This window comes from Aulostomus chinensis, chromosome 23, assembly GCF_037954235.1.
Source record: "Aulostomus chinensis isolate RoL2024-O1b breed Wild chromosome 23, RoL_Achi_v1.0, whole genome shotgun sequence".
NCBI lineage: Eukaryota > Metazoa > Chordata > Actinopteri > Syngnathiformes > Aulostomidae > Aulostomus > Aulostomus chinensis.
In genome coordinates, this window is record NC_141342.1 from 6,244,715 (window position 1) to 6,364,090 (window position 119,376).

At 48.0% G+C, this 119,376-nt stretch overlaps 6 protein-coding genes and 1 long non-coding RNA gene across 12 annotated transcripts; 5 read left to right on the forward strand and 2 right to left on the reverse strand.

The window, feature by feature from the left end:
• Positions 1 to 6,023: 6,023 nt before the first annotated feature.
• vstm4b (V-set and transmembrane domain containing 4b) lies at positions 6,024 to 22,070 on the forward strand. The gene is made up of 8 exons (XM_086195607.1): positions 6,024 to 6,109; positions 7,880 to 8,287; positions 14,665 to 14,718; positions 14,951 to 15,058; positions 15,920 to 15,953; positions 16,537 to 16,661; positions 17,178 to 17,242; positions 18,050 to 22,070. Exons 1-8 carry the CDS (start codon positions 6,058 to 6,060, stop codon positions 18,173 to 18,175), a joined length of 972 nt encoding a protein of 323 aa, XP_086051733.1. The 5' UTR covers positions 6,024 to 6,057; the 3' UTR covers positions 18,176 to 22,070.
• Positions 20,888 to 34,849, reverse strand: LOC147239283 (uncharacterized). 2 transcript variants are annotated; one of them, XR_015111544.1, is made up of 3 exons: positions 34,597 to 34,849; positions 22,638 to 23,184; positions 20,888 to 22,310 (listed from the first exon to the last, which is right to left on the reverse strand). It is a non-coding gene; the product is annotated as an uncharacterized LOC147239283 (long non-coding RNA). The 2 variants fall into 2 exon arrangements; XR_015111545.1 differs by lacking the exon at positions 34,597 to 34,849 and adding an exon at positions 31,545 to 31,625.
• LOC147239284 (uncharacterized) lies at positions 27,210 to 29,455 on the forward strand. Its single transcript, XM_086195472.1, has 2 exons — positions 27,210 to 27,709; positions 28,674 to 29,455. The coding sequence occupies exons 1-2, from the start codon at positions 27,452 to 27,454 to the stop codon at positions 29,070 to 29,072; spliced, it is 657 nt and encodes a 218-aa protein (XP_086051598.1). The 5' UTR covers positions 27,210 to 27,451; the 3' UTR covers positions 29,073 to 29,455.
• LOC147239285 (uncharacterized) lies at positions 30,874 to 33,984 on the forward strand. The gene is made up of 3 exons (XM_086195608.1): positions 30,874 to 30,996; positions 31,497 to 31,755; positions 32,013 to 33,984. Exons 2-3 carry the CDS (start codon positions 31,501 to 31,503, stop codon positions 32,496 to 32,498), a joined length of 741 nt encoding a protein of 246 aa, XP_086051734.1. The 5' UTR covers positions 30,874 to 30,996; positions 31,497 to 31,500; the 3' UTR covers positions 32,499 to 33,984.
• Positions 34,850 to 40,901: 6,052 nt separating the features above from the next.
• arhgap22b (Rho GTPase activating protein 22b) lies at positions 40,902 to 69,022 on the forward strand. The gene is made up of 10 exons (XM_086194984.1): positions 40,902 to 41,025; positions 47,382 to 47,581; positions 50,347 to 50,434; positions 60,907 to 61,035; positions 63,559 to 63,766; positions 63,848 to 63,980; positions 64,129 to 64,202; positions 64,502 to 64,623; positions 64,888 to 65,893; positions 66,507 to 69,022. The coding sequence occupies exons 1-10, from the start codon at positions 40,983 to 40,985 to the stop codon at positions 66,727 to 66,729; spliced, it is 2,226 nt and encodes a 741-aa protein (XP_086051110.1). The 5' UTR covers positions 40,902 to 40,982; the 3' UTR covers positions 66,730 to 69,022.
• A 523-nt stretch (positions 69,023 to 69,545) lies between these two features.
• mapk8b (mitogen-activated protein kinase 8b) lies at positions 69,546 to 95,520 on the reverse strand. 3 transcript variants are annotated; one of them, XM_086195788.1, is made up of 12 exons: positions 95,234 to 95,520; positions 90,136 to 90,310; positions 88,341 to 88,470; positions 86,756 to 86,814; positions 85,048 to 85,186; positions 83,496 to 83,661; positions 82,466 to 82,537; positions 79,525 to 79,707; positions 77,767 to 77,891; positions 76,506 to 76,569; positions 74,150 to 74,227; positions 69,546 to 73,744 (listed from the first exon to the last, which is right to left on the reverse strand). In XM_086195788.1, exons 2-12 carry the CDS (start codon positions 90,255 to 90,257, stop codon positions 73,587 to 73,589), a joined length of 1,296 nt encoding a protein of 431 aa, XP_086051914.1. In that variant the 5' UTR covers positions 90,258 to 90,310; positions 95,234 to 95,520; the 3' UTR covers positions 69,546 to 73,586. The 3 variants fall into 3 exon arrangements, with proteins under 3 accessions (XP_086051914.1, XP_086051913.1, XP_086051915.1); XM_086195787.1 differs by lacking the exon at positions 82,466 to 82,537 and adding an exon at positions 81,536 to 81,607 and having other exon boundaries at positions 95,234 to 95,519; XM_086195789.1 differs by lacking the exon at positions 82,466 to 82,537 and adding an exon at positions 81,536 to 81,607 and having other exon boundaries at positions 73,606 to 73,749; positions 95,234 to 95,518.
• A 2,100-nt stretch (positions 95,521 to 97,620) lies between these two features.
• On the forward strand, positions 97,621 to 118,013 carry frmpd2 (FERM and PDZ domain containing 2). 3 transcript variants are annotated; one of them, XM_086195820.1, is made up of 32 exons: positions 97,621 to 97,836; positions 100,565 to 100,686; positions 100,897 to 101,060; positions 101,188 to 101,253; positions 101,338 to 101,517; positions 101,601 to 101,676; positions 101,756 to 101,843; positions 102,233 to 102,386; positions 102,494 to 102,565; positions 103,129 to 103,303; positions 103,393 to 103,528; positions 103,608 to 103,746; positions 104,492 to 104,644; positions 104,722 to 104,907; positions 104,993 to 105,152; positions 105,266 to 105,461; positions 105,899 to 105,999; positions 106,199 to 106,279; positions 107,048 to 107,155; positions 107,320 to 107,436; positions 107,523 to 107,701; positions 108,251 to 108,352; positions 109,080 to 109,173; positions 111,735 to 111,820; positions 112,518 to 112,695; positions 113,794 to 114,008; positions 114,496 to 114,562; positions 114,673 to 114,965; positions 115,492 to 115,560; positions 115,699 to 116,073; positions 116,408 to 116,598; positions 116,995 to 118,013. In XM_086195820.1, the coding sequence occupies exons 2-28, from the start codon at positions 100,566 to 100,568 to the stop codon at positions 114,708 to 114,710; spliced, it is 3,432 nt and encodes a 1,143-aa protein (XP_086051946.1). In that variant the 5' UTR covers positions 97,621 to 97,836; position 100,565; the 3' UTR covers positions 114,711 to 114,965; positions 115,492 to 115,560; positions 115,699 to 116,073; positions 116,408 to 116,598; positions 116,995 to 118,013. The 3 variants fall into 3 exon arrangements, with proteins under 3 accessions (XP_086051946.1, XP_086051944.1, XP_086051945.1); XM_086195818.1 differs by having other exon boundaries at positions 114,673 to 114,857; positions 116,995 to 118,012; XM_086195819.1 differs by lacking the exons at positions 116,408 to 116,598; positions 116,995 to 118,013 and having other exon boundaries at positions 114,673 to 114,857; positions 115,699 to 116,397.
• The last annotated feature ends 1,363 nt before the right edge of the window (positions 118,014 to 119,376 follow it).

Here is a 119,376-nt window from a genome sequence, read left to right on the forward strand (position 1 = left end):
CTCGCCAGTTAGGCAATCTCATCTTTTGTCTTGTGTTGTGCTATTGGGTTCAGTCTACAAACCCTAACACAAAGTCTACAAAAAAAATACATTTTGCCCAGATTAGTTCATTATTTTTTTTAGTCCAAAATGTCAAAATGAACTAAATGGAACAACTAACATTCCTTCACAGTAAAGAAAAAAAACAGGCGTCACACACCCCGAGTCCACACTGCAACTCTTATGCTTCTACACACAAAACACATGAAATTCATATAACCACAATGAAACTCCACACAACATGTGAAAACTCCCATGATCATACAGCTATAGCACACAGCGCACAAATTCATGACACCGGCAACAAAAAAAAAACAACCGCTTCAGCCGGAACAATGCTAGGCTAGCGAACTCTGCATGAATAACTCGGTTAAAGATTAAATTTACGAGACGTTAACCAACGGAGGTCTACCCAGTCATTTCCTTCACATGTCACATCACAGCACTTTGAATATGTTGTGGTTATGAACAAGAAAAACAAAAGTAATAAAAACGACAACAGAGAGCGCTCCTTGACGTCACTCACCAGCTCTAAGCACACGCGGCTCTGTGCCGCTAGGTGGTGTGACACCAAAACAATACCCCGGGGGAACAAAGGGCAGTCACAGAAGGAACCTTTTTCCTTTCACTTTTTACAGATGCAAAATAAGTATTTGGGGGAAGTTCACTCCACAAAAGAAGGATTTTTAGGGAAAATAAATTTAAAAAAATAATAATAAAATTTGACTTGGCACTTGACTCCTGATAGATGGAAAATTCAAGTCTTTCCTTCAGTAACGTCGGAGCCACTGTTGCATTTGAGGAATCGCCAACTGACCTCATCGTTAGTTTCTTCCTCCAGAGACATTATGAGCTGATAATACTTGACAAAGACGCACCAGCAGCATCGTCAAATAGACTCATTATCTTTCAATCAGCAAAGCTTTGAAACTTACAAACTCAGGAAATGACATCATCATTGCACGTTCATAATATCAGAGGAAAGCATCATTGGTCTGGTAGAAGCTGGGGAGTGGAGCGGAACCACGGAGGGAGGGATGGGGGAACATAGGTGTGAGTGCCTGATCAGAGCCGTCGTCCTCAGCAGTGAGTGACCCAGACGTGAACGATGTTCTAGACAGGAACACTAACACGGTGTCAGCGCTGGGCTTGTAACGTGTTCTGCTGCTGCAGGATGTGAGCCATGATGTCAGAGGTCACTGGAAACGTTATCACTGCTGACACTCGGGGCGTGTTGTGCTGAAATGTACATACACGCATAGAGAACAGAACCCGGGCTGCCCCGTGACCTGTCACATGCTCAGATCATGCATGATCGTGTGCTTCAGCAAGGAACGTAATGAGAGCGAGCCAGCCTGGAAGCGTCAGCCACTGAGTTGTGTACCTCGTAACGTTAGCTTGTCACAGTAGCTAGCGGCCACGCTTCGGACCAACAAGAGGACTTTAAGTCCACCTCCAACTCGTGATGTAAAATCTGGTTTCATTCATGTTAAGTTTCCTCTGAAGTCACGTCTGTTCACGCGAGCTGAAGGAGCACAGAATTCAAAGCTTCGTTCAAAACTGTGCTTCATGAAAAGTAGACATGTTTTTGATGTTGTGTTAACTGAAGAATCAAAAGTAGCCGTTCAACACGATGTGAGCTCAGAACATCATTTATAATCCTTCCTAGTTCTCTCTACTGTAGCCTTCTTTGTCCGATAATAAGCGGTTCTGCCAATATAAAATTCAGAAGTTGAAAGCTGGCAGGTCGTGTAAGCCACTGCTCCCCGGGCACCTGGACTCTACCTGTGTTCTGTCACTGTAACTTCCTGTCTGATTTATTTCTCACACAGGAATTTTCCGGATGAATGTATCTCAGTTAAAACTGTTCAACCTGCCGGACCATCAACAGTCAGTCTTGAAGAGTCTGGTTCCTGCAGGCTGTCAACTTACCCAACAACAGGAGTGCGTCACGCTGCGTCTAAAATAAGCCTGCTGCGGTTTGTTTATCTATGAGTGTGTGTGGTTTGGGTGTGTACACGCCTGTCAGGCTTGGCTATTTTCATGTACTGCTTTCCACACTTTTAGACAGAATCTGTGTGTACTTTTTGTCTGTGTTCAGTTGAGACTGAGCTGAGAGGAATCTGCCCCAGCAGAGCGCCCAGCCAGCACTGAGCAGCACAGAACAACTCACCTGGACTCCACTTCCTTCCTGTCAGCCTGAGCTGCCTGACGCTGTGGCCTGAAATCGAGTCAACACGTTGTGTTTCAGTGACGCTGCTGATGTGTTGGAGGAGTCGAAGCAGCCGAAGCAGAACTCAGTGGGTCTGCGCCACTGTGAGTTCCAATAAAGGAAAACCACATGACCTGGATCAGCTGCTGTACCAGCTACTGCACAAGGGTGTACAAGCTACTATGTACAAGCTACTGTGTACTAGCTACTGTGTACATGCTACTGTGTACATGCTACTGTGTACATGCTACTGTGTACATGCTACTGTGTACTAGCTACTGTGTACTAGCTACTGTGTACATGCTACTGTGTACATGCTACTGTGTACAAGCGACTGTGTACATGCTACTGTGTACATGCTATATGCCTGTAACTCATGAGGTGATGTAAGGCACTATGTTGAGGTGTGTTCAAGTGCAGATGGGAAATGGGAAAGTTCCAATACTGGGAGGAGGGAGGACACACTGAAGGCCCCTCAAGCTGCGAGGACTTTGGGATGACCTACAGGGAAGTAGCTTGCTGGACAAGGCTGACATGTACTTCCTGTGAGCTGAACTCAGTACTTCTCAGTTACCTTTACTCAACTCGACTTCATTGTGTACCTTGTTTTCCTGAAGCTCATGTAATTGTGTTAAAGAACACAAACCATCAATTCAGTAACTGACAAATACTGCTTGAAATATGGACCTCCAGAACTTCATTTCATTTCGTGTGTAATGTCTATTTTCTGTATTCTGTTGAAGAAACTGAGCAGATTTCCTGTTTCTTTCTTTTAGTTTTTTTCTGGGAACTGGAATCTTTCCATGAGGGAACTTTCCCACTTCCCAGCTGCATGAATGGAACCCAACCATCCTGTCAAGGAAACTCATCATTCAGCCTCTCAACAACTTCAACATCTTTGAGATGCAGGAGCTAAGCTAGCAAGTTAGCTAACTGTATGTGTTGATATATTTAGGAGTTACTAAATCTTACATATGATACCTTTACAACATGAAAACTACAATAATCAGTATCTTTGTAGTTCATAGCCTTTGGTTTGTTGGTGGGGTCAAACTCTCCACCTGACCAGGAGTAACCCCCCCCCACACCCACACACACACACACACGTTCCTGGATGTTCAGGATTCAAATTGCAAACACCAATGATGCAATCAGATGGAAGCGTTGTGACACCATGACTGCGCTCTTTATCTCTCATGGAGTAAACAAACGTGAATTTTCCCTCCGTCCAGACGAACCTGAGCTGTTTGTTTGTGGCTGTCTGACGGTCGTTTTCCTTCCAGATTTCCTGTACACTCTAATCAGAGTGAGGGCGGGCTCATTGCTCGCTGTCCTCATCATTATCGTCAAGTTCTGCATCATCAGGAAGCTCGTGTGTGTGACCGCAGCACAGGTGAGGCAACAGCTGGCCTGTTAGCGCTCCCCAGGTTCTGAGACGTGGGCCTGAATTCAAACACTGTGGAGCTGTTGACCAGCTGGCAACAGGAGGAGACCCTCCCGGGTTTGATGCTGACCTGGACGACCTGGACTGCTACAACCAGGCTGAACACCAGGACGTGAGGCCCGTCAAGGCCTTGACACCCAGGAAGGAACCAGGCTGGACCCAAAACATGTTGTCCTCCCTTTTTTTTCAGGTAAATAAAGTATTTGTTTGACATGGTGCAGATTTCTCTCAGTTTCATCTCACATTCCCTCTCGCTGGCTCTCTGAGTCACCTGGGGTGTGGACCCCAGGAAGAATAGCTGGTGTATAGTGCATCAGCGAATGGGGACCCTAATAAACCAGACCAAATCAAACCTGCACCAGGCAGGTGCTGTGGGGGTGGGGGAGGTTTCCTGTGACTTTTGATGTCAAAGGTCAGCAGGGTGATTTGCAGGATGTGAACCCTAACAAAGGGATGGCGGAGTGAAACCTCAATGATGCAACCTCAGGTTTTGTGTCACATGACCACTGGAACATTGGGAACATATCTATGGATACTGAGCATCGCCATCCAGCTGCTGTAAGGTTCAGCCTGGTGGTTCAGGGGGGACAACACACACACACACACTGCTCCAGAATTCTTTAGCACCACTCAGCAGAAGTTCATGTAATGTCCACAAGGGGGAAGCAATTACCTTCAAGAGACTTCAGTAAAGTTCTCTTTGTAAGAGCCTCGATACTTCAGCCTCCCACTTGGTAACAAAGTGCTGCTGTGGCGCAGTGATCATGTCCTGTAGAGGCGCTCACATCCTCCTTTATCCTCCACACAGGAAGTATGGATGTCTGTGTTGTCAGTTGTCAGATTTCCATCAACAAGTTTTTGATGTATGTTTTTAAGTCTTCCGTGAGAAAAGGATGACGGAAATTATCTTTGAACAAAAAGAGTAAAGACACAAAAGAGGAGACAGAGAAGTCTTTTTCTGGACAGCTGACCTGGTGAAATCTTTGACTGATCAGCTGAATCAACGAAGGAAACTCCTGAGGTCTTCTCTCCGTGCCTCACTGACACACGACCCTTCGTCCAGCCTCTGGCTGCCTGACGCAGACTGTTTAATTTCTCCAGACCAGTTCATGGACACACACCTAACACACACGTCCCCCGTTCACCTCAGACCTGGTTGGCAGTGAAATGGAAAGACAACTACAGGGAGGCAGGAAAATGCCCTGAGGCACAACCCATCTTTGGGCCACACATCTGGGTGACTGGCTACTGATGGATTGGAGCACTGCTGGTGCTGGGGCTGGGGCTGGGGCTGGTGCTGGGGCTGGGGCTGGGGCTGGGGCTGGTGCTGGGGCTGGTGGCACCAGTTGCTCCTCTCATTGGGACCAAACACTCAACCTTGAATTCAGAGAGATGGTCAGCGCATCGGCAAACCGGTAGCATTTGGAGCTAAACACAAGAATCTGACATTTCCATCCCAACTTGCTAAAGATCTGCTGGATCTGTGACTATGCACATGCGCACGCACACACAAACACACACACACACACACACACACAGGCTCTTTGCTAACACGAGGCCTTTGAACTTTGTGAGGATAGCACTTCCACCCGTGTGTTAGCTTGTTAGGCAGGGAGCTGAGTTTGTTAAAGTGCTGTGAAACCATTTGTTGAGTGAAGCGTCCCAGCAACGCCACATTTTACCCTGAATACTGGAGGGGATGTTTGTAAAAGTGATTCCAGACTAGAAGCACTTAGAGGCCCACGTCTCCTCGTTTATCTGCTGATCAGGAGAGCGCTGGACCTCCACACTGCTGAGGTTTGATAAAAGCCAGCACCAGAAACTGAGCTGCTGCAGGGTCCAATTACATCACACACACACACACACGCACGCACGCACACTAATACTACCCTATGTGTGAGTGTGTGTTCCAAAATAAAAGCCCTGGCGGGGGTCTGCACCCACTCCTCTCCACAGCTGCAAGTGTGATTTACTCCATCTCCTCACTCTCTCCTCCATCCTGTGCAGGAAATTACATTTCCCACTCAGAGGTATGTGTGTGTGTGTGTGTGTGTGTGTGTGTGTGTGTGTGTGTGTGTGTGTGTGTCTGTGTGTGTGTGTGTGTGTCTGTGCGTGCGTGCGTGCGTGTGTGTGTCGCACATACTCACCTGTCTCTGTGTGTTTTTGTGTGTGTGCACAAATGTGTTTTGACATTGTGCTTGTGACAGGCTGGGGGAGGGCTGAGGGAGGTTCTAAGTAGAAACAGAGCGTCCAATGTTTCATATTACACTGAGGAGGAGGAGGAAGAGGAGGAGGGAACCCTGGGCTTCTTTTCTTTTGAGGCATTTTAACTTGGAGTTTATGGAGGCTGCAGCCGTGGAAAATGAAGATCTCTTCTGTGGTCTTCGCTCTCCTGACTCGAGCTCTCTTTGGAGGTAGGAAACATTGGTGTTGCTTCATACCAGAGGATGTGGGGAGGATGAAATGTTTTCCACTGCTGCTCACAGAAGTGCAGCAGAAAACATCTGGGCCTCAGGAAGGATGTGAGCGGGATGAAGAGGCTCCGTCGACCTCTGCTGGTGCTGGGCCCAGGGTGTGTTCTGAAAGATAATCAGCACTCTGAGCTGCGTTTGTTTGCAGATGAACGCGAGCGTCAGCAGGACTTCACACTCCAACATTTCCAGCGATTTCAACCCTTGGCTGTGGGAATAGGCTGGAGGTCAGCTGCTCACCTGTGTTTTATTTCAAACCTGAATGAAAGACAAGACTGCCAGAGGTCTGAATGACAAGCAGGACCAGAACCACTGAGCCGTGACAGCAAAGTGCTGATCCGGCGTGATGGGTTGTCATGCAACACATGAGGCAACGCCGTTTGTTCCTCAGTTTCGTCCAGACAATCCGACCTCGTCAGCAAAAGAAGGCAGACGGAGACTGCAGGACGGGGACTGTGTGGCTGCAAACACCCGCGGTGCATTAGTAGTAGAAGTACTGCTCCCTCCTAGTACTTGATGATGGAGGGAACAACACTTACTGTAAATGATCTTTGCTGTAAACTGTAAAGTTACCATGGACACAGTGAGTTAACCCTGGCAGAGCATTGTTGACTATGCAGTAACTAACAGCTGTTGAGGTACGTTTACTCTGAAGTGCTTCAGTGTTAAGCAGCTTGGAGCTGAAATCAGCTGAAGACAACGAGTGACATGAAGCTCACGTGGGCCTCATCCAAGTATCAGTACTGCAAAAACAGAGCTCCTGTGCGTTCACTCAGATAAGAAAGATCAGTCAACCTGAGAACTGCGTCATTAGACTCATGAACAAACTTGATAATAATGATAATAATGATAATAATAATAATAATAATGATGATCATGAGGATACTTGTGGCTTCATACGCCGAGCCTGACGACAGGAATCAGTTACCTGCAGTTAAAAGGGAAGACGCTTGATGATTAGTGAAGTAAACGTGACACTGCTGATGAAACTCGTGACACAATAGTGACGAAACTCTGGGCTTCACTCAGGAAGGCCCTCTGACACAAAGCGTGACTTATTTAGCCCTCAGTTTAGTGTTACAGGCAGGAAACAAAGCCTGATGCTGGTTGTATCTGCAGTCCAGCATCGGCCCACAGGCTTCGCTTCCTGCACAACTGAACCGAAGACTCGTCATCTCAGTCGCCGCTGTGTCAGAACAAATGTGTGCGTGCGATGGTGAGCCCTCGCCTGGCGCCTGCAGTCGTCGTGAACGCAGCTTCAGTCATTTACTCAGTTAATCTAAATGCCAAATCTGTTTTTCAATCTTTCCATCATTTCTGATGTTGAGAAAATGCTGCACTTACAATTAGATTTTCATCATTACACATTTTCAAATATCAGCAGTCATAATCACCATTTAATGCTCAGAAGAGATCAGCAGCTGCAGCGCTGAGATTCGAGTAAAATATTCCAGATTCTGCATCCTAATCTGGTGAATGGGAGGTTTCCCATCAGCCCACATGACTGTGATTGTGGCGTCAACATCAATGAAGCTCCTCAGCTCTTGAATCTGAGTCCTCCAACATACCAGCACAACCCTTGAGAGTTGCTGAACCGCACAGCCAGACCCCGACTGGATCCACTCAAGAACTGACCTGCATCAAGTCCATCAACTCCTGATGCGTCTTGACGGTAGATTCGGGTCAAACTCATGTTTGATTCTTTCTCCACAGATTTGTGTCTGGCCATCAACGTCACCATCACGCCGTCCCCCGTCACGGTGGCCCAGGAGGGCCAGAACATCACACTCTCATGTGTTGTGTCCCAGCGGCGTCGCAACGCTGCTCTACCCGTAGTTAAATGGACATTCCTACCAGCTGGGACAGAGCGACCCGAGGACGAACTTCTCATCGCCCGAGTCAACATGAGAAAGGCTCGTTTCTATGGCAACTATACCAAGAGTTTCTCGTGGCCGAAGATGAAGCTGACGGTGGTGAAGCAGGGGAAGGTTTTTGACCTGCTGATCTTGAACGTGTCCGAAGGGGACCGGGGGCTCTACATATGTCGGGTCCAGGAGTTCAAAAGGCACGAGGACCGCTGGAAGGCGTCATCCAACTGCACTGCCGCGACCGAACTCAGAGGTGGGGGGGGGGCTTTTCTCATCAGGGCTGTAGATTTGTTTTTCACGCCACCTTAAAGCCAGGCAGCAGCGTTCATGTCTTGCAGGGCATTGTGACGGTATAATATCTGCAGTTTGCTATCAAAAATTTAAAAACCTGTCATGAAACTCCTCCAACAATTTTCCACTTTGCATTCCGATGCTTGGAATGTTCTAAACAGTCATGTTTTCCCAAATGACTGAGCAGCGCCGAGTGGTTCAGACGACTGAGCCTCGACACAGGCAAACCGGCCAGAACCGGCTAACGGGCCACGGGCCTGTGAGAGTTGTCTTCGTTCATCGCTCCGTGACAGACAGTGACTCAGCTAGAGAGACGCCTCCTGTTTCGTAAGACTTCCTGTGACATTTAGCCATGGAGGGTTCAGCAGATGGTGCGTAAGGATAACGGCAAAGAAATGCTGCAGATCCTCGAATGGCAACGTTTTCTTTGCCAAAGCTGCTTTCACACGTGCATGATGTTCTGTTGGCTGCGTTCTGGGCCTGAACCCTCGCCATAGTAGAAATGTGGTATACGATCGTCTGCTGAGAGCGTTGTTAAGTGTTTATCATCGTCTGTGGGGGGGTTGGGGGGTCTGGAACCTCTGAGGGGGAGAAACCAGCAGCTGTGGTGACTTAGGATGACATCACTGTGTTTGATGATGCTGGGCGGAGCAGAACAGCTACTGGTGCCACCACAACACAAGAAGTGTCAAAATCAATTTTGACAAAAGTGAGACTACAAACTGACACCGGGACGTCTCATGGCTGGAGCTGTGTGTGTGTGTATGTGTGTGTGTGTGTGTGCGTGTGTGTGTGTGCGGTCCATTAAATCTCTGTTGGTCGGGACTCTAAATGACTGTCATGCTCTGATTTTGCAAAATCCCTCCGATATATTCTGAAGCAGTTGGACGTCTGTGGGTTTGTTAGTTTAGGGAACTCCCAGGGAGCAGACGAGGAGCCGTCCCACTGGGCGAGGAGAGCTCCAATCAGAGGAGCCGGCGTCACCGTCGGTTCGTGGTGGAGAACGAGATGTTGGAGAAAGAGCAGGGCACTGGTGTGCTGACATCACTGCGGCGCTCACATGATGCAACGAATGACACAAAGTGGTATTATACTGGAGAAAGAGCTCTTCACTTTCATGGAACCAGACACAAAAGTTACAAGCTTTGGATTTATTTTAGACCAACATTTCCATCAGATCCTACTTTGAGGGGACTCACGCTCTCTTGTCTTCTCTTCAGCCGCTGCATGTGTCAACCGTTCCGTCTTCACACTGCACGTTAGCAGCTTGTGGGCTGAAATGAGTTTATCAGCTGTGGCCAGCAAAGCATTAGCCAGAAAGCTGAGCTACGGTGAGCACCCTGAGTTCCAGTAAAGGCTGGTTCCTTGGTAGTTCTGGGTCTTCTGGTGAGGGGCAAGATTTGTCTCTTGATCTGTGTGGAGATAAAACCATAAAGAGAGAATGCAGGTCATGAACAGACCCTTCAAGAACATTCTACACAAACTGTGGTAGATCAGATGTGTGTGATATTTCATCGTACCAAAACTTGTTTTCCAAAAGGTTAAATAAACACCTCAGTGGTCAATGACCAAAGGTTGTTCCTGATTCTTGTTTTGAGACATTTTTAATAGACTCGTGCTAACATTCTGTAAAATGCTTTGAATGAAGCCTCACACTTGTTGGCTGTTTCAGTCTTTACACTGTAGTCATAACGTTGCTCTTGGACTTTGAGATTTTTAGTGGGAACATTAACGCTTTGGTTTTTGTGCTCTGTCGTTCCTTTGTTTGTTTGTGTTTTAGAACTTTGACAACTCCTGTTTTATTTTGAAATGTCCTTCCCCGTGTGTATTCGTGGTACATCCTGTCTTTGTTTCCATCTTGTCTGACTGGTTTAATCTGTGTCTTCTTCGTTGATTGGAACTTCTCTGCTACAGTTCTGTCTCCTTGCTACGTCAATCATTGAGTTTCTGTTTGGTTCTGTTTCTTTTGTCTCTTATGTTTGACATTTATCTGGTGCCTCTTGGTGCCTTTGGGTGCCTCCCGGTGCCTCTTGGTGCTTCCTGGTGCCTTCTGGTGCTTCTTTGTGCCTCCTGGTAATTTCTGGTGCCTTCGGGTGCCTCCTGGTGCCTTCTGGTGCTTCTTTGTGCCTCCTGGTAATTTCTGGTGCCTTCGGGTGCCTCCTGGTGCCTTCGGGTTCTTCCTGGTGCCTTCGGGTGCTTCCTGGTGATTCTTGGTGGCTCCTGGTGCCTCCTGGTGCTTCCTGGTTCCTTTACGTGCTTCCTGGTGCCTCCTGGTGCCTTCGGGTGCTTCCTGGTGCTTCTTGGTGGCACCTGGTGGCTCCTGGTGCTTCCTGGTGCCTCCTGGTGCCTCCTTTGCCCTCTCAAGTTTCTCTGTTGTGTTTTTCAACTTTAGCTCCAGTCTTTTAGCTCCTCATCTCATCCCTCACCAACCTGGCACCTTGGTAGAAATCAAAAGGCTCCTCATTGTTTGTATTTTCAAATTTTGCTCTTGTTAATAGAGAAAAGGCTCAAACTAATGCGTTTGATCAATGTGTCACTGTCCAGGTAGAACTTCCAGGTAAACCTTCTTACATCTAAGAGGAACCTTGACTGAGACATGACCTGAAGGCATCAGGAGGAACTTTGGATACTTAGGTTACTCCTGGAGTTTGTTGGTTTTTCAGAAAAATATTTCTAATTCAGTAACGAATCCAAAGCCCCATCATGACTCATCACCTTAAGCTATGATCGTGGGCGGAGTCTAGCCACGTGTCACTCATAAGGGATCAGCTGTAGAGACTCTGCCGGCTGCTTTTGTCAGGGAAGTCTGAGTTTCTGGGGACACTGATGCTAATGCTAATATTAGCGTCATCCTTTGGTGATTCTCTTCACTCCGTTGCTCCTCCTCCCCCGCACCGCTAAAACACTCACGGCGTTCTTCTCCACTTTCATCAACATGAGATGCAGCTCACCACATTTTCCATGGATGCGATCCTGCAGCCTGGGACTCTGGAGGAATCCTGAGCCAATTCTGGGCCGGGCAGACCTGGACTAGAGCTGTTGACGTTGGCCCTGTTGAGGAGTTTCCCTCCCAGAAGCAGGAGGGAGAGAGAGAGACTCAGCAGAAATGGAACCAGAGATAGTGGTGCTGAGGAGGGTTTGTTTGCTGTGACAGTCGAGTGGTTCTTCCCGCTCTGTGGTCACGGATGTGGAGAACTATTCTCAGTCAAGGAAGAGTCGTATTATTGAAGGAAATACTGCATTTAGACAAAGTGCTACTCAGAATGATGTGAGTCAAAGTAGAAAAGGAGCGTTCAGGCTTGGGAATGTGGAAGAAAGTTACTCAGGTGCTCGTTCAGCGAGTGGAGCCTGTGTGTTCCTCTGAGTGAGGCAGATGTATGATCAACACCTCTGGATCTGCTCGTTGGGTCTCAGACGGCTCTGTTATCGTTTGTTGATGTCTGAGTAGAGGCTGGAGGTTGTGTGTGTTCATTCACTGTAGTTCTGTCTGGATGACTTGGGACTAAAACATGTATGAGGAAATCTGTTCAAACTAATCTTTATTGACATATTCTCAGCTGTGATGGTGTGTGTGTGTGTGTGTGTGTGTGTGTGTGTGTGTGTGTGTGTGTGTGTTTGTGTGTGTGTGTGTGTGACGTAAGTGATGGTATTCCAGTGAACAGTAGGTGTCCAGGTGTTTCCCAGCCAGATCTCACAGGGGTTGTGGGGGGTATCAAAACAATCCCAGCCTCCTCTTGTCATAAACAAACTGAATATAGATTTTCCTGCATGACGAGTGATGCGTGTGTGCAGTTCATAGTTCACGGATGTGGCGAGCGGACAGAGACACCAGGGAAAGAACCCAAACAAAAAGCAGAGAAGCTGGCCTGTGTTTACAGTCAGAAAACGCTAATTCCCTCAGCAGAGTTACAGACTGGATCATTCACAGCTTTGTGAAGACACACGACTGCTGTGTCCTTGCCTTGATTCCCAGTCATTTATAATACAGTAAATTAGATGGATACAGAAGAGTGAGTCACTCGGCGGCCGATGAAAACACTGACTCCTTATTCACTTCAGCCCAGTGGACGGATGGCGCAAACAGGAACCAGCGCTCTGAAAGTCTGATGAACAAAAAAATAGTTTGTTGAATGTTTCCAGTGTCGTCGGCTGCAGTCGAAACCATTCAAGAGCTGCTGGGACAGAAGATGTTATCCAGACCAGGATAGAGGCACTTTTATTACACACCACACAGCAGCTTCTTCCCATTTTGACTATTCCAATGTATCTGAAACGTAGCGTGTCGGGATTGAGTTGTGAATTATCTGCTATGACGGACGGGCCAGCACTTACATTCAATCTTCATTTTATTTTCTAATTTCACATTGAAACGTTTCTATGTGTGTATATTATATATATATATATATATATATATATATATATATATATATATATATATATATATACATATATATATATATATATATACATATACATATATATATATATATATATATATACACATACATACATATATATATATACACATACATATATACATATATATATATATATATATATATATATATATTCACCCTCTAATGACAAGTTACCGGCATTTTAAAATATATTTCATTCATTTGAGTTTCCTATCATCTGACAAACGCTACGTCCCGGCATCAGCCGGTCAGATTAAGATGTTCTGGTATTCTGGTCTCTATAGACACATCCATCAAAAGGATGGAAGGCATGAACGTTTTCACTGTTCTAAGAATTTCTGGAGAGTAAAAGTTGTGACTAAACACTGCTAAATTTAGTTTTGTGTCTCCTCGACTTAGAAGCAATTCGGAGCATGGTTCCAAACAGTAGAATGTAGGTCACTTGTGGTCAGTTAGTGGTTTTCCAGATGGAGACTGAATCCCACGGTAACTTCCCAGGTCTGAGAGCTGCCGGCTCCATGGCAGCAGGGTTTTGAAGAAAAACAGAATCTAGGTGAAAGTGAACGTGCCATGACAGCGGCGTTTGGTGTGTCCTCGGCTGATGGTGACAGAAAAAGCTGTCAAATGGTTTCACTGCTGAGAGCATCTGATGGCGTCTAACGCATCAGTGGATGAGATGCCTGCCACTGCGGACTTCTTTTTAAAGAATCTGTCTGATGAGCGAGCTAAATGGAGACAGGAAGTCCATAATGACCGCTGTGCGTCGTCAGCCGGGGTATTTCAGGATACTCGGTGGGTGTTACTGCACGAGCTTCCTCCCGCCGGCTCGTCCAGACTACACCAGTGTTAGGGACGGCTGTGGTCACACTGGGAGGAGAAGGGAGAGCGTGTCAGCTGTATGGGAAACATCGGAGACACCGCTGGGATTCTCGTCACCCTGATTGGTGCTCACATTTTTGTTGGTCTGTAAATCAGGACCATAACACAAATACATCCCCACAGGCTGAAATAAGTAGAAAACACAGAGGAACTCTCAGGATGGGGGCCAGCGTGAGAAGGGCTTAAAGATGCAACCTCCTCACATTCAAGTCAAATTAATCTGGAGGTGTTGGGCGCCAGCGAGCATAGAAAGGCGCCAAAACAAGAACAGCAAACCTGGTATTTCAAAAATGTAGAGCAATGATAAACAAGGTACAACTCACAGGACAGAACTAAAACAAATGTAAAGGATTTTTTTTAAAAGTGCAGCTGAGGAAATCTGCTGGTGACAGTCCTTTAAATTAAAAACACCATAAAAACATAATTAGTATTGTGAATTATTATTTCATATTCATTGCTAGTAGCACTGCACCTTTGAAAATGAATGTTTTTCTCCAGCTGTGCCTCAAGTCATTGTCTATACTACAAAATCATCATTGGGACTTTGTCTCCGCCGTCATTGTGCACGGTTATGTTGGACAGGCTTAGCTGCAGTGGGCGGGGCTTATCAAAGACCTATCCTAATCCCCGCCTGTTTTGTTCTGAAAAGAGGGCGGGCCTTAGGATGGGTCAGTTGAGGCAGTTCATCAGCCTCTTTCAACAGTCTTGTTTTCCTCCATGCTGATGCTTCACACTTGACTGTCAAGCCAAAACATTTTGAGAGTTTTTCTTTAAAACGAATCAGAAAACACCGGAGAAAAAAACCCTCAGCCTCTCGTTGCTCTGCTGTTTATGAATGTGAGGAGGAAGTTAAAGAGGGAACATTGATCAGGCGAAACTGGAGCCTCCTGGACAGGAACTGACAGGCAGGGAGGAGACAAACCTCAGCGCGTTGTCTTCCTACAATTAACTTTATTTAAACTCCAACCAGCGTATAATCAAGCTGCAGCGAAGCCACAATGATGACCGCCGACTTCACGTTTCCCCTTCTTTCTCCTTGTAGTGCACGTCCTGCCCGCCTCCAAGGCCAAAGACAGCCTGTGGAGCTTGTTTGAAGGTAAGTCCTCATGTTTAGTGTGTGTGTGTGTGTGTGTGTGTGTGTGTGTGTGTGTGTGTGTGTGTGTGTGTGTGTGTGTGTGTGTGTGGAATGCCATGTGTTGTCGTGGACAGCAAAAATAGCCCAACCCAAAAGATGTACTGGAGTTCCTGAAATAGCTCAGAAAAATGTTGTGTTTTCCTCCTGCAGACGGTGTGCGCAGCGATGATGTTGTGTCCTTGTTGTGTTTCAGATGTGTACCTTTGTGCGGTGCTGATCTGCTCCGTCGGACTACTCTGCATGTGCATGTTCACGGTGACGGTGACTTGCCAGTACATACAGAGGAAGCAGAGGTTAAAAGGTCAGAGACAGCCGTGAGATCACTTTCCAATGACCTCTGACCTTTAGTTGGATCAGTGTCTCTTCTGTTGATGCCCTCAGATGCTGGGAACTGTAGTCAACTGTTCCCTCAACACTGGAACTGAAGCCACTTTAAACCCTCATCAGTGCTGCATCACCCTGGAGTTCCACAAGGGTCAACTCCTGGGCTTCTATTGTTTCAACTTTACACGCACCTGTTAATTCATAGCAATGAACTAAAAAGGTTATGCTTTCTTACCACATGAATGCTGATGACACACAAATAAATTGAGCTCTTTCACCAAATGTTCACGAATAATTTGATGCCTTGGAAAGTGCATCAAATTTGTAGTTGAATGCTCCAGACCATCCTCTTGTCTTTCTCCCAAAGGAATAAAAATCCAGTGAGAAACCTCCGTGGATTCTGATGTCAGCAGTCACATTATGTCAGAAATAAAAAAGACCTAACAGCTTAAATATATCACAAAGATCCTCAATGTGATGTCAAGGTCTGATCCGGAGAAACTGGGACGTTCCGCAGCCTCTAGAACGCGTTCTCTTACTCAAACCAAAAAAGTGTCTCTAAATACGCGCTTGATCATTTCAAACCCTCCAGACTCGTCAAGCAGCTTTAAGTTCTTATGCTCCTCAACTCTGGAGCCGGCGTCCTGATGACGCTGCTGCCAGAACTGACAACACATGAAGATCAGGAAAAAGTTTCTCGTTTACCTCAGCGTTTCCTAAAATAAGTGTCCTCCACTGATCCTTTTGCTGTGCCACATGAAAAGCTCCACTATTTATTCGCTTATAATGGAAGTTTAATTTCACTATTATGTTTCTAAATGGGTTTTTCTCTTTGCAGATAATTACCACTTGGTCAAAAGCCCTCAGAACAGGTAAGACTTCAGCCTAGTACGTTCTCCTTCTACCCATCCGTTTCCTACACCCTGGACGGGTCTCCAGTGTCTTGCTCACACTTGGACATGGTCACCAGGGGAAGTGGGGATCGAACCAGCGGCCCTTCAGTTGCTATACGACCACTCTACTTCTGAGCCACGCCGCCCCTGAGCCTCGTACAGCTTTGATTAAACTTCATTAGCAAAACTAAAAACTGACAATTAGTTTGAAACGCCACTGATGGACGTCACGCTGAAATGCGCCTGTGGTGACATCAGAATTTTTCTTCCTCCAGCCGTTGTTTATTAGAGGCGCAAATCTACAGAGTAACGGAGAAACGTCTCAACCTTCAGGTGTGTTTTAGGTCAGATGATACACCTGTGCGTGCGTGCGTGCGTGTGTGTTTAGCAGTAATCAGGCAGAAGCAGCAGCTCCCAAGAAAAACTCAGTGCACAGGATAATTATTACACATATAAATTCCACATACGCCAAAATACATGACTTAGGTGACGTGTAAAATTGTTGAAGTTTATTTAATAATCGTCTTGAATTTAAAAGCAAAAGTCTGGTCGTGTGTTCCAGCTCAGGAGAAACAGTCACCAGTGTAGCCAGCGTGTCTCCTGCTCTGCCCAAGAAGGAGAAGAGATACAGGAAGAGGAGGAGCAGAGATCACCAGGAGGAGATACCGCCGGAGATCCCAGCCAAAGGTGCGCGCTAATCTGAGAGCGCATGACCACACAACCTCTGAGCTGGACCTGCATCTTTGCCTGTTGTAACTTGTGACTCATTTTAGCCCACAAGCAGGGCCAGCAGAATGCGAGTCTGTGTCTGTGTCAGGTTTCCAAACAAGAGTTGACGCATCAAGTTACAGAGGCACATTCTGAAGGGGAAAACGTTCCCACGGCTCGCATTCACTCATCGGCCGATGGGATCGTTCCCATCAGCTCAGTGTCAGTGGTACAAACAGGAATGGCAGAGAAATCCTCTCAACAGCTGAGCCTGGCTGTGAAGCAACACTGGCTTTCTTGCCATACACATCTAAATTATTAGAATTATTATTTTTATAATAATTATTATTATTTTCTGTTACAGTGAAAAACTAGTTTTTGTGCCTGTTGGTGTGTTTTAATGGAGAGACCTGTTTCCCAATATACACATGAATAATGTCATTATTATCATTATGATTATTCATGGCTCCACTAACTTTTGTTTTGTCCCTGTAGCTCCAATTGGAGATAAGACAAGAAAACCCAAACTTTTAAAACCACAACCAAGGAAAGTTGTTTTGGTGAGTACAGCCTCTCGTACACCCCCCACTTTGTTTATTGATACTGAATTAGACCCCAACTATAAAACAGTCCTAATCATTTCCTCTAAGTGCTGCTTTTGGATCCATAATACAAACAGACTTGAGCCCTGTCTTGTCTCTCCAACATGGTTCAGGTCTTTCCTTCTTGGGACTACTTAGTCGCAAAACCCTCTCAGATGAGCTCCTACCAACATGTGGAGTTCCACAGGGGTCAAGGCCTGGACCTCTGCGGTTTTAACTCTGCACTTGCCCCTTCACTGATATAACTGAAGTTAGGGATTGTTGCCATATTTGGATGACAAATGAATTTAAATTATTATTTTTCCTCAAAAGCTACCATACCAGACAGCGGCTAATGTCATTGTTACATATTTAATAACAAATGTCATGAAAGGTGCAGCACAACCTAGTTGCGCCTGGAATCAAGTGGCTCTCATCTCACAGTTTGGTGGTCAAAGTGCTGCAAGAGCGAGAAGCTCTGCTGCCTAAATCCTGGGCAAAAAATGTCAACCAAGGAAATCATCCACCATTTGGCCTTCCTGTCTTGGTCCTCACCAGGAGCCTTCTGAACACGAGGAATCAGTTCAACTCAGGCTCGTCATTCCCATCCGACACAGTCGTGTGTCAATGGACTCTGCAGAGACGCTACAAGTCCTGTAATTCGTCTAATGGAGTTTTGCATGAAAACCTTCCTGCTTATTTTCTCACCACTCACACCACATCCCTCCTCTGCCACCTCCCTCCCCTCCCGGTCTCCCCCCCTCATCCCCGTCTCCAAATCTCCAGCCGAAGATTGTGGAGGAGAACCTGACCTATGCCGAGCTGGATTTGGTGAGGCCGATTCCAGAGCCCAAGGCATCGCGTAGCGGCACAGTGTACGCTCAGATACTGTTTGGGGAACAGCAGCTATGAGACTTACACAAACACACACACACACACACACACACTTGCACACACACACACACAGAAACTAATAATTATGCCTTATGTACATAGCAGTGTTTATTTATAGCGTGAATTATTTTGTATTCTAATGGTGGTGAGAGACGAACCTTGTAATGTCTCAGCATAACAATTTTATGTTTTTATATGATATTTGACAGTTTTGTCTTTTGTCTGCAGAATCAAATGTTTTGTGTACTGGAGGATTTTTGAATCTGTGTAGTTTGTAAAAGTGAGAATGCAGTGAACGGTTTGGGGAGGATTTAGATCCAGTTTGATCGTGACAATCACACATGAACCCGTGTGATGTAGCATCCACAGCTAGCTAGGACTGATGCGGTACCACGATGATCCCATTGACTGTAAATACTTCATGTCAAGATTGAAAGAATGTGCTTGTAACCCTGAAGCCTAAATGCACACGTGATGTTTTACACTGTGGGAATTCTTTGGGATTCATATCAATCTCATATCTGCGCATTGAGTATGTAGTGGTAGCCCAGACTTGTTTGGCTTAGCTTAACTTAGCATACAGGGTGTTGCCATGACAGCGAGCTGACCTAGTAGCTACCAGGCTTGTAACGTTAGCTCCTGCTGGTCCTGTTTGAGAGTAAACTTTCAAATCAACTCTAAATGTGAGCGCAAGTACAAACACACTTGCACAAGTAGAGACAACTGACGTCTTCGTCAGAGCACATGGTTAGGATGCGTTGTGATGTCAGAACCTCATCTGAATGAATTCCATGATCCGTGCGCTACAGTGGCGACTGGTGTAGGTGGCAGCCTTCTGTTCATTTTACTCCTGAACACAAGTTCTGTTTATTTCATCTCCACCTGTTTCTTCTTCGAAGGCTGTAAGCAGCGGCGTCCTCCTTCTCTCAGTGTAGCCATGGCGTGCTGACCAGCATGATGTATCCTCAGATGCTTGTGAAAATTAGTGGTGCTGGGCTCTATCACCAGCACTCTGAGTTTGCAAAGACAGCAGGCAGCTTCATTTATGTCTTTTGTTTGATTTTAAAACAAAACAACTTGAACCAATGGTTCCTCTTTGTCACTGGCGATCGTGAGCGGGGAGGTGATTCCCTCGCCGACTGCACGTGCTGACTCATACACCAGCACTCATGGCTTGATGATGGCCGACTCTTTCACCATATCACCAAGCTGAAATGGAAGCAGCTGATGTAACAGTCTCGTTGGAAAATGCCAGTTTCTGTGAGATTGAGTCTTGGAATCATTCAGTGCGGCTGCCAAGAGTGCGGTGCTGCGTCTTGGCTGGAGCCTCTGGTGTTCTTATGATTAAAACATTACAAACGGTGGAATCTGCCATCGTGTGTGTGGTCTCCAGCATTTAAAGGACCCGGAATCCTCCAGTGGGTTTCTGACAAACAGGACAGAGGAACAGCAGCAGAGGCTCCGGCGCTCCCAAGTGTGTGACGAGGCCCAAGTCACTCGCGTATCAGTTAAATACACGACATAGCAAGAGTGAAGAAGTGAGCTGTAGGTGTGTATTTGGAGTGCCCTGCTTCCAGTCTTATGCTAAGCTAGGCTAATCGCGCAGACATTTAGTGATATTCTTCTCCAGTAAGGAGAGTGAAGTTTTCCCAAAATGTTAAACTGTCCTTGATTATGGTTCTAGAGGACTTCAACATGGAGACGTGACGGCTCCTGTGATGCTCCTCACACCTAAACTGTGAGAACCCAAACCAGAGAGAGCAGCTCACGATGAGACGAAACCAAACTTCTGCTCCTGTGAATGTGAACTGCTGCTTCTCCAAATGTGATTTCCTTCTGGAGCCTTCTAGATTATCTGCCTCTCAACATCTGTTTGTGTGTGTCAGCAGTTTACAATGACCACAACTCCAGAGAGTTGATATGAAAGTAGCCACCATTAGCCCCCCCCCCCCCCCCCCCCCAAGCATGGGAGAGCATGTCAGCCTTTCAACTTCTGCCAACATCTAACAGGCTGTTAGAGGCGCGCGCACACACACACACACACGCGCACGCGCGCGTGAACAAACGTGGCTCTTGAGTTGCAGTAAACTTGTTGGAACGTTGATGGAACTGTCCTTCCCTTCTTCACGTTCTTGTATCAGGAACCTTTACAGCCGCTTTGCTTTCTCACTTTCCATGAGTGTGAAACTGCTTCGCTCTCTTTTTCCATTCAATGAGCCTCTGGATTCAAGCATGGAAAAGCAGCACAAGTTTTTCAGACAGTGAATTTGAAACCCAGACACAAAGGCACCGTCCCCCCCCCCCCCCCCCCCCCCTCCCCCAGCACTGCCACTATCTTGTATGGCATCACCCGTGCAGATGCTACATGCTAATACTACGCCTGCCATTAGCCTGGTAACTAGCAGTCAGTGAACAAAATGATGAAATTATTTATGTATTTTATAACCGTCACTTCATGTCGGAGCTGCCTCACACCAGTCACACTGACATGGACTGCAATATCCCACCTTTTTCTCTCATGAGACAATATTCAAGTTAAAGGTGCAGTTCACCCAAAAAGGGAGACGCAGTCATCGTCGGCTCCTCCTCCTGCTGATGGAAGGTCAGGTGATGGTTTTAGTGCACAAACACTGCTGGACTTTGACAGGTAAAGGTGTTGCAGTGAATAATTAGAGAATAGAACCATGAGATGAAAAATTCAAACGAGCATGAAGGCATTTTATGGGTTTGTGGTGTATTTTTATTGTTGGGCAAATTATTCCTTTGACACGTGTCGCTAGAATGCACTCAGATTCCTGTTTCCATGTGACAGAGAGAAGACCCACACAGGTGCACACAAAGACATACACACAGACACACACAAACCCATGGACCCTAGGTACAGGTACCTAAGTACACATGTACAGGATTGTTGAACCCCCAGGAGACTCTGGTCCCGCTGTGCGTCGACGCTGAGCTGCCTTCTGTTGTTGTTGTTGTTGTTGTCGTCTTTGTGTTTCCTGATGCGTGCGTTTTTTGCTCCGTGTTTCTGAGGTTACTGTGTTCACTCTCATGTCTGGAGGATGTCAGACCGCCGCCGCTCCAATGCAGACAGCTGGAATGTTTGGTCAAGATAACAAAAAGTGAAATGTAGAAATGTAGAAGTTTCCAGGGGGGACGACAAGCTCTCATTGCTCCGTGTTTATTGTTGACGGTGGAGTTCTGACCACTCGTCGTTTGAGTGTACGCCATCAGGCGCTCGGGAACATAAACCTGGGTGAATGTGGTCATCTGCAGGCTTCCTATCAGCGCTGGCAGATATGTTTTCGTGACTACTGCAGGGTCATGTGACCAGGGACTGAATGCTGAGTTAAAGTGTTCCAGGTGCAGACAAAAGTCAGAGAGATCTCAGCAGCGGTTTGTGTTCCTTCCTGCCCACTGGCTGTGACCCTGTTCCTGACATGGCAGCAGCGTGTTGACTTCATCAGTCCATGCAAACAGCTCTGTTCTAGAAGTCGTGCTCTGGTACTGCTCCTCTCCAGCTCACCATCCCAAACACACCACCTGCTGGATTCTGTTCAGATCAGGAAGTGAGTCCTGCAGCCAGCCAGCGTCTGTGCTCATCCCTCCCTGAGAGCCACATTCTAGTCACACCCCTGCTTGTCAGGTGCTCAGCGTATCGTCTATGTATAGAATAACGGGCTCACCAACGCCCTTCAAACTGTGAAATGTAGTTTCTTCCAGACCACCGTGTCTTTAATGGGAGTCCACTAACGAGAAGCAGATGTGGGAGTCGTCCCTGTGTCCGTCTCTGACCTGCACTCAGCAGAACTTCTACATGTTTTCATTTTCACATCTCACCTCAGACGAGTGGAGGAGATGGAAGTGTGTGCACATTATTATTGTCTAACATGTCAGCACAAATAAAGGCTGTCCTACTTACAATGGTTGTTGTTTTCCTGCGGGCTGTTGTGTGTGTTTCTTCACACGTGGTGTTTCCCTTGTAAACATGTTTAAGATTCATACATGAAGAACTTGAGCTCTGCATCTACCCTTGTGCAAGCTGTGGTGCAGTGAACAACATTTCTTGGTGAACAGATGCTTCTGCTTTCCCTCAGATGATGACGTTGTCCTGAATTTCCTTTGCTAGATAGGTCTCTGCAGGAGCTCCGTGCTGGTAAGGAGGAGACGTGAGAGGAGAATGTGGAGGTGTTTTAATGAGAGACGGAGGTTTAAATGTTAGGTTGAGTGTATTTGAACCCTCCAAAGCATTTCCAAAAGGAAAAGTGGGAGGGAGGTTCACTGTGTGAGGCTAAATTAACCCCAGAGGTCGTATAAAAATGTCTCACCCACAAGGAAAACACAAGAAGTTGACGGAAAGAGACGTGGCTGTTGGAGGGAGGGAGTTGAAAAAATAACCAAAGTGTGTAATGTTTAAGTAGGTGTGTGTGTGTGTGTGTGTGTCATCAGCAGACACAAAGCTATTGTTACTGTTACTGACCTGCATGTTTAGGACGCTCACGTGCCGTCTCTCTGTCTGGAGAGGTGGAATGAAGAGAAACCCAGGCGTCCTGTGTGGTTCCAGATGTGGACAGACGACAATGGAGTCTCAGGAGTCGTACATCACTTTCACACTCCAAACTGGAAATCCTGCAGATCTCAGCTCAGGCCACTATGGAGGAGAGACCGCTTCCTCCAGGAACACCGTGATGTCATATCCACACGCTGTCATGAACGTAGGATGAGCAGGACTCAACTGCAGGTCACAGACCGGTGGGATCAGACAAGCGGGGTTTATTTCCAGGCAGAGGTCAATACACAGGTGAGCAATCAAACCAGGCGGAGGGATCCAAGAGGTCAGAAACGAGGAAGGTTCAGACAACAACAAGGCTGTGACTGTGGCCAAGAGAAGGAGCGCTTCTCTGAACGTGGGTCAGGAACGACGAGACACAAAGGCAGTGCTGATGGGGAGTGAGGAGCCACAGGTGCTGAAACACAATCAGGAATCAGGTGCACACAGATGGGGAGGAGGCAGGGCAGACAGGAACCTGGAACAGAGACAGAGGTGAGAACACACAATAAAACAGGAAGACAAGACATGAAACGTGAGGGAAACAATAAAACAACAGACGGAGGACATGACAGGAGAACAGGAACACTCAGCATGGAGGAGGAGTCACTGCGTCCAGCTTCCTCATAAACTGGCCAGTGAATGTTCAGTTTGCACACCTCTGATCACGTCTAACGAGCACGTCTGACGAGCACCTCTCCAGAGGCGGTTCACTCAACAGGGGTGAGGAGACACCGATGCCTGAGTGGCGCCTGAACACTTGGCAGGTGTGACAGGTCAGAGGTCAGCAGCCAAACCAGACGGTGGGTAGCAGGACTGGCAGAACCGTCCTGCTGGGTGTCGGCAGCGTAACCCCTCGTCAGATGAACCAGAACCCTTGATCGTCTTTGCATCACACTTGGATGTGTATGCAGTAACTCACGAGGCATTTCACTTCGATAATACTCTGTCTGCTGTGTCTGTCTCGTCTCAGTACTACGATAAACTCAGCTGTTGAAGTAATGAGAAACAGCCGCCTCACACTCACCGTTTGGCTGCTTGTCGCCACTCACACTCCAAAACTGATGACATCATCCTGTGTAATGACTTTTAAGATTGTTAACAGTCGATGAGGAGTGTGTGTGTGTGTGTGTGTGTGTGTGTGTGTGTGTGTGTGTGTGTGTGTGTGTGTGTGTGTGTGTGTGTGTGTGTAAATAATGATGTCAGGCTGAAGTTAAGAGTTTGGAGCTGTTCCTGCGTTCTGTACCAGGTTCGGTTATTTACGGTGTGTAAACTGACATCTGAGGAACACTGGTGCGTCTCGGTCTCCACATGTCTGGTGTGTGCTGTGAGCGTCTGCTCCAGAATTATAGGTCTGCTAAGATACAGAAAAATATGTCTCCAGATCTGCAGAGGAAAGTGTAACTGTGAGTTTCAGCATCTACATGAACGCTCCTGTGCCAGTTTGACTCTTGCAACACTGACATCCGGTCCATCACTCTCAGAGGAGACCAGCTCAGAAACACAGAATCCTGTTCCTGATCAGAAAAAAAACACAAACCAGAAAAATACCATGGAGACAAAAAGATGAAACGTTTTCATTCACCTTTGTGGGATGTTGTGCTGTGCTGTCCTCTCAGAGCCACTATGTACATTATATTTTAAGGATTACCTCGGCCTACATAGTACAGAAGGTGTCATTGGAGTACTACTGCATGTCTGCAACCTCCTCATCCACAGACCGAGTTAAAGTTGCCAGTGCATTTACAGAAAATACAGAAAAACTGGCGGGATTTGTCCAGCAAGCAGTGATGGTGGCTGACAATGCTGGTGAAGAATGAAGAGCCCAACAAACAGTAAAGCTTCAGACCAACGCAGTCTGAGCCAGAATAACGAGGGCTCCGCGTTACCGGCACCACAGAGCCTCTGTGGTTTGGCTGCTCTGCTGTAAACATCAGTGTGGGGAAATTAAATCCTGAAGAATACAAACCTGCTGCGTATGTCAGAGAACTAAAAGGAAGTAATGACGGTTTTATCTGAGGGAAACAACAAACACGCTTCTATGACTGTGGATTAAAATGATTTTTATTCATGAAATGTGTTTTTATTAAATGCATTTTGTCAGACAAGATCAGGTTAGAGTCATCAAATAATAATTTAGACACAGAAACAAACAGCTGCAGGAGTTACATTCATCACACACAGACAACGGCCTCATGATTCACTGACATGATGCCAGAAGCTTTCTGAGCCTGAACACGGAACCTTCTGCTCTGCAGCAACACGGCAGGTCAGGAAGAGGAACGGCGCATCTGAACAAAGTGCAGATGAACACATGAATGTCCCTCATGTCCTATAAGCTGTCCCTCTTTCTGACAAACACTCATGTGTCTGATCCTTCTGGCTGCATGTGTGTCTGCATCTGTGGAGTTTGGCTCGATTTTCCATGTCTGTGTTCAGTTGTCAGCTGTGGGAGCTGCCGCCTGCTAGCTGGCTGCTGTGCAGCTCAATCCAAGTGACTGATTCTGCAGTTTGGGAACTTAGCAAAGCAGTTTAAAAGGGAAGTGAGAATATGACGTGTTTAAAAGAGTTTTCAGTAACATGAGGGTCATGTGATCCTTTCATCATTCCTGCTGTGTGGTGCATTTGAGTTCTACCAGAGCAGTAACAGGAATAACTACTTTAAAGCAAACAAGCCATGTATATTTAGCTTGGCGCTGATGGAGACTGACAGCTAGCAACTGCTTAACTGTCCAGAAACATCCATTTACAAAGCCCATCGTCTGGTAAAATCCTGGTCTTTGCCATCAGTACTCAGTATTCAGTTATCAGAAATCAGTAATCAGTATTCAGTTATCAGTATTCAGTTATCAGAAATCAGTAATCAGTACTCAGTGTTCAGGAATCAGTACTCAGTAATCAGTACTAAGTATTCAGTAATCAGTTATCAGTAATCAGTACTCAGTAATCAGTACTCAGTGTTCAGGAATCAGTAATCAGTACTCAGTATCAGTAATCAGTATTCAGGAATCAGTAATCAGTACTCAGGAATCAGTAATCAGTTATCAGAAATCAGTATTCAGTTATCAGAAATCAGTAATCAGTATTCAGAAATCAGTAATCAGTATTCAGTAAACAGTAATCAGTACTCAGTATTCAGTTATCAGAAATCAGTACTCAGTTATCAGAAATCAGTAATCAGTATTCAGTAAACAGGAATCAGTACTCAGTAATCAGTACTCAGTATTCAGTTATCAGAAATCAGTATTCAGTTATCAGAAATCAGAAATCAGTATTCAGTTATCAGAAATCAGTATTCAGTAAACAGGAATCAGTAATCAGTACTCAGTAATCAGTACTCAAAATTCAGTAATCAGTTGTCAGTATTCAGTAATCAGTACTCAGTAATCAGTATTCAGGAATCAGTACTCAGTGTTCAGGAATCTGTATTCAGGAATCAGTACTCAGTGTTCAGAAATCAGTACTCAGTATTCAGGAATCAGTACTCAGTAATCAGTACTCAGTATTCAGGAATCAGTGATCAGCACTCATTAATCAGTACTCAGTGTTCAGGAATCAGTACTCAGTAATCAGTACTAAGTATTCAGTAATCAGTTATCAGTAATCAGTACTCAGTGTTCAGGAATCAGTAATCAGTACTCAGGAATCAGTAATAAGTACTCAGTATCAGTAATCAGTATTCAGTATTCAGGAATCAGTAATAAGTACTCAGGAATCAGTAATCAGTACTCAGTAATCAGTACTCAATATTCACGAATCAGTAATCAGTAGAGTTACTCTAAAGCTGGTCAAGAGTTAGTCTAGAATTGGTCTCGGGTTAGTCTAAAGCTGGTCTAGAGTTGGTCTAGAGTTTGTCTATAGCTGGTCAAGTTAGTCTAGAGTTGGTCTAGTGTTAATCCAGAGTTAGTCTATAGCTGGTCCAGCTATAATCTAGAGGTGGTGTAGACTTAGTCTAGAGTTGGTGTAGAGTTAGTCTCTTGCTGATGTAGAGTTTATCTATAGCTGGTGTAGAGTTAGTCTATAGCTGGTTAGAGTTTGTCTTGAGTTGGTGTAGTTAGTCTATAGTCAGTCTAGTGTTGATCTAGAGTTGGTGTAGAGTTTTACTATAGCTGGTGTAGAGTTAGTCTATAGCTGGTTAGAGTTGATCTAGATTTGATCTAGAGTTAGTCTATAGCTGGTCTAGTCTTAGTCTAGAGTTGATCTAGAGTCAGTTTATAGCTGGTCTAGAGTCCACCCAGACTGTTCCTGGTGGGTGCTCAGGGTCGTATCTGAATGTGGTCCAGTAGAACATGTGAGATGGCAAAAACACAGTGAAGAAGTGCTGCTGCTGCAGTAGCAGGAGATGACAGCCACATCCAAACATGACAGCAACGCGTCTGCTGACAGAGGACGAGCAGTCCGACCGATTCAGGGCCTGAGCCACGGATTTAATGTGGCACCAGAAGTGCTGATTATCATCATCAAAGAGTTCCCTCAACTCATATGATCTTGGGAGGTTGTCAGGAAATCCAAACTCACTGGAAGCTGAAATTTCAAACTGTAGCACTGGAACCTTCTAGAATGTGCTGCAGCTAAAATGGCCAAGGCTCAGGGTGCAGGACGACTGGGACCAGGATGACTGGGACCAGGATGACTGGGTCCAGGATGGCAGTAAGGAGTGTTATCACACCACGCGGAGTAGCAAGCTGTGTCCTACATCTCTTAAACCCAACTCTACTCTACTCTACTCTGCTCTACTTTCTCGTATGCCCAAGGGAAAGAAAAAGGGGAAGAAAACAAAGGAAATGGGCTTGAAAGAGGCCCGGACGTATCTGACGATGGTGGACATGGCGCAGCAGCTGGATCTTAGTCTAAAGAAGCTCACGACTGTTCCAAAGTGCCTCCAGAAGCTTGGGGCTCTGGATCAAGTGAACCTAGGCAGGAACCTGATCCAAAAAATCCCTGATTTTATATTTGATGACAATTTCATTAGCATGCGTGTTTTGGATCTGCACAGCAACTATGTGAGTATGATGGCAGGTTCAAGCATCAAAACTGATGATTTATAACAGAGTCATGTCTGTTGTTCGAGGGCGGGGCCACAGGTTGTGTTACATCCCAAAATTTCTCTGGCTAACCTCTGACTTTGATGTTGAGGTTTGTCGTACAGAGCTGACAGTCAGGATTCTTGAAGGTTCTGTCCGTCTGACTTTGGAATGTTGTAATAATCTATGAGAGAAATAACGCCACCACCAAACCAACTGTAACAAATCATTAAATCCAAAAGAAGGGCCGGCGTGGCTCAGAGGTAGAGTGGCCATTTATCAACCAAAGGGTTGTTGGTTCAGTCCCCACTTCCTCAGTTACCATGTCCTTGAGCAAGATACTGAACCCGTAATTGCTCCTGATGGCCCTGTGAGGGACTGGTGACCTGTCCAGGGTGAACCTGCCTCTCACCCAATGTCAGCTGGGATAGGCTCCACCCCCCTGCACCCCTTAAAGGATAAGCGGTATAATGAATGGATGGATGGATGGATGGATGGAAATCCAGAAAGAAGTACTTGCTGCTGAAGCTTTCTTTTTAGCTCCCTCAATGCTATCAGCCTTGTTTCAGCTAAATACAGCCTTCAGGTGTGCGCCGCTGATCTATGATGTCGTCCAATCCTGTAGAACAGAACTGGATCGGCCAGATCGCCACTGATATCTGATCCAGCAGGCTGAGACAGTATCGTCAATCATCAATGCATTCCAAGTGGAAAGCACCAGGTTACAGTAAGAGCTCAAAGGTGGAGCTCTGAGATCAGTGTGAGAACCTGGAACCTGGCCCCCGCCCTCAAACTCCAGGCACTTCATTAGCATCATCGATGTTCTGTCCTCTGGGGACCTTTGTCAGCAACCACCTTAGATTCATAGATGTAGAGTTTGGTGTACTAATCTTTAATGTAATGGAGTTCAGTTGTTTCAACTGTGCTACTGTTCTGTCTGCAGCTGGAAGAGGTCCCAGGGAGCATTGGCAACCTTGAGAACCTGCAGGTTCTGAATTTGTGTAACAACCGTCTGGCGAGACTCCCCGACGAGATCGGCGAGCTGAAGAAACTCCAGACCCTCTACTTGGGTCTCAACAGGCTCACATTCCTTCCTGCCTCCATCCACAATTTGAAGGAGCTCCGCTACATCGGCCTTTCTGACAATCAGTTCACCTCTGACCCACTGTGCCTCACAAATCTTCATCAAGTGGAGGTCAACCTGAAGAGGAACCCCATCCTGGATGAGGAGCCCCCCCAGCAGGAGTCAGTCAATGACAAACACGTTTTCTACCTGCTAATGGAAGGCGAGCTCTGTGAACAGTGCCTGAAAAAGTACGTCAATAGCAGAAGGAATGTATAAAGATGACACAAAGCAAACACACAGACCCAACTACAACTGAGCTGGCCGGCAGTGGTTCTGAGCTCCAGTACCTCAGTCAGCTGGGTGTTCTCCCTGTGTCTGAGAGGTTCTCCAGGTGACCCCAGGTGTGAATGTGTTTAAGTGTGTATGGATGGATTTTCCATCCCTCCCTTCCTCCCCCTGTCTGTCCATCCCTTCCCACCCTTAATGCTAAACCGTCCAAATGGGTATAACAGGCTGTGTAGAGGGGCACCGGAGCCCCCTGCTCTCTGATCGCAGGTCATCTGAAGACTTGAGATCAAGATGGGCACTGAAGTGCCCAGAGTACGGAAACGGACCAATCAGGAGCAGGGAGGCCCAGGTGGTTAGCATGTGCTAGCTGGCAGTTAGCATGTGCTATCTGGCAGTTAGCGTGTGCTAGCTGGCAGTTAACGTGTGGTAGCTGGCAGTTAGCGTGTGATAGCCGGCGGTTAGCGTGTGCTAGTCGATTGGTTATTGCAGGGCTGGCTGGGGGGGGGGGGGGGGTCATGCTGTCAGGGGCAGGGGGTGCATTCTTGGTGTTGCCAGCCACAGCAAACCAGGCTGCTGACACCACCTTTAAAAAAGTAATTTAAATTTTATGTTAAATATATACATTAATATATGCATTAATAATTAATTTTAAGCAACAGTGCTCACATACAATGTAAAGTGCTTCAAAATGTGGTAAAAAGAAGTGTGTCATATACTTCCAGTCTATTCTATTCTACTGCACTAAACTCTATCAATACACCAAATGTGATTTTATATACATATATATATATATATATATATATATATATATATACAGTGTACATATATATATACACTGTGTATATATATATATACAGTGTATATATATTGTCACATCCCCATGGTCATGGGCATGGGGGCGTGGCATCATTTGTGACTTCCTTCCCTTCCCAGGTTGGAGCTTTATGGGGCGGAGCTGCTGACTAATTGGGAGCACCTGGGCCCGGGCGTCTCCCAGCTATAAAGCAGGCGGCCAACCTGGCCGACGGGCTCTCGCTCACTCCTCCTGGCCCACGTCGGAGCGATGGTTGTGTTTCTTGAGTTATGTCTTGTTTAGTTCTCTGCATCCATCACACCGCGCACATACACCCCCTGTACACTCATGCACACACTCGCACTCACCACTGACACTACTGATAACCACACTCCATTGCATGTTATGGTTTGCCTTGTTTTGATTTTGCATTGTTAATAATAAATTCTTAGTTGTGTGTGACGTTGACTCCGCGTTTCCCTCCTTCGATGTCACGATCTGTGAGCCGGGTCGTGACAATATATACAGTGTGTATATATATATACAGTGTGTATATATATACAGTGTGTATATATATATACAGTGTGTATATATATATATATACAGTGTGTATACATATATATACAGTGTGTATATATATATATACTGTGTGTATATATATATATACTGTGTGTGTATATATATATATACTGTGTGTATATATATACTGTGTATACAGTGTGTGTATATATATAGATACACACACATACTGTATGTGTGTGTATGTATGTATATATATATATATATGTGTGTGTGTGTGTGTACACAGCTGCTATCTCATTTCTGTCTTTCTTGTCAGAGTTGTATGTTGTTCTAATGAGTAAAGAACTACAGTAAACAGACTGGATGGTCACAGTCACTCACACAGCAGTTGCTTGGATACAAAAGACAACAAATCTCACGTCCTGCCTGTGAGTCCAGACCAGAGCAGCAGCCGCCTCACTCACAGCACACACCAGCTACACGGCAGCAACCTACTTTACATGCGTGTGGCATCTTGATATGTGAGCTGATGGCGTGAGTCCCCGTCAGTCTCGGTGTTGCTGGATCTGGAGAGGCCTTCCCTCATCCCTCGCGCTGGTAAGACTCCTGATTCTTGATATTCTGACCAACCTACTCAGAGCCGTGAGCTGACTTCTGGTGACTCACTACACCTGAGTGGAACACTGGGTTTTCATGTTCATGATTCAGGGTTTAAGTACACATGGAAATACAAAAGAGCCAAGTGTGTGGAAGTCAGTGATTCTGCTTTGTCATGGAACAATCGGTGATAACGTTACACCTCCAAACTGGAGCCTGGTGTAACTTGATTCTGCTCCGCTGAATACTGTTAACTAGCAGCGTCCTGGTGCCTGTCCTGGTCTCTCTATCCTGGTCTCTATCCTGGTCTCTATCCTGATCTCTACCCTGGTCGCTACCCTGGTCTCTACCCTGGTCTCTACACTGGTCCCTATCCTGGTATCTTCCCTGGTCTCTACCCTGGTCTCTACCCTGGTCCCTATCCTGGTCTCTACCCTGGCCCCTATCCTGGTATCTTCCCTGGTCTCTACCCTGATCTCTATCCTGGTCTCTTCCTGCAGCATCATGGCCAAAGGAAAGAAAATCAAGGCAAAGGCGAAGACAATCACCTTGAAAACTGCTCAGAACTGCGTGGATCTGACCCTGGACGGCAGGCGGCGCCTGGATCTCAGCTTCAAGGAGCTCACGTCTGTTCCAAAGTGCCTCCAGAAACTGTGTGACATGGATGAAGTGGACCTGAGCAGGAACCTGATCCGGCAAATCCCAGATTTTATTGACAATTTCATCAAAATTTGCGTTTTGGATCTGCACAGCAACTACGTGAGTTTCTAGATACTTCTACTAATAACAGGTGTATTTGAGCTGGAAGACTTCAGCTTGACACCAAACTGCCGAGGTTGTGAGTTTGTGTCTCAGGAATGTTGGACTGAAAGGTTGAACTTCGCTAACCTGTTTACTACACACCGCCACGAGGCGTCCTGGGGTAGATGTAGGTCTCACGTGTTCGGTTGTGATGTCAACATGTGTGCGATGTCATCATGAGCCACTCTGACTTTTGTGATGTAACTTGTCTGCAGCTGAACCAGATCCCAGTCACCATCGGCCGCCTTCAGAACCTGCTGGTTCTGAATTTGTGTAACAACCGTCTGACGAGCCTGCCGGAGGAGCTGGGCCTGCTGAGGAAGCTCCATACCCTCCACCTGGGCCTCAACCTGCTGGAAGCTCTCCCTGCCTCCATCGGCACCCTGAAGGAGCTCCGCCACATCGGCCTCTCTGACAACTTGTTCACGCGCGTCCCCAGATGTCTGTCCAAGCTGGATCAGTTGGAGAGGGTCAACCTGGACAGGAACCCCCTCCTGACTCAGCTACCCCCCCTACAGGAGTCAGTGGTGGTGACAGAGAAGCTGTTCCTCGTCCGGAAGAGTCACCTGTGTGAGGAGTGTCTGAATAAAACGGAGAGGAAGACGCTGAACCAAGAGGTGAAGACCAGGCCGCCCACCCAGGCGCACGGAGGCGAGGAGATTCTTACTGTCAAAAGCATGTTCAAAGACTCTGACTTGTAAAATCAGAACGACTTCCTGCTTCACTGCACCTCACAGGAAACTGCAGGATAAAAGGATCTACAGGTAGAACTCCCCAGGAACAAGTACTCAGGTGAAGTACTTTAATATGAAGCCTCCTCAGGTTACAGGAGTACTCAGAAGTGTGATAATTACACCCCTCCATCCATCCATCATCCATTCATCATCCATCATCCATTCATCATCCATCATCCATTCATCATCCATTCATCATTCATCATCCATCATCCATTCATCATCCATCATCCATTCATCATCCATTCATCATTCATCCATTCATCATCCATCATCCATTCATCATCCATCATCCATTCATCATCCATCCATCATCCATTCATCATCCATCATCCATTCATCATCCATCCATCATCCATTCATCATCCATCCATCATCATTCATCATCCATCCATCATCCATTCATCATCCATTCATCAATCATCCATTCATCATCCACCATCCATCCATCCATCATCCATTCATCATCATCCATCCATCATCCATCCATCCATCCATCATCCATGCATCATCCATCCATCCATCATCCATTCATCATCATCCATCCATCCATCATCCATCCATCCATCATCCATGCATCATCCATCCATCCATCATCCATTCATCATCCACCATCCATCCATCCATCATCCATTCATCATCATCCATCCATCATCCATCCATCCATCCATCATCCATGCATCATCCATCCATCCATCATCCATTCATCATCCACCATCCATCCATCCATCATCCATTCATCATCCATCCATCCATGCATTCATTTTCTATGCTGCTTATCCATCAAAGGTCACGGGGGTGGAGCCTATCCCAGCTGACATTGGTTGAGAGGCGGGGTTCACCCTGGACGGGTCACCTGTCCGTCACTGTGACAAAGACACATGTGACTAATTAGCAGTGTCTTTTTCAAGAGTGAACATTCGCTGATGATGTCAGCTAAAGTCATAGTTCCCAGAACTACAGCTGTGACTCCAGATCCAGAGGACTACCAGCTGAGGTGCAGACAGCGCACTGTCCCCATGCTGCCCGGTTGGGTTCAATGGCACTACAGCACCATCTACTGCTGCTACAGCAGCGGTGCAGCAGGAGCGTCTCCCTCCACACCTCAACCTTATAGAACACGGTTCCATGACAGTGAATACACAGCTTATGAGGCCCTCAGGCAGCTTCATATGAAGAGCGCCACTGTGACTCACACGCATGGTCTCCACTAGAGGGCAGCAGAGGACCCCCCGGGACCCCCAGCACACTTTTCCTGGTCCCCGAACATTTTAACAAACCAAAAACCAGTTGACATGATTCCAGTTTAGCAGAACTTTACTGCAGAAGCTGTAAGATAACTTCAATGAAAGAGCACCGATAATTCATTATCGCCCAAAACAAGAGCTTTTAATAGCATGTGACTGCAAACCATGAATACGGCTGAAATATGAATCTATGTTGGATTTAATGTGAGATCAGTTGTATGAGTATTGAATAATAAAGCTAAATTATCAAGTCTGCAAAGGTTTCACGAGTGATCAGACTGAGAATCTCTCGACTGGAAAGGAAACTGGGAACAAGGAGCAGCTCTCGACAGCCATGATATGAATCACTTTAAGAACTGACTTGTATAAATGCAAGAGTAAAGGTTCCCCAGGTTCTCCCAGCTGGTCGACGCATCGCTGCTACTAACTCGTCCTGTCAGGCACCACACGGCCGGAGAGCAAACAGAGCCACACTTTTACAACACCCTTCATTACACGGATAATACTACTACTACTACTACTACTACTATAATAATAATAATAATAATAATCACGATGATGATGACCTTTGTAGCACTTTTTAAAACGTGCTATAAAGTGCTCCCATGAAGCAGCAACAAATGGATCACAACCATGATGTGAGTCAAGATTTGACTGGCATAAACACAGATTAATGATAATGATCATAAAAACACCATTGAAAACAGAAGTTCTTTAACAGACAAAATAAAACCAGTAACAGGAAGTTAGTCACACCAAGTAAAACCAGTTAGAGGTGCTCTGATGGAAGGAGAGATGAGCAGGAGAAGGAGTCCCACCGTGAGGAGAGGAGGCCTCGGCTGTTGTTGTTGTCCTCCTCTTATCCGGTTGGTCCGGGTCGCGGGGGCAGCAGCCTCAGCAAGGAAGCCCAGTCTGTCCTCTCCCCAGCCACTTCCACCAGCTCTTCCGGGGGAATCCTGAGGCGTTCCCAGGCCAGCCCAGAGATATAATCCCCCCAGGGTGTCCTGGGTCGGCCTCGAGGCCTCCTTCCGGTCCAACATGCCTGGTACACCTCCTGAGGGAGGCGTCCTCACCAGATGCCTGAACCACCTCCACTGACTCCTCTACATGGAGGAGCAGCAGCTCTACTCTGAGTCCCTCCTGAAGGACTGAGCTTCTCACCCTGTCTCTAAGGGAGAGCCCAGCCTCCCTGAGGAGGAAACTCATTTCAGCCGCTTTATTCAGGATCTTTTTCTTTCAGTCATTACCCAGAGCTCATGACCACAGGTGAGGGTTGGAACGTAGATTGACAGGTAAACTGAGAGCCTCTCCTTTTGGCTAAGCTCCCTCTTCACCACAACGGACTGGTTTAGCACCATCACTGAGGGCACCGCCTCTCATCCCAGCCACTTCACATTCGGCTGTGAAGTGTCCCAGCAAGAGCTGGAGGTCGTGGCCTGATGGAGCTAAGATGGAGCTAAGAGGACCACATCATGGAGGGCCACCACCTGGCTGAACCTAGAAATTCTGTCCATAAAGGTTATGAACAGAACCGGTGACAAAGGGCAGCCTTGGTGGAATCCAACCCTCACCAAGAACAAGTCAGAATTACTGCCGGCAGCGCGAACCAGACTCTCACTCCTCTGGTAGAAAGACTGAACGGCCCTTTGTAAGGGGCCATCCACCCCATACTCCTGGAGTACCCCCCACAGGGTGCTCCTGGGAACACAGACATAAGTCTTCTCCAGATCCACAAAACACATGTGGACTGGTTGGGCAAACTCCCATTCCCCTCCAGCACCTGAGCGAGGGTGAAGAGCTGATCCATGGTTCCATGGCCGGGACGAAAACCACACTGCTCCTCCTTGATCCGAGGTTCGACTATCGCCCTGACCCTCCTCTCCAGTACTCTCTGAGTCATGGACTCAGTCGATAGGTGGAAGCAGAAAGATGAAGATCTGGATGAATGGTGTGTTAGCACGTGGCTAAGCTAGCAAGCTAATATTACAAAAACGGAATAAGCTTAACTCTATGTTTAGTGAATCAAATATAGACAATGTCTATATCTGTAGTTCTCAACTGGTGGGTTGTGACCCTAGAGTGGGGCATGGAGGCAACCACATGCGAGGCAGTCAGAATTCTCACTAATGGCCTACGTTCCTGCTGGTAAAGGAAGGTTCTGGTGGCTGCTGTTGCAGGATGTGCTTGCTGATGGAGAATTGTTGGGTGGAGGTTCATTGAAGGAGGGAGGTGCTGGACCTGCTCTACTTGGAGAGAGTCAGGACAGAACTTTGGTTGGGGTTTGGAGACACACTAATAAACCTGACTTGACGACTTCACCTAGAGAACCTTCTACACTCGAACAGGCATGTTCCTGAAGACATTCGAAGAGTCTTGATTCACGGTTGATCAGCGCGGCCTCGTCAGAGTTTTGTCAGTGAGGTTCCTCAATGAGATCTAACGTGGATGGATTTTGTGGCGCATAAAATCAAACATGTTTCTGCACAGCTGAGCTCCCGCTGCTCTTCAAATGATGTTTCCACTCGCTGTTCAGTTTTGGGAGCTGAACCATTTCTCCAACTCCCGCTCCAATGAACACTTTTTAAGTATTACATGGATGTCATGTGACCCACGTGTGAGCCAGTGATTGAAGCTTGATGCCACTTTAACTCTCACTTTTTTTTACTGATGTAACTCATTGATCGATTGACTGTATCTTATAATCTCCCAAATTATGTCAAGTGTCTTGTGGCTATTGTCGTTGTTGATTTGCTAACGCTAACACTATTGCTAACACAAATGCTAACGCTAACGGCGCAATGACAGTCAGAACCATCAGAAACTGACAGGAACTGCTGAGGGAAAGAAGGAGGCTGTGTGAGTCCTGCTGTCCTGTCAGCTCCCCCCGTGTCCATTAGTGGATGAAGTCATGGCCATGTGCTAATTGCCAGTGACAGAGCAGCGTGTGTGTGTGTGTGTGTGGGGGGGGGGGGGGCATAATGGGGGTAAAAGAAAGGGTTTAGAGAGAGAAGTGGGGCCCCAGACAGACCAGTCTCATTGGAAAACGCCCGTCTAATTTGTGTGTGTGTGTGCGTGAGTCTGTGTGTGTGTCTGTGTGTGTGTGTGTGTGTGTGTGTGTGTGTGTCTGTGTGTGTCTGTGTGTGTCTGTGTGTATGCGTGCATGCGTACTCTCCGAACAAGCTCAACATCATTTTCCTGGTGATAATTCCAGTCAAGAGATTCACCCACTGACTGAGAGGAAGGAAGGTTTGAATCTCCTTTTCACTGAAAGAGAAGAAGTCACTTCATTAAACATTAAAATAGTAGAAGAAGAAGCTCTGACAGGTGAGCTGCTGCAGACCAGTAAGACTTCACTTTGTCGTATAACTGGTTTGTGTTGGTGAAAATGACTAAAATCCTTATTTTAAATATATTTATGTACAAAAAAACTTTCAATATGTAGAGCGTTTTGTTTGATTGACCACAGTTGGTACAGTATAACGTTAAATTCTGGTGTGGATAGGGGAGGAGAAGAGGAATGTCCCTGAAGAAACCCTCATCATCATCATCCTCCGAGACCGTCGCCGCTCATCAATAAGTGATGTTGAGTCAACAGTCACACCTTCAGCCTGCTCATATAAAAGTTTAATCATCGGCTCCATCAATATTTCACCAGCGTCTCTAAACTCTGGAGTCTGAGATGGAGAGAGGATTCTGGGCTCGTTCCGACCTCACTGACTTGATTTGACCTCAGAGGTCAGGGAGATAAAAACAGGATTGGGAGAAGAAGAACAGAGAGAAGATGGAGGGAGGAGATGCTCACCTGCCAAAGCAAGTAGGCTGAAGGGATGTGGACTAAAATGGTCGTCAGGAATCTACTTAGCCTCACTTGTCCGTACAATACATGATAATAACGACAACATGAAAAAAAAAAAAATTCCTGAATGTGGACAGGAGACGTAGGAAACCACAGAGGGGACGTGTGAAGAGGAGAAACAGAAAGAACGGTACAAAAATAAATGAATTCAATAAAATAATAAATAAACTAATCCATCCATCATCCATCCATCCATCATCCATCCATCATCATCCATCCCTCCATGTTCTCCCTCTTCTCCTGTTCAGGGTGGTGGGGTGGAGTCTATCCCAGCAGCCTTCCCCCTGGACAGGTCACCAGTCCATGGCAGGGCCAACACATAGAGACAGACAACCATTGGCTCTCCCAGCCACGCCTACGGTCAATTTAGAGTCTGGATTAACCTGGTCCCTCTTGATGTCTTTGGACTGTGGAGGAAGCTGGAGTACCAGAGAGAACCCACACAGGAACAGGGAGAACATGGAGACTCACACAGAAAGACCCCGTGCTGCAGCCGGGGCTCCACCCACAACCTTCTTGCTGGGGGGCCACAGTGAGGACCACTGCTCCACTGTGCTGCCCTGAACTAAATCAGATAAAATCATCAAATTGACTTTAAAATGATATTTGAAAAACACAAAGAAAGAAAGATAATTCAAGATATTCTAACATGTTGGTGTCACATTTCTAAGCAACATCTCCACTCTGAGTTGTAGCTCATCCTGATTAACTCGAACAGATTAGATGTAATCATCAATTTTATAAATAAACTGCTTTAAATGTTTCTTTGTTAATATGTTCAGCTTTAATGTTATAGACTATTTACATGAGAGTTACTGTTCTAAGCATGCCTGTTTAGCACTGCATCACCACGACCTCCAGTCTCCCTGGACCTCCAGTCTCCCTGGACCCCCTTAGACCTCCAGTCTCCCTGGACTTCCAGTCTCCCTGGACCCCCTTGGACCTCCAGTCTCCCTGGACCTCCCTGGACCTCCAGTCTCCCTGGACCCCCCTTGGACCTCCAGTCTCCCTGGACCTCCCTGGACCTCCAGTCTCCCTGGACCTCCCTGGACCTCCAGTCTCGCTGGACCTCCCTGGACCTCTAGTCTCCCTGGACCTCCAGTCTCCCTGGACCTCCCTGGACCTCCCTGGACCTCCAGTCTCCCTGGACCTCCAGTCTCCCTGGACCTCCAGTCTCCCTGGCCCCGCTCAGGCAGCACGCTGCTCCATCCCTTCTGTCTGTTTGAAATGATGGAAAGGAAGTTTGATTGTTTCAAGTCAACTAAATACCGGCGTTGAGGTGCCAGAGTCCAGCAGGACCACACTTGAGGGCTGGTCTGGTGGTTTCAGCAATGCATCTCCCTGTGGGGCCTCAGCTGCCAGATTTAAGTGTCTGTTCAGTATTTTAGTCACTTTGCTGTTTGTCTCTCTTTCATGGAGCAACATGGAGCTCAGTGACAAACCAGCACGCTGGGGCGCCAAATCAGAGAGCAACACGCCGTGCCACACCCGGGCTGGTGCAGCCACACTGCTTTCACTCAACCTCAGTCTCAAACCAAACAGTGGCACTCTCGGTGGGTGTGTGTGTGTGTGTGTGTGTGTGTGTGTGTGTGTGTGTGTGTGTGCGCGCGTGCTCCTCCCTCTATTTCATTGTGGTTTCTCATTGGTGTGTCCCTCCTTTTCGCTCTCTGTCAGCATGTATGACCCCTATCTCTGTTCCTGTCAGTCTCATTCTGCTTTGATCAGTGTGTGTGTGTGTGTGTCTCTGTGTGTGTGTGTCGGTGTGTCTCTGTCTGTGTGTGTCTGTGTGTGTGTGTGTGTCTGTGTGTTTTAGATCCATATATGCATTTGCTGCTTCATTTTAACTGCATGTTGACCGTGTGCAAATACATGTATGTTATGTGTGCACACACACACATACATAGACACACACACACACACTCTCTGTGTTTCTCTTTGCTCTGTTATAAGAGCAGCTGCGGTCGACTGGAGGCTCTGATTCAATTGCAACGCTGGCCTGGGTTGTTATCCCAGGAGCTGGGGGTGCAGCAATGATGATGTCGCTGCCGGGGATCGAATACATGAACACATAAAACTTACACTGGTGTGGAAACTCTTGCTCTGTCACGTCCTTGTATTCCATGCAGATGCTGCTGCTGGTTCTAAGGTCACCGCATGTTCAGTGCTGACTAGCAGTAGTTAGCATTAACCAGTCGTTGGTATCAACGCGGTAACTCGGGGGTCTCAAACTCCTGCACCAGGCTGTCCTGCACTGTCACAGCAGGGTCACTTGAAGATCTCCAACAGTGGGAGTCCACCTCAGATGTTCCGTGTGCTGCTTTTGAAGAGACTTCCTGGTGTGGATGAGCACCAGAACTAAGAACCAACGGCAAACGATAACGGAGCTCAGAACCGAGAGAATCAGTGATGAGAGCTGAGAGCTCCACAAGAACCCTAACCCAAGGAGAAGAAACTGTCGACAGCAGCATTTCTATCAAAGCTGTGAACCAGCTCTGGTCTGCTGGTCCCCACAAACCTCCACCACGTCTGAGTCAATGACAGGCTGCTGGAGTCCGGACGACAGGACGTTGTCTGTTACGCAGCGAACAATATTTTTGCTCCCCTGGTTTGTCTGAGCGGTGCCACTGGAATGCTGGAGTGAGTAATTATGACCTACTGGACGAGCTGGGAATTTCCCACATTTGACTTTGGGCTGGACAGCAGTGTCATTCTTAGAGAGCCAAGGGAGGCTTTGCCCAGAAACATCGGAGGAAAGTGACTGAGACGAGGGAGAAAGGAGGAGGAAGGGGGGAGGGGAGGGGAGGGTGTTGGAGAGAAAAGATAGCTTGAGGGTGGAGGAGAATGAGGGAGAGAGGAGAAGAAGGATGGGGGATAATGAGTGATTAAGGGAGGAGGTGGAGACGAGCTGAGGACCTCGACAGCTTAATTAGGTGCAGCTGAAGGCGACACCTGCCCCCCCCCCCCCCCCCCTCCACTGCCTTCAGACATGCAGACCTTTGAGGGGAAGCAGTACAATCAGGCGTCTTACAGTGGGTCAGGTATGGACTGCCCCCGTAAAACCTGCCCCCCCATCACCCGAGGCGGATGCACTGCATGAATAATGCAGCAGGCAGGGGTGGAGGCCACTGGGTGTGTGCACAGAGGAAGAGAGAAACAGAGGGGTAGGTCCTCCTCCTTCACCACCCCCTTCTCTCCATTCTCCTCCCCTCCCCTGTTCTCCCAACCCCCTAGCTCCCGGCCGCACTGCAGAAGGTCAGAGGGAAGAAGAGGAGGGAGGCACAGGGAGAGCCGGGGTGGGTGTCGCTGGATGTACAGGAACATGCCGAGAGGAGAGCGCCGGGACAAGCGATGACAACCATGCTGAGTCCAAAGATCAGGCAGACCAGGAGAGGTAGGACAGCTTGTTTGCTCTCTGACGCGTCAGGCTGACATCCCTCACAGGAGCATCAGCTGAGAGGACGCAGCTCTCTCCTCCAGTCAGGGATCTGAATCCAAAAATAAAGCAGCTTATAATCCAGTGTCATATTTGCGTTTAACTGGAGCGCCGAGGCGGCCAGCCTGAGCGTCTGGAGCATCTCTAGTTTTGTCAGCTGCTGCTCTGCACTTGTGCACTCAGAGCCATGAACGGCTGTATTAACCAGTGTCCTTCCCTCCTCCGTCTCCATGACTGCAGCTCACAGCTGGATCTGATTAGCAGGACGTGAACAGAAGCCCAGAGTGGCACCGAGATGTGTTAATCTCAGCTGAGTGGCATGAAATTGGTCTGCAAGTGGATTAAATCCGCACGTAGTAAGACAGTGGAGTAGATTAACTGTTCCTGCAGGCTCACGCCGAGAACCAACATGGTGGTTTAACATTGGCGGTGGATATTAGTGTCATATTTTAGGGTTATTAGGTGTGTTTCATTTTTATTGTTGATTCAGGGCACTGGGAGTTACTCTGATGCTGGTTGCATTTCTGTTAAGACTTGACATGTAAGAGGGTGATCCACCAGTGGGGAGGGGAACCGTTCCCAGCGTCTCTCTGCTGACAGCATCGTGTATGCTGCGTGGAACTCAGGAGTGACGGCAGATGTAGCGGTGCGGCGCTCACCTGGCTGAGGTCACAGCAGGTCATGGGAGGGTCATGGAACACTGACATATGAGGGTGGGTTCCTCCGTGCTGAGAGCAGCCACACTGCCTCACTCCCATTGTTTGTGTGGTTTTACTGAGGTCGAACGACAAACCAAGAAAGACGGTAAAAGGGTGGGAAGTTCATTTGTTCTCTCAACAACCTGATTAGCATGGCGAATATTTAATGATCAGAAAAATATGAACTCAAAAGCTGTCCTCCTGGAGAACACGTCTCTGACCTCATTCCCTCGGTGACGGTGCAGGTGGGGAAGCTACACGTTTCTACAACAATTCAACAATGATTGTCGTATCTGGAGGGTAAATGCAGGCTAATTGGAGCATCTGTGACTGATGATGGAGCTACAGCCAGCAAATACTTAGCTTAGCATAAAACACTCCAAAACCTGAAGTGACAAAAACAAAAATTCAAGAACTAGAACTCGTGGAATAATCAGGTTGCCAGAGGTACCTTTTAGTACCTTCGCATTCGGACTTTAGCTAAGCTAATCAGGGGCTAGCGACACATGTTTGGTACGCGACATACAGGTAGCATAGGAATCATCCCTTCCACCTTTTTACCATGTGAATGAACATGGATTCACTAAAAATGTGGCATTATTTCATGAAATGACAATCATCCTCCCTGCTTCTGCTGTAACACTTCAGGTTGGTACCAGTGGAGGCCGCAGGTGCAGATATGTCACCGACGCCTTCACAAAGACCCGTTTAAATGGCGGCTGAGGACTGCTAGCGTGACTCTGCCTCCATGGTTCTTGGCATCGAGTGTCTACCAGCAGCTTTAATTGCCCACTCGTCTGCTCCACACTGCTGCTGCATCACTTTCATCTGCGTTACCATGGTTTTTATCCCCAAACTAGCAGCGCATTGATATTCTGCACTTCCAGGAATGAACACAGATACTGAACGAGAGAACGGGAGAATGGAGAACACGCACAGACACTCGTGAGACGCACACAAGAGAGGAAAGATGCTCATAGACATGCAAACACACACTGGAGCATCAGTTCCACTCCACTGCAGCATTCACATACTGGCTGTTCATTATTGGCCACACCTCCAGCATGGCTAACACACACACACACACACACACACACACACACACACACACACACACACACACACACACACATACACACACTGGTTAAGTCATTAATCAGCTGTGATAGGCTAACTGGAAGTTGCGCTCTGATGCACCTGTAACTCTCAGCCATAAATCATGACACAACAACCAGATTAATGAAATTGAATTCCACCAATGTGCCTGTTTGCATGCGTGTGTGTGTGTGCGTGTGTGTGTGTGTGTGTGTGTGTGTGTGTGTGTGTGTGTGTGTGTGTGTGTGTGTGTGTGTGTGTGTGATTTAGCCATCAGTGTGTACTGGAGCACTCACTCTGCCAGGCTAATGGATGGACTCTTCTCGAATGAGCCATAACTCCATTTCCTGCTGATAATAAAAATACATCTCCTAGGTGATGCCACTGAGACCGTGTGTGGAGTGTGTGTGATCAGGCATCTGAGTGTGTGTGTGTGTGTGTGTGTGTGTGTGTGTGTGTGTGTGTGTGTGTGTGTGTGTGTGTGAGAGAGAGAGAGAGAGAGAGAGAGAGAGAGAGAGAGAGAGAGAGAATGAAGCATCAAGTGTCCCTTCTTTTACAACACAACTTGTGTTTGGGTTTATGTCGCCCAGATGTCCTCAGTTCCACTATAGAACTCTCACAAGCATCACAAGGACACCAGCTGAATGATTCCGCAGGTTCTGGAGGAACTAGAACAGATCGTAGAACCACTGATATGAGGGTTGTTCTTAAAGGGCCGGTCCCTCCAAATTACAATAACATTTCCCCCTCAAGGAGAAAACAAAGACTTTTGTGGAATCATTTGCCAGGAAAGATATTTGAGATTCAATCCTCCAATACAATTGTGCTGAAAAGCATTTGAAATTACGCGTGCAGTCCAACGCCACAAGAAACCCCAGCAGAACATCGCAGCTCATTGCCTGACCATGACCCCTCCAGCAGGAGATACAGCAGGCTAGCACGCTGAATACGGTGGCACGGGACCCACAGGACAGGGCCTGTTAGTGAGCGGCTGAACGTGAAGAAACCACTGGGAATGTTCCAAATGTCTCTTATGTCACAAAACAAGCATTTTACCACCCACGTAGTTGCAGCTGACCGCTAGTTAGTGTCTCTGTTTGTGAGCTCACGGCTGGAGTTCGTTTAGCTCCTCACCGGCTCTCTGGACTAACCAACCTAACAAACTACCTGCTGAGAAGTCATGTGAGAAGATGCTTGTTTTGTGACACGAGACATTTGGAACATTCCCAGTGGTTTTCTTCTGGTGGTGTTGATCTTCAGCTCCAGGCCCTGGGTGGTGTATCTGGTTATAGCATGGAGTCGCAGGCAGAATACTGAGCCCTCACTGCTTGACTCAGCCCTGCATAACTACTATCCAGTGAGACTGACGCCGCCACAGTCCTGCTGCAGCGGACTGGGCTGCATTTAGAGTAAAACACCCTCCTCCAGCATCATAGTTGATAGTTGGAGATGTGACCACAGAGCAGCTCCACCTCAGCCATGGAAGGTCTGAATCACCCTGAGCTCAATGGACACACACACACACACACACACACACACACACACACACACAGTAGCAGTGACTCAGGCGTGAATTATTGGCCAGTGTGTGTTCCCCTCATGGTGAGTTACACACTGGAGCTCTTTTGTAGGTGGATAGAAAGATTTGAGCGATCTGTTTGTCCTGCTGGTCCTGAAGAGATGAAGAAGCAGAAATAAATATTAAGATTATGGATTAGATTAGATTAGATTAGATTAGATTAGATTAGATTAGATTAGATTATTATCGTTGGAGTGTCAGGACAAACAAGGCCTGCCTCTGAAGCTCTGATATCCAGGATGCGTGATAACAGTTTGATTTCTGTAAGTACTAACAGGAAGAAACTAAATGTTTTACTGAAGTACTTTAGTGCGTTGATGATGTATCTGTACTTTAGGGGACATTTACTACATTACATTTATCTGGAAGCATCAGTTACTAGTTGCTTTGAGGAGGCACAATCAGCTGATGAAGATGATTTACACTCAAATGTGAAGACACAATCAGAGCAACACAACTGGAACCCACACCACCTCGTCATGACCGTAACTGTTCTCAAACACAAACAAACATGGCGTCATAGCGGGAGCTCCAGGCTGCAGTGTGCAGGAAAAACATGGCGGTGTGGCAGCTAAAACTCCAGCAGAGTCACCTGACCAGCCCTCAGCTCGGCATGGTTTCATGGGGGGGTTCCCTTCTAGTAGAACTTTGAAAAGTGACTTTTACCAGAGTACTATTTCATGTGGGTATTTGTACTTTCAGCCTAAGGAAGTGTGTACACGTGGAGCAGTACTTGAGTCTGAGTGGTTTGAAGGCCCCTGCACTGAAGAACCAATCAAAGCCTTGAGGGCAGTTCCTCAAGGACGCGCCCAAAGAGGGCGAGCACTCATAAACAAACATAGTATCAATAACGGGCTTCGATGTAAAACAACTGATATTAAAATGAAAGAAAGAGAATTCACGACATCCCTGCTTACCTTGGTTCCTCTTTTGTGAACACGTTGCTGTGTAATAATCGACTGGGTTCCATAGACCAGGTGGAACCGGCAGCTCAGTCTCAGAGGGACAATTCGCCCAAACACTACGTTTCAGTCCAATCAACCGCCACGTTTGAGCCTCTCTGTAGCCGGCAGCATCCAGCCATGACAGCATGTGGTTAGAAAGACTACAAACATGGCCTTCCATCAGCATGGGGGGGTGGGGGGGTCCATGGGTGGCCTGCCCCTTTAGAATACTTCTCATTTCTGGTGTGGGGTTAGACCGCCGCTGCGGCCGATGTCGTTGCTCAGAACTCGAGCGTACTACATTAGAGCGTGTGTTGTTTCCGACGTATCGGTGAATCGCTCAGGGGGCTGGAGGTGACGAGACGTCTGAGTCACGCCCGGCTGTCTTGACTGATGCGGTTCGTGCGATAGAGGAATGTTTATCCTGGCGCCATGTGAGTGAATGCGTGGCTGAGATGCACCATCATGAATTGTTAATGCAGTTACAGCAGCGAACAGCCAGGCTCGTCCGGTCAGATGTGATGTTTCACTGCTGTCCATCTGTTACCATTCAGATTATTCCTGTACGTATTGATTTATTATCCGATCAGCTGCAGAATAAAGGCTACTGTTGCTTCCCGAGCCTCCTCATGCACATGGAAACCTGCTAACCAGGTCAAAGGACGGCACGTTTATCCCTCTGTCCATCACCATACATCTCTCCTGATCAGCAGGCCTTTCAGACCACACGAGAGGCCGTGACCCCAAAGGGAGGCCGGCCCGTCCTCGAGGCGCTACGAGCGCAGCAAAGAGAGAAATGAGACAATAAAACAGAATAAACATTGATTTTTCCTCCCTCTCCCCACTTATCCCTCCCCCGTCTCCTTCTGCGCCATCTGAACATTGATCACGTTCAGTGTGTGGGTGTGGATGGGGGTGTGTGTGCATGTATTGGCAGAATTGATTGATATGAATTATAAATGATTGACAGCTCAGCCTCCGATCCTTCCTCCTTCAGACCACATTCATCCTCCCGCCTCTCGTGTTGCATCCTTCTTTCTTCTTCACTGAATCCCATGTTCCTTTCCTTTATTACACAACAGCAAATAATTCCATCATGATGCCAATTACTACCGAGTATAAGTGTTGATTTGTGCTTTGTCATGTTTCCATTCAAGATTACATGTGAATAACCTCAAAATTGGTGGTTTTCTGAATGGAGTTTGGTTAGGAGAGGCACTGTAAATCTCCTTCTCCATCTGCCTCTCTTGTTAGGACCCCCCTCTCACCACTGCCTCCCTCATCTGCATCCTCTGTGTGTCCTCATGAATTATGCAGCCATGTCATCACCATGATGGTGGGCGGGCCAGTTTCTCTAATCAGCTGGTGAGGAGAAGAAGAAGCTGGTGATGTTGGTGATGGACGGCAGCAACAGGGAGGTTCTCTCTGATTGGGTTCTGTCCAACGAACGCTAGGTTCAGTTCGTGGGAAACCATCCCTCCAAATATGACACACTGCTCCTTTAAATGCAGGCTGATGTCATCCAGGAGTGGATCAGAGGGAGCAAACCCGGTGTTGTATGGACACACAACCCCCACCCCCCTTGTGAAAGTGTCCTTGACAGAGCTCAGGTTACGCACGTTTGATTCCGCCAGTCCCATGTGGTCCTATTATCTCACTATGCTACCAGCTTGTGCTTGTGGCTACACACAATACGGCTCCCTAAAATGAAAGTGGGATCACCTGAGGTTATAACTGTGTGATTATTTGTGCTGGCTGCCTGTCCAACACCCCTCCCTCTTCATCTGGAACCTCCGGGGCAGAAGGTGGTGTGTGTTCAGGAACTGCACCATGCAGCATTCACAATGAGGGCGAACAAGATGCAGCCTGCAGGGCCCAAGAGAGAAGCAGCATCCGGATCCTGCCCGCTTTAGTCAGCATGGACATGGAATGACAATGCCTGATGTGTGTGCGTGTGTGTGTGTGTGTGTGTGTGTGTGTGTGTCTGTGTGTGTGTAGCCAGGTCCAAGAGCATGGTGATGGGTGAGGTGTCACGGGGCTCCTGCCAGCCGACCTCCCCCAGCCTCCAGGAGGGGGCGCTGAAAGCCGGGTGGCTGAAGAAGCAGCGCAGCATCATGAAGAACTGGCAGCTGCGCTGGTTCGTGCTGCGCTCAGACCAGCTCTTCTTCTACAAGGACGAGGAAGAAACTAAACCACAGGTAACACTGACGGACCTACACGAACACATAACAGTGAGGTTGAAGATCCTCCACTGCCCCCTGGTGGCAGGGCGAAGGTCATGAATCACACCCTCTTCACGACGGCATCAGAATCACAAGTAACACAAACGACAGGGTCAGATTTATTTCTTACCTCTACCAGCAGTGAATGACGCTGTTGAAGGACGAGTGGGCTCCTCCTCCATCACTGCACCAGCCTCACAAGGATCCTTCATTCTGTTTCCTCTTTGATGAGGAACTCATGTTCAGGTGACCTCTGACCTCAGTCATGGCTGACCGGTTAGCTGTTGCTGGCAGGCTCACAGAGCTCTTACAAGAAGAATGATGTAATGCAATCTCTCTCCCTCTCGCTCTCTCTCTCTCTCTCTCCCTCTCTATCTCTCTCTCTCACTTTCTCACACCCAGACACACACACACACACACACACACACACACACACACACACACACACACACACAGATTTAAAAGACAATCACCTTTTCTCCATTGTTGCAGCAGAAATTGTGACACTTCCATTGATTTCTTCCATCTTCACTCTGCATGACTGCTGTTCATTTAATGTAGGCAGCAGCCATGTCAGCAAGTACAAACACACGCAGCCACTCTCACACACACACACTCTCACACACACACACTCTCACACACATACACTCTCAAACACACACACACTCTCACACACATACACTCTCAAACACACACACACTCTCACACACATACACTCTCAAACACAAACACACTCTCACACACACACACACACACTCTCACACACACATACACACACACACCCTCCTTGCTGTTTCTATTCTGTGGGGAGTGAATGAGTGAAGGCTCCAACAGACTTAATCAGAGCTCGCCAATACTCATCAGCCTGTATTGATCCACACACCGGATCTCTCTCTCTACCAAGATACACACAATCTCTCTCTCTCTCTCTTTCCCAGACACACACACACACACACACACACACACACACACACACACACACACACACCAACATTCACCACTCCCACCCCATTGATTAGAAGACACAAGAGAGAAGGCAAGAAGGGCATGATGTGTGTGTGTCTTGGTAGACGGAGGGGCAAGTCCACTGCTCAGCGTCACTCACACACTCACACACACACACACACACACACACACACACACACACACACACACACACACACACACACACACTCATCTGGAGTCAGCGCTCTGGCAGCCAGACAGGAGATGAACATCAGTCCAATGTTTGGAAACCATCCGACCCGAAACCAGTGCTGCTGGACCCACAAGGATCCACCGAGGTCCAGGGTGGTGTGGATCCGTTCGTCAGCCGTTCAGGATGCAATGTTCTGTTCATGAATATTCTAGAAGCAAGCAGGACACTTAAGCTGAGCTAAATATTTAAACCTGAGACTTGGCAGGTTGCATCACAGGGTTTAACAGCAGGATGCTGCTCTGGTTTGGTGTCTCAGTCGAAGACCAACACACACGACTCACTCAGTGTGTGGGGGTGGGGGGAGAAGTTACTGTGCAGCTCAGGTTCAGATGGGCGTGTCCACATCTGTTTATGGGTCGTGCCGCTGTACCGGAACAGAACAGAAGCGTTTCATCCCTGCTACATTTACAGCCTCCTGCTGTGTGATTTCTGCTCTCGGGTTTCCTCATCTTCCACAGCAACTCCTGTTATTCCAAGCACACAGCACCCGTGGGAGTTCCTCCCCCCTCCGGTTCCAGCCCTGCCCCTGTGCTCCATCTATCCACAGCTCCCACCTCTTCCATTTGTTGCCATGGCGACTAATGCTGGCGACAGCCCGGCCCTCCGGTTGAGGCGTTTTGGCAGAGTCCTCTCTCTGTTTGATGGAGGGTGCCAGTGGGCCGACCCCCAGACGCTGGCACCCCCTCCCAGTTCACTCGGCTTCAGTACTCAGGCCTAAATGCTATTGATCTCCATAATGTATTCTGATAATCTGAGCAGCTCCCTGGTCAACCAGAGGAGGAGCTGCTGACACCAGCAGGAGGGCTGAGATGAGCAGGGACCAGAGGGAGAGAGCTGCTGGAAGACTTCAGCTCTGCTTGAGTGTTCAGTTCATCAAACACTAACCAAATCATCACATGACCTGCGGGGGCCAATAAACTGAAGAGATTCAGGTGAGGAAGAACGTGACTGAAAGAAAAAGAAAACTGAGAATATTCAAGTCCAGAAGTCCTTGATGACAAAAATGAAAGTCCAAATGGACTTGAGACAAAAGCTGGGTTTCCATCAACGTCAGAAAAGGTTCACGGGAAAAACCTGAACCTGGAGAAAAACCTTCAGTCGCGCGAAGTCGCTCTGCAACTCTGGAGGTTTTTTGCCTCTTTTGACAAAGAGCAAACGTGTCAACAGGAGACGGAATCTCAGACTTTGAGTCCAGAGGCCGCCACCGAACGCCATTTACAACGTGTCCAACTGAACAGAACTCCTCAAGACGCTGCTCCGTTTGTCTCTCGCGTCACGTTGCCTGTATGACATCATCGTCACCTAGTTTACTTGTTTTGGACCAGCTGAAGGAAACGCAGGTGACTCACATTTCCACACAAGCTTTTCGCTGACCAGCGTGATCTCGATCTGTCTTTGGTTATGATTGACAGCCAGAGAGCTGCCAAATGATCATCAGGAGATTAAAGGGCAAGTTTATGAGGTGGAGAAGGAGCGGGCGGGGGGGGGGGGGGGGGTTGTCCCAGCAGAGTCTTTGAATGTGTCTCCCTGCCGTGTGTTTCAGGGTTGTATACCTCTGCAGGGGTGCCAGGTGAACGAGCTCACTGCTAACCCCGACGAACCAGGAAGACACCTGTTTGAGATCATACCAGGTGAGAGATGGGGGGGGGGGGGGGGTTTACAGGTCACAATCTGATGTTTTGATCAACCAGGAAGTGGCTCATGTGTGGATCACATAAAACGTCATCAGTAAGGAAAATGTCAGGGTGTTTTTGATTTAGTCGTCACAGAACACGACTACAAGCATGTGACCATGCAGACGTGCCTTCATCACTTGTGTCACGTCCTCGTCCCCCATGTCTTCATCAGTCTATGGTGGAGGTGATGATGTCACTAACTCACATCTGTGTCCGTGGCGATGCTGGAGTTCACACCCACCATATTCTCTTACTGACAGCAGTAGCAGCTGCTGCAGTTGTGTTTCTACATCTGGATTTGTGTTAGACAGTAAATCTGCACACTGATTCCTCCCCATTCTTCTGCTTGCTGTTCTGTGTTTGAACAGCAGGGTGCACTGTTACACAGGGTTCATTGCTGTAAACCTGCTAATCTCATGTTTCATGTTCAAGAGAACCAAAGTCCAACTAACAGGAAGGCAGTAGAAAGTAAAAGGAGCTCCAATCGCCTGGAGGTCTGTGATGACAATCAGGGGTCAAACTCCATGTCGTTCAGAGCGAGATGGTCAGGTCAAGGTCTTTTCTGATTAAATTCAGTGATAAAAGACTTAAAAGATCAAACCCATCACAATGCTTGAGAAGTGGAACATGTGTTCTACAGTGTGGCAGCTGACCCGGGGATAGGACCCTGCTGGCTCCTTCAGGCATTGTTTGCTCTGCTCGTGTTTATCATGGCCACCAGGCTTGTGGCCCTCTGTGTGTTTTGTTTATGACCCGTCAACGTTGCAGAGAGCTGCGAAGTCCAATGAGCTTCCAACCTCCAGCAGCAGAAACCTGAGGAAAGTATGAGGTGGAGAACGTGTGGCGTCTCATTAGTGGAACTAAGATCCCCAAACCACACGAAATTTAGAAGCTTTAATGCATGAGATTGTACCGCATGCATGAAGATACGCAGCTACTGAGTACATTTGTGTCATATTAAAGAGGTACTTCACCCAAAAGCTGTATTTGCCTTTCAAATACTCACTCATAGGTGTCTTGAGTTCTCAAAAACATTTTTCCCTCCTGCATCACTTCTTTGAGACTCCAGAATGCAGAAAGAGCCAGCTACATTTATTTAACTTGACACTAACGGACTGACGGCTAACCCCAGCTACATTTATTTAACTTGACGCTAACGGACTGACGGCTAACCCCAGCTACATTTATTTAACTTGACGCTAACGGACTGACGGCTAACCCCAGCTACATTTATTTAGCTTGAAGCTAACGGACTGACGGCTAACCCCAGTTACATTTATTTAGCTTGAAGCTAATGCAGACTTACAACAGCTAAACTGTCAAGAAACGGTGCTACCAAGACTGAACGTGGGCGAGAGTGAGTGACATGGTTCAACTGAATATTGCACTCAGCGCCACCATCAGGAAGCACAGAATGGAAGTTCAATCATTAGTTTGATGTCCCATCCAAGTGTTAGTGGGTCACTGATCATCTGGCTGGATGAAGGAGACCTGGTTACCCCAGACCACCTGAGGGGACTGTAAACACACCTTTTTGAGCAGTTAGCTGTTGTTGGCTATCCATTAGCTTCATTAGCTTCAAGCATACACATGGCTGGCTCTCTATGTATTCTCACATCACAAAGAAGGGATGCAGGAGGGAAAAAAATGTCTTTGTGAGTTCAAGACTGTTAGTGAGTAATTGACAAAATACTTTTTTGGGTAAATTACTTTAAAGTTCGTCATGAATAATTAGCATTTGTATAACAAACTACGATAATACTGGCCTGAATGTTTATTACAAAGCTATGTATGCTAGCATATGTAGCATCCCTAGCTTTAGCCCACTGTGTGGCCAATTCTACCTCCAAAAGGTGTGTAGGTGGTCCAGAGGTCCTTAAGTTCCTGTTCTAAAACTTAGCCTCGTTGGTTGGGATGTCAAACAAAGGTTCATGAGTAAATTTGTATCCTAGCTAGCTTTGTGTAGCTACTGTGGTGTTAGCCTTCTAGCTAGTTACATAACATCACCTGTCAATACTGTGACAGAAATTGGCTGAAATATGGCCCTTGGCTTCATTTGGTTCTCACGGGGAGGAGTTTGTTCCCACTGTTCCGCTGTGATGCAGCAGAACTCCTGCAGCCACCAAGGTGCCGGTCTGTTGTCAGTATACCACTGGAAGTGGGACCTTATTAGAAGGGAACCTTTCTACGAATGAGTTCTATATGCAGGAACGGTGTTTAAATAGAATAAAGAGGTGGTTCTTTTGTGAATGTGTTGGCAGCTTTGTTTCTGACAACAGAAAACCACACGTGAGGTGAGACTCACGGTCCGTCAGCACCCCGGCTGCTGTGGTGACCTGAGTGAGAACGGCGTTCTGCGACTGCTGCTGCCTTACTCTCACTCGCAGCACTCAACAGTGTGTGTGTGTGTGGGGGGGGGGGGGGGCTTCACTCCTACATCAGTTTTGACAACTGTCCTGTACTCATTCACAACATCAACTGAACCTCATCCATGCAGGCAGATTCTATCAACTTCGCAGAGCAGAACTGCATGAAGGAAGCACATTTCAGTGACATCAGTAGTTCAGCATTCATGTCAGTAGACTCCATGCTGCATTGTATTTGCTGCCAGCAGAACCAGCCGTGCAGGACAAAGCTGATTCCACAGTCATGTGCCGGAGTTGGTCCCAAAGCCTGGAGGCATGAAGGGAACGGGCAAATAAAGGGATTTTAAAAAATATTCTTTGTGTTTGACAGCTGAGTCAGAAAGACCTCTGAAGCAGTGAAGCAATGAAGCCACCAGGAAAATACACAAAACAACAAGACAATACACACGAGTGCATAAATGACAACTTCTGCTCATACATTAGGCAGAAACTTACACACACACACACACACACACACACAAGCTTTTCAAATGTTTCAGAAAAACCCAACAGGCCAACCAGAGGTCAGAGTCCTTTGTCTTTTACTGAGAGCCAAAAGCACGCAGAACCCTGGAAATCTTTGACCTTTGACCTCTGTAACATTAACACAGCACTTTTCCACAGCCTTCAACCTGCATAACATGACACATAACAAGGACCTCATATTCTACTCCCTATCAATAGGAACGCTGCTCCTTTTTCATGTGAAACAACATAAAAAAATAATAGGAAGACAGAAATCTTTGACTGATCCGAGGCTCCGCGTCTCAGAGAACTCAGAGCAGAGCAACACACCCCTCTGTCCTGTGATGATGGACACTGTTATCCTCCAACCCCCAGTATTTAGTGATGATGTATTCACAGTACTTGTTCTACTACTTTTAAACAGAGTAGTCTGGTATTTTGGGTCCATTTCTGAGTTTCCACCCAAGGCGGCCCAGTGGAGCAGTGGTCCTCACTGTGGCCCCCAGCAAGACGGTTGTGGGTGGAGCCCCCCCTGGATGGATGGAGGGATGGAGGGATGATGGATGGATGGAGGGATGGATGGATGGATGATGGAGGGATGGATGGAGGGATGGTTGGATGATGGAGGGATGGATGGAGGGATGATGGAGGGATGGATGGAGGGATGGATGATGATGGATGGATGGATGGATGGATGATGGATGGAGGGATGTCCCACTTGTCCTCAGTTCAGATGACAGTTGTGACTCGGGGTGAGTCAGGTCCTGGTCCACTAGGGACCGTATCTGACCCGGGTCATGTAGCATGCTAAATGCTACATGACCCAATGCCAGATGCTATCTGGGCTGTGTTGTTGTGTTAGCATGTAAGAATTGTCATTGCTAGCATGCTAGCAACCTGGTGGTTCTACCACAGGGACACGGCTGGACTGGACATCCCCGGTGTATCCAGTCCTTTTGCTATGCTATCCTCGATTGGCATAGTTCTCTTGGTCTAGTTTATCTCCACGCGCCCCCCTGACACAACCCTGCTTAGTCACCCAGGCTTGGCCCAGTACTGGGGATGCACCCTGTGGCCGGGGGTAGGAGCATCAGGGGTTCAGTATCTTTAGTCTGGCACCGGGGGACTGAGGACTGAACCGGCAGCCCTTCGGTTCCTGTCTGCTGCCAACATGTGAGGCTCTTGTGGAAGCTGGCGTGTGATGTCACAGTAAAAATGTTCCACTGCAGGATGTGACTGAGTGAACCTCAGACTCACTTTCACCTCCCACAGGTGACGACGCTACCCTGCACATACGGGTTGGTGGGCTCCTGAACGTACACCACTAGGATTGTTCCTTTGTGATTCTCCTGCAAGTAAATCATGAAAAAGCAGTAAACCTAAAATAGGAACTCTTGGAAAGAAGATTTAGAGTATAAAAAGTACTGCATGTTTCTTTTCTCTCCTCCTGTTGCTCATCAATCCTTCTGTTTCTGAGAGCCAACACACGACTCATCGATTGGATTTCTGTCTCTGCTCAGCAGTTGTGTGACAAGCTTTTTTCTTCTGAGTCCTCGTTTATTCACTCATATCAACTAAAATGTTTGTCACTTCATGATCCAATAAGGAAGTTCAATGGAAAGTTGTTTGTTGATCTCAGGTTTGATCACTTTTGAGGTGAAGCAGTTCGTTGGTGACGAATTCACGCAGTTGAAACGAGTGCAAATCAGTTCTGACAGCAGGGAGATCCAAAGTCTGCAGCCTGAACTCAGAGATTGATTGGCACTGTCTGTTTTCCCTTTGTGTGTGTGTACAAGTTTGTTTGGCAAAGATTTTAGGACTGCCCATCTCCCAGTTACTGCACACACACACACACACACACACACACACACACACACACACACACACACACACAAGGGGAGAGAGGGAGGGAGAGCGTTGTTGCACTCCTCCTCAGGGATTTACTTCTCCCCGGGGGGTTGAGGGAAAGGACCTGCTGAATGAGGAAGACGGGAAGAAAAGCCTGAATGAATGGACAGAATAAATGAGTGAAGAACAAGAAGTGGGACTCGTTTGAAGGCTTTTGTTGGCGCTGGTACCGAGCATGCCTCACTGGCAGGTTCTGGCCGTCGGTGCTACCTGCCTACTTATCTGCTTCCAAGTGGACTTTGCGGTGGCGGAGAAGCCGCTTCATGCAGCAGCTCTAGGTCAGAGAGAGTCCCAGGACCAGTCCCAGTGCCGGTCCCAGGACCAGTCCGAGAGCGGGCCACACAGCCAGACCTAGAGCCAGTCCCAGAGCCTCAGACATGGGGCCAGTCTGCTGCAAGCCGGACAGACTGAAGAAACAACATCTCCAAGGTAACGGGAAACAGATGCTGGAGAGTTTTAACTAGAGCAGTTAAGAGTGACGCCGGCTGGGGGACTGATGGAGGCTCAGACCCGCAGAACCTCTCAGATCAAGCTGGGTTCACGGCAGCCATGATGGCATGAAACTCAGGTGCTGCTGATCTCACGCCTTCAGTGGCGTCAGTCGCAACACCTGAGTTTACCTGCGAGCTCCTACCAACATGGCTGCTGTGAAAAAGCCTGTTGGCGTCCGTCAGCCCGTCAGCACCTGACTGACACAGAGACACGCGATACAAAGAGTTGGAGTCGGCCAAATTTCACCTAGAAGTTTTTTTTATTTCCTGAGATAATTTCTTGTTTGTGCCTGTATGGGTTCTTGGTTTGAGTCTGGCTGGCATTGATGTTTGCTCATGAGCACTTTGGTCAGCTGCTGTTGTTTAAATGTGCTAAAGAAACAAATCTGACTGCTGCTGACATCATCACTGGTTCGAGTTTCTTCTCCTCATTATCAAGCTGTAGTTTTATTTTGATCACTTCAGTTGGAAACACAGCTCGATTTCAGCAACATCCAGAATCTTCTGAAAATCGTTCTTAGGAGGTTGTCGTCGGCTCAGTTAAAGAGACACACGGATACAAGCTGGAGGTCAAAGTTCACTCACACACTCACTCACTTCTGCTGGAATTTAGCATCTCCACAGGTTCCTACAACCGGAAGCCTCTGTGAGGCTGAAAAGACGAAAACCTAGTTTACAAGTACAAAGCTAACGTTGCTACAGACGCATGATTCAATCACCACAACTAGAATAACCGCCAGGTTTTAGACACATTAATGCTTCTTAACTCAGAAGTGCAGCATCTGTAGAATGAGATGTCAAGATGTGTTCGCTGAGCGTCACTCACAGAGTTCATGTCAGCCCCCGAGACGCTGAACTCGCTGCCAGGTCCCGGGACTCAGCCCTGCGCTGCTCCGTAGCTGGGAGCTTGTGAGTCTCACTGGTGGAAAACCAGTTGGAGCTGGAGGAGGCAGCAGGGTCGCTCACGTTCTTTAGTGGTGATTCCTTCACAAACACGATGGAGGGTCATGAGGATTTTCTCTTTCACCTGGAAGGTCATGAGATGGGAGCCTTTTATGTGTCTTCTAACAGGTTTTTGTCAAAATGATGAGGCCTGCAGCCGCAGGCGGGGCAGGTCTGGGGGTTGTTCTTCACTGAGCTTGGAAGAAGCCTCTTCTAGTTTAGACGCTCTAGTTTTGTCTCAGCGCACAGAGAAACAACTCCAGGATTCTTCAGTGGTCGTCTGATGAAACGGTTGCGGCTGTCGCACTATTGGCTGGCCTCAGTGGTGGTGCGTTCTCATTTGCTTGTTTGCTGGGGTGGTGGTTTCTCTGGTGAACAGAGGGGAACCCTCGGCAACCTCATCAGTGTCTGCGTTGATAGAAGACGGCCTGAGGGACACACCAACTGTGCTGGCCCAGCGAACTCTGGGAGATTATGGATCCCTCTGCTTTTCTTGGCACGGTGCCTCCTGCATACCATCCCAGCACCAGGACACTGGCCAGGGTCCACGCTCCCCGAGCCACTGCAGGAGTGTTGATGGTGCCGACTGTGCCAGCTGGGCCGGGCCGCCTCTCGGACAGCGCTCAGACATGATACGGCCTTTGGGTTTGTTCTCAGCGGCTGGGCCACTGACACTGAACCCTCCAGGTTGTTTTAACGGAAGTCAAACGCTGTGTTTGTAAAAGGGGACATTCCAGTCATCGGGCCCGCAAAGTGAAATCTTTCCTTTCATGAAACAGCTGATTTACCCCTGACAGTTGGCTTTGACATAAATCGTGGTCCTGTTCGCAATGTAAAGCACGTTACCGTGGTGACCTTGATGAAGGAGGAGTAAGTGGGGACACAGAGAGATGTCAGGAATCACTGGGTCCCATCAGAGGAAAGTCAGCCGGGCTGAAGCGTCACCCCGCAGATGTGTCAAAGAACAGATGTTGACACATCTGCAGGGTGACGAGAATCACACCGCCGTCATGGTTCTGTCCCTGAAAGGAGAAGCTAAGAATAGGCGAGCTATAATGAGCTCCATTTAACTGTGAATATATCTTCAATAATTACAAAGACTGGACTGTTAGAGCTTAACACACACACACACACACACACACACACACACACACACACACACACACACACACACACACATGTATGTGGGCCAGGCTCACATGTCAGCCTCTGTCTGCTGCTGCATGGAAACTGAAACCATCTCACAGTTGATCATCAGTATAAAATGAAAGTTAAGAGCAGTTTTGGTTTTATTGCAGGCCAATGCTAGCTGGTAGTTAGCAGGCAGGACACGCTACGGACATGACGTGTCATTATTAACATTAATCATGAATAAGGTCTCTTACATTTCACATGTAACATGTCAATTCAAATGATTTTGCCTATCAAATACTCACAAATATGTGTCTTGAGCTCACAAAGACGTTTCTCTGACTCCAGAATGCAGAAGGAACCAACCACATATGTTTAGCCTGAAGCTAATAGACTGACGGCTATCAGCAGCTTAACTGTCCAAAATCATCCATTTACAAACTCTCCTGGTGGGCCCGCTATAATCCACATCATCTTCATCCAGTTTGACCAGTAATCCACAAACACTTGCTGTTGTTGTACTTGGTGGTAATAGGGCGTGATTAGCTTCAAGCTAATATACGTGGCCGGCTCTTTCTGCATTCTGGAGTCACAAAGTAGTGATGCAGGAGGGAATAACTTTGTATTGAGCTCAAATCCTAGTAGTGAGCACTTGAGAGGTAAAATAGAGCTTGAAGGTGAAGCACCTCTGAAGTACATTCTTCTCTACACATCAGTAAAGTAGAAGATGAAGAGGAGGCCAAAAGTAACCTGAGTTGATGATGTCAAGGAGAGACGGCAGCTCTGACTTCTTCAGACTCCAGCTGTCCAGGCTGCAGGGGGATTGATTGTGTGTGTGTGTGTGTGTGTGTGTGTGTGTGTGTGTGTGTGTGTGTGTGTGTGTGTGTGTGTGTGTGTGTGTGTGTGTGTGTGTTATCAGAGCTTGATTCTGTGAGGAGGAGGTATTGCATGAGTCCGGCTCCTTGATGTCTGGGTGTCGAGGTTTCTGTCCCCTGCTGAAGTCCTCCTCCTCCTGAGGGCCAGTCGTGAAACCCGAACTTATCTGAATGCTGTCAGTAACAAAACTGCAAAGTCACATCGGTTGGACCAATCGGGACGGGGATCGTGATTTATACCATAACTGCTGCATTTCAAGTGCACATCTGAGGTCAGAGGTCGCGCAGTGTGTTGTTCATCATGACAGTGTGAGTTTGCAGAGCTGGCTGACAATAGCACTTAGCTTGAAGGCTCCACTGTTTATATTTGGATTCCCTCCTCACAGCTAAATGACTGTGAACACAATGACTGTGACTGTGGCAACAACAGCCGCCGCCGCCACGACTGGCCCAGCCAGAAGGGACACACATCATTGAACCGTAGACACAAGAAGATGCTGATGCTGACTGGAGGAATTTGTCCTCGTCTTTAGTTTCTGTCCTGTAGTTTCAGATCTGACTGGGTTCCTCCAGACAGCGACAGTTTGGTGTAACTGAGGACCTGAAATCAAATGTGAACGGAGTCGCTGCCTCCAGCCTGCAAAATACCCGCCCCACACACACACACACACACACACACACACACACACACACACACACTTTCAGTTTAGATGTAACTATATATAAGTTATTTAAATGTTACTTCCATTTTCTGTTGGCTAAAATGTTTCTCTCTCTCTCTCTCTCTCACACACACACACACACACACACACACACACACAAACACACCCATGCACTTTGAGAACCCAGTTAGTGGAACACTTAGTAGGACAATAGTGCCATCTAGTGGTAAGAAGCATTTCCAGACCATTGGTCTTAGGGCAGACAGTGGGGACAAATGAAACTATGAACTGAACCTGATTGATGCAGATTTCCACCAGACCTCATGGAGGGGGGCATCCCGGAGGAGGAGGAGCCCGTTCAGTTTCAGGGGAAGATCTGTTCAACAGAGTGAATACATGGCTGGTTCTTTAACTCTGACCGAGGCCTCCAAGTGTGTGTCGGTGTGTGTCCTGAGGCTGGAGTGTGTTCTCCTGGCAGGATTCCTTCCTCCTTCCTTTGTTCTGGATTTAATGTCTGATGAGCAACTGTATTTCTGCTGTGCCATCAGGTGTTGTGTGGCTCTGATTCTCTGAGTTGTGGTGTTATTGTGTAGTTTCTGTTGACAAGGTTCAACAGGCTGCGTTCAACGCACAAACGCCGTCCGTTACACGCTGCAGCCGCAGTCCACAGACTGACGAGCTCATCGCCGCCTTCAGGAACTTGTCAGGTGGAGGGTTGAGTCTATTCATTCTGACGCACTAAAAACTGTCTGATGCAGAATTTACAGGAATAAAATGCAGACAAATATTAATAACATCAACAAGCACATTAATCTGAAGCCATGAACAGGACAGCAGTGTTCAGACCTGCAGCCTCTTCACTTCCTGTCTGAGCAAAGTCGTCACTCGCCAATCATCAGCCTCCAGCAAAGTGTTTCAACTGACTGTGGTACAGTCTAGTACCTAAGTTGTACTGCTGACTGTGGTACAGTCTAGTACCTAAGTTGTACTGCTGACTGTGGTACAGTCTAGTACCTAAGTTGTACTGCTGACTGTGGTACAGTCTAGTACCTAAGTTGTACTGCTGACTGTGGTACAGTCTAGTACCTAAGTTGTACTGCTGACTGTGGTACAGTCTAGTACCTAAGTTGTACTGCTGACTGTGGTACAGTCTAGTACCTAAGTTGTACTGCTGACTGTGGCACAGTCTAGTACCTAAGTTGTACTGCTGACTGTGGTACAGTCTAGTACCTAAGTTGTACTGCTGACTGTGGTACAGTCTAGTACCTTAGTTGTACTGCTGACTGTTGTACAGTCTAGTACCTAAGTTGTACTGCTGACTGTGGTACAGTCTAGTACCTAAGTTGTACTCCTGCAGGTACACAAAACAGCCCCCCCCCCCCGAACCTATATAACAAAAATACCACACTACTCTTAATCCATACAGATCGGCACCTGATTGATCAGTGAGCATTGATGATGAACAGTGGTGTTTAGTGAGTTAGCAGCTCCGCGACGGCCCGCCTGCTGCAGCCCTCTGACCCTCTGGGACTCCGTGTGTCCTCACAGGTGGGACAGGAGAGAAGGAGCGAGCGCCCATCAGCCATGAGTCCTTCCTGCTGATGGCCAACTCCCAGACAGACATGGACGACTGGGTCAAAGCCATCCGCCGGGTGATCTGGGCGCCGTTTGGAGGAGGTAAGACCTGACCTGAGGTCAGATCCTAGAAACTCTCAAGAGTGTCCTGAATTGTTCTTGTCAGCCCGTGGAGGTCTGATGATGATGTTAGATCATGTGACTGGAGCACCGACCAACCTGAGCCAGGAACCTAACCTCCAGGTCTAGCAGGGCTCTAGAAGCAAGGTCCTGGATCCGTAAAACTTGAAGTCCGGTGACAGGAAGGATGGAGCGACGACGACGAGTTTCCTCACACTTCATTTACCCATCAAAGAGAACTGCATTCAATTAAACCCATTAAATGCTATGAAATAGTCAGTAAGAGCTTCTTCTTCTTCTTCTTCTTCTTCTTCTTCAATCATGTTGTCTGTCTTTGCAGTAGTGGTCCTGTAGTACTGTAGTAAATTCCCAGGCTGCTAACTAGTGTACTTGACCGGAGTCCAGAAATATCGACAGACGAAGACACTGGCGGCAGCTGGGCAGCTCGGTGTCGCCTTACACACGACTGGGATATTAATAGAGCAGAAAATGTAGAAGAATAAACCAATAACACTGCCTTCATATGCAGTTCCACTCAGCTTCCGACCTCCTTTCAGCTCCGTGTGGGAGGGGGTGTTCATTCATAGCTGCTGCGTCACAGCCAGGCTGGTACAGAGCAGTGCTAGCTGGACTCGTTAGTGGAGGTTTCCAGAAGGACTCGGGTTCTTGGCGGTGACTCTGCTGGTCTGATCTGATCAGTAGTGTTGGATTCGACCTCTCATCATTTCAGAACTTCCTTTCTTTCACGACGTGAAGGTTCTAATCTCTGACAGAGCGCAAACTTGGCTGTGTGTTGTTCCTCAGCGTTCTTCTGCCCATTGGTGGACGAACGTCACTCAGTGACACTCAGGACCTCAGCAGATGTGTCCTGCTCGTTCACAGATTTCACGCCGTCGTTCACGCCGACCTCCTGGGCTCGATGCTGCTCCTCTTCAACTTTAACCTCGGATTCTGGAATCTGACGGGTTAAGTGGGTCAGATGTGGTTTTGGAATCGATGAGAAACGTTGGGCGCTGCTGTGCAGCGACTGTTCAGGCAACGACCAGGATTGGAGCCGGCTGCCATTCATGAATGATCATTAATATTCCTCCAGAGAACAAAGGTTGGTTCTCTGGCACAGTTCTGAACAGCGTTACATAAAACACCTCCAAAGTTTAGTTCAGTGCTAAAACTAACTGGTAATGGTAACTGGTAATAGTAACTGGGAATGATGGTCCAGGGGTCTTCATCTGATGAATTAGTGACCACAAATCAGGGGAACAAGTTATATCTTGTGGCTACAAAGTAGTTTTTCTCCCTTTACGGCAACTTTGGGCTCCTCAACCTTTTGCTGTGTTTGCCTCTTCCAAAGTTCTTTGAAGAGAAGAAGATTCTGACGAAAGCCACTAAGAATCCTCCTGCTAAAGCAAAGGATCAGGATTCTAGTAGAGGGACACAAGTTAACCTGTCTCTGACTCCCCTGAGCCTCGGCTGTGTCTCCTGGTCCTCGGATCAGCGTTTCCATGTGCACTCCCCAGTGGTGTCGGCTCACATTTCACTCTCGGGGGTCCGTCTGTCGGTGGTGGGTCCAGAATAGATCTGTCGCCGGCTTGTAAGGTCGAGTCGTTAGCGGCACGCCGACCTCCTGGGCTGGATGCTGCTGCTCTCTGCTGCTGCTCTTCAGCTTTAACGTCAGATTCTGGAATCTGACGGGTTCACTGGCTCAGATGTGGTTTTGGAGTCTATGAGAAACGGTCGGTGCTGCTGTGCAGCGACCGTTCAGGCATTGACCAGGATTGGAGCCTGCCAGCCAGGTAACACCCAGCCTGTGTGGTTCTCTGTGCTGTGATGGTCTAGCTTATCTTATATGTGTATCTACTGATACAAGCCGCTTCAGACGGCAACACACGAGGGAAGAGAACACATCTAAAGAAAAAAGGAAAGAGAAAAGGATGAATGAACAAATACAAAAACAGAAAATATCATCTTTCCTCCTTCAGGTCAACATCCCTGATGACAGCTTGAAAACTTTCTCATTTGTTCCAAAGTCAAGAGGCACAAACGAGGATTCAGTTTCAGTCTGAAAAGACCAACGGAGGCTGCGTGAGGGAATGTAGCTTTGTGGTTATGAAATATCTCCATAAGAAACAGAGATCAAGAGGAGTACACAGAATCATGTGCTGAAGGTTCTGACCACCCACGCACTCGAGTTAGTGGGTGTGTAAGTGACCATGTGACCTGTGGACGCTCTGATTGTGTATCGGTTGTAAAATGCTTGAATTTTTTTTAGAATGTAAGAATGTAAATGATGTTTGTGAGATCTGAGGGTCTTCTGCCTTCAGCGGCTCTGTCTGATCAACCATCTGCTGTCTTCTTGCTCCTCCTGTATGAGTCCTGGCTGTAGTCCCCAGGCCCTCCTGCAGGTGGCGCCACCCACTTCAACCCTGCTCAGCAGCATTGTGTCCTATCAGCAGCTCCCTCTGATCCAAACCACTCTATATGTGACAGCTGCTCTCTCTGTCCCAGGGATATTTGGCCAGCGTTTGGAGGACACAGTGCAGTATGAGAAGAAGTTCGGCCCCCGGCTGGCCCCCCTGCTGGTGGAGCAGTGTGTGGACTTCATAAGGGAGAGGGGCTTGGACGAGGAGGGTCTCTTCAGGATGCCAGGACAGGCCAACCTGGTCAAGGAGCTGCAGGAGGCCTTCGACTGTGGCGACAAGCCCCTGTTTGACAGGTATTGTCTTCACCTGAACACACCCGCAGTGGTGGACCCTGTTCAGCCAAGTAACAAGCTGTGGGTGTCTCTCCCCTGCAGTAACACAGATGTCCACACGGTGGCATCCTTGCTGAAGCTGTACCTGCGAGAGCTGCCTGAACCTGTTGTCCCCTTCTGCAAATATGAAGACTTCCTCACCTGTGCACAGCTGCTGGCCAAAGATGAGGAGGAGGTCTGCACCGTGTGTGTGTGTGTGTGTGTGTGTGTGTGTGTGTGTGTGTGTGTGTGTGTGTGTGTGTGTGTGTGTGTCTGGGAAAGAGAGAGAGAGAGAGATTGCAAGTGGTTGTGTCTCTAAAAGTGGTGTATATGTCATTTATCAGGGGGTCCAGGAGCTTGAAAAGCAGGTTTACACTCTACCTCTTCCTAACTACAATCTCCTCAAGTACATATGCAAGTAAGTCCCCCCCCCCCCTCTCTCTCTCTCACACACACACACACATACACACAGACCCTGACCTTACAGTTAACCTCAGCCTAAGTCTAACTCCATCTCTAGATCTTCAGCTCATCAGACCCCAGAAACAGGTTCTGGTTTTCTGACCCCATAAAGTTGCTTAAACAAGAACACAAACACAGACAGGTGACCTTGACTGGTTGCTGGTCTCCATGGAAACGACCACATTCCTGGCCAAGATGTACATGTGGACACACATTTATTTAGTTTTGTATTTATCCGTTTGTGTCTCTGCTTAGATTCCTGGACGAGGTCCAGTCGCACTGTAACGAGAACAAGATGAGCGTCCAGAACCTGGCCACAGTGTTCGGACCCAACATCCTGCGACCCAAGATGGAGGACCCGGTCACCATCATGGAGGGTATGTTCACTCAGTCCAGGTCGGACTCATCGTGGTCTCAGCAAAACGTGAAACTAACACTAAACTCCAAGTTTAAATCTAATGATGGGATTATGATTGTTATTGTTGTTCTGGGGGAACTTTGATTATCAGGGAAATGAACCCAGAATAGAACCAGAGTGGATGAATCAAGTTAGACGAACGAGGATCCGTGGGCCCAGGAGGAGGCCGTCGCCTACCAGTGAGTGATTCTGATGCTGATCTTCTGTGTTCCACATCCTACAGGAACGTCTCTGGTCCAGCACCTGATGACAGTCCTCATCAGGGAGCACGACCGCTTGTACTCAGGGAGAGACCAGGAGGGACTCGGCACACCGCAAACAGAACTTCACCAGCTCCAGAACCGCAGCCTGGGCGCCTGGATCTCTGAAGAAGACCTGCAGAATGTTCCCGTCTCCAACCCTGAACCGGAGCGCCAAAGCAGCGCCTCATCGCTAGACACCAAACTGTGCACTGCCGTCACACCCTCACAGACCCTGAACCCAAACCCTGGCCCAAAACACGGGTCTTGCTCTGGGAAGGGTGATGCAGTGGTCAGCCCGAGTAAGCAAGCCAAGACCTTACCGTCCTGGAAGTACTCCTTCAAAAGCTCCTCAGCGCCTCGTTCTCAGGCGCAGGCCAAACAGAGCGGCGGCAGTTTGTTGGTGGAGACCACCAGTGGGTCTTCTGGTGGGGGGGGAGGGGGGAGTGGTAATTGGCTGATGAATGGTTTGTCATCTTTGAGGGGTCACCGGCGCACCTCCTCTGGTGAGCGGTCCACTAGAGACCGCGATTCCACCGGGTCCTCGCAGAGACTATCCACCTATGACAATGTCACCTCCTCCTCCAGCATGGGGAGCGTTCCCAGTGTGGCCAGCACCCCTTGGTCCATGTCCTCCTGTGAGATCTCTGTTCCGGACTCTGGAAGCAGTGAGCCAGCTAACCACAACTGTGGGGGAGGCAGTGAGGGGGGAGACAAGGGGGAGTGGATGGAGAGTGTGAGGGAGACGGACCGGGGAAGGGATGGGGGGATGACCACAGATCCGAGCTCTGAGCAGGACAGTTGCGAGGCCATGGAGCTGTGCAGCAGCAGTGCCCCCTGCAGCGAGAACGGGAACACGGCCGCCGGGGCTCAGTCTGCTGTCATGTCTGAGGATGGAGACGGGACTCCTGTTCCCCTGAGCAGCCTGGTGGAGGGGCTGAAGGACGAGCTGAGGAAACAGAAGACCGCCTACGAGGCCAGGATCCAGAAGTGAGTCCACATCCCTAAACTCTGAAACGGATCGGATGCTAAGATTAGCTTAGCCCCCATCGAGTTAATCACGTGATCACAACTATTGATCCACTCGGGATCTTGACACCTGGCGGGAGACTCGCCTCTCTTCTCCTGAACCCATCTCAGTTTGTCCGGCACCATTTTCCCTCAGCAGGTAGCGTCTGTATCACATGGTTCCCCTCACCTGTGATGGCCCATATTACAGTAGGAGTTTCTGCCACAGATGTGAGGAAATGAGCTAAATATCACACACACACACACACACATGCGCACGCACACACATGCACACACACGCAGGCACACACTCACACACATATGCACATGCTCACATTCACACACATGCACACATATGCACACGCACACTCTCACACACATGCACACATATGCACATGCACACACACACGCACGCACATGCACACACACACAAACACGCACACGCAGGCACACACATATGCACACACACACACACGCACACACATATGCACACGCACACACTCACACACGCAGACACACACATGCACACTCACACACACGTACGGACGCATACTCTTCCTTGTGGTGAGAGTGATGAATGTTCTGTGTTCTGCAGGCTGGAGGACTCCAGCGCTGCTCTGTGTTCTCAGGTGGAACGTCTGGAACAGGAGATGGAGCAGGAGAGGAAGAGGCAGCGCCTGCTGGAGATCAAGCTACGGAACTCCGAGCGAGCTCGAGAAGATGCAGAGAACCGCAACCGGCTCCTGGAGAAGGAGATGGAGGACTTCTTCTCCACTCTGGGAGATCTGGCCCTGGGGGCCAGGACTAGCGATATCTGATTCACCCAAACAGGGCATGAGGGTCCGGTTTAGATACCGGGCCGTGGGTCTAGGACGACCTCGAGCGAACTGAGATGTGGAGAAGAGGAAGAACAGATTTCACATTGTGACTTCTGCGGTTCTGATGTGCAGTGATTCTAGAACGCATGCTGGAAACAGAACATGAAGATCCTGGAGAGTCCTGAAGACTCATTCAGGTTCCTGAACACAAGCGGTGGAACATAGTGTCCTTAATAAGACGTTCTCTTGATCTAAAGGAAGTCTTGATCTAAATGAAATTTAAACCAGGACGAGCTAAATCAGGACGATCTGGACCAGGATACCCTAGACCAGGACGGTAAAGACTCGGACGATAAAGACCAGGACGATGTAAACCAGGACAAGCTAGACCAGGATGATTTAAACCAGGGCAATGTAAATCAGGACGATGTAGACTGGGACAACCTAGACCAGGATGATCTAGACCAGGACGATGTAAACCAGGACAAGCCAGACCAGGATGATTTAAACCAGGACAATGTGAACCCGGATGACCAAGACCAGGACGATCATGACCAGGATGAACTAGACCAGGATGATTTAAACCAGGGCAATGTAAATCAGGACGATCTAGACTGGGACAATGTAAACTGGGACGAACTAGACCAGGACGATCTAGACCAGGATGAGCGAGACCAGGATGTTACATGCATGAAACAGCTTATTCCAGTATCTTTATCAGGTATTTTTATTAAAGAATACTTCAATACTTTGACATTTCTTTACTATTCTAAAGTCTGTAGGCTAAATGTGATGCAAGAGTTAGGGGACTGTTAGCTTAGCTTAGCATAAAGACTGCAAGCTGTTGTTAAATCTGTTGTTCACTTTGTCTTGAAAATGTTTGAAACTGTTTCAAGGATGTTTTGTCCTCAGGTGAATGCGGTTCTGCTTCTGAAGGTTCTGCTTCTGAAGGTTCTGGCTCCGGCGCAGCGCTCGCGGGAGCAGAGGCTGCGCCGGCTGTCCAGGCGAACTGTTCCCTCTGCTTCCTTGGGCAGCGCCCAGTGAGAGCGGTCGCAAAACCTCCCCAGAGCACGAATGTTTCTGCCAATGTGTGTGTGGTTCCTTCAACAGCAGCAGCCACGTTAGCAGAAACACAGTTCTCTCACGTGTCGTGTCTGGTGTGTTTGACCTGGGGTTTCCAGGTTTGCTGCGTCTGGAACTGAGACGGCCTTCCGAATCCCGAATCACCATAAATACCTCGTACATGCAAATGGACATGAAACACACGTGAGACAGTTGTTTTTAGGTGATTTGTCTCCCAGATGTACGATAATCTTACAAAGAAAAAAAGATTTTCAAACATGTTCTCCTGAGAATGAACACAGGAGAACGTCTGTTAGTCCTCAGGCACCTCCAGTGCCTCTCTGACCCCCCGCCTCGCCCTCGGGTCCCTCTGAGCCTCAGTGATGTCACTAAACCTTTAATGTACAGACGTGTCACAGGGACGCTGCCGAGTCAGTAGGTGAGGCGCATGTACAGAACAAACCAAAGGTTGGACGCCTCATCATCCGGCCTGGAAGCCATGTTGACTTTGGCAAAAGAAGCTGAACACTGCCCTTAAAGAAACAATAGCATTTCCTGCTTGTGCCTTCGGGAAGTGTGTGTACTACTGGAGTGTTGTAATACTGGAGCGTTGTAATACTGGAGCGTTGTTGCTGGTCCAGATGTGGAGAGATGTCCCGCCCATCGGAACACAGCAGCGAGTGCTGACCAACCAGAAGCTGCCGATTCTTGTGGAAGTGAATTTTGAATTTGAATGGAAGTGAAGAGTTCAGAATGTAACCTTGTAGTGAATGTAAGTGATGTCCGTGAAACCAGCCCGGGGGGGGGGGGGGGGTCCACACTCCCCACATGTTCTCAGAAGGACTCACTGTTCTACGAGCATCGCATGTTTAAATGTCAGGACGTCCAGGGGAACCTCCAGGGGTGATGAAGTGACTCGGTTCTCAAAGGAACCAACTAACAGTACAATTACAAGTGAAACGGTGTTTGGAACGATGTCACTGTGCTGTTCTTTCTTTTTACAGTTTATAAAGAAAGCCAATGTTTTATTAGCATCTTTGTTTGCACAGGTTTACAACAGCAGTGTTGAGGATGAGCAGCCACGCACTCACACAGGTTCTTATGTTCTATGTATGTATGTCACATGTTACTGTGTTCCTTGAGGCTCTGCTGGTCATCAATGGTGCTTATTTATTATGGACTTACATTCTTGGAATGAACCAACGTGTATGAGAATAAAGGTGACGATCATCTGAAAGGAACTTGTGATACGAAGCTCTTGGTGCACAAACGCCGCCGGTCCACCTTTCAGGGAGACCGGCGGGGGCGAGACGGAGCGGAGAACCGGTCACTTGTGATCAATCAATCAGCTTTCATAGAAAATTCAGCATCATTTGTGTTCTCTTCTTGTTACTGGTGGATCTGAATTAAAGGAACCACCAGACACACGGCTGCAGTTCAGGGACTTCATCTGTACCCCCCCCCCCCCCCAATTCCTCAATGTTTAATGTCCACACGTGTACATGTACATATACACACACGTATGTGTGTGTATATACACACCTACAACCGTCATGGCTTCCTCTCAAACGCCTGCAAGTGTCTGGACATCAAACTGCAAGCTGGACCCCTCAGGAGCTTCGAAACCTTGAATGTGCCGTCAGTCACCAGGGACCCAAACCTGCTCCTCCTCCAGTGCCTCCCAGCTCCCAGCTGAGTTGTAGTTTTTGTCATCTTGCCTCCACCCAGGAAACAACAAGTCACACAGCCTCCAGTCAAAGTGTATTTCTTTTATTTGCAGTACATGATCTCATTTCTTAAGAGGTGGCATCATCAGATCCCAGTGCATGTATTCTAGTAGTGCACTTCTTGGTTGGCTGCGGCTTCGCGGAGGCGCAGATCCAGGAATTCTTAGAACTACTCGGTCGGCTGGATTCACTAGCAAACATTACAAACCAGCACCGTACATTTAATGGTTTATGTAGGTTTTTCCTCATCTTTTTTCTTTATGAACATTATTGTCCTGACCACGTCCCAAACCCACATCTGTTGGCCCTGTGAGACTCCGACCTGGCAGACAGGTGTGTCGGGGGAGGGGTCAGGCTGATTACGTAACATCAGGACTATAAACAAGTCACAGAAATAAAACTTGATCTTATTCATAAAAAAAGGAAAATATGGATTGACAGTACCAAACATTTTCTTTACCTTCAGGAGACAGCTAACAAGGCTAGGCCCATCACATACTACTAGCACAGTTTTCTGAAGGTATTGCACATTTAGTTTAAAAAAAAAAAAAGAACAAAATACATATAACAATTCTCTTACTTCTAGGTGAAGTATACATAATGTACAAAACTAGAAGTCTGTTGAAACTGACAAATAGTACACTTTCAAATAAATAAATAATGGAATCTGTTATTCACACGTCTTCGATAGCAGGCGACCACGTCGATGCGAGAACGGGCAGAAACTCAGCGTGAGGTAGTTCATCAAAGCAGAAGGACATTACTGAGAGATGTAGCGAGGAAGAAGTCCCCACGAATAAAAACGATCACAGCTCGACGCGTCGGGCTGAGGAACTTAAGAGCACTTTACACAACAAAACTTCTGATAAGACCAAAGAACTACTCTGATGAGTGGATCCTTGATGTTACTGCAGGTGGCGCTAGCTTGATGTTAAGCTACAGCTGTACTACTACCACTACTGCGCCTGCTGGCTGGCTCAAGTCTGTTCCGGTGAATGTCACTGACTCTGAGGGGAGGAGCCCGATGCACCAGCCAATCATGACGTTAGCATTATTAGAGATTTTTACACCACAAGTTAAAATTGGTGGTGTCACACAAAGACGTCAGGTAATACAGAATACTTGACGTTTAACTACTGCGCAGGACTGGGAATGCTACTGTTAGCATGCTAATATATCAACTGCTGCGCAGCTACCTAACAAAGGGAACGCTAGCTTGCTGACGGTCCTGCACGATATCTACACAATCCAACGTGAAACTTCTAGTTGAACTCAAACATCATGTTTCCTGAACCAACCCAACGCGTTACCAAACAATCACCACAGCACCTCACCGCAGGCCAGAGAAGCCAACTGTCGCACAAACAGTAGGAACCCCAATTACTCGCTAACCCACTGTTGCAAAGCTAATTGATGCTAATTAGTTTAGTGGGTGATTATTGCTGATTTTCTGATGAGACAATAGATAAAACGTTTAATGTCAAGATGATGATCATCTTCCTGAAGGTCGAATGTAAAACAAAACCTAAAAAGGATTTTTTAACCTCATCAGCTGAGCAAAGTAGGCATAGATACTGATTAGCTTCGTGTCTTTAGCCATTTCTTGATTTCTAAACAGTGTTAATACCACTGGTTCCAGCTCATAGAGGTCTTCTGTGTGTGTTGGTATGTGAGTGGATGAAGTCATACCTGCACTGACAAGTCTATTGAACATCTACAACCCTCAGTGTTAGCGCTGCAACCTGAGTCCACGTGTGGTGGGAGGGGGATGAGTAGCTGGTGCATGCCAGGTCAGAGCAATACTACAGTAGTAGTAGTACAGGAGTAGTGGTAGTCAGACAGTATCAACGTCCTGGAGCAGAGTAACAGTAACAACCTGACAACAACCTTTCCTAGCTACTTCCCTTTGAGCCTCCAGTCAAACATCCACGTGCTTTAGCACACGTTAGCATCGTCATGTTGATGCCTCTGCTGTCAACATCCACAGAACCTGCTCATACATCCACCACCAGAGAATCACGCCCTGCCGCTGCTGCCTGAGAGCAGCACCAGCCAGGCGCACGCACAGGAACCATCTCCAGTAACGCCAGCACAACTCCAACGGGCTCGCTAACATCCTCGCCGACTGGCTGGTTGAATACATGCTAGCAGCCTCATTTCTGTGGTAACATTTTACACTGAAGGTCCATGAATGACATAAATGATGAGTTTATATCCATCAGTCTATAGATATGAGAGCTGATGAAGCCTAACCGAAGCCTAATTATTTATCCCGTTCTTTGGGACTGCATAGCCTCAAACCCTTAAGTTGACTCCATTAATAGATGGTAATCAGATGCATTCGTGAACTGCCTGTTATTCATGTACCTTTACTGTAAAGTGTTAGCACTGAGCTACGTGTGTAGCTGAAGATGAACTCGCCCGTTGAGTTCCGCCTCCCACTAACATGCTTAAGAACCAAATACTGACACGCAGCAGCACCCAAGCTTCAGCCAGCATTCCTTCCTCTGCTGACCAGCAAGTTACACTCAAAGGTGGGAAACTTACAAAAATCAAACACTTGCCAATTTATCAGGTACAACTAGACAATGGAGTACAATGGAAGAGCTGCTGTACTGTTATTCCAGTAGTAGTAGTAGTAGTAGTAGTAGTAGTAGTAGTAGTAGCATGTAGCATGCAGCTGTAGCTAATGAATTAGCAAGCAAGAAACGCATGTTTGTACTTTGATGAAAGACCTTCAAACTGCCTCTTCTCCTGCGTGAGCATCTCTGCAAACTCATCATCATCATCATCCCCTGCAAGAAACTACCGGCTCCCTCCAGGGTCAAAAATCAAAACAAGTAGAAAAATATATGATACATTTGTGAGAACTCCAAGCCCATCATACAGTATTGGTGTGATGTGGAAGCTCCACCCACCAGAGGAACAGAGAGAACACAACTTCCTCCCACAGACTCAGGAATGAACGACAAACAGGCACTTTTCCTTCCAGAACACACAAACACAAGAGGGGCACCAGCACTGCTCACAGCCAGTTTCCTTTGCTTTTTTTGTGCTGCAGTTAAACATGCGACGTTCAGCTGCAGCTGCAGGCAAGTCTGGTGACGGGGGGGGGGGGGGGGTAGTTACTAATAAGAGGATGCGGTGGTAGGAAGCAGACGTCTGTTCACACGTTCACCGCCAGGCAGCAGAAGCTTGAACCCTCCACATATCATCACCTTCTCACACGTTCTCAAATCTGTTCTCGACACGTTCTATGAACATCTTGACGGAGCTCTCGCAGCTCCACAAACATTCTAAAGTCCTGCACAGAGCAGAGCTCCAATAGCGGAGTCCTCTGGTTCTACCCAAGCACACTAACCTGCTGCAGACACCGAGACCCGGTTCTTTAAAGCACTTAAAAATAAAGAGGGGGGTTCTCACGACGCCCCTGGTGGAACCCAACCGTGCTGTTCTTAATGATCCAGCTTAGAAAAGAAGAAGACCTCAGGATTCAACGTTAAGGAAAGAGTGAACAAATTCTAAAGCTTTTAACAGAACTCATGCGATGTGGGAAGGAGTTGAGACTCATCGGTCTAACCAGCGACGTGTGGGGGGGGCACGATGTGTCAAGAGACGATGCTTCAGTGGCTCGCAACAACCGCCAGATCCGTACGTCTACATTTATACGGCAAAGTCGTCAATTTGAAAGGAAAAATGGCTTTCAACAGGAAAAAATCACTCACAGGACACATTTGACAGTTACGCCATTAAATTATTACAAACCGGATCGTTGGGAAATCATAAAAACTCTCTTATCATCGTCTTAGGGTTCTGTAAAATTAAGAGATGCCACAATAAATTACAGCTAGAACGGCAACGAGAAGAAATCCTAGGTTTTAAAAAAAGACTAGAAATGTCATAAAAAAAGAAGAGATCAAAGTATTTCTCAAACAGCTAGCTGGCCCGATGGCGAGAGAAGGTGGGAGGAGTCAAGTACAGGGGGCGGGGACAGGAGCCAGTGTGAGGCTGGTGGTCTTGGATCTGACCGGGGGGGCGGCCCGGCCTGGACAAGGAGGAGGTGTGGAGTCATCTGCAGCAGCCCAGGGGGCTGGTTACCATGGCAGCAGCCGTATCCAGGCTGCTGTCCGTGTCAGTCAGGGTGGGGTCTGTTGACGTGGAGGTGACGGAGGAGGAGGAGGTGGAGGGGGGGTGCTGCTGCTGGGGGGTGCTGCTCACTGTTGCACCTGTGCTATGACAAACAGGAAGAGGCGTGTGGTCAGCCATGGGACCCCGACGTGACATCACACACGTCTATGACTGACAGGGTCAGACAACCAGAGCAAACTGAAACAAAGTCAAGCAAACACGCTGGCGGAGTTAATGAGCAAACTGGAATTAAATTGTATGTACAAATGTATTTAATCTGGGGCCTGATCCCAGCAGTGATCTGGCCTTCAAAATAAAAGCACTGATGCCTTCACACTATATTGTGAATTTGTCAGATCTGCTATAAGGGGATTTGCTATCTGGTTAGCAGTGAAGCTAACACCCGCCCATGTCCTGTTTGAGGTCTGTGCTCTACAGGAGTTACTCCCCCCTCTGTTGCTTTAGCAGTCCTTTAATACAACACACGGTGACTCTTGACCAACCTATAGAAGCTGGCTGACCCCTGATGACGCCGTTCTTCGTCCGTTCTTCCCAGTCCAACACTTCTTTATATATCAACTCTGCAACACAGAATTTGATTTAGTCAAGACAACAACAAGATGGCATCAACACACACTTCATATCATCCTGGATCACTACATGCAGCGGGGGTTGGGCAAGGGAGTGGGGGGGGGGGGTCAGGAGCCATGTCCCCTGCATCTACTGTTCTCTCCAGATACATCAGCAGCTCATGATGTGCGATGGCGTACGTACAGAAGAAGTCAGAGGCGGGACAAGTCCCACCAGACTCAACGGTGTGGAGGTTCTGCTGTCATCACTCTATCAGCACGCAGGAGGATGTGCGCGCGCGGGGGGGCATCATATTCACCGTGGCCACAGTCAGCAACAAGATGTCTGAGCTTGTTAGCATTTAAGTGATGCTATGTTGGTAATGAAGGGTCCCTCGACCCATGCAGCTGACAGCCCCCGGGACGTCCACGCCATGTTCCAGAGTTTGAGGGTTCGCTGGATCACCAGACGTGTCTCCATTTTCTAAACTCATCTATTTTGACAACAACTGTACAGAGGAGACTGAGGGAAGGTGTGAGCGCAGGCAGAGAGGAGGGAGCTACCATTTTCCTGTGAGAGTAAAGCAGGCTTATTCTTCTAGTTTGGTTTAGTTTATTCGTTTGGCTGACAGGGACCACGGACAGAACCGGTTCTATACCAGAGTTAGCTTCATGGCTAATTTGCATCAGCAGCGAGACAACAACAGCACCAACAACATTACGAAGAGAACATCAAAACACACATTCTGCTGCTGTGGGTGGAGTTGAGCTCGCGTGTCCCACTGAGAGGCTATGCTACAAGTACGACCGTCATCTGTTCAGTCGAGACACGCCTTTGAGTGTCCGTCCTCGTGTGTGTGGGACCTCCGGGCAGTTCAGTGGTTGTGTGCCTGAAAAAGTTGGACAAACAGAACCGCACGTGGCAAGAGGTTCATCTTAGCGTGAGACTCAGCTTCTAGAACGCTGCTGGTGGGATATCAAGCTGCACCAGCGATGGAGGCCCACTGCCCCCCACTCATCACACCAACCCACCCCTGGCTGATGGTGGGGAGTCCACACCCGACCACTGTTCATTTTGTCAAACGAAACCAAAACGAACATTTTTAGTAGACTATCCTTTACACTGAGACTACTTTGTGATGAGAACGTAAACGCTCCTAAGTCCTGGCAACGAAAACTAAAACGAAGTCGCTGTTGACTGAGCTAACGACTAAAAACCCGACGAGAAGGATGGTGGCGGACTAAAGGGGTTACAACCACCCTTAGTGCCTTGATTTCTTTTCTTTTTAACCAATTAATCATCTCAAAACAAATTAGATCTCTCAGTCCGACTTTTTGACTGGCGGGCCCCGACCCCACACCCGCCCCCGCGCATGACGCAGAGACGCTGTGAAGACGAGCAGCAGACCTTCACCTGTGGCGGCGGCGTGGAAAGTTGGAGGAAAAAGACGAGCGGCTTTACGGACGCGTTTGTGTTCTCATCCTGCCGAGCAAAAGACGGAGTGTGTTGTTCCCGACAAGGATGGGGAGCGTTGTGGATGGAAGATTCGTGGAAAAAACACGGCTAACTTAAAGACACCTGAAGGCCCGCCACCCCGCAGCTGGAGCTTCACTCCGGCGGCTTGTAAGTCACAGACAGAAAAGAAACAAGAACTTGCACTTTTGCTAACAGGCTTCTGACGTTTCATTATCATGATCGTTGTCCTGATTAACGAGCAATGTGGTTCAATGTTCGTTTAAGTGACTTCAAACAATGTGTGCTTTGTAGGGAGTTTTTATATGACATCACATGACCCTTTGCAAAATCTCAGTAGAATAAAACATTGCTTCAGACTAAAATGAGACTAAAACTACAGACAAAAGACTAAATTTTAACTAAAACTATTCTAAACTAAAAGACTAAAATGGGACTTTGACTAAATCCAGTCTTCGATGACTGACGATGACTTAAACGAACTTACAAATTCTTGTCAAATTCACCCTGCACCCAGCCCCCATTCTCTAGTCCGATTTCAGGCTCGTCTCTGCAGCAGCCCGTTCTATTCAAACTCTCTTTCTTTCAGACAGCGAAGCTCCAGCAGGAGAACACGCACACAACAATCAGCTGCTTCCAGGACCAGAGTCAGATTAGGATTAGGATTCGTGCGTCTATGAATTCAGACGGGCTCCTCAATCGGAGAGTGAAGAAGAAACAGGCTGCAAAGTACAAAGACTGAGCGACATTACGCAACGCACCGAGAAAACCTTTGACAGCTTGTCAGACGGGGAGGAGGAAGAGGAGCTACCCTACCTTTCCACTCTTCCACGGTGTGCTCCCTCTCATCCAGCTGCTTGTCAGTGATCACGGGCGGTGGCTGCAACACAACGAACACACACGTCTGCAAAGATGCACCAGATTGAACCTCCAGGAAGCTTGATTTCATCTCGTTTCGTGTAGATTCACCCGTTTCAGGTGCATTTTCAGAGTGTGCATTAAAAACCAGAGTGACAAAAATCCAAGATCTCTGGATATCACAAACACTTTGCTACACCTGTTCTTGGTCTTCCTGGGAGGAGGAGACACCTTTGACAAATCACTGCTGAAGTCTTCTGGGATTCAAGCTGCCATTGTTTGATTATTCAACCCCCTTCACTCCTCAGGTACTGCCAAGTAAGCAAGCTAGTGTGCGTGTGCGGGGGGGGTATTTCAGTGAGAAGCTGAAAAGATTTACAACAAACATGGACATAAATCCATTTCCCAGACAGTGTTGCTTCCCTCCACTGACTCTTTCTGCCTTCTGGAGGGGAGAACATCTGTGGGACTCTTATCTGAGTACCTGGAAGGGGAAAGTAACACTTCAATAGTCTCATCCACTCTGGTTCTCTTTTCAAATTCGTGATTCTTTCACATGGAAACACAACTCCTGATGTTGAGTTCTTGGCGGGCTGAGATGTTGGCTCCGCGGGTGCTGGAGGTTGTTCACACTGCAGGCACCTGACGTTCTTCCTCTCACTGACTAGAACACTTTCAGGTCTCACTGTGGGACACGAGTCTTCTCTCCAGCAACAGGTCTGATTCACCTCACTGCAGCAGGTGAATTCACCAAGTTCAGCTCCACTTTTAAACTCAAACGTCCAGACTGCTTTGGTGCGCATGGTCTTGCACTACTAACTCAAAGTGAAAGCAGAGGACTGAGCAGGAATAAATGAGTTGACAGCCAGCAGGAGACGAGTACTGGAGCCAAAGCGAGCTGATGCACTTGTCCTGACTCACGGGTGAGGACGCGTCGCTGATCTGTCCAGAGCGTTTGCTCTGGGGGAGCTGAATCGGCCTCCATATTCTCCTGATTACAGACAGACACACTCAACTCTTCAGGTGTTGTGAGCACCGGGGACACACATGCAGACTCAATATTTTAGATTCATATTCAGAAAACTTTATTTATCCCCGTGGGGGGCAACTAAGTTCAGATTAGTTGAGGCTTTGAACTGAAACCAACATGTGTTGTCCGAGGACTTTCTACTAACCACCAGCTTTGAATAGTAAAATAAAAGTATTGGTGAGTACTCACTGCCTCCACTTCAGTCGGGTCGTACCACACATTGATGTAGGGGTGCTGGAGAGCTTCGTCCACCGAGATCCGTTTGGACGCATCAATGACCAGCATTTTAGACAGAAGGTCTCGGGCTTGACTCGCTGAGGAGGACACAGACAAGTTAAAGACGCCCTCCTGAGTGTCAGCATCAGTGAGGAGGCCAAAGAGATGGATTGAGAGAAAAAACAGGAACCTTTTCCAACAAAGACTGTTTAACCCCTCAAGGTTCTTCAGACAGGTTTGCTATTCCTTTATCAACAGGCCTTTGATTACAGCTGAAGTACTGAACTGCTAAATGGGAGGAGCTCATTAGCACCCCTGGAATATCAACTTGCCTCTTTGCTGCTGGCCTGAATCATAGAGATACGATCTGTTTTAAATGTTTTAGGAACCCGTGAACCCTGCAGAGTGCTGGGTGGAGTCTGGTGATCGGGCCGATGGGTGGCAGCCCCCTGGTAGAGCTCCAGGAACATCAGGCTCCTTCAACACTGAGCCTGGTGGTTACTTGGTCACTCGTGAGCACAAACATCAGATGGGGTTTGTGGTTATTGTTTTAGCACATATTTCCCTGCAAAGAAGAGCAGTTTGACGCAGGTCAGAAGACGGTTTGGCCTTCTTCTTCCTGTCAGATAAAATAATCCATCTTCTATTTCTACGTGATTTTGAATATTAGGCAGATGTTAGGACTGAGAAACAGATTTTTATAATTCTGTTCAAGCAGATGTATCATTTAGGACTCACACTTTTGGACTGAGACTAAGCATTTAGTCGTTCTTGGGGACGGGCGAAGCACGGATGCCCGTCTCCTGGACCAACAAAAACCTGTCTTGTTCATTTACCATAAAATCAGTGTTGTGCTCCTCAGCACCCCTTCTGGCCAGGCAGTGGCAGTGCAAGAGTCTTTGGGTGGTGAGGGAGCTTCATCACCCACGAGAGGAGGCTTGTCCTGCTTATTCGTTTACACAAAGCTCTCTTAAGGCTTCTCAATTTAAGTAAAAACCTTATTTTTGTCAAGTCTGGTTTCAAGCTCCACTTTAAATTGCAGCTCACAAGTCAGAGGGGGGCGGTGCTTCATCGGAGTGGTGCCTCCCCCGACTTGCCTCCAGCCTGGTACACCGACAACCATTTTTGTGACTTCCAGCAAAGACAACAGTGTCAACATCCGCCACGATCAGGGACAGAGGAGGGATGAGCTTCTTCCTCGCTGCGGCGCCGACTGTGAAAGTTCTTACACATGAAGACACGCTGGAGGTAAAACTGGGTCTGGAAGCGTCAGCTTCCATGATAAGAGTTTAATCGCGTGAACATTGGTTTGTCACTCGGCTCTGTGTCAGCAGACGTTTGTTAGGTTGCAGATCAGGCAGCACAAACTGATGGTGACGGAGGAGGTTTTCCTGGGCTCCTACACCTCCTCGCTGAGCCACTGCACTACCAATGCATTCCTCCTTTAATTACTAAAAGCTACGATAAATCCCACATTTGCTGAATAAAGCAAGCTTCAAATCTTTTGTTCCCAATTCAAACTTTCAAATTGCGTTTTGGGACACACACACTCAGCCTCGTCATCCCTCCTCTGACTTGATAAAATCGCAATTAAAAGTGTCCGGAAGGTTCCAGTCTGACCTTGAATGGAAAAATATGATCTTTAGAATGGAATGAACTTTTCCGAAGCACCAATTTTGCTTCCTCATCCAGGAGTTACAACGGCACAGATATCAACAGACACAAATTTACCTTTCAGTTTGTTGTGTTCGGAGTCTGCAGGAAACAGAACGTCAGGGAAGAGCTTCTCGAAGCTGTAGCCAGCGTACCGTGGCCGGTTCTCCACGTAGGTTCTCACTGACTGGTTGAGTTTCATCAGGAACTCCTGAGACGGCGTCCCCAGCTGCTCTATCACCTTGTTCCACTGGTCGATATCTTGAGGTTACAGTGTTAAGAAAATGCTCTGGGCTGCATTTGGACAAAAGGAGCAGTCTGACTGAGGAACCCTGGAAACTGATGATTAGCAAAGGATCGGTTTTCAACTAAAACACCAAAAGAACCAAAGAAGCAGCCAAACTTGCCGTAGCAGATGGAGCAGAGAAGCTAATGCTCCAATGACTGATTAAACAAGGAATCCATTTATTCAAGTAATAATTATTGGCTCAAGCTTAAGGCTGTAGTCTGATGAGAGGACTACAGAGTTGCCACAACTGACTCCAATCCATCGCTCCTGGTCACTCAGAGACGAGACATGCAGGAGGCGGGTGCTAGCATCCTGGCATCGACCTGCTTGTGAACACGCTCCCTCTTTCCTCTGGTCTTAAAGAGGAAAGATTCCTCGCAGCCACTTGTGTGTGACTCCTGGATGCCTCCCTGTGTCACTGGCGTCTGCTTGGCCAACACGAAGCAGCAGAAACCTGAACAATGCTCCAGGACATGTTGAGACACTTCAGCTGCAGTCACTAACTGAACTCTGCTGACATGTTGAACCTGGACAAGCCTCATTTTTTCTGGTAAATTAAACTAGTTTTGTTGTGACCTGTAAACCTGCAGTCAACAACGCCAACATAAACTACATAGAAATCCTCTGTACACAGAAGCTTGAGGTCTGGGTGGAATACACAGTTAGAGAGGTGGCAAACATGATGACACACATCTCCAAATCCCAACGTTTCACATGTCTGATGAGGCTGATGATGCTTCTTCAAGCTGTACAGATGCTGAAAATGTACATGGAACAAAAAGACACACACACACACACACAGATGCTACACTCAGGTCGACCTGGGGGACGTGTGAAATGTCTTCTTCACATCTTTGTTCATCTTTAACGATAAATAACGTGGAGCCAGAGTCTGGAACAGAAAGGAAGCCAGCGAACCTGCACAGGCCGATGGCTGGAGGCTGCTGATGCAGCAACAGGAAACGTTCAAATAGCTTCATGGGAGCTGGTTGCACCTGCCCTACTCAGGCGTGCAGGAGCTTTGCTACATCGTTCTAATCACAAACCAGCAGAGCGTCCGACTGAATACTGGAGCCAGGAGGAGTAGCCGGCTGGGCTCAAACCCAAGTACACCAGCTCTACTCAAACTTGACTACTTTACCTTACAAATATTAAGTATCTACATCAGTGCGTGTAATACTACTGTTTCAGGGTTGTGTCTTTGCTAAGCGTCCCTAGGACCTAAAACACAACACAGTCCTTTAAAATACTGCAGGTTAACAGGCAGGCTGGTCATTTACTCTTCACATGGATCTCGTCAGAATATCATTCTTAACATCCAATGCAAGCTAACGCTACACTTCCCTAAGCTATGTAGTGAACTATGAACTAGCGAGCACAGCTCAACAGAGCAGCATCTCTCAGACGCGATCAAAATGGCTTTAAAGCTAGCGATTAGAATAAGCCTGCAGTGACTTAATTAGGCACTTAAACAAGAGTAAAACATCTTCCATGATGCTTCAAGACATGCTAACCACATGTATGTGAAGGGAACAGGAGGGCCAGGAGGGAACACGCAGAGTACAGAGTTCCACAGGTGGAACTAATATAAAGATTAATGATGGCTCCACCTGTTTAACAAGGTTCAGGAGGGTTCTTGGTCCCACTGACAAAGGTCTAGTTGCTCATTAGTGGGAACAACAACACTACAGGGTTCCTCCGTGTTTGAACCAAGAACCTCGTGGAGCAGGGCAAAGACATGAGAGAGGTGTCAGACAAAGGGTGAGGGAAGACGGCAGTTGGAGTTCAACTCAAGGATACGATCAGTGCCTGGAAACAACACACTACCCCGGACCATTTCAGCCATGATGCAGCCAACAGACCAGACATCAACTGAAAAATGAAATGACAACCACCAAATTAGCATGCAGGGCGGAAAAGAGGACAACTCAAAAAAACTAACTGAATCACATGAGGACATGAAACGAGGTGATGCGGCTGCTGAGTGAAGTGACACGCAACAAAAGATGAGGAGCATGCAGGTGAGCGCACTCAGGACCTGGGTCAGCATCCCGCAGCGCTGGGACTGAACCATACTTCCGGCTCGCACGCGTCACACACTGAGGGCTTTGTTTTTGCTACAGTGGATAATGATTCCTCCCTGAGAAGAAACCAGACACTGAGCTTGAAGAACTTCTGAAACTTTTTCTGCAGAAATGCAGTTTATGCCTCAGCGTCCAATTGATCTTTGTGCAAAACTGTAATATTCTCATCTTTTCAGTCCAGAAATATGAACTGAGCACCAATTTATTCAGGTTTATGATAATTCTGGAGAAGAAAACAGTCTTTTCTGGGGCTGCTGGTGCGGCAACTACAAAGCAGGGGGAGAAGAGATGAGAGCACTTTTGCACTTCAGTTGGAAGCAATGGAAGAGCAAACTATTAAATTCTATTTCAGGTCCTTCATGTGACTGTCATGGTGCTCCAAGCAACAGCACTGCTGCCGATGTGAGGGAGGTGTGTGTGTGTGTGTGTGTGTGTGTGTGTGTGTGTGTGAGGGAAGTGTGCAGATGTGTGGTTGCAAGTCAGAGTGGCAGGCAAATAGAAGAAATAGAATTTCTATAGTTGCTCTCAAAGGTCTGATCTCTGCGATCCATTCGATGAAAACGGTTTGAAGTTAGACAAAATATTTTTTGTGCCATGTTTGTTTCACAAGAAATGCCAGACACTGCTGCAAGCAGCTCAAGGATACAATCCCTTCCTGGAAAAAGGATTTTGTGGCGCACCATTTCTGCCATAATGCAGCCCACAGCCCAAATATCCACTATATATGCGCAGCATTAAAGGAGGGAGAAGAGAATAAGCAAAAGAAGTAAAAAGTCAGCAGGTTCTATGTTCTCGTGTAGGGGACTGAGGGGGGAGAGTGTTCATGTTCAGCAGGATGACGAAGGTCTGAGCGACAGAGGACATTTTACCATCCCCACGTGTTCATCCTGTTATCAGTCAGGCTGGTGGAGCCTCAGTCGGGTCTCAGTCCAAGTAACAGTGACATATTTTGGGATGTAAAGCCAGGACTCTCGTGCCTGTATGCTAGCAAGGAGCTAGTTCAGCAGCTAGTCGAGAAGATGCCGCCGTTCTCTTGGCCTGCAATTCTAGAGCTCACTACATTTAGATTTCCCACAACAATAAATCATCGTGTGCATCAGCCCAGTACACACAGCAAACTTTTTTTACACATTAAACTGATGTAGTACAACTTGTAGTTCAGGAGTCGCTGCTCAGCTGAGTCTTCAACCCTTGGACAACGCCACAGTCGCCGCTTCCTGATGTTGTACGTCTTTAAGCCGAATTCAGCCGGCCCGTACACAGCCGCAGCTTCATACCGAAAATACTGACAAAACCCTAACAATACAGCAAACAATTCCTATCGGGTCGTCCAGCTGAAACTGTGGCTGGTTCCCAGCAGGAGAACCGAGTGAAGCTGCTGCGGCATGCATGAGCGTCTGTACTCATCCTGGCGGTTTTTAGTCCGGCTCTAAAACATCAAACACATGCTGAAGCACTGGAGTCCCCAGACAGGAAGTTTCCCACAAAACACTGATGCCTGACATGCCAACTTCCCACTGAGGGTGCCCACTGTTGACCATGGAGGCCGTGAGTGTGTGTGTGCGCGAGCGCACTTGGGAGGTGCTGTGGAAACATCCCAGAGGTGCAGGCCATGCAGCAGGCCAGGCAGCAGCTGAGAAGGTTCTCACTGGTTGGTCACTACTTCCTCCACTCACCGTTGGCCTGGTATCCCATGCCCAGGATGACCTCAGGGGCTCGGTAGTAACGAGTGACCACGTAGGGCGTCATGAGGAGCCCAGTGGCGGCTGTCCTGGCCAGGCCGAAGTCCAGGATCTTCAGTGTGCAGTCAGACTTCACCACGATGTTACTTGGCTTCAAGTCCTGAGGGGAAGCACAACACAAAGATGACATCACGCTGAGACGACACCACGCAAGGAGGAATTCGAAGAAACTCCTTCAACGTGTCCTGACATGTCACATCAAAGGTAATAGACACGTATTGCTGAACAGCGACATCGACCACCTGGTGTTGCTGGGAAGTCGCATCAACGAGAACAAGACCGCAGGCACTTCTTAGCCATGTGATGCGCACAGATGCTAACCACACAGACTCGGCTACGGATCTCTAAATGTCACTGATATTCTTCTTTGGAATGTCACCTGCAGCGAATTAGGCCTCTGGCACGGTTCGACCGGGAGAGAAAGGTTTACACTTTCTTGAGAACATTCTGACATTTCCATCGTCCTGTTTCCAGCCTGGACCTCCAGTGATGCTCGTTCACCAGCTGACTGATTTACCGTCATCACTCAACTCATTAGCCAATGACTTCAGGTCGACTAAACGAGAACTGGAGGACAGGCAATAACCCATAAGCAATAATTCCCTGTGTTTGCTGGTGTGGACACTCATGTGACCCCCAACTCTGTGTCTCCTGAGCTCATTTAACTCTGTTCATCTTCATCATCATCATCATCATCATCATCATCATCATCATCATCATGGGGACGTCCCACTGAGGAACTACAGCACCGTGCACCAATGTTAGCGATCAGTACTCTACAGAGAAGCTGCTCAGCTCGAGTGCCTCGAACAGCAACTAAGACCTGTCATGACTGAGGCAGCGGGACTCCAGCGAGGCTCCGTGTCCACGCACCACTCAAACTGCATCCGTTCACCTCGTGAAAGCTTTGCGTGCCGAGCCGAGCTGAGCGAGGCTGCTTAGCTCTGCCAGTGGCTCAATTAGTTCTAGTTGGCAGAGCAGAGGCGCTTCTTCCCCGTGAGTGCCGTACGAGTGAGTAAGTGTGTGTGTGTGTGTGTGTGTGTGTGTGTGTGTGAGAGAGAGAAAGCGAATGAGTGAGTGTGTGTCTATACAAAGTGCTCCTCTCTGTTCCTGATGGAACTCAGGGGTGAGATTTTGTGTGTGTGTGTGTGTGTGTGTGTGTGCCTGTGTTGTCCGGTTCCTGTTGTTTTAAGTGAGCATGAGCACCAGAGAGAGTGTGTGTGTGTGTGTGTGTGTGTGCGTGTGTGTACTTGCTACATAGCGAGGACCACAACAAAGAGATGACACTTCAGCTGGTCCTCACATCTCTTAAGGCCTCTCAGAAGGTCAAAACGTGGTTATTGGGTCAGGTTAGACAAAGGTTCTGGTTGGGTGAGGGTTAGCCAGTTAGCTGGGATGGTTAAGGTTAGGGAATGAAGGTTCTCACAAAGACATGAGTGTGTGTGTGTGTGTGTGTGTGTGTGTGTGTGTGTGTGTGTGTGATCACCCTGTGGATGATGCCGGCAGCGTGCAGGTGTTTAATTCCACACAGCATCTGGTAGAGCAGGTAGGACAGCCTCTCATGGTCCAGCTCCATCTGAATCACCTGGCAGAGGTTGGCATCCATCAGCTCCATCACCAGATACCTGCAGAGGCGCCACACCAGGTCAAACATACAGACACACAGATGAGATACACAGGATTCAATCACCAGATATGAAGGATGGATCATCTCCTCCAGTTACTATCAGCTAACGGTCCTGGTGTTGCGTGGCTTTTTTCTCCAGGTTATCATTTACTGGACTCCTGCTGTTCTCCTTCCTCCTCACATCCCGACCAACGTGTAATTTCACTGAAGCAGACTAATAATATCTTATCTGCTTGAGACTCTTGCTGAGACGTCGGTACAATTAAATGACTTAAGTTACGTGCAAATGCTTGTCAATGTCAATAAAAATCAGAATAAAATATTAATTAATAAAAGCGGCCAAACAAACACGAAGCTCCATTTTGGCGTGTTGTTTCCTCACCCACACAGCTCTCATCTCCTGTGGCATTTAGGAACTGACAGTTAGGGTTCTGCTTTTCATAAATGATGATACTACATTATCTGGCAGCTGTTACATCATCACTCTCTCCTGCATGGAACTTTCAGAGAATCCTAGTTTCACTAAAACATCTTGACGAGTGTCAGATTCCTGCACGATGGAACTGAGGATGCAACCGAGAATAAATCAATGCCAAAGAATCTTTCTGTGTACATGCGAACCTCTACATGACCTCTTTGTCGTTATAGATACACGCTGTTAATACAAGTATGCTGGAAAGTTTACCAACACACACATACGCACGCACACACGCACACACACACACTCTCCTTCATCCTCTAAGTGTGTTTGAGCTGCAGCCCTCTAGCGATGATTCGTCCAGTTTCCTTTTCAGCTCCAGTCAAGCAGACACAACACAGACACACACACAGACACACACACACACACAGCTCTTCTCGAGGATGGCATTAATCATGTTTGTTCCCGTCATACTCCCATGTACTAACCCCCAGTCTCCGCTCACATGGACATGCTGTCGACTTCTCAGCTAAATATACTTCAACATCCCCTGAAAATACTGACGTTTAAATTCGCTTTATATGAGCTAAAGCTACCAGAAGTGGAAAAACTGCATTTCAACAATCTTTTGAACTCATTAATGTAGCAGAAGAAGAAAAGTCAAGACACACCAACATGGTTCTGACAACAATCTGTCAAATCTGAAGGGTGTTTCTGTGCCTGTTCAGGGAGGCCTCCTGGTTATTTCATGACTGATTCACTTTTATGTTCAAAGTTTACATTTGATGCCCTTATTAAATTTGTTGTCCATAGAATTGTTGATTCAGACACTTTCTATTGAACACATCTGGTTTGCATGGCTGTAAGTCCAACATTTACTGAACTATCGGCCTCGAGCTTCAGTCATCAGTCGGTGGTGAATCCTGAGGTGCAGCAGTCTGACCGCTGCTCTGAACAGACACTTGGTAGGAAACAAGAAACAAGGGAGGATGGTGAACCGTCATGGCTACACTGGGCCTCCCTCACTCAGAGGCAAAGAAGATGCCTGTTTGTGTGTGTGTGTGTGGGGGGGGGGGGGGGGGGGGGGCACATCCTGTATTGATTTGACAAACATGCAGTGGGCAGATGCTGCTTGGCTCTTTTACTCACACGTCTTGGAACTCTTCCAGTGTCTTCTGTGGTGTGAATACATTTAATAGGCCGATTATCTGCCGAAATAAAACAAGCAGGCAGTTATGACTCTGCGAGTGCAGATGACATCAGCAGCTGTACATCCGAGAAGCAGCAGGGCGGAACGTTGGTCTGCGAGGCTCCGACTGCAGCAGCCGAGCATCAATTATGGATGACAACAGGACATTTGCTAATTCAGAAGACTCGGTCACAGACAGCAGCAGAGAAGGCTCGCTGCACACGTGAGCCTGCGTCTCTTCCCCGCCTGGCGATGGTGGCCACTCAACATGCTTACAGGCACTCAATATTCCAACAGCAGTCCCATTTTTGCTCCTTTATTCCAGAAAAATGGCTGAGAAAAATTAATCAATCTGTTTAAATGCAGCTGTGCTAATTTGGACGAGCTAAACTAAGGGTGGAACTGAAGTTTGCTGATATTGTTTCCCTCCGCTCTTAAAGTGCTACACGCTAAAAGACTTTCCAATGTAATTTCCTCATGACAGATAAACAAGCAATGTCAGGTTTTACTTTCATGATTAACAGGACAAGATAACGGATGAGAAATATTGCCTGTTAGCGGTTCATGTTAGCATTAAGCCTATATCGAAGCGAAGTAAAATCTGGTCAACTGGACGTAAGTTTATATATAAACTATACGTCAATAAACTTACGTCCAGTTGACCAGATTTTACTTCGCTTCGATCTACGATGACCTGGATGAATGAGAACCTACACAGACATTAAGCCTATAGCAGATTTCTGGAAAAGCCTCCAGACACCAACTCAACTACGCAGTACACGTCTAAAGAATGCTGCAGAAACACGGCTAATATCAGCAGGTCACGTGTTTTACAGGTTTATGCCAAACATTTAACCCTGACCGAGAGCGGAATGTTGCCATGTTACAGAAGAACAGTGTGCATATAGTTCAACCACTGTCAGAGATCAGGGCTTCATTTTATACACCAGAATGTCATGTACCCTGTAGTCTGATGTATCACAATAAAAACTGCAAAATCTCCAATCACACGGAGGTGGATGTAGCGGGCAGCGCGTGCCAGAACTTCCCCGCTGGAACGCTTCTTCCATTCAAGTCTTCTGTTCTGTCTGCTTTATGTTATCAGCTGCTAACAGGTACAACTTTATGAGAGGATCATTTTATCCTCAACAGGTGAAACCACGTTCCCCAGTGCTCACTGGTTTTACAGGCCCAGGTAAACCAGGTTTGTCATCACCTCTGGGTTTTCTCTTTCTTGGGCGTCACATTTGACAGGAACGCCGTCGCTGCCCTGAACCTCCACAGACGTTGTTTCTGTCGTATTCTTTAAAGCTGAGAGGTTACAGACTACAGCCAGAGGTGAGCAGGCGTTGAGGCTCCAGTTAGAGTCCAGCCCGTCCTGTAATACCACTTTCTTCCTCATAAGGTGACATGAGCATTATTTTTGGAGCATAGCTTCAGCTTGATGGGATCAGCAGAAACACAACCTGCCGGCATGTTCCCACTGCAGCCAGCAGGGGTGCCATTTGAACACAGACATGTACACGTAGTGAGTGACAATCTTACGTTCTTGTGGTTGACACATTTCATTAGCACCAGTTCTCTGTAGGCTCGTTTTGCATGAGTTTGATTCTGGAAGGGTCGGCTCAGCTTCTTGATGGCGACGTTCCTCTCCAGGTTGTGATCGTACGCTGAACTGAGATGGTAGAAGATGGAACAGAACCAGATGTCAAGAAAGATCCTCTCGGGACAAACACCACACACAGCTGGAATAATAAACTGCTTTTCCTTAAAAAAAAAAGAGAATAAATGATCAGATTTTAGAACCAATGAACAACAAACATTATCATTTCATTACCTAATTAGTGGTTGAATTATTTGAGTTGTAACCAAAAACACGACTTGTCTCTGACCGTTTACCAGGCCAGTTCATTCTAGAATGTTTAAATCAACCGTGAGACTCAATCATCAGGAGGGTGGAACAGACGTCACAACCTGAAGACACAAAGATGTCCAACATCTTCGCCACACGTTCCTCATTTTAGCGGTTTGCACTTTTCAGTGAAGATGCAAGAGACGACAAGTTTAAGGGAACAAAAAATTAACAAAAAATAATTTGTATAAAGAACGACAGTCAAAGTTTACCTTGAAAAAAATATCACAGTGTTTAAATTATGATCCACAATCCAAAATGCTGCTAATATTTAGACTCCAAGCGGTTGAGGGTCTCTGAGCCAGCAGCGTGAGCAAGCTGGCACCAGCTGTACCAGCTGTACCGGGTGTATCGGGTGTACCAGGTGTATCGGGTGTACCAGCTGTACCGGGTGTACCAGGTGTATCAGCTGTATCGGGTGTACCAGCTGTACCGGGTGTACCAGGTGTATCGGGTGTACCGGGTGTACCAGCTGTACCAGGTGTACCAGCTGTACCAGCTGTAACAGGTGTCACCGACCAGGAGCTGCAGGTGCTGACTAACCAAAGGAACGTCTGAGAAGCGTGAGATTTCGTTCTGTTAGCGTCTCAAATGCTGCTGGACCAACAAAGCAGCAGGACGAGGGTAAATACTGGTCCAGCAGCTCTACACTGGTCTGGGCTGGAGGACCAGAAGGGCTGAACAGCCATGCTGAGGAGGCCACTTTATGATGGACAGCTAAGCTAACGGTTGCTAACGGACAGTAACAATAGCTCAACTTAGCCTCTTACAGGTTCATGATGTTAGTGAGTGACATCATCACCATGGTGACGAGGTCGACCACATGACTTGTCTGTCTTAATATTCCACCTCTGACCATGTGTGGTTAGTTGAGTCAACCTGGTAACCAGGAGACCAGATTAATGCAGCAGGAAGGAGGGAGGGAGACACCTGCTGGCCGGGAGGTGGTGGTGTTGGACATCGTACCTTTGATTACAAAAGTGCCTTCATAGTAATTTATTCAAACCATCAGTGTGGTCACTTTCACCAGAATGGAACCGGAGGCCATTTTATTATCAAAAAGAATAAAAATCTCATCTCCTGGAAACTGAGCAGGTTTAATGTGGACGGCGTCCGTCCCCCATGGAAACATGACCAACTGTTCTGGTTTGTATCAGACAATTATTAGAGGAGTTTATCAATCTTAGCTTATGTTTCCAGGACTAGAACGGACCAGACCAGATCAGCAGACTGGACCCTGCTGGTCAGCGGGTCCATAATCTGAACTCATGGATATCAAATGCCGGTCTTGAACAGTAAATGCTGCCTGCAGGCCACAGTCGGTCCTCCTGTGGGAACGCAAGTCTTTTATACAACCAGTTCGAAGGTGAAAAATGCACTTTACTCTCAATTACATCTCTTATTCTGAAATAGCTTCCTGTGACTCACCAGACGATTCCCTGTGCTCCAGATCCGATGGGTCGGAGGTTCTGGTAGCGCTTTAGAACCATAAACGTTGAGTCGCCCACATCTATACTGTAGTACTCTTTCTCACGCTTGTTGCGGTTCATGGTGAAGCTTCGGACTGTGGCTGGGCATCCAAGTGGAGTCCTCCTCTCGACACCTGAGCACAGCAGAGACCAGAAGGTGCGGGTTGGAAAATCGCTCCAGTCGCTCATCAAGCGCCACGTCTGAATGCCAATGGAACGCATCAAGGTGTCAAACGTCCTTGTTTAGAGACACATTTACAGCAGGAGCGTCTCAGCTTGGTAGACAAGAGTTCAGTCTGTGAAGGAACACTCGAGTTTCTCTGCCTCCTCACTCTTCTCTTACTTCACTTGTGCAAACAGATGTCTGTCTGATCAGAATGAAAACATCATTTGGCAGGGATGCCATTTTATGTTTAATTTTTCACTGTGTTTTATTATTATTACTAATTGATTACACGTGGCAGGCAAAATTCAGCCCCCAGGCCCCAATGTGGACAGCCCTGAGTCACAGGACCAGGATCTACGAAGCACAGCTTCCCTGCTGGGGATCCTCCCTCATCCTGAGAGTGACAGGTGAATAAATCGATCTTCGGGACCCAAAAGAACAGTAAAAGGAACTCGGACGCTCAGACAGTCCAACTGTCCTGCCTCCCTCCCTCAGCTGTGACGGCCACTAAGCCTCTGGAACTCACGGGAGGACCCAGCAGAGCTTTGCCTCCACTATATATAAGACTGGAAAGGTCAGAGTGCTGGAGCAGCGAGGCGGGGGGAGAGGAAGCAGGAAGCTGGGCTGCATGCTGCCTCTGAGAGGACCAGTCATTAGAGGGATTTGGAACATTGTTCTGAGGAGATCGCTGGACGCTCCTCGCACAATGACCTGACCTCTGGAGCTCTGTGCCAACTCCTGAGCCCACCCCCACTACCACTCAGTCCCCAAGCCTTCATCCTCCTGCTGCTACAGCGCCTCCATCCTGATGCAGTTGTACTAGCTGCTTGTCAATCAAAGGCAGGCCACGCCCTTGACACACCCTTCTTCATAATACACTCTAAATGGGAAGATAATTAACAAGAACATCATGCTGCATTTAAGAAGACTTGAGCCTATCAACGAGGATGTTAACTCATTAGGAAGATATTGACTGGGGTCATAAATCCAGGAGTCAGTGCAGCCCCCTCCCCTCCACGACTGCTCCCCCATCCTTCCTGCCTCCTCCCATCATCGTCTCCTTTCTGCTGCCTTCTCCTCTTTCTGACTGATCATAACATCCTCATCATCGCTCTCCTGCTGGAGTCTGCAGCTGAGCCATGCCGAGCAGACGAGCAGTACGACTGACAACGTGTTTAACACACGCACGTACATACGCGCGCGCAGTAGCACACGCATGCAGGAGCACGTCCGCCCACGCACATACACACTCTGAGAAGAATCTTCATGACCACTCAAACAGCATCATCAGAGGACACTCAAGCTGGAGACTTCAGTGTTGCGGCCTTTAATCAATCACATCGGTGGGAAACAGCCAATGAGTGACATGATTTTAATCTCTTCTTGTAATTGAGTTGAAAAACACAATCAAAAATCACCAACAAATCCCGCCTAACAGCGATTCTGCCTCCACACAAGTGAATTTTGGGTCTGAGAGGCGACCGCCATCACCAGTACTGACTGACAAGTCACTCAACTGTCACAACGTCAAAATCGTGCAGCCAAACAAAGGAAATGAATGTTTCCAGAAAACGAAACACGTGGAGGTAAATTCACAGACACGTCTGATACCAGCAACATGGTCCTGGGAATGAACCAACTCACATACGCGTGTAGCTACACGCCCACCAGTCGTACGACCACGAGCTTTGATGAATTCTGCCTTCTCCTTCATTCAGATCCTTTGAAAAAGGCACCACACAGAGCGGTTATAACAAATACATAGTACTGCGTTTTAGGGGTGGTTCTGCAGACACACAGATGTCACCATGTATCCTAGATGAACCCTTTTGCTGTATACTGGTTAAGGTGGAATCTCTGACCTCCTGTGGGAGGATTGGCCGCTAAACAGCGTTTACGGATAATGTCATAGTCTACACACTCTAGGGTGTTCACGGCGCCAGCATGTTAGCTGCTTCTGTTTGTCCTCGAGTGGAATTTTTCTCACGATGAACCCACAAACACAACAACACCAACAACCACACTGCCAATAACACCACCACCAACACCAATAACAATAAAACACCACCACCACCAACAATAACACCAATAACAAAACTGTGAATAATGCCAACAACAATAGCAACATAAACACCAACTGCAATAACCCCACCAGCACCACCACCACCAGCACCACCACCACCATCAACAACAACAACACCAACACCACCAGCACTCTTTAGGATGGGTGCTGGCGTGAGAGCAGAGGGTGAACCAGGAAGCAGGTTCATCCAAGCCAGGCTTTCTTTCAATAAGCCGGTTCCTCAAACCCTGAACTCTAATCAGAGGTCACTGGTGTCACGACGGTGGGTGGGATCTCTCTCTGTCAATCAAGGCTTTCTGCTTCAGGCTCCCCATAAAAAGGGGCGTATAACACGTCATGTGACTCTTAGGAACCGGATAGATCGAGTGCTGCCTACTTTAGTCAAGAAGAACAAGTGACTGTGATGGAGGTCAGGAACAACATCAAACAATTATTTTAATTAAAAAGCAGCACAGCGGCTGCCAATGAGGGGAGAGAGGAATGCTGGGAGAAGACCAGCGATGGCGTCAGGTCATCAGTTTCTGGATGTATTTTACCACTCAGTGCTGTCTGGGCCTCCCACATCCACAGCTCTTAACCTCCCTTGGGAATTCATTTCATTCCATGTTCTCCCTCTTATCCTGTTATGGGTGGTGGGCGGTGGAGTCTATCCCAGCAGCCTTCAGGTGAGAGGCGGGATTCGCAATTTAGAGTCTGGATTAACCTGGTCCCCTCTTGATGTCTTTGGACTGTGGAGGAAGCTGGAGTACCAGAGAGAACCCAGCAGGAACAGGGAGAACATGGAGACTCACCCAGAAAGACCCCGTGCTGCAGCCAGGGATCCACCCACAACCTTCTTGCTGGGGGGCCACAATGAGGACCACTGCTCCACTGGGCCGCCCCCCTCAGGAACCCTCTGTGGGAACCAGATTCACCAGCTCATCCACACGCAGGTGTTGGTCTCACTGCTGATCAATGCAGGACCTACAAACGTAGCCCGAGGCTTTCCAGAAGGCCTCTGTTGTAGCCATGGGGGCCAATGGGACTACAAACACGCTCAGTACTCAGTGAGAGCAAGTACAACTTGGCCAGTAGCAGCGTGCAGTATTCTTGCTCAGGTTTACTGCATCCCAGCTGAATGCATGCAGGTTCCGTACACACAGTTGTGCTGCTGTGAGTGCGTGGCTCCTTTTAGTGGCGTTCCTCATACACGGCTGCTCCAGCAGGCTGGAATACCGGGTTCCCTCAGCTGGGAGCCTGGAGCGTTCATAGGAGTGACGTCAGGAGAGGTAGCGGATCACTCCGGTCTCTGAATGCTCTCTCCCTCTGAAGAGAACCTCGCTCAATGATAATGATGGCGCCGAGGTCCACCGGATCGTTCAAAGATGGTGGTGCCATTTTCAGAAGAGGTGGTGGATGAAAGGACAGCGCTTTTTTATAGCTGAGTGAAGCAGAAACTCTGACCCTCACCTGCTCCGGACCAGGTGAGGTTCACCACATCAGTTACCATGGTGATCCAGCCAGGTCAGAAGAGAGACGCCATCACGACACTGAGAGCCCCGGCTCTGGTCTCCACACCTCCCTCACCACTCACCTCACCTCCTGGTGCAGCCTCAGGGTTCAGCAGTGGTTTGGTCGGCCGGTCTTCTTCAACTCGTGAATGTAGCAGGAAACAACACTGAAACATGAAGTCTGTAACTCTGACTGAGCCACTGAAGTTTCAGGTCAGTGGAAGCCTGCTGCGTGCTTGCATGTTCTAGGTGGTCTTTTTTCAACATCTGTGTTTGTTTTTCAGGAAGGTCAAAGTTCAAACTTGATGCACTTTCTAATGAATGCATTTACCAAGGACATGCTTAAGAACGTGTGTTCATGCAGAGGCAGCCTGGCGATGAAGGTCTTACTACTGAGGTTTTGTCATTTACTCCAACTGAACATCGCTCACAACCGTCAGTTATCGGCCTCCTTGACTTACAGATAATCAGCATCGGCCCTGAAAACCAGTAGCAGTCCACCTCCTGCTACACAACAACCACAACAGCAACGCTAAGATGAAACACTGGCCATTGCTCCATCGCTGGTGTCAGAATGAGTCTCAGCTGATGTTCAGTGGAATCAGCTGATGACACCGACAGGCAGGGAAGCACAGATCCACCAGCACAGCCAGGAGCTTCCAGCCCAGCGGCCGGCAGGAGGCGGACTGACTCCCGGGAAACTAGTCACTTCAGTCTCATCTCACACCAACCCGGACCAAATCCAGAGCAGCTGCACCGGGAGACCCTGCTCTCCGGTGCAAGACGGGAGCCTGTGGCCGGCCGCTGCTGCAGCCTCGCTTGCGGTCCAGTGACCTGCTCACCCACCCGCCGACACCAGTCCCGAACCCACACCAGCCAGCATGCAGCATTATGCAACAGCCGGGGCAGATGTGACGGTCCCCGTGTAGCCGCCAGCCAGCTCCTTACCAGCCCCATGAACCCGCAGCGAGCCCTCGCTCAGCCCTGTGCCGCCAGGAATGGCGGTCCCCCTCCTCAGACCTGGAGGGAACGTTCCAGAGATCGAGCCCCGGTAGGGATCCGGAGCTCGTCGGTGGCAGCCGCGTCCGTGTTATTGTTCGGTGTTAGCACCTTAGCTAGCGTACAGGTTCATGCTAGCGGGGGAGGTTACACTGGTTCCAGTTACACTGGTTCCAGTCTCGCCAGTCAGCCTGCCTAGGCCGGACCTGGACGGGTGTATGAGTGTAGCACCTATTTACAGACCCACGCGTGACCCAGTTCTGCTGGTTCCCCTCCCCCCACCGCTGACAACAACACACGGATCCCTGGTCGAGCTCACCCGCTCCTCTCCGGGTAGTTCCCGCAGCGTCGCCCAGCACAACCTGGACGGTTTCTGGGTGAAAAACGAGGCTGGATCCCGGTTCTTTGTCCGCCGTCACTCTCCGCTCCCCTCACGCTAGCAGGCCCGGGTCACCGCGGGGTACATGTGAGGCTTCAGCGGAACCTAATCTCAGCGCTTCCGTGACTCCAGCACTTTCTGCCATTTCATACCGACGTCGTCAAAACCGAGCGATGTTTCCTCCGCGGCTCAGCAAGGACCGGGGCGCGTTCACGACCGCCTGCGCGCTCTCGGCGCCGCTCCGGAAGCCGGAAGCGGCGGTTTAGCAACTGTTTGTAATGACGCTGCATGCTCGAAGAAAATACTGTAGTATCGGCGTGTATTTGTAGCAATAACAGAAAAACCAGCGGTGGATGAAGTACTCAGTTCCTTTCCTTTGATATAAATACAAGTACTCGATAAACTGGTGTTCTGGCCCAAGTTAAAGCCTCCACTCTCAACTCCACTGAAGTAAAGTCAAAATAACCAGAGAAGCTACAACTCTGCTGAGAGTCAAAGTCTTCATTTGTAACTTTACTCTAACAAAAGTATGAAGAGTTGAGTTGATTTACTCAAATGCACTTCACCATCAGCAGTAGAAGTACACATTCAATCCAATTATTGTGTATTGCAGTGATTGGTGACCTTGTAAAGGTCAGGTTGAGGTCACGAGGGTCCCAGCTCTGCTGCTCTGACTTCCTCTCGCAGCAGGTTCGATGCTAAATCCTCCTCTTCAAAGTTACTAGTATCTGATAAATGCAGTGAAGTAAAATTACAAAGTCCCCTGAAATATAAACACTGAAGTGAAGTACAAATGTCTGGAGAAAGTACTTAAGTGAAAAGAAATATTCAAATATACAGAAATACAGGCATGAAAACATTTGGAGGAAACGTGTTGTATTACTTGTGCATTTCTGTGCTGTTAGGATAAAAACAGGCTTCATACATCATGGAAAACCTGGAAAGTCCTGGAATTTGATAAGAGCAACATCAAGGCCTGGAGACGCTTATGAAAAAAGAACAAGAGAAAGTTATGGAAATGCGGCTCACAAGTTCCTGAGTATCAGAGGCGTTTGAAATGACTGAGAAAATCTAGATTTGAGAAGAAGGTTTATGACGTCCCAAACCGGGCAGCTCGTCATAATTTGAGTTCAGTATTGGCAGGGATGTTCTGACAGAAACAGAATGTATGGTTTCGAACGATTCCCCACGGGCACAACAACCTCACAACGTCTGTTGGTAAAAATGTGTCTTACCTCTGTAAAATGATGTTTTAACTGAGTTCTTAAAGATCAAACAGTGCATGGCGGCTACAACAGCAGCATCAGTACCAGCTAACTGCTAACACAACGTTACGGCTGCTCATGTCAATCACTGCTCACGATAATATCAATATTCATAGATTCATTTGTTCATCACCGACAAATCTTTTTTTTCCTCGACAGTGTCAATGAATTTGGAAGTACTCGTGAGTATTTCCCTGACTTAGAGCTGAAACTGGCATGTTCAAAATACTTCTTTTGTCCATCCTTCAGTCCAGAAGCAAAGTACTTCATTTTCCCACATGAATCACAAAACAGCACCAAATATCTGACACAGTTGCTTGAAGGTTGAGGGAGGTGTTGATGGTTTGATGGTGCTTGTGTTGCCCGGCGGCGTGATGCTCCTCCAGCAGCCTCGGCTGACAGAACCAGGCTGGACGGGACGGAGGCGTAAATCTGGACTAAGTTAATTAAGTTGCAGGACCTCTCCAGGTGACCCTGCAAGGTGAGCATGTGGACATGAACGCCTCCTCGATGACATCTTTGAAACACACCGGCCTCTAAATCCTGGAGTGATGTAACTTTTTTCATTGACATTTCAGAGGTCAAATGTCCATTTTTACTCCCAGCCATTCATCAGACTGCCTGATTAGTGAGTTATATAAAGGCAGCATGCAGTCGGAGAGCAGGAGCGGTGACCATGACGTCATCTTAGTTTGTGTTCCTCTCCTTTCCCTCATTTGGAGCCTGCAGTGCCAGTGTTGTTACTTCTCCTCCGGCATACGCCTGTGTCACTTGGGTCAGGTGTGATGTTAGGAGTCGGTCTCCTGCTGTGAGCGGCGACTCGCAGCTCTAAGACTCATTCCTTTGTCTTGGTCGGGCTCCTCTGTGCTCATCCGTATAAAGGAAGTGGGACGATTAATGTGCCACTTGTGGCTGAAACACCACATTAACGCAGTGCTGCCTACAATGGATTGTAACAGCCCATCTGCTGTTAGCTTGGCCTGCAAATCCAATTATGTGCTTAAGTCCCCGGTCTAAAAATAGTTGAAAATGACGGAAAACGCAGAAACAACACGTCACGAGTTGTGAGTCCAGAGGAAATAATGTTATTGAGCTCATGTGTCTTTTCTGTGGAGACGATTGATGTGTCATGAGGAAATGATGGTGTGTGACGGGGCGAGGGCAAGGCGGGCGGAGGAGTGGAGGCAGGCGACGCTTCCCAGGCAGGATTAGACTGACACACGGGCGGATGTCTGAGGGAACGTAGGGGGAATTTCTTCGGATAACGGATGAAATAAGGTAGGCCATACACCCGGAACACTTCTGATTCACCTGTAGGGTCAGATGAGTGTCTGCTGACATGCTGCTGGCTGCTGTAGGTGCAGTAACTCGATATACTTCTACTACAAACATGTAGTTCTTCCCTGATACACATATGAGCTGCTGTAGTATCACATCGTCTGGGACCAGGAATCAAGTTATTTAATTTATAAAGCACAACTGAGCACCTGAGTGTGTGTGTGTGTGTGTGTGTGTGTGTGTGTGTGTGTGTGTGTGTGTGTGTGTGTGTGCGTGTGTGTCCTCAGCCAACTTTGACAGAGGAAAGTGTTACATCAACGTGTTCAGACGCTCAACAGTTGTGTTTCTCCTGCTGAAGTCGTCTCTCATGTTAGCTGCTCTGTTTTGGTGGTGCTATGCTGTGGAATAATCTGCAGTGTGAGAGTGAATGTGGATTATTCTCCTTTTCACTGAAACCCCACTAAAAAGATGCTGGTGTCTGCAGGCTGGACGTCTCTGCAGCGCCTCAGTATTCAATCTAAGTGGTACTTTTACACACAATTAGTCTTGTAACTGATGTTGCTCCTTCCTGAGATTTCAAAACTGCAGCAGGTCACATTGTATTTTCAGTTAAGTCTTGATTAATTGTTCCATTAATTTTTGTATGTTTACCTTTGTTCTCAACATTTATTGTAAATGTCACTTTCATGTTTCAACGTTCAACCTGTTGATTGTTTTCTTTGTATTTATACGCTGCTGGGAGCAGCAACACTAAAAGGAGCTTGTCCTCCTTATGAGGACGGGTCAGGGAAAGGTTGGCTTGCTGCAGTCGATTCTGAGGACACAAAATGTAATCAACAACGCTGGTGTCTGGCAAGCCGTCAAAGGGTTGCAGCACGTCTGGTGTCTGCTAGAGTTGCAGTACATTTCACTTCCTGCTGCATGCATGTAATACTTGTACATGAACCCTGATCAGCAGCGCCTCAGTATAATCTCAACACCAGGACCCTTCCTCAGCTCTCCGTCCTCTTAAGACCGTTATAATAAGATGCTTCCTGCAGGTGGCCACAGCACCACCCTGATGTTAATCCCATTATCACACGAATAAAGAAAATACAGATTACTGGGTTACTACTGAGTCTCATGTTAATCTGGTTATTCAGAGTCGATTCATCTAATGCCACTAGCTGCAAAAATCCATCCATCCGTCCATCCATCTTCTTCCTCTCCTCCTGTTGAGGGTGGTGGGGGTGGAGCCTATCCCAGCAGCCTTCCCCCTGGACAGGTCACCAGTCCATGGCAGGGCCAACACATAGAGACAGACAACCATTGGCTCTCCCAGCCACACCTACGGTCAATTTAGAGTCTGGATTAACCTGGTCCCTCTTGATGTCTTTGGACTGTGGAGGAAGCTGGAGTACCAGAGAGAACCCAGCAGGCACAGGGAGAACATGGAGACTCACACAGAAAGACCCCGTGCTCCAGCCGGGGCTCGAACCCGGAATCTTCTTGGTGTGAGGCGACAGTGAGGACCACTGCACCCCCGTGGATCCTTCTGGAGCAGGGCCAGGCTCAGATTGCTGCACTGCCCTCTCAAATGCTGCTGCGCTTCTGTGCGGGGAGGCGTTGTCATTTTTGCATGGAAGGAGCCACAAGGGCCTTTCCCAGCTCCTCCAAAAAGAACCTCCTCCAGTTCCTCTTGCTTGCCCACCAGGTTGGGTTTCGCTCACTCCAATCACAAAGGCATTGTACATGGATACGTCAGTGATGCTGTGGAAGATCACGAGGGGCCAGTGGGCACTTGCAGCTGTTTGTGCCTGTGACTTCATCAAGATTGTCTTCTCCGCCCTTTTTGCATTGTAGTCAAGGATGAATCCTGGTTTTTGGTCTTCCCGAGTGCTCATAAGGATCACATTCTTGTTCTTCTTCGGCATGTATGAGACAACTGTGGTGTCCTGTGTAAAGGCACACATAGAAGAAGACCTCTCTTCCCCTTGTTGCAGGTAGGGCAGGTGGCAGCTCAGGTGTGTTCCTCCTCACAGTGCCAAACATTGTGATTTTTTTCTTCAGCAGCACCTGACGGAGCTCATGAGATGTGACAAATGATCCCAGGTCCTCTCAGCCCTTCTGCCATACCAGTACAACCCACATGCCTTGTTTCAAGGTCATCTTGACCTCTGTCTCCTCTTTCCCTCTTTATAAATTCACACCAGCATGACATATAAATTTGACCCCACTGGGAGATGTAGAATCCATCAAAATAGATACGGGTCAAATTTGACCCATAACAGCCTCAAAAGGGCAAAAATGTGAAGCACATAGCCAAAATTATGTATCAATATTTTTAAATTATATTCATGTATTTTGGGCCACTTCAGGAAAAGTCATCAAGTTTCAGGCTTAAAGAATGACCTTTAGGGTGTTTTTATTGCTGTCAAAAGTCAAAACGGGTCAAGTGTGACCCGAACAGTATGTGAGGGTTAAGAAAGTAGCTATGACTCCTGCAGGGCGGCGGCGGTCCATCCTGCTGCCAGACGTGGACGTGCGCAGTGAGCGAGTGTCTCTGCTCTCAGTCGCTTCAGTCTTCTGTAGCAGAGGCGACGCTCTGGTGTCCCTTTACTGCTAAACTCTGCTGAAGTTGACAATTCTGGACTGAAGCTCCTTAAATGGTGATGAAGATTTCCTGAAGAGTGTGTGTGTGTGTGTGTGTGTGTGTGTGTGTGTGTGTGTGTGTGTATGATTCTGGAAGGATGGGGACTTTTGTGACCCTGGCAGAGGTGCTGGAGGCTCGGGGGTCACCGCTGGACGAGGATGAGCTCTGGTGTCTGCTGCTCGTCACCGCCGAGGCCTTACTGGATGTCTCCAAAAGAGGTCAATGACCGCTCCAGTAGTCCCAGTTAGTCCCAGTTGCACCTGCTACCACAGGGAACTTCTCTAGGCTGCATTCGAGGGCATCAGCTAAAATTTCATCATGCTGACAAAGATTTCCTCCCCTCCTTCCTCGACAACCCAATCATCCGTCTGACTGCCACTTAAATCTGAGTTGGCTGATGTCACCAGTCCTGTTGTGTTCTGGTTCAGGTTCAGGAAACATGTGCAGCGTGCTGAGCCCCAGCTCGGTGCTTCTGTCCGCCAACGGGAGTCTGGCCTTTAAGAGCTGTGCCCGGTATGAAGATGTGGCCTCCTTCACGGCCCCTGAGGTCCATCAGGGTCACACGGTCTCCACCAGGACAGCAGCAGAGAAGGTGGTGAACTCTGGATTGTTAGATGTGACGCTAAACATTACAAACATGACTCAAAACAAGAACTCAGAGCTCTCAAGCATCATTTTGTATCCTCTCTGGAATTGATGGCGATGTAACATGTCTCCAGATGCTGGTGTACTCTCTGGGGATGACTCTCTACTGGTGCGTTGACTATCAGCTACCTCAGAACCAGGTACCTCGCTGCTTCCTGTCTCTCATGTCAAGCCCTCTGACTGGTCCCAGTATTGATCCCTTGCTGTGGTGCGGTTCTTCACAGCCGGTTCAGCTGAGTGCAGAGCTGGAGAGTTTGCTGCTCAGCATGTGTGAGGACATGCTGGTGAGGAGGACGGACCTGCTGACCGTACTGGAGACCTGCGAGCTTCACCACAAGACCTGCATGCTGCCCCCGCCCGAGCGGCTGGTCAGGCAGCTGGTGGAGGACGTGTACAGGAACTCAGTGAGTGGCGCCGCTCTGTTTTCATCTAGGACAGACAGAGGTTTCTGCTTGTTTCTCTGAGCCAGACAGGGATGTCGTTGCAGGCTGATCACATGTCCATGGCTGAGAATGGATCCCCGCTGACGGATCGCAGTCAGATCATCAGAGACAGATTACACAGTAAGAAGCAGGTCCATATTGATCAGAAAGCACAGCAAAGGTACTTCAGGGTCTCTTATCAAGCCTTGTGTGTTTTCAGGAGGTTCTTTTAGTAACTCAACATGGATGCTGAAGAAGAAGATCTCCAGAACGTTCTCAGGAGCGTCCTATCCAGCTGAGCCCTCAGGGTAACAAGTGCTACCGACAGCATCACTGCAGGCTGAGGCTCTGTCATTTCACATGAAATAGATGTGTTCAAGGTGCAGAGCTTGACATGAAATAGACGTGTTCAAGGTGCAGAGGTCGACATGAGATAGACGTGTTCAAGGTGCAGAGCTCGACATGAGATAGATGTGTTCAAGGTGCAGAGCTCGACATGAGATAGATGTGTTCAAGGTGCAGAGCTCGACATGAGATAGACGTGTTCAAGGTGCAGAGCTCGACATGAAATAGACGTGTTCAAGGTGCAGAGCATGACTGTGTGTGTGTGTGTGTGTGTGTGTGTGTGTGTGTGTGTGTGTGCGCGCATCTGACCATCATCTGGTGAGGGACAGCTCATTAACTCATTCTTCCCCAGGATTCCTTCGGGAGGTCGCCACAGGGAGAGTTACGACAGCTGGCAGCTGGGCCGAAGCCCCTGCAGCCCCTACATGGACGGAGGGCGACACACCAGCTCCAGGTCCTTCCCAGGGTTTGAGTCCACCATGAGTCTGAACGAGAAGAAAATCAAGGTGAAACTGATTTTATGAGACATTATCTATGAATAAATCACAAATTGATGCAAGTCAAAAGCTTTTGATGGCAATGATGGTGATAGAGCCCTCGTCTCCTGTGACAGGACCTGGGTCCTGAGTTCATACGAGTGTTAGACGAGCCGCCGGTTGTCCTTGAGCTTCCTGGATCCATCGTGGTGAGTTCTTCATGGGGCAATAGAGCAGGTGGTAATTATGGTGGTTTCAACATGGAAGCGGGAAGGAATCACATCAAAATGACTGATGGGGACCAAACATATTTTCGTTGTTCAAATATTGAGAAGGCCAGCAACCACGAATGACTGTAACCAGCATACAGCGCAATCAACCGTGATCTGGTTCCCATTGTCTTTAACAGAAGTGCCTCTGAAAACTTGGTGGTAAGTGGACTTTGATGGCAACAGTCGCCTGATGTCGTTTCATTGCAGCCTTTATGAGGTTGCTGGGCATCACAATCTCAGTGTTGGAAGGATTGCAATCATTCGGGTATTTTTATTTAAATGATCTATTGTGACCCATAAAGTATGTCAAATAGAAAACAGTCTTCCAGTTGAAAAATACGTCACTACTTCACTAACGCCATGTTTGTAGTCTCCCTGAAAACATGGTGTCATGGAACTCCAGAGAGACGACAAACATGGAGTTAGATACTGACAGGTTTTCCTTTTTCCTTCGAAGGAGGAGTCTAATCTTTGGTGGCTCACACTGTCGTTTTTCCCAGTCAAAGAAAGGTAAATCCGCCACCACTCAGAGGGAGCTGAGTGTGGTGATGCCCAGCGGTCAGAAGATAGCGGTCAAGTGTGAGGTGAAGACTCGAGGAGGGGATGTCTTTGACATGATTGTGGCTCACTCCAACCTGATGGAACACTTCTACTTTGGCCTTGCTTACATTGATGGTGATGATCTTTGTGACCTAGTTTTTAATTGCAGCAGCTTGTATAATAATATCCTGCCATACGCGTCAACATCTTCTCTTCTTTGTCAGATAATGAGTTCTTCTTTGTGGACAACGACACCAAGATTTCCAAAGTTGCTCCAGACAGCTGGAAGAAAGTGCCTACTGCCACCTTTGTCCTTTTCTTCAGGGTCAAGTTCTTTGTCAATGACATTTCTCTTCTTCTGTAGGTATTTTTCAGTCTTCTATCGTGACCACACACAGCCGAGTCTTTGAAATAACTCCCCTCATGTTGGCTCCATCAGGCACAAACAGACCCGTCACCAGTATTACCTCCAGCTCAGGAGAGACATCCTAGAGGACAGACTGTCCTGCCATGAGGATACAGCTCTCTACCTGGGAGCTTTGGCCTTGCAGACAGAGTATGGAGACTGTATGCCTGAGGTTGGTCATGTGACGCTATTTTAATCAAACCAAGAGCTTAAACCGCCTCATAGCTCAGAGGAGTTCCACCGGGGTGAAGGCTTACAGCTAATGTTAGTGACTCAAGACCAAGAGTTTTAAAGCAGGACTTTACCCAAAAACTTGGGCCCAGCTCAAGAACTTCAGTTTATCAGAGTTTAATAAAGGAAATGATGGGTCCTCCATGTTTTCTGTCCTTCAGACAGGCCTCCAGTTTAGTCAGCTGGTTTGTTCCATGTGGATCATTGATGAGTTCAGCTGTGTGTCGTCTGCATAGCAGTGAACATTAATGGAGTGTTTCCTGATCATGTGACCTAGAGGAAGCAGGTACAGGGTGAAGAGGACTGGTCCAAGCACAGACCCTTGTGGAACACCAGAACTGACTGTAGTGGTCTCAGAGGAACCATCATTAACTGGTACCAACTGAGATGACCTAGTAAATATGACCTGAACCAGTTTAGTGCAGTTCCTTTAATACCAGTGACAGGTTCCAGTCTCTGTAGAAGGATATGGTGGTCAATGGCATCAAAGCTGCACTGAGATCTAATCAGACCAGCACAGAGACCAGTCCCTCATCATTTTTTCAGCACAATCTCATCAGTAGAGATGTAGTCATAATCCCTGGATTACTGGATGAATATTCCTCATAAAAAAGGTTCCAAGTTGCAGCTTTAAAATGCTGTTGTACTTCATATGAATACATCAATTAGAGTCATGTTGTTCTCAGGTGTGTGGCCGGAACTACTGCCGTCCTGACCAGTATGTCTCCAAGAGTGTTATGGAGAAACGTGCCTTGCCTCACATTCAGGGAGAGTTACTACGACTCCACAACAATAACGCTCAGATGCTCCCCGACGAGTCAGAACTGGAGTTCCTGAAGGTAACAACTGTCATAATAAAATTCACCCAGCTGCAGGTCAAACAGATGATGCCAGTATCAGGACTTTCTCCCTCCAGGTGTGTCAGCAGTTGCCTGAATATGGCGTGTTGTTCCACCGCGTGACACGTGAAAAAAAGCCAGTGGAAGGAGAGATCATTCTTGGGGTTTGTGCCAAAGGCGTCATTGTGTATGATATGAAAGATGGCTGCCGCTCCACCAGTCAGGCGTTCTACTGGAGGGACACGGCCACCATCTCCTCAAACGTGAGTAGACATGTATCAAATACAATTAAAAGTGATGAGAACCTACATGTTCTGCTTATTCCCATGTTCCTTGATGTTCCTGCAGAGGCATAAATTTGTTATCGAGTGCCGGGTCAGTAAGAAGAAGTACACTTTCATCACAGAGAGGTCCAAGATTGCCAAATACCTGTGTAACCTCTGTTCATCCCAGCACAAGTTCAACAATGAGATGAGCTCCCGTCAGCTCAGCCACAGCCTGGTCTCAGGTCAGTTTTGTGATCGGGGGGAGGATTGTCGGATAGAACCTGACACAGAACCTGACACAGAGATGAGTGGTAGCAGAATCAGAACACTGAAGAGAGCTTGTTCTTGCCTCTAGAGGAGAACATCGTTCAGTATGCGGCAGTATGTCGCACTCAGAGCCGCCTCAAGTCCTTCATGTTTTCTGAGACGCCACAGGACGACAGCGGTCTGACCACGCCCCACAATGAGTCCCTGACCAAGCTTTGTGATGATGTGGCCGCCCGGATCGAGGCTCGCTTTAAACAGCAGCACCAGAGCCTTCATGAGCAGAGGTAGCGCCACCGTACACCCACGTGGATGATGTTTGTGATGCTGTGCCAAGTTGCCTCAGTTTTCCAAAACTTCCAGAACCCCACAAGACAAGCCCCTTCTTAACTACACAGTAGGCAGTATTTGTATGTACTATGATATTACCAGACTACATTTGCACAGATGACATTAGCAAATTGGCTCCGCTCCAACTGTGGTCAGGGAGCGTCAGACGTTTGATGGTTGGGTTGCTTGAGAACATTTTGCTTTTCTGACAGCTACAATCAGGGATCAACACTCAGATTCTACAGTAATACTGTAATACCACAGGTCAAAAAGGTGATTGGGAATTTTGAGGTGAAAATGCGATTATCGAATTAAATGAGGTGACGACCAAAGTGGCAGACGGTACGTGACCATCCTCTGAGGGACTTCCTGTACGTGTGTGTATGTTCTGCAGCACTTGCTCCAGCAGTCAGCGCAGCAGCACCGGTGCGCGTTCCCCCTCCTGCTCTCAGAGAAGTGGATCTGAAGCCCCCTCCGGTTCCCCTGCAGCCACAGGTAGAACCAAGCCTTCACCTCACCTTCCCTACCTGACCCACAGATCCACAGGTCACATGACCCTCTGGACTTCCGTTGTTTAGATTATGTCATGAGGAGCTGTGGATGTCCAGACGTGCTGTCACATTTCCACATTTCAGAACTGATGTTGAATGTTTTACTGCATCATCTGAGGAGCAAAAGTTGTTGTGTGTCACAGAAACACCGACTAAACTGGGCTCATCGTCAGAGAGGGAGGTCCTGTGTGTCTCTCTGAAGAAACACCCCAAGCTCGGCCTGGGTAAGCCAAAGGCAGATGTATTCCACATCTGAGGAGAAGGAGCTCTTGCATGCAGCTTCCATATGCGATGAACTAGAGCAGCTTTCTGACTTCAAATTGTTTCTATGTCCAAATATTCCGGAGAGTTTGTTCGACTGCTTGTCAACCAGACGAAGAAGGTTCCTTCCGCCTGTTGCCTGCAGGCTCACGGTGTTCTAGAGACCCTCTGAGATCAGAGAAGGAGGCCTGCTGACATATGAAAAGGATCCGCACGACAACTTTGTGGGTCACTGGTTCTGAGTTTTAGCAGATTTTGTCTTCAGCTTTTCAAGCTAGTCAGGACTGTAGCTCGTCGCATGCTTCCTTGTCATTCTGCTCTGTGGTTTATCCAAGTTACCAGACCTTCATCATAGGTGTGGTGCGAAAGGCTTGTACCAAAACGTCCCAAATGAAGGGTAGACTGCAAGTTGGAATGTGTTCAAGGGTCCTTGGTTGCAAATTTTTAAGTGCATTCTCCTGCGGACCCGTCCCAGCCCAGAGATGTGCCAAGCTCTTTAACATGGTGGTTGAAATAAATCTGAAACTATCAGAAATGCTGCACAGAAAAAGACACAACCCACACAGCTGCTGGAACTTCAGGATGTATTACCTCCTGAGGTGGGACATTTGATGCTAAAGTAAAGTCTCTGATACTAAATGTAGACCCTGGTCCCTGAAATGACTGTTGATACCTTGGAGTCCCCGGAGGGTTCTGAATTCTGGACATTGATGTGGTTTGTGTCCCTCCAGGTATGGTGATAGTGGGAGAGGACACGGTGGGCCACGATGACTTGGGCATTTATGTGGCCTCCATTGTGCCTGGTGGACCTGCTGATAAGGACGGACGCATACGAGCAGGTAGAGAATCACGTTGTCAGTTTGACTTACCAACACTGTCGATGAAGAGCTAGAAACCAGCCACAGCAACAGTTCTGAGCTACTGTTTATGTACCGAAGACAGAGGAGGCCTGCCGTAGTGCTGCTGGACACTGGCGCCATTTCACTGTGACCTTTGCCCTCAGGAGGCCGTCTGATCTCTCTGAACCACATCAGCCTGGAGGGCGTCACCTTCAGCGAGGCAGCAGAAGTCATGCAGAGCAGCCCTGAGGAGGTGCAGCTCATCATCTCACAGCCAAAAGGTGCTCGGGGTCATTCAGTAGCATCACTGTCCAATTGTCTTCTGCCTCCAGCTACATCACACACTCAGCTCTTGTTTCATCTACAGTCCACGTCAGCCCCAACAATACGCGGTCGCCTGCACTGAGGAATTACGAGTCCCAGTCCACACAGGTGACAGACGGACGCTCAGGAAACAGCCTGGATGAGATCGTCTCAGTCATGATGACGCCCAGAACCAGCAACCGGCTCGACGTCCCCCGAGAGGCCCGCATTCTCAGTGCGCAGGTACAACTGAGAGGCAGTGTAGAGGTACAAAAACTTTCAAAGACCCTCATTAGCTGACTGCACATCTAAGTCATCCACCTCCACCTAAGTCCTCATCTTTATCCATTTGCTGTCAAACACAATTAAGCTCCTCTTCACAAAGCGTGAGCAGGCAAACTGGCAAGAAGCCTCATTTCAATTTATGTACTTAGTGTGTACGAATAAATGACTTCTATTTATTCAGAGGCCTTCAAATGATAGAGAGGCTAAACAGAATATCGAAGAAAATATAAGGATTTTCAAAGTTTAAACCTTGAACAGGATCAGTGGTGGTGAAAGTGCCATGGAGGAGGAATCAGTCTCTCTGATGCCTGCTTGCTTTGGTTTGTCTATTTTTAAAAACATCTTCAGATTTGCGCTAAGACGAGCCCGTGGAACACCTCCTCCTGGTGCAGGTATCGTCGGGAGAACTGTTGTGCTCATTTGGTCCTGTAAACACTCCCGCTAATCTGGATGAATGGATGGATTAGCGTGTAGCTGACTGACGCCACTGTTTTGTGGTGGTTTCAGGACGGCTGCTCCCTCTCCTCCCCCCTGCTGAACTGTGGGAGGTCAGACTTGCTCACTGTGCAGGTCAGGAAGATTTCTGGAAGTCTGGGAATCAGCATCTCAGTGAGTTGATGCTCAAGTGTTTCTTTCTGGTTCATAGGGAGCCGCCCCCAAAGCTTAAAGTGATGCTGCACCCAAAAAATGTATTTCTCTCCAGTTCCCACTTAAAGGAGTCTTGAGCTCACAAAGATGTAAATGTAGTCTGGAGCTCATGGAGACGAACAACCGCTAAACTGCGCTGTCCGATATAATTCACGTCTTCTCTGTCCTGCTGTACCTTCAATAACACTGTGAGTTCAGCCAAAGACAAACTGCAGCAGCTCAGGTCCCTCCCTCGTTAATGTGCTGAATACACGTGGCTGGCTCTTTCTGCATTCTGGATCCATTTAACAGAAAAACTGGCTCTGATAATTAAACATGAATTAGTGGTTTTATCATCCTCTTGCAATCCTTGTGTCTGTCTAACGAATGAGTTTGAATGTCCATGTAAGAATCTGAGGGTCAGGGAAGGTCATTAAAGCGACTCATCGCCAGTCGTGGGTCACAAAGTCTACTTCACTCAATCTGATTAACATCTGTGGTCGGACGGGATTAGAGAGAAAAGTTGATTTTATTGACCCTGCTGCACCTCACTGCAATGGGTGAAGAGTGTCAGTGGATGTCAAGTTGGTATTCAAAGACGTCCTTCATTATAATATCAAACTGTGTCCTGCAACATGCTCCTGAAGGGCAGATGTAGAAGTGTTTATGCAGGAAGGAGGCTGGACTAACAAAGACACCTGTGGCTCAGGGTGGCGTCAACACCAGCCTTCCTAACGGAGGAATCTACATCAAGAGCCTCGTTCCAGGAGGAGCCGCTGAGAGGGACGGACGCGTCCATGCAGGTACCACAGAGAAATCACTCACCTCCAGTATTACAGAGGTCGTACCTGGGCTTGAGGAGAGAAGGGATGGTCATGACATCATCTCAAGGCTCCAGATTGTGTCTCAGAAATCTGCACGTTTATCACTGGTGTACCATCCTTCACAAATACTCATCCAATCGTAGAAACACGATGGGACCTACTTAGGTGATGTGTTGTTCCAGCAGTTGATAGATGGCACGGTGTGCGCGTCGCATATTCCAGCTGTTCAGCCTCAGTCTGGTATTTGCTAGTTCAAGGGCGAGGATGCTTGGCGTGGAAAGGTCTTTAGGGCCAGCGAGCGCCAGCTTGTGCCAGGACTGAGACAGAAACCTACACGTTTACATGCTTTTGATACGAAGCTTGGTCTCTGCACCAAACCTTTCATGACGCGCCTCAGTCAGGCCTGTGATTGACAGATGGTTCATCCAACAGTTTTATTGGTGACCGTTCAGATGTGACACGTCAGGTTAATGGTAACCAGGTTTGTGCTGCTGCTGCAGGGAATTGTGGGTAAAACGGAACCTTGAACTGCACCCCACCTGGACCGCCTGGTGTGTCCGCCTGCTCCTAGCAGCTCATTAGTTCTGTTGCATGTTAGTTCTGTTACCAGATCCACAGCCGCCTGCACTCCTGTGAGCAGATCCGGATTTGCAGTAAGCGAGGTATCTTCAGGTTAACCTTGGGTTTTCAGGGTCACAGAGGTGTTTGCTTTAGACCAAGGTACATCGCCATGGTAACTTCAAAACTTGACATAACCTGCTCCGGAGCGGATTATGTCCAAGGTAAGACATCACCCCGCTGACCCTGGATTTGTCTTTCCTTTGGCTGACATTTTGTTGTCTGAGTCATTATGGGCGGGACTGATTACCAACTCGAGGCTTGACGGTGCTGACCTGGAAGAGTTGCCAGTTATTTGCTCCCCCGATATTCAGCACCACCAGAGTTGCAGCTAATGGTGCCAATATTGTCTCATAGCCTTAAGAGTACATGTGAAGCATTATTATGCAGCATTTTCAACAGTTTCATCATCATGGTGATGTCACACTCACCTGCGAGGAGCAGAAATGCGTCCACCTAGGGCTCCGTATCGCTCTCCCTGTTGAGCTGACCAGGAACGAACCTCCAGTGAGCCTGGAGTCATGAGGGATGTGAAAGTCCCTCAACCTCCATATTCCTTGTGTTGACTCACGTGACAGTGACGGTAGTCTGCCAGTAGGGGCCACTGCTGCTCAGCAAACCTTCAAAAAGCAGCTTTAATGGAATTTACGCCGATGATTGTAGCCCATCTGACTGATCACCAAGTTGAAATATTCCTCACGTATGAATGTAGGAATCAATCAATGGGTCATTTCTGTCACAATGTGGAGGCGAGGAATTGACCCAGGAGCAGACGGGTTCACAAAAGGGGTATTTGTGAGATTATGACCATCACGGCGCGGCGGCCCACGCTGCGATGCCTCACTCTCACTTGCCTCCATTGGGACTGCTCAAGTTTTTGCGTACATACACAACAAATGTATATGTGCTTTCGTTAATTCTGACGTGTGTCATTATTACGATCAACCTGTAATAATTGTGATTGTTTGTGAGAGCTGTATCAGGTAACTGAGTGTGGAATTCCATTTCGCCTCTGGGCTCCATCCCTTGGTGACAAATAAAACTGAGTCACGAGGAGGCTGGAGGCTGGGGGCTGGAGGCTGGAGGCTGGGGGCAACGACAAGACTGACAGACAGACAGACAAGCTGTGTGACATGCGACAAAGACTCGACACAGATAAGGGGAAACACGGAGGTTAAACACAGGGCAAACGAGACACAGGTGGTGAAATCACACAGGTGAGACATGAGGTAATCACAGGGAGGAGCACAGGAAGACAGGACATGACTACAAAGTAAAACAGGAAATAAGACAGGGATCATGACAATTTTGAACCTGACTTTAAAGGAACAGGATCTCATCCATTTGAGTGAATATGCAGCAGAACACCATCATCCATATGAACACCAAACCAGTTTCACTCGGTAACGTTCATAAAATCAGTGACTGAGAAGTGATGAGCTGAAGCTGGTTTCTGTGGTGCACAGCCAGTAACATCAAGGAAACATGGTTCCTCAAGAAGTCCTGGTGCTGACGTCACCCTTGGGTCCCTCTTCCTCCTGCTGAGTGTTTTTATGTGTAAAGCTCACATTACTGACCTGAGTTGTTTAATCATAAAATCAACATGTAAAACTACATAAAATACTGTGTAATTTAAAGTAAAAGAAATGCAGAATATTGGAGACTGACTCTCATTCTCACCTCATTCGCTGTTGCGGGTCGCCCACAGCAGCAACGCCACAGCCGTTAACGCCTCACCTCTGACGCTTCTCAAGACTGAAAAATGCAATGCGACTCTTTGGTATTTAGCTGAAATTCTACAGCAGACGGAGTGATGTAACGAGCCAGCAAGAGAAGTGAACACATGAATCTGTCACAAAGTACTGGAACGAGCAGAGAAAGAACAGATGAGACGGTGAAGCTCCTCCTCTGATCTTCCGCAGGCGACCGACTGCTGGAGGTGGACGGGATCCGTTTCCAGGGTTTCACCTACCAGCAGGCCGTGGAATGTTTGAGCAAGACTGGGGAGGTAAACTTGACTAATGCTTACACACTGAATGTTAAAAGTGCTGGCGGCCCGGTGGAGCAGTGGTCCTCACTGTGGCCCCCCAGCAAGAAGGTTGTGGGTGGAGCCCCTGCTGCAGCACAGGGTCTTTCTGGGTGAGTCTCCATGTTCTCCCTGTTCCTGCTGGGTTCTCTCTGGTACTCCAGCTTCCTCCACAGTCCAAAGACATCAAGAGGGGACCAGGTTAATCCAGACTCTAAATTGACCGTAGGCGTGGCTGGGAGAGCCACTTGTCTGTCTCTATGTGTTGGCCCTGCCATGGACTGGTGACCTGTCCAGGGTGAAGGCTGCTGGGATAGGCTCCACCCTACCACCCTGAACAGGATTATTAGTAAAAAAAAATGGATGGACAGATGTTTAAAGTGATATTCCACCTAAAATGGGTATTTTTGGCTTACAAGTACTCACAAATAGGTATTTTCCCCTGTACGTTACTTCTTCATGACTCCAGAGTGCAGTAAGAGCCAGCCACGTATATTTAGCTTGAAGCTAATGGAGACTGACGGCACAGAGAAGAATAAGGCAGTGAGCTCACTGCACCCATTTGTGAGTACTGATAAGGACTAATACTCTTTTTGGGTGGAGTACGTAGGATGTAATACTTCTCCTGTCTAGCCTCCACCATCTTGTCTCTCATCAGGGTTTGTCTCCTCCCACTCAGGTGGTGACTCTGGTGGTTGAGAGGGGGCCGGTGAGCCTGCCCAGGGTCTCTCTGAGCACCGACACCAACAGCATCCACCCGTCGACCAGGCAGCTGCGTTTCAACAGCTCCTCATCCATCGGCGCCGCTCCACAAACCAACTCAGATCAGTCCAGGGACTACAGTTTCATTACTGACGGTAGGAAAGCTCCGCCGACATGAGGGTTCTTGGGTTTGGAAGCAGGAAACATGTCGCCAATCAGTCGCTCTGCTGGCGTGAGAGATTATGCCAGGAAACCTGACACTGGCGAGGAACACCTCCGTGAGAGGCGCTGCGTCCTAATCTTTCTTGCGCTTCAGGAGCCAACGGGCTCGTCTGCCTGGGTGAAGGTGAACTCTCGTTCACTTCCTGCTCTTCTTCCTGATCTTCCTGACTGAAGGCCTGTGGCCTCCGTTATCCTCGGGCCCTCCACCTACGCCGGCACCGTCATCGCCATTAAACCGCCCTTTGATGACTCTGACATGTGATGCTGCCTTGCTCACCTGTGACCCTGTAGGTTAGGCTCCTCCTCTCTCTGGCCTCAGCTTATTGTCGTGTTGACCTTATTATGACCTTCTGATGAGACCTCGAGTGATGTGGTCTCCTTCCATGTTCGTGAGCTGACGCATGCGTTGACAGTAACAATGAAGGACTTTTGAAGTACATGTTACTGTTTCACATATTTTGCTTCTGATGAAATACGCAACAACTTCAAATTTGAGAAAAAGTTTCCCAGTGACTTCAGGTGCTTCTGTCCTTTTTTGAAAAAGAGTGAAAGTACAGAACAGAAGATAAAAACAGCTCATTTGAATAAACTCTGAGTGGCGACTCTGGAAGTCATGTGACTGATCAGCTGATTCTCCATCCCCAGCGAAGCAGCAACATGTAAAATACTAGTCGGCACTAAAGTACTACGACAACTTTACTCCTGAAGGTACTTCCTCAGACGTCTGTGGACCAAATCCACCTGTCGAATCAGCAGGTTTTCTTCTTCTACGCTGCCTGTTACAGCCATTGAACCGTTGTCCACAGCGCCCCCTGCTGACACAGATACACACGACATAACCTGGTTTAGTCACTTCAGACCACTTGATGGAAACGACTGTAATCCACATTTTCCTCTTTTGCTGTGTTTTATTAAAACTCTTGACATTTTAATGGAAATAGAGATCCTGTGATGACTGACTTCATTCATTCGGGATGCTTGACCCCCCCCCCCTCTTTCCACCTCCATCCTCCTGCCTCCACACCCTCCAGACAACACACAGGAAGTGACTCTGACCAAGAGTGCCACCGGTCTGGGCTTCAGCTTCCTCATGTGTGAACTGGATCCGCCCACCCGGGACTTTGGCAGCCTGATCCGGATCAAGCAGCTGTTCCCGGGCCAGCCGGCCCAGCAGAGCGGCAGGATCCAGGAGGGAGACGTACTCCTGGCCATCAATGGCCAGTCGCTGAAGGAGCTGTCTTACCCAGTAGGTCTCGTTGACTCGATGAGTGACTTTGTGTCATTAGTTCAGTCGAAACATTCGGTCGGTCGCACCAGATGATCGATATGATTAATCAGTGATCAGTTCTGCAGGGCGCCAGTTCTGAGCCTGGAACCTGTCAGAAGTGGGACCGTTAACACAAAGGATTTCTACTGCCACAATTCAGGGTTGTTAAAAAGGCCGGATGCCCTGACGGGGCGTCTTATTTACTAACAAACATCAGCTGTAGAACAACAGCAAGAGCGTGACTGTGTATCTTTGGAATGATGTCACAATTCTGAGTGAAGTTGAGAATATGAGCTGAAATTATGAGATGACCTTCAGACTCATCAGAGGTTAGAACCATGATGATGAGGCGTCAGCCCTCTGGCGTTCCTCCTGGATCTGAGCAGGGTTCACATGTTCAAGTTCCCGTTTGTAGCCGCCTGTCTCACGGTAATGATGACCTCATCACCCGTCTCTCCATCCGTAGAAGGTGCTGAAGCTGTTCAAGACTTCACCGCTGGAGGTCCGACTGATGCTCTGTCGGCCTGCGCCTGGTACACACACACACACACACATATACACACATATACACACATGCACACACATACACACACGCACGCACACACACTCTCTCTCAGTCTGAACCACTTGTGTGCTCCTGCAGGGGTCCTCCCCTCCATCCATCAGTTCACTGGAACATGAGTTGTGGTGTTAAACAGTTCCATGGAGACGGAGGGACCAAGACGCCAGAGACGGAGGGACCAAGACGCGGGCTCTGATCGCTAGGAGGTCGGGGAGATTGACCAGTGATGTCATACGTGACGGGGACAGCGCATCTGCTGACGCTGGGTAGTGGAGGGAGATCATCTCCTCATTCTACTTACATGAAAACACTGCAGCCGCTCACGGATGTTCCCTGACACAGCAAACCGCCACGGTCATGTGACGTCTGGTCAGGTAACACTGGCGGTCCTGCTGTTCTCTGATTCCTCACATGAGTCTGGAGGCACAAAGGTGCGTTTAGTTCATTCATTCTGAGAGGAAGGAGGCAGAGACTCAGACCAGGATTCTCAGGACCCAACATGACGCTTTCAGTTACTCGCCGTTCTTCACTCGTGTTTGATACATTAGATAAATACTGATAAGAAGTATAAATACTGAGGTGAACAGAGTACCAGCGTTGGGGAGTCATCTGACGAAGTTCTCCTACCTTTACTCCTCATGAAGAGTCTCACTGAGGTGTTCGTCCCTGCTCTCAGTGAGGAACCCTCCACCTTCATGTGCCTGCCCACGTTCTTGTGTCCTTCACGTCATCTTAGATGTTAAACTCAAATCCAGCATTCCATAGTAGACCCCCCCCGCTGTGTGTGTGTGTGTGTGTGTGTGTGTGTGTGTGTGTGTGTGTGGTGAGTCAAATCACCTCGGTGTGTGATAAAAGAGTATCTTTGACGAGTCATCATAACTGCGTCTTGTGTGTTCTCAGCTCAGACACCAGACGCGCTGCAGGCTGCGTGTGAGCGTCCGCAGCGAGAGGAAACACCTGCACGTAAAGGTGAGTGACGCCTCACCGGCTCAGGGACTGACGTCCCCGTCTGGTAACTCCCCAGCTGCCACTGGCAGAAAATCCCAGCAGCAACAAACAAACACAAACACCAAAGCAAAACTGGTGAACAACGTCTTCTATTAACAGAGAGGAGGAACGCCTGAACGCTCCACACCGGCTCCAGTTTCAGGTCAGGAGGGAACCGGCCGGCCTTCAGCCAGCTGCTGGACATGTGAGGCCGCCACAGTCGTGGGCGGTGACTAACTCCTAGTAACCAGTTACCTCAGGAGATGAGACCTGGTCCACAGAAGCCAGACAGAAGACGTTGATAACATCACATTCGCAGTCAGCAGAACCGTTAAAGACTCTCCCTCCCTGATTGTACCTGAACACCCCTCTGGTCTGGGCCCTCGCTACCCTCCCTCAACCCCCCTCTTTCTGAACCACTGGTTCGTTCCGGTGGGTTTGCAGGAGCGTCAGGTGACCGGCGATGGTTTGACTCGTTATAACAGAATAAAGGAGGTGGGTCACTGCTGAACATGAACGTGTGTCTATGAGAGAGGAGAGAGTTCTGCTGGTGCTGCCATGCTGATGCAGCGTGTGTGTGTGTGTGTGTGTGTGTGTGTGTGTGTGTGTGTGTGTGTGTGTGAGTGTGCGTACGTGTGTGTGAGTGTGCGTGTATGAGTGTGCGTGCACGTGTGAGTGTGTGTATGAGTGTGTGTACGTGTGTGTGAGTGAGCGTGTGTGTGAGTGTGTGTGCGTGTCTGTGAGTGTGGTGTGAGTGTGAGTGTGAGTGCGTGTGTGTGTGTGTGTGTGTGTGTGAGTGGCCCAGCTGACCCTGTAACTTCCATACCAGGCAACTACGTTGGGAGGAAGACAATAATAAAGACGACACTTAAACCCTGCAAGGGAAGAAAAGCTCTCTCGAAAGTCGAGTTCCTGTGAGAACCTTCAGTCACCTGATGAAGTGAACACACGAGTGACTGGTCATGACTCGGAATCTTCGGCAGGGCGACTGACCGCTGCAGAGCTCCATCAGACGTTCAGGTAATGATGGCGTGGACCTGCATGAATAAATATGATTCAAATGTACAGTTCTGAACATGCCTCCTTGGTTACTCCGATTAAAGCAGTTTTCCTTTCCTCTGATTTAACCTGGCGCACCTGAAACAGCTTGTACATGTTTCACTATGGCATCGACAGATGTGTCTTGCTGATCAGCTTCGTTTGGGACTTGAGCTGTCTTTCATTTTAAATCACATATAACCTGAATCTTTTCCTTCAAACCAGCTTCAAACTGCATCCGCTGTTCACCTACTGGCCACAAGGTGGCAGGATTGTGCTTCAGCTGACGGCGTTTCCCCTCTGAGCTGAAAACGCAGATCAGTAACACTTGGTTTCAGGAGGAGCTAAAAGTGTGGTTGTTCCTTGTCTCCTCCACAGGAACTGAGGGCTGTTGACAGCAAAAGAAGACAAGACATCGGTCTGCTGGTGAAACGACAGCCACGTTGTTTCTGCATCATTAAAGTAACTGAAAACCCCTCTGTTTGACTCGTTCCTCTCCAAAACAAAAGCCATTAAACTGACCTCAGTATGGACGAGCTGAAACCAAACACTCACTTAGGCTCTGGACAAACGCACACACACACACACACACACACATACACACACACACACACACACACACACACACACACACACACACACACACACACGGACAGACACCTCCCTGGGTGAGGAGCCAGTAATGGCCCCTCGTAAATAAGCGTTCCTGTATTTTGGTGAAACCCAGTAGTGCATCTGGATCCCATCAGAACTCATGTTCCCTTTAGCAAATGATCCCAAATGTTTCTAATTATGCCAGTGGAGTCGCCACAGGTCCGTGTGTGCGCACGCGCACATGCGTGTGTTTTCGTGTGTGTAATCAAAGGACACGCACACCCACACGCTGGCCCGTGATTGTCCCTGGACACGCTAACAGAGACGGACAGCCCAGTCTTGACCCCTCAGCCTCTGCTGAGGTCACAGCACCTTGCGGTGACTGGTGGGAGAAAGATGCTTGTCTTGCTGACATCAGCAGCACCCAGCTTGGAAAACAAAGTGCTTCTGATCAAATGTGTCAATAAACAGAACTGAAGGCGATGAAGGTTCTTGGTTCTGTATATTTTACGGAAGAGAAGATGCCTGTCGACGTGTTTCACTACTTGACATTCGTGGATGAATATTCAGGATGAAGCGAGTCTGACTGACGGCAATCGAAACCACGGTTTTAAAAAGAAGCAGCCTCCATCAGGCCTCATCCACCTGACACCAACATGGTTCAGTGTTACCTCAGGTGACTAGATTTCACCTGGCAATGCTCACGTCAGTTAGATGTGGTTTATATTTTGCTTGGTTGTAAGTTATTAACTAATTATTAACTAATCCAACGGTGTTTCACTACATAACATGAAATGTTGAAGTAGCAACTTTTAAGTAAAGTCTTATCGTCTGTCGTTCCCTCCTCTAGGGAACTGAGACCCACGCTAGTTAGCGTAGCCCAATGGCTGGTAGTGGGTGGGAAGTGTTAGCATCAGCTAGCTCAGGTCCAGGCTAGTTAGCGTAGCCCAATGGCTGGTAGTGGGTGGGAAGTGTTAGCATCAGCTAGCTCAGGTGCGGGGTGCAGGATGCTGGTTAGCTTAACACAATGCCTGGTGGTGGATCGGAAGTGTTAGCATCAGCTAGCTCAGGTCCAGGCTAGTTTGCTTAGCCCAATGGCTGGTAGTGCATGGGAAGTGTTAGCATCAACTAGCTCAGGTGCGGGGTGCAGGATGCTGGTTAGCTTAACACAATGCCTGGTGGTGGATCGGAAGTGTTAGCATCAGCTAGCTCTGGTCCAGGCTAGTTAGCTAAGCCCAATGGCTGGTAGTGGGTGGAAGTGTTAGCATCAGCTAGCTCAGGTCCAGGATGCTGGTGTGTCCAGAAGGAATCCTTCTCCTCCTCATGATCAGTGGCAGCAGTCGCTCTTCTAGTCCTCAACAAACGTTTGGTTCTGTTGACCCAAGTTCCAGTGGAGCTTTGGAGGTGCTGCGTCAAATCACTGCTCCCTGTCAGGAAAGTAGTTCCGGCTACGTGTCTGATTCTACCACTACAACGTCTCCTCATGTTAAACTGGTATTCATCACCAAGGTGACACACAACCCTCCTGATATTAATGCAGGCAGAGATGCAGCTATGCTAACACTTCCCACCCACTACCAGTCATTGTGCTAAGCTAACTAGCATGTTTATATCCTTGTCCATCTCTGGGGGGGAGGTGTTGGTGTGTTCCTTTAACGTCTCTTCAGGCTGATAATTTGTTATTTTCTGTCCAGACGTGACACCAACATTTGATTTTAATGTTCATCTGATCTTGACTGGAGTCCAGCGTCTTTCTGACGTCCGGCGCCAGCTGGGCTGTCTCTGTGTCTGACGTCAATCAAATGCCTCTTTTAAGATTTCTAACGTCATTTTATGACAGTTTCAATTTTTTATAAATGTCAATGAAAGTAATAAAACAGCTCTGGTTATATTATGTGCCTGCTTCAGACTCCACGACAGTCTTGCTCATTGAGTTTATTTATAGAACGTAATGATGTCATCACTTCACAGCACAACTTCTCTACTAAGAGGGAAATTAATCGATATTTTTATGTCATCATCGGTCCAAATGTCAGAGTAACAATCGCGCTCAGGGTTATCCTCAGACGCCGTGGCTCAAGGGGGCACTTGACCACCTTTCAGAGGATTTCATTGTTTCACATCAACCTATTTGCCGCCTGCTGTTTGTGAGCTGCTGACAGTCAA

Coding starts and splice junctions, on each gene's coding strand:
- vstm4b (XM_086195607.1), top strand. CDS start 6,058: ATGAAGATCTCTTCTGTGGTCTTCGCTCTCCTGACTCGAGCTCTCTTT. Junction 15,059..15,919: donor GAGGAAGCAGAGGTTAAAAG/GTCAGAGACAGC, acceptor TTCTCTTTGCAG/ATAATTACCACTTGGTCAAA. Junction 16,662..17,177: donor GCCGGAGATCCCAGCCAAAG/GTGCGCGCTAAT, acceptor TTGTCCCTGTAG/CTCCAATTGGAGATAAGACA.
- LOC147239284 (XM_086195472.1), top strand. CDS start 27,452: ATGCCCAAGGGAAAGAAAAAGGGGAAGAAAACAAAGGAAATGGGCTTG. Junction 27,710..28,673: donor TGGATCTGCACAGCAACTAT/GTGAGTATGATG, acceptor TTCTGTCTGCAG/CTGGAAGAGGTCCCAGGGAG.
- LOC147239285 (XM_086195608.1), top strand. CDS start 31,501: ATGGCCAAAGGAAAGAAAATCAAGGCAAAGGCGAAGACAATCACCTTG. Junction 31,756..32,012: donor TGGATCTGCACAGCAACTAC/GTGAGTTTCTAG, acceptor ACTTGTCTGCAG/CTGAACCAGATCCCAGTCAC.
- arhgap22b (XM_086194984.1), top strand. CDS start 40,983: ATGACAACCATGCTGAGTCCAAAGATCAGGCAGACCAGGAGAG. Junction 63,767..63,847: donor GACAAGCCCCTGTTTGACAG/GTATTGTCTTCA, acceptor TCTCCCCTGCAG/TAACACAGATGTCCACACGG. Junction 63,981..64,128: donor TGGCCAAAGATGAGGAGGAG/GTCTGCACCGTG, acceptor GTCATTTATCAG/GGGGTCCAGGAGCTTGAAAA.
- mapk8b (XM_086195788.1), bottom strand. CDS start 90,257: ATGAACCGCAACAAGCGTGAGAAAGAGTACTACAGTATAGATGTGGGC. Junction 82,538..83,495: donor CATGGGATACCAGGCCAACG/GTGAGTGGAGGA, acceptor GCGCATATATAG/TGGATATTTGGGCTGTGGGC. Junction 77,892..79,524: donor CGAACACAACAAACTGAAAG/GTAAATTTGTGT, acceptor TGTCCTCCTCAG/CGAGTCAAGCCCGAGACCTT.
- frmpd2 (XM_086195820.1), top strand. CDS start 100,566: ATGGGGACTTTTGTGACCCTGGCAGAGGTGCTGGAGGCTCGGGGGTCA. Junction 102,387..102,493: donor TGAACGAGAAGAAAATCAAG/GTGAAACTGATT, acceptor CTCCTGTGACAG/GACCTGGGTCCTGAGTTCAT. Junction 103,304..103,392: donor TGGCCTTGCTTACATTGATG/GTGATGATCTTT, acceptor CTTCTTTGTCAG/ATAATGAGTTCTTCTTTGTG.